The 144179-nt window shown below is 38.7% G+C and overlaps 3 protein-coding genes across 4 annotated transcripts; 1 reads left to right on the forward strand and 2 right to left on the reverse strand.

The window, feature by feature from the left end:
• Positions 1 to 957: 957 nt before the first annotated feature.
• NET1 (neuroepithelial cell transforming 1) lies at positions 958 to 75173 on the reverse strand. 2 transcript variants are annotated; one of them, XM_004425396.3, is made up of 12 exons: positions 74935 to 75173; positions 47619 to 47685; positions 43207 to 43266; positions 7909 to 8016; positions 7314 to 7481; positions 6852 to 6914; positions 6420 to 6516; positions 6206 to 6282; positions 5252 to 5509; positions 4384 to 4554; positions 3213 to 3399; positions 958 to 2879 (listed from the first exon to the last, which is right to left on the reverse strand). In XM_004425396.3, the coding sequence occupies exons 1-12, from the start codon at positions 75060 to 75062 to the stop codon at positions 2473 to 2475; spliced, it is 1791 nt and encodes a 596-aa protein (XP_004425453.1). In that variant the 5' UTR covers positions 75063 to 75173; the 3' UTR covers positions 958 to 2472. The 2 variants fall into 2 exon arrangements, with proteins under 2 accessions (XP_004425453.1, XP_004425454.1); XM_004425397.3 differs by lacking the exons at positions 43207 to 43266; positions 47619 to 47685; positions 74935 to 75173 and adding an exon at positions 13251 to 13474.
• On the forward strand, positions 74291 to 102419 carry TUBAL3 (tubulin alpha like 3). The gene is given in 5 exon segments (XM_087420868.1): positions 74291 to 74416; positions 90637 to 90877; positions 97445 to 97494; positions 97496 to 97601; positions 98988 to 102419. Coding segments are annotated over 4 exon segments (1200 nt in total). The 5' UTR covers positions 74291 to 74416; positions 90637 to 90774; the 3' UTR covers positions 99929 to 102419.
• An 11695-nt stretch (positions 102420 to 114114) lies between these two features.
• UCN3 (urocortin 3) lies at positions 114115 to 114618 on the reverse strand. The gene has a single exon (XM_004425398.3). It carries the CDS (start codon positions 114616 to 114618, stop codon positions 114115 to 114117), a length of 504 nt encoding a protein of 167 aa, XP_004425455.1.
• Positions 114619 to 144179: the final 29561 nt, after the last annotated feature.

Consider the following 144179-nt stretch of genomic DNA (forward strand, 5'->3'; position numbering starts at 1 on the left):
AGATTTACTTCAGCTCAGACTCTGACTAGTTTAAGGCAAACTGAGAAGATAGGAGATATATGTCAATACTCTGTCATTTACATAATGGCTATTGGCTAGATCAGTGATTACTAAGTGCTGTGTCAGAATTACTAGGAGGGAGTGTCCTCAAATATAAATTATCAGCCCTCTACTCCCTCTCCCCCACTCCCCCAGATATTGATTCAGTGAAATGGGTGTGTGTAGCGGGGGAAGGTAGGTAGTGAGGCCCAGTTACCTTTCTTTTTTTTAAAGCACTCCTGGTGATTCTGATGCCCAAACAGGTTTGAGAACTACTGGGCTAGATCATCAAATGCTCTCAAATACAGATGCAATTTCTGAAGAGTGTTCATTCTATATAATTACTTAGTTTCTAGATCTTATTTTCTCCCTTGAGTGAACCAAAGGAAGGTAAGAGTTTTTGGTAAAATATCATTCTATTAACAATTTCTGAACTACCACTTGTTTCTATAACTTCAGAAGCTGATCAAGGTAATTCAGGAAGGAATGATATTCTATATAGCATCTCTAGAAATGATTAGAAATCTTGCTTTCTGATTTTTCAGATCACAACTATCAGTGTAATCTACACTTTCGATTTTAAATTTCCTAAGTTAGAAACCTGATACCTAAATTAAAATTTGAAATTCATCAAATTAATCCAGATGCTTTGCTATTAGCTTTACTACCATTTCCAGAAAGTGGCCATATGTTCAGCTGTCTTCAATCCAATTGCTATTTCTGATTATACTGCATTCTAAATGGTTTTAATAAGATTCACAAAACTTGACCTAATTGAATCTTTCTCTTACTCATCAATGAATTTCGAAGATTTAAGTATTGATGATTTTTTAAAACTTTTGTGAGGCTTGCCATTACCTCCTTTGCCATACCAACATATTCTGGCAAATGTCCCCAAATATCCACAGCCAAGAAACCTTTAAGGGTAATTATGTGTGTGCTTTTTTTTTAATTATATAATTCATTTATACAGAGAAATCATTTGATCTATTTACAGTCTTTTTCAATTTTCATTTCCACTGGCCAAATAGAGTTCACAGAGCAGTCAATGTTTACTGGAACTGATCACCGTTATAAATCTGCCACAACACAGGGCTGGTAGTCCTCCTCCCCTAAAGACACTGTCTCACTGGAACAGGAACATTTCACAGGAAAAGATGCATCAGTCTTTTTTCTCTCAAGAATAAATCCACCAAAATTTATCTAATATGGATTTTCAATACATTTCATTGTTTCTTTTCAAACCCATTATTTGCAGGTATTATAAACCAAGGCAAATAAAGCTCACGTCCCCCCAGCCTTCTACAACTTACTACACACCATCAAGTTTAGCTTTTACTATCTCCTTTCACGTTCTGGCACAACCAGACATTTTTACTTTAAGACAAAACTACTCTCTTTTTCCCTCTTTTTTTTCTACTTATTACCAGTCAATTGCCTTCCTTTTGCTTTTCAGACAACACTAAAACTTGCAAAAAAATCCTTAAGGTGGTTTTCTTTCAGTAGTCCAGAATGCACTGAGTCATTTCATGTGTGTTCACCACCCTGAAATGCTACACTTTTTTAAAAACTGCAATTTTCTCAATTGGCTCAAAAACAGTATGGCTTGGTTTCACTTGGTAAAGTTAATATGATTAAAAAAATTATATATATATATATATACACATACACACACACACATACACACACATTTTTAATCAAGGAAGAAAAATACTTTAAAGACATGCCAATTTGAAAAGGTATCAAAGTAAAAAAATAAAGCAAATACTAAAAGCTACTTTACAATAAAAAAAAATTAAATAATTGGCAGGTTAAATGAATGAAAAATGAGGAATGTGCAGTGAAAAACAAACTAATATAAAGCATTCCAGTTGATAAAATGGAAAACCTATTAAGTTTTATGGTTTGTTTTCCAAGGAACATTATGTGTCAACATAAATTCCGAAATACCACAAACACATATTCCATGTAGATTTTAGGTGCCAATGTTAAAATTTCAAATTCTGCACGGAGAGTTTATTAAAGAAACACTGGTAAAATCCCAGCACCTGCAAAATTTTAAGTTTGGCAAAAACTGTAACTATCACAATTGGCTGATATTGGAAAGTCATGATGAATGTAGAATGAGGAGAAATTTCATAAATATTTGATTACAAATACCAGGCTTGCATGTTCTAAATAATCAGAGGAAATATATAAAAAAAATATTAAAAAAAAAAAAAAAGGATTTTAACAGTAATCTGTATATATATCTTTAGCTGCCATTAAAAAAAAAAAAAAAAACAACAACCAAAACCAACCAAAAACATAGAAAATGTTACGACTGGTATTAAGTAACCCTGCAATGCTCCCATGCTCACATTACAAGAAACAACAACCTGTACACATTTATAAATAAACAGTCTCTCCACCAGTTAACGCACAGAGCTTCCTTTACACCAGAGTCTCTTTCCGTTTGCCACTCAGCTGGGCTTTGTCCCTTGCTTTACGGAAGCTAGACTGTGTTCGGGGCGCTTTTACACTCTTAATGTCATCTGCTGTGTGTCCTGGGGAGCCACATTCTGAAGCATCTCCATCAACTTCGACCTGAGTCACACTAGACGCTGTGGACATCCTTCTCTGGGCTCTGACGTTCCCGGCAGAGGGGTTGTTCTCTGTGTACTCCTCATGAAGCTCTGGCAAACCCTGCAGCTCAGAGGGACTGGCGGCCTGCTGGAAAGGGGCAATGGCGGTTCGAATACAATTGAACCACTGCTGCTTGTGGAATACATCATTGGCTTGCAGAGTGTGAGACTGGCCTGGAGACGGGTCTTGGAAGCGAACTCTAAAGATATTTTTAGCTGGAAAAACAAAAATTGAAAAAATAGGAAATCAGTCTTGAAAAAAAAAATAAAGTGGTCATACAATCTTAGTATAGGGGCTGGTATTCATATACTGTGCACTCTATTAGGTAGGTACATTAAATAAAGGCTATACATTACTTATTAGACACACCTGCTGACGTTATAGCAGCAAAGCACCTGACAACTCAATGGGTGTAACAGGTAGAAGACAACGGAACCTATTTCATTAGTTTTTTATGTAGGGATAGAATTCTTAAAGACTTCAAAACTAAATTCATTTATGTTCTGAGTTTATGTTTTTTTAAACTATTTTAAAGCTTGTATTTTTACCTTTATCTGAGTTGCTGAAAGCCCCTCGAAAGGACCCTCCCATTCTCACATCTCCATCCTGCAGGTCTTCCAAGACCAGCTCTTGGACTGGGATCGGTTGCCGGTAAACCTGGTAAGAGTGACGCTCATTTCGTGTAACAGGCCGAGTCAAAACCAAGATGTCTTGAAACAGGAAAATGTAAAGTTTCTGGAGAAACAGGAAACAAATGCTTCCTAGCTATGGAACTTTGTGATTTTAAGGGATTGAAATCCATTGTTAAAATAACTTGATTTGACATTAATTTCATCAAATTTATTTATTAAGATGCCCCTTACAAATGACCCCATAAAGATGTGATTTCAAGGCTGTGCATGCTCTAGTTTGAGAGCTTTTCTAATTTCAGACTATATAACACTTTTTTTCCTGGAGTGTAACATTAGATTAAGCGGTAGCTGAGTAAAAGCTATGTACCACAAAGACCTGGCTATCAGCAGTAACATGAATGGAAACACCAGTACTGTATACCACAGTTTTCTAACAAAGTAAGGATTAAAAAGTGCAAGCTGGTAAAAATGTGAATGGTGCTATTCTGTCCCACACAAATTTAAGCCTTTATAGAATAATTAGACCTCATGATAGAAATCAGAGATTTCAACTTTTTCCAAAAAGAACCCCTCAAGCTACAAATTGGGCTTCTGAAAAGTACATAATGAAACAAAAATACCATTCCATGATTATGCTTAGTTCTAGCTGGTAATTTTGTAATTAAGATTTTAAAAATAAGTTTGCTTTCATTCAATCTGCTGCAGAAATTTGTTTAGTAGTGCTAAAAACGACTTCCATCACTATAAAGTAAACTCTTCACACTTTTTGAAGGACAGGCTTTTTTATTAAACATTATGGAACCAAGAATTTATTTAGAAAGGAATCCCTAGCCAAACAAGTTGATTTATGCTTCAAAACTAAGAAATAAAGTATTACGGATTCTCCAGAGACATTTAAGTCATTCTGTAAAGACAGCAACCAAATGTGTGCTTTATCAAAGGTGATAACATAAAACCAGTAACCTTTCATTATGTGATGAATTTATTTTATAAATCTACCTCAAAATTTATGTGGAAAAATTTGAACAGGATGGGAAAAGGAAAGCAATAGCTTACTTCACATTAGTATCCAAATAAATATACTTACATGTCCACTTTTATTCTTCAGTTCTCCATGGCAAAGCAATACCTTGCTTGCTTCAATTCTAGGATCCTTCTGCTTTTCATCCAGATACTCCAGTTTGTCAATGTAATACTGGCATTCTGATTCGCCTTTCTTCAAGTTGATATCAGAGAGAACTTCTTGTATTATCAAAATCTAAAAATTATCAAGAAATTGATAGAGCATTTTCAGCATATCAACTTATCCTGTTTCCCTACAAAGCTAAAATGTCACATTAAAGTGATAGAATTTTTTTTTTTTTTTGGTGAGAAGATCAGCCCTGAGCTAACATCCATGCCAATCCTCTTCTTTTTGCTGAGGAAGACGGGCCCTGGGCTAACATCTGTGCCCATCTTCCTCCACTTTATATGGGACGCCGCCACAGCATGGCTTGACAAGCGGTGCGTCGGTGTGTGCCTGGGATCCGAACCCAGGCCGCCAGCAGTGGAGTGTGTGCACTTAACCGCTATGCCACGAGGCCAGCCCCTAAAGTGATAGAATTTTAAAGCTTGAAGGGACTCTAGAAATCAGTTAATTCAGTCAGTCCCTCCATTTTACAGATGAAGAAAAACCCTCAGCCAAATTGGGTGATTTGCCCAAAGTCACACAAAATTAGCTAGTAGAGAGATCATATTTGAATCGAGCCTTTTGATTAAAATGTAAACATAAAATGTGTTACATCTCTTTATTGCTTAGTGCACAGGGCACTAACGTATTGGGAACTTAAAACAAGAGAACACTTCACTATGCAGATTCAATATGCATAAGATTTGAGAGTATCATTGTATACCTTTCCAAGGCAAGCTAACAGATAAACTTGAAAAACACAAGAATCATTTATTGGACAACTTACAGCTTTCTCCAGCAGCTGAACATCAGGGTGGTCTTTTGGAGTGTGTCTAAGAATTTCTTTCAACAGTAAAGGGTATTTGACTAGGCGACTTCGAGGAATATCCAGGAAGCTCCAAAGATCTAGTTTTCGACTGAAGGGAGACTCAAGACATCGCTGGAGGAAGTCTTGGACTCTTGGATCCTGTTTCTTTTGATCAAGAAGAGCTTTGGCTGCCAGCTGGTTACTACAGTAGCCTTTGTAGGCATTCAAGCCCGGCAACTGAAGAATAATGAGAGAAAACAAAGTACGATAAGAGCCTCTTACAGTTGAGTCCATTAGTAAGCCTGTGAACTTGAAAACAAAACTTACAGCTATTCTTGAACATTTTAACAAGCTGTGAAAATTTTCTTGCAGGTGATAATGGGTGTAGGAGAGTATTCTGGGCCAACATCAGTATGCCTTTTTCCAATTTCCCTAATTTGGCTAAATCCAGTCAAAAATTCACGACTTCTACTTCCCCCAACCTCAGTTGGATGCTTGTCTTCTGTATTCCCAGCACCCCTGAGCATTCCTCTATCCCATTTACTACGACCTTGAGACTGTTTATTAACTTGACTATTCTCTCACTAGATTATAGAGACTGTCGTACATCACTGAATCTCCAGTGATCTCTCCTAGAACAGTGGCTAGCATCTGGCAGGCACTCAGATGTTAACTGAAAGGATGAAACAGATAATTAACAGCATATAATGTGGGAATTCGGTCCAAGGAGGAACATATTTTTATAACGAAACTGTATCATTCATGAAGTATTTTTTAAAACAGACTGTAACTTCTTATAGCTATGTAAACTTAATCCCTTGGTTATCTGTTTTTAGAACCAGTTACTGGATCAAATGCATCTGATATCCACCACAAACGGCACGTATAGCATATCTGTAAGAAACCATCTGGAGTAAACAACTCGCTACATACCCAGTTCACAAGAATGTGACCAATCTGCTCCACTGTTCCACCAGGCTTAGTTGCTTCTCCTATTCTTACCAATAAATCTGAAGTGTAAAAAAGCAGAAATACCAATAACAGGTTTTTTAAAAAAACAATTCAGCACTAAATTAGAAGTTTAGATTTAAAATTACTTGTGTTACTGCTGTTAAGATACCAATGAAAATTATGTAGTATATGTTACCTTCATGCAGAGGTATGTAAGCGTCCAAATCACCAAATATATGTGTGAGTTCCTCTTCTGACATAATAGACAACTTTAACATGGGGTCATGGTAGGCCTGTCAGAGGGGGAGAAATGTGTCACACAAAGAGATCAAGCAAATAAAACAGGATGAGAGATCTGTTTGAATGCAAGCATGACTAACTATACAAAAGCTAGCCTGGATTCTATTTGTGACACATAAAAGAAATTAAAGTATATGTTAATCCCGAAATAGACTCTCTTACTGATATTCATATTTGAAGATATGTCTAATAAACCTAATCTGAAAAAAGTATTCACCAGTAGATATCTTCTACTCTTCTACTTCTAAAGGTAGGAAAACTATCCTTTAGAATTTGTGAAATATAATTTTTAAAAACTAGAGTATATGATAAAAAGTTATTTACTGACCTTTCTTGCAAGCTTGAGATCCTCAATTAAATCCTGTTCACCTCGGGACATTTCATATATTGCCTAAAAAAAAATCCAGCAAACATCATTGGTCATTTCTTCCTTTGAGAAAGGAAAATTATATACAACTGATGTTTACCATTATTTAACTGATGTTCTGAACAGCACTTTTTAAAGTGACTCAGTCTGAAAACTATAATTCAGAATGGAATCTCAAATAAAAGGTTGCCATATGTTTTATAATTTTACCCCATTTGAGTTGTTAAATTTGATGACTACCACCCATCACAAAATGTTGCCCAGCATGTGTTATGAATTACCGCTCAAATACAAAAATGCAAGTTGATTTTGCCATAGGCATTAGTTTGCTATTCTTCTGGCAAAACATATGTTTAAAAAACAGGGACTATTTTTTTTAGTATAAGCCAATAAATATGGTCTTGCTACTGGATGACAGCACACCTCTTGCCGTTTGATTTCCTTGGTAGTTAGAGACTCCTTCATACTGACGTCTAGCATCTCCGACCACAGCACACTGCTTCTCCTCTTGGCAGGCGTGGGGACTGTCGATCTGCTTGATAACTTCTGGGCAGAAGCTGGGGATCTGCTGTCACCACGAAGGGTAAATGACTTAAAGGAAAAAACAAAGAGGTGAACAAAAGAGAAAAGATTTGGAGGATACAGTAATTATTCCCTATTTTTCTTAAAAAATTAGAAAGACAAATTAAGAACAAAGTTCTGAGAATTTCTCAATGCATAAAACAATCATCTATCCAAGCTTCAATCTATCATTCTAAAATATTTACCCGCCAAAATTACTTTTTGGGAATAAAAACTATCCAAGACTACGCTTTGATATAAGATGCAAACTAATATAATGAGGCCGTATAAACATTATTCTGGTAACAGTATTCCTTACCAGCATATTCCAAAAAGGAAAGTTATATTTAGGTATAATAGGGCAAATCTGTTTGTACAACTCAAAGAAAAATACAAATTTTAGGCTTCTATAAAAAGCCCCTTCACTGCATTACCCACCCTTCCCCCAACCCCTTACCTGTATTGTTTGACCAAAGCGTCTGACTGCTCCATTTCTTACAGGAGAGATTAAATTTGCCAATGATGTGACCCGAGCTAGAGAGCGAACTCTTTTATTGCTTGGCTCCTGAAAAAACAAAAACAAGTTATACTAAGTGTGTATTTAGGTGTAATGATTTCAAACAAGTTTGGACAAGGTTGAGCCCTCTCAAAAACCAATATTTGTACATTACAAAATACAGAAACATGGAACTCTGAAAAGGAATGTTGTTCTTCATCATTAAAAAACTAAGAACACTATTGAGTTGCAGTAATTTATTAAAAAATAAATGGTATAAAAAAGGCCAGTCAAATATCTGAATAGCACTCTGAGAACATAACAAATATTATCAGTAAACAGAAGAAAAACTAAAATTAAAAGAAAGGAGATTCTAAAATCCTATAGAACTTTTTACTTTAATATAGAGTAACTTTAAATAAAAACACATTATTATTATGAAAAATTTCAAATATACACGAAAGTGGACAAGAGCATAATGGACTCCACATACTCAGCTTCAACACTTTTTGGTGTAACAATTTGTTTCATCTTTGCCCCTAGTGGGATATGTTAAAGCAAATCCCAGACATTATATCATTTCATTCTTAAATACTTCAGTTAGAGGACAGCTTTTAAGGAACATGTTTGACATTGGAATGGGTCAACTCTGAAGGCAGTGAGGTCCCTGTTATGGAAGGTGTTCATGCAGAGGCAGGACAGTGGTTAAAGAGAGCACTCAGGCTCTGGACTCAGACTGACTGGGCCCAAATTCTGGCTCTAGCACTTGCTAGGGAATACCCGGGGTCTCAGTTTCCTCATCTGTAAAATGGGGTTAATATTATAACTTCTCTTATAAAGTTGTTATGAAGATTAAGTAAGATACTTTTAGAAGTCTCAGAACAGTGCTTGGAACATATTAAGTTTTAGCAATTACTAAGATTCATTCTTAGGAATATTTCCACTTTATGCAAATGTTGGTATTTATAAATAATTTAGATCTTCTCTCATACATTTAACGTGTTAACTTAAAGGAAAAATATATATAAACTCAGAAGAAATAGTTATTATTCTACACATTGTTTTTAAAATAATAATAGTATAACAAACACATCACTTAATCATTCAAGGATCTCAAAACTTTAAAAATTGCATTATTCTAATTTTATTGCTAGGAAAATGGAGGCATACCATTAGGTGACTCACACAGCTATTGAAATGAAGAAGGGCAGATCATAAACCAGGCCTATCTCTTCTAATGTCTATGTAGTATAACTGTTTGTTTGTATTTAGTGCCTTTGATAATTGTGGCATACTTGACAAATTAATTTTGCTAAGAATTCAGAAGGATATATAATTAAAAATTAAATTAAAATTACCACTTAAAAATAAAAATTATCCTTTAAAAATGAGAGATGAAAGATTTTTTCTAAAAATTCTTTGATATGACTAAAGTCATATAAAAAAGAGGTGAAGAAATTGAGTAAAAATAATCCCCTTGGAATAACTGAGGAATTTTGTGGCAGAAAGAGTTAAAATTCTCTGGAAAGAAACTTAAATGATTCGAATAGTCAAAGAAGCAATGGGACTTATTAAAGCTCCTAAAGGTCTACATACACATCAGAAAGGAATGTGACCTACTCAAGCAAGGAGGAGACTTTGTAGATAACCAAGGAGAATTCAGGCCTTTGAAGGCCTTAAAAGGTGGTTGTAGACCAACCCTGCTCCACCAAAATAATTAACTCTAAAGTAAAACTTTGAATATAAAGCCACTAAGGTGCAAATGTTAAATGAACTGAAAAAGAAACCTTCAAGAGATGTAGTAAAATGACATATTGTGCAGTCAAGGACATGTGTGAATGCCTTTACAATATACATCTGTGCAAGACTGAAGTGACACATGCACGGCAGAAGGTCCAGCATAAGGCATTCCTTTCTATTTAGTAAAGACAGTACAAAGAGTCTTCTGTTTGAACGGAGATATAATTACCTCACAAAGTAAGATATGGCAACGTCAACTAGAACAAAGCAGTTGTCAGAAAATTCTGTTTCACTTTTTGGAAACAGAGGTTAATTCCTCTTCTTTGTTTAAAGCCTAACAAATTTGACTTCTAGTAAATCACAAAATATTTAATTTCAATTTAAAAGTCTTTGGAAAGGTGCTCTTTCCAGTAAATTTGAAAGGAAAAGTTAGTTTAGCTGGGAGGAAAGGAATTTTTGATATCTATTTTATTACACAAAATCAAATTAATGATAAAAAAATTCTTATCTTTATAGGATCAGTTACTCTACAACTACTGATTTCCTGGTAACTCAAAATTATGTGACATTTAAAATTAAAATTATAGAATTTAGATTTAGATAACTAAATGTATATCTAAAGCATCTTCCTGAAACTAATGTGGATTTTGTTTATGGTGTCTCTTTAGGGTGGCAGGATATTATGCTAAGCAGTATTTGGTGGTTATATGTTCCACAGTCTTTTAGAAACCCATCTATAATCCCACTTCTTCACAAAGAATATGTTAGTCTTAAGAGCTGATCTAATCTGTCTTGGTAAGAGCGCCCGCTAGCTTAGTCAGTACAGCATGAGACTCTTAAAATCTCTTGGTAAGACAGTATGGCGCTAACTCAGGAAATATGGGTGGCAGGTGGATGGGAGGACACCTTTGTATTTTTCACACATGCTTTTGGGGATCCAATAGAACTTTCCTGTCTTACTAAAAAGACATATGTGAAGAATGTTTGGCAGACACAACACAAACTTTTAGCATATGTATTTCAAAAGTATAAAAAATTTTAATGAATAAAATCACTTAAGTGTGATTGAAATGCAAAGGCATAATACTGAATATGGTTCACTACTAATTTCAGGACACACACTATTTGAAAAAAAAAATCAAACAGAAAACTTTTATGGAAAAGTGATATGGAGTAGGCATTCATGGATCACCTATAAGGTTGGGACAAAAATTTGTCTCTTTTAAAATACAGGTTAGGATTTGGTCCACATGAGCTCCAACCAAAAGCAGTTTTTCTTTAGAGGTCCAGATGAACCATTTTAGTTATCTTGGTTTGGTTATTAAGAACCTAAAAATTTGCACTGTCATAAAACATATTTCTAAGATAAAATTTTTCAAGAACTGGTATTACACCCATATGTACAGTGTTTGGAGGTGAGGAAGGAAGAGAGGGGTAGGAGTCTACCTATCTTACCACCACCCAAAATAAGGCTTACATAATGGTTTTGCTGCTGTTGTTTATTTTTGTTTTGGAGTGTTGTTAACAGCATTACGCTTATTACAAGAAGCTAAAGAATGGGTACAGACATCGAAATTATACACTGTCTTCAAAACACAATCTGAAAATCTGTGGGAATAAACAAAGAATACCAACAAGTTTTACATGCTCAAGGAACTTTCCACTGTAGGCAACCTTTCACCTGGGCTAAAGTTCACTTAGATGGGAAAAAAGTCCCAACACCCTCTAACATAAATGTATGTTGTTTATTTACGTTAGCTTTTAACCCGACTATCTAGTTTAGCTAGGCAATCACATGCATTATTATAGGGAATCTGCCTTGAGACTGAGTTTTTAATCAATCCATTTGTTTTACTAATCCACTTGTAGTCAAATTTTATGCCTTAAAATATTTCCTGGATATCCATAAACAGAAAATTGCTAAGATCAATTCAAAGTCTTTCATTGGGATGTACCTTACACATAAAAGCAACAACATGGAAAAATTCTGTTGTAAACTCAGTTTGTTTTAATAAAGTTTTTTTTCTACTAACGATGTCATGTAAGAGGATATATGTTAGGATAGTATCTTCTACTGTCAACCAAATCAAGACACTTAAAAAAAAAATCAGTATGTATCTGGGTTTATTCGTTTGGGTTACTAGATAAATAATCTTCTGTATCTGGCAAAAACTTTAAGACTGAAAAGACAAAGTTATTTATAAAAATATAAAGTGAGTTATCATGACATAGTATTTCTTCCTTTTCTATTTAGTAACACAAATAGTCAAATCTAATTATTTATTTAAGGCTGTGTTGCTAGTACTAAAAACCTGACAACATTCCTGGTGTTTTTAATCTTCAGAATAAAGGTATGCCAGAAACACGGCTAGCATTTGATACCAAACAAGAAAGACTAGTTCTTGATGGTCCAAAAGATGATCAGTTTCAGTATTTACACTGATGACCACATATGACTTGCAACTCAAAGTGCTTACACATTTTGAGAAAACTGAAACATATAAGCAAAACCGAAAACCTAACAAACAGAAAAACAAAAACCAAAGCCAAACCACACCAAATGAAAGCATATCTCCTAATGATGGCAGCTATTTTAACTACCAAAAGGTGTGTATATGTATGATACACAGCTTTGCTGAGGTATACAATAAACTGCACATATCTCAAACACATAGTTAGATACGTTTGATATATGTATATAGCCACAAAACCATCACCATGATCAAGAAAAGAAGTATATAGTTAATTGAGTACAGGAACACTATTTCTATCACATAAGTGATAATATAGTTATACCATAAAGTATATACATTGTAGTATGCAGTATAAATAGAATACCCATATAGTATTAAATCAACTGTCAAAATTAAATAAAAATAGCCTAAAAATCACTTGACCTATTTTGATAAATGTTCATAAAGACTTTTAAAAACCACAATGACTTCAGACAAAGCAAGGAAGGTAGAAGTACCTAAATAATGATTCATTGGTTTAAATATTTTAACATATTTTTCTTTTGGAAGAAACAAAGTTGCACATGATAATCTTATTAGATGTGGAAAGAAAGATAAAAATGAGCCCTGGGTCAGAGAGCATTTTAGTTGCAATTTGTTCACTAGCATTCCCTTACAAGGAAGGGATTCTTCTTTTCCTCCTACTCCACAAAGCAGTTACTAAGACTAGGTAATATAAATGCAAGTTAAAAAAAAACAACTGTATCAAGCATCAGAAACATGACCAATTTAACCAAATTGAGCAGCAGATACATTTCAAATCTTTTTCTTTCTCTATAAAAAGTTTGTGTACACTCAAGCTATGCTGTGTATAAACCGTACACTCAAGCTATGCTGTGTATAAACCCAGCTATCATAGTTCCTAAACTAATACCATAGTTCCTAAACACATTTCAAACTTGCATATAAATCAAAGTCAATGCATTTTAACACTCAATAACATCAAAAGTTAAGTTTAGAATTATACTGTTAAAAAACTGTTAAAAATCTTAAAAGTTCCGTGGAGTTAGAAAACATTCCTTTGGCTTAATTTTTCTCTTAAAGTCTTACCTCTTGTTCTCTGAAGGACTGATTATTAACATCTAGGACTCGTATAGTCCTTTTAATAGGTAGGAGACCTCCAATCTCATCATGCGCCACCATGCTTTACCAAGTATCCCTTAAAAGTCTGTAGGATCAATCCACATCCGACTCAGCCCTATAACGAAGCACTAAACAGGCACACAAGCTTTTCTGCTGAGTGCTCAGCCACCCTGGGCAGCCATTTACCCGTGCCTCTTCCCCGTGGTGGGGCCGCTTCTGCAAGCAGCAGTGAAAAAGCACAGACCTCAAGCTCTGTGGGCGGGCCAACTGCAGGCCAGGCTCTAGTGGGCGGGCACCTAAGGGACATGTGACTCCAGTTAACTGACAGCTGGGCACACCTAGGCTTCTCAGTTTTCGCTGTGCAAGAGAAAGCTCTTTATCAAGAGGTTTGGAATTTCTATAGTAAGAAGAGAAGGGAAAAGGAAACTGGGTTAATGTAAGGCTTTTCCTGATTTAAAAGGCATTCCCAAAGGGAAACTAATTGCTTATCCAGGTTACCTACTCTAGCAGTTAGTCACAGACAGGAATACTTTTCCTATAAATCCCTATTACCAAGAAAGGAATTTAGTATGGACAACTTGACAACTTTAAGTAAGAAAGTCGTAATTCAAAGTCAAATAACTGTATATACCAAAGAAAAGCCTAACTATCCAGGGACTTCGCTCTTATTTTACCTAAGTGCAAGCATATTCAGAACTGTAAAATCAGCTAAGTCTTTACAAACTGGTTCCCGCTATTTTTTCGTAAGACTAGCAGAATAGGTACAGGAGGCACACATCAGTTCACTCTATTCCTAAAGTAAATCTCCCACAGGGCTATGGGTAAAATATAATTGGGCTACCTCAGATTTTAAAGTATTTCTTAGACTTAAAGGCAGATATTTTTTCTATGTTTTAAAAACTTGATATCTGTGTAAGAGATGTTTTATAACATAAATACATAAAAGGTGATTTCTGTTCTAAAAGGTCCTTCTCTATTCTGAATTAAGCAATCTTGATATAGTCCTAACAGGGTCAAAAGACCTGCTTAAAAAGCCTTGCATTTTACAGACGAAAAAATGAGGTTCACAGAGGTGAAGTCACCCGCCTAAAGTCACGTACTAGTGACAGTCTCTAAATTTCTAGTCTAAATCCTTTCCCCTATGGAAAAGCACTATCTATGTCTTTTGGTTTGGTAGGCCTGCTATGAAGTAGATTTTCTTTCGCAGAAAGTACTGTAATCTATTTTGAAAGGTAGGATTTTATCTTAACTGTATACTACTAAGAATAATATGATGCTGGTAATTTGGAAAAACATTTCTATTCTTAGGATTTATTAGGATCAGAGAAATCTGAGAAATCCTCTATGTGGAAGGCGCTATTCTAGATACTATAGGTGATACAAAAAAATAGGTTTCATATCTGCTGCTAAAGTGCTAAAAGACCATTGAGTAAAGGTAGGCCACACAAAGAGATAACTAATACAAGACGCTTTTGAAAAATCCAAAATCAGTTGTATAGCTAGTAAGTGATACAGTATAGAGGAGAAACCACTTCTGGTAGTCTTCTGAGCTGAGGTGGGGTTAGGAAAGATGCTAGGGAAGAGGCTGTAAGATGTTATTTCAGTGATGCCTTGAAGGCCATGTTATGATTTTTGTAGGTCTAAGCAAGGAAAAAGTGCAATGCTTTCCCAAAGGAGTATGAGAGACTGAAATCGCAGTGTCCGGTCACAGGCTGTGGGTCAAGACAGAGGAGCAGATGCTTTTATTGAGCAGGTGAGAGAGATAATGAAAGTTATGTCATAAGCTGGTGTTTAAGATGGTCTGAAAGATGACTGGAAACATAATGCAAAAATCACAATCAGGTATCAAGAACTTTGCCCAAAGTAGGGACAGTAGGAAAGGAAAAGGATATATGCAAGAGACAACATATGCGAGAAGTCAAAGATGCCTATGATTTTAAAGCTAGGATGGGTAACTGTTAATGCAAATAAAGAAACAAGGAAGAACAAGCTTTGAAAGAAAATTCTGAGCTTCATTTTAGATAAACTAGTCTGAGGTGGTAGAAGAACACGCAAATGAAAATACTGAGCTAGAACTTGGAAATGTTGGACAAGGACTTAGAAGAGGCCACAGGGTAGATTTAGGCTGGCGAGTCAGATACACAGAGATCAGAGTTGAAGCTCTTGGAGTAAATGAGATGCCTGGGAGAGAAAATCTGGATAAAAAGAACAGGAGTCCAAGGATCTAACTTAGGAGAAATGCAAGGGAAAAAGAATTTTGCAAAAGGAACAGTCAGAAGGAAAGAAACAAAGCAAGATGCCAAGGGAAGAAAAGGTGTTAAAGAGGCAAAAAGGTTAAGAGGGTAAGAAAAGATTCATGGATTTAGCAATTACAAATTTAATGAGGACCTCAAGTGTGCCAGTTCAGTGGAATAAAGACAGAAGAGAAGTTACAAAGGTCGAAGAGTGAATAAAGCAGAATCAACAGTGGGCACAGACTATTTATAATGACAATCTATAAGAAAAACAATTTACTAAGACTTGCAGGACAGTGTTACTTCTTGCAGGAAGGACCAACACTACCCTTTTGTAAACACCAGTGTGTTTTATATTCACAATGATGTTAATAACTCGTCTTTCTGCTTTGAAACCTTTTAAAAAAATAATGGTGATTGGTTATACTTCATCTATCTATCCTTTATTACCCGGTCACATTTGGGCAATATGTGTGATGTGGTTGGCTTTAAGAGGGGCTGACTGTTTGTAGAAGATAGTTCTATACAGCATTCAAGTGGAAACACCTTAGAGATCACGGAATCTGGATTCCTAATTTTACAGGTAAGAACACTGATCTACATAAGCCCTCAGAACTAGTCAGAGGCTAGGATAGAACCCAGCAGTCTGGTTCAGTTAGTTTCATCAATTAAAAATGGTGCAAGTGAGCCCAGCCCTGTGGCCTAGTGGTTAAAGTTCTGCATGCTCTGCTTCGGACCCGGATCCCGGGTGCAGACCTACTCCACTCACCGGTCATGCTGTGGCGGTGTCCCATATACAAAAAAATAGAGGAAGATTGGCACAGACGTCAGCTCAGGGCTAATCTTCCTCAAGCAAAAAAAGAGGAGAATTGGCAACGGATGTTAACTCCAGGCAAAGCTTCCTCAGAAAAAATAAAAAAAAAAGGTGCAAGGTCAATACTTTATGGCCACTAGTTTCATAAGGGAAGAAAGGACTTATGCACAGTGAGAGTTAGGAAAGAAGCTGCTAGGGCATTCTTATGGGTCTCCTACCCGACATCTTTCTCCAAACTATGTTTTTCTATTCAGTTGTCACAGAGGTGAAGCCAAGATAATGAGGGGAGGAGAGATATCTCATTTCTGTCCTTTAGCTGAGGATCCAAGAGGTAAAGGCAGAAGTCTTTATATGTAAAAATAGCCTACAGGAGCCAAATAGGGTCTAATGGTGATAGTCACAGCATAAAAATCCCAGCTCACCAACCCTAAAAATCTTAGTTTCATTTTGAATGTTTACGTTTGTGGTCTAAATATAATTTAGACAACTGTTGATAGCATCTAAAAAAGCAACAGTGAACATGGGATGTTCAGTTAGCACTCTGAGTGATGAGCCTGAGAGACTTTTCAGTCTTAGCAAATGCTCCATAAAACCAGAGGACTGAAAAGGTCCTTGGAGATCATTAACTCATCCTCCTCAGTTTTCTCAGGAGGAAACTGAAGGACAGCGGTGAAAAGAAAAGAGAAATTTGAGTCCTTACTCTGTGCTAGGAGCTTTATGTATGTTATCTTATTTAACCAACCTTTTTATTTATTTATTTTTTTTTGAGGAAGATTGGCCCTGAGCTAACATCTGTTGCCAGTCTTCCTCCTTTTTCCCTTTTCTCTCCAAAGCAGTAGATAGTTGTATGTCATAGCTGTACATCCTTCTAGTTGCTCTATATGGGATGCCACCTCAGCATGGCTTGATGAGTGGTGTGTAGGTCCGTGCCCAGGATGCACACCAGTGAACCCCGGGCCACTGAAGCAGAGCGCGCAAACTTAACCACTATGCCACCAGGATGGCCCCTAACCAGCTTTATGAAGTATGTACTATTATCTCCATTTACAGATGGAGGAAACCAGGACTCAGAAAGTTTAAGAAACTTGTCCAAAATTGCATGGTTAATCAATGGCTGGATAGGTTTGAATCTGGGCTGCTCAACCCCTATTACAATATGCTTTCCAGAAAAGACAATACATGTAACACCTTTAGCACATACTCAGTACATACTCAGGGCTCAGACAGTGCTAGCTGTCATTCCGTGAGTTAGGAGCAGAGCTAGGGTTAAAAGTCTCCTTAGAGCTTTTAAGGTGTTTCAAATTTATAAATTTAAAAACTAAACTGAGTTGACTAAAAATAATAATGCAGCTTTGTAAAAGATACCAAGTTTTTGGTAAATTACTGGTTTCCAAAGACCAAAGGTGTAGTTATAGCCTCTGTTCTTCTGCTTTTATGGAGCCTTTAATGCTTTTTTTTCCTAAAATATGAATAAGGTAAAGAGAAAGATAACCTTGCTTCCCTTCTCTATAGAAAAAGGACTGTTAGGCTATTTCCTTTCTTTTCTTTTCTTTCTTCTTTTTTTGAAGATTTATTTTATTTATTTTCCCCCCAAAGCCCCAGTAGACAGTTGTATGTCATAGCTGCACATCCTTCTAGTTGCTGTATGTGGGACGCGGCCTCAACATGGCCAGAGAAGCGGTGCGTCGGTGCACGCCCGGGATCCGAACTCGGGCCGCCAGCAGCGGAGCACGCGCACTTAACCGCTAAGCCACGGGGCTGGCCCTCCTTTTTTTCTTTTAGTGTGAAATTAGAATTCTGCAATTTAGAAATAAATTAGAGCTGAAGAATAATCATTACTTGTTTTGGTCTAGATACTATTTGTTTTTCTTTACTTTTGTCTGGAACAAAAACAACCAATTGGAAATTAGGCTAGGAAAGCCATATAATGGGTAAAGAGAAAACAAAATCTAAGTTCTCTGCTGCCCTCTACATGGGATATTGTGAAACGCAACTGCCAACCTGCTTTTTTCAAAGTTGTAAGGACCTTATATAGATGACTACATAAACAGTCTTTAATATGTAGAGAAATATGGATGACAGTAAAATTTGTATCTTCAGCCCTTGTATAGCACTCATGTTTTATATTACTAAATTAAACATATATTTAAAAATCACACAACTATATGAAAAGATTCTACAGTTCATAAGAAGTATTTTAGGACTTTTTCTAAATATAAGAAAACTATGTTCCATTTTAAAACTCTAGAGTTCAAAATTACAAATAACTACTATGAATATCACTAGAAGTAGATTAAAAATAGAATTTCAAATCTTACTAAAAAAGGAAGGATTGAAATATTAACAAAATAGAACTTCTGAGAAACCAGAGTTCCAAAATGTCTAGTAATGAGTTAAAAACAACAAAAAAAGGCAGTTACAGTTGGATGAGTATGAAAGAAGTCAGTAATAAAGTTACCTGTGGATTTGAGTTTTTAATATCATTTAGATTAAAAATTTGAGTGTCTCCAAGCTTTACTAAATTTGGTTTGGGAAAAGATCAATTCAGATCAGTTAAATACTACTAGAAAGACTGTAAACAGAATAGGTGACAGGCTGAGAAGTTTGGTATTATCAAAACCCAAAACCATGGTTCTTTTTACGACAATACAAACAGCAAATAAAATGGAGTATTGGTGCTGTCAGTGGTGACTTTCAATCTCAAGTACACAGGATAACAAATAATTTCCAGTATAATGTAAGATCACTTATGCTTATGTAACAGGATGTTGAGTGGGCTTTTTCCCTGAAACTCAGCTAAGGCCAAAACATGAAGACAAACGATATTGGGTCTTGTGTCCAGCCTCCTATTTTCTCAGCCCACTTTTTACTTCAGTCGTTGCCACAGCACCTTGCCTCAGCTGCACCGTGTCTCTCTTGCTTTCCACCCAGGGCTTCTTGGACGCCGGAGTGTGGGATTTACATGCGTAGCCTGGTAGCGTGAGGGATTATTACCCGCCGGGGCAACAGCTGACTAGTGGAGCACCGGAGCTGGTGGATAAAAGCTCCTTCTTCAGTCCCTTGAGAAGACAATTCTGCAGTGTATTTTACATGGCTCTTCAGAAGGTCCCAGCAAGATCAAGCCCCAGTTGCTCACAGTGGTGACCAGCCTAATTAAAGACACTTGCATTAGCTGCCTCCTTCTTCTGTTTCACTTCCCAATTCCTGTTTCCTGGGACCAAACCTCAAAACAGACTACCTGCCTATTAGCTCACATCTCAGGCTCTGATTTCTGGAGGGAACCCTGGCTAAGACATTGACACTGAGACTGGCCCTAGAGATTAGACACACAGGATGGGATTGTGGAACTGGGTCACTCGGTAAAACGGTGATAAGGACTATAGGTATGGGTTGGGTACAGATGGAGTGGTGGCAGTGGCGGCAAATGAACAACATGGGGGAAATGGTAGTTATAAGGACTGTCGAGTTGGCTGGCTTTTGTTAATTGCCTTAAAAGCCTTGAAAAAGCAGCTGGTAACCTTTATAATATTCTCAGAGTCATTATGACAGGAAGGGCCAAGTGGGAGCCCCTGAAATATCACCTCCTACACCTGGGCCAAATTAATAAATAGAAGCAATATTTCACACCAACAGAAAATGCAGAGATAGCCATCAAAGTTATAGCAGGCAGCAGTGGTAGTCTCCACTATATCTCCATTCAAATAATCTGTATGCTTCCTACCATGAGATGGACTGTGATGGCTAACAGTGGACTATTGTAAACTTAACTCAAGTGGTAGCTTTAAGTCTCAGCTGTTGTGTAAGATGTAGAATCTTTACTGGAATAGATCAACACATCCTCTAGCTTTTGGTATATGGCTACTGATCTGGCCCTTGTGTTCTTTTCAATTCCCATTAGTAAGGAGGATCAAAAGTAGTTCGCTTTTATGTGGGAAGAACAGTACTCTATATTGCATGTCTTGAGGCTAACTTTTCTGATCTCTGTCGTAGAGTCCACAAGGACCTCGATATCCACAGAACATCATGCTATCCAGTATACTGATGACATTATACTAACAGGGCCTGGTGAACAGGAAATGGCAAGTATTCTAGACACCCCAGTAAGTCAAATGCATGCCATGAAAATTCAAGGGCTGCCACATTAGAAAAGTTTTAATAGGTCCAATGGCCTGAGGATTTCTGGGATCTCCCCTCCAAGGTAAAGGACAAGTTGTTGCACCTTGCATTCTCTAGCACTAAGACAGAGGCACAGCACTACATAGGACTCCTTACCTGTTGCAGGGAGCATATATTGCATTTGGAAATTCTGCTCTGACTCTTTAATGGAATAATCTGAAACGCTCGGTTTTGAGTGGGACCCAGAGCAAGAGAAGTCTCTGTAGCAGCTTCAGGCTGTGGTGCAAGCTGCCCTGCTGCTCAGGCCATGTGACTCAACATATCTGATCAACCTTGAGGTATCTATGGTAGACAAGGGTGCTGCGTGATGTCTCTGGCAAGGCCAGGAAGAGAATTGCAATGAGGATCCCTAGGCTTCTGAAGCTAGGCTATACCTTCCATGGGAGGAGACTACTTGCTGTTTGAACAGCAGCTCCTGGTGTGCTAGCAGTCCTAGTAAAGACTGAGGACCTGCTCATGGGACATCATGTGACTAATGTAAGCAGAGCTGCCCAAAATGAACAGTGTCAGGTCTACTGAATTACAAGGTTGGGCAGGTATGGTGGCAATCTATTATACAATGGAAATGGTCTATCTGGAATCAGGCTTGAGCAAGACCAAGGGGCATAAGTAACTCAAATGAACAGACGTCCCAGAATGCCATGTTACCTCATACATTACCCTGATATTTCCCCTTCAACTCCTCATTTGGTGGTCCGGGTAGGGATGGTTCTCAATAACCAACTGACAGAGGAGAAAAACTTGGCCCTAGTACATGGGTGGATTAGCTTCATCTGTTGTTATGAGCACTACTATGGACCACTACTGCATTGCAATCCATTTAGGGATAATCCTGAAGAAGAGTGGTAAAGGGAAACACTTCCAGCTGGCAGAGCTGTAAGCAGTATGCTTGGTTGTTCACTTTGCATGGAGGGAGACAGGGCACGAAGTACAGATACATACAGGCTCCTGAGAAAGTGGGGAATGGCTTGGCTGACTGTTCAGGGGCTTGGAAGGAGCAAGATTGGAAAGGTTGAGACAAGAAATTTTGGAAAAGAGGCATATAGATGAACCCATGCAGTGTGCACAAAATGGGAGGATCTTTGTCTCATGCTAATGCTTATCAAGAGTATAAAGGTACTAGTACCTAAGAGGCACTACAGAATGATTTATCCTGTGCATATCAGCAAGTCTCTCTCCTGGACCATTCCAGCCCTTACGCAATAGGCCCATGAAGAGAGTAGCTATGACGGCAGGTACGGAGGTTATGTGTGGGTCCACCAGCAGGTCTCTCACAAAGGCTGATCTAGCCATTGCCACTGATGAATGCCCAACCTGCCAGCAGTTGAGAAATGATGCTGAAACCTGGACACATAGATCTGAGTAGACCTGGTGACCCTCTGCTTCTATAGTGGACAATGATTCATCCTTCCTGGAACAGACATCTCTCCTGGATGTTGAATTTCCTTCTCTATCTTCAGGGCCTCTGCCAGCACCATCATGTGAGGGGCTTGTATAGTGCCTGCTTTACTTGCATGAGATCCCACTCAACCTTGCCTCAGACTTAGGGATCCATTTTATAGCAAAGCAGTTACAACAATGGAAAGATAATCACTTGGTCTACTGGTTCTTCCATACACTCCCTTATCCAGAAGCAGACAGCTTAACAGAATGACAGAATTGTTTATTTAAGGTTTAGCTATTGCACTAGCTCAGGGACAAAATTGTGAAGGGTTGGAGCACTGTGCTTCAGAATGTGATACATGTGAAACAGCCTATATATTCTGCCTTGCCCTCAACAGCTATAATACTTGGTACCAGGAATCAAGCAGTGGAAGTAGAATTGGTCCTTCTCACTATCGTTCCCAGATGTGGTGTTTCCATTGCTACAACCTGGCTCTGTTGCAAAGGGACAACTGTAGTTATCACTGCTCAACAAAGATAAAGAAACTAAGAGCTCAGACCTCTCAAGGACGAAGGTGGAGCGAGCAACTTAGATCCCACTGAAGTGCTGGCCAGGGGTGAGGGAAATCTATTATGGAGGTAGAGGAGTGAGATGTTTATCAATTATGGTTTCATGCAGGAGCAGAGATTGTAGCTCGTTCCCTGTATTAAAACTTGCAGAGATTGCGGCTAGCCACTACCTGAAAGCCTCTGTGACAGACTGGATTTAATAGAGTGCATGGGCACATCTGAATAGTGCAAGGAGTGTACGGTACCAAACATCACTTGTATCCTCCTCCTCACGTGCCCTCACCTTATCTTTTAATCAGTTGCATTACAAATCACTCACTTTCTGCTCTAGGGCTTCTTTAATGCTTCATCAATGTACAACTTGAAAATACTAGGGAGTATATACCCACCCTATGGGGCAACCCTGAAGCAAAAGGGGATGGGGGCCAGTAAGGGAAACCTCTCCTCCTCCACCTGTGAGGACATTCTACATGAGTGCTCAGAGGGGCCCAGCGGTCAAGTCAACAACATACCCTGGTATTGGCTTTTCTTTCTTCCTTGTTTCATTCTCTTCAGTCCCTTATATAAACTACCTGCATGCCAGCCTTGCCTCAGGTTCTACTTTCTGGGGGAAACCTTGGATAAGACACCCACATTTTTAATTCAAAGGAGGCTTTAGCAAGTGGCACCAGCTGAGGGTGAGAGAACTCTACTACGGGTGGTGGAGGAGTAAGATAAAATGTTTCAATTATGGCTTCCCCGCAGCTCTCACTCCTAAGAGCTTGATCAGGGAATGAACCATTCATACCAGCTATAGACATCTTCACTTCATCCCTCTAGGCAAAATAAGAAAAGGCAGAGAAATAAAGTTGTTGGTCTTTGGGGGCCTGTAGTTTTCTTGGAAATAGACTATTCTCTCAACTCGAGTTTTCCTTCCCTTAGGGACTCTCAAGAGGAGAGAGGGCCAAGGTGGCACTGACCCCACATGAGATTCTGGTTCCACTAGTACAAGGAATCGAGATAAGATTGGGGATCTGATCTTACGGGGATGGTTGTACCAGGGTACGCAAAGAGCAGCATGTATTGGAAGGGTACACAGTACGCTACCTGCTAGAGGTCATTCAAAACACGTAGCTAAATCTTACAAGAGACTACCAATACCTAGGGGAGTTTCACAGAAATGGATCCCTCATTCGCAGGGTGTGATGGAGTCACCGCTCATTCTCATTGATCCTATAGAGGACAAGTTAGAACAGAAGTTACAGCCAACAATGAAAAGGATTGTAATCTCATCCAGTAAGGTAAAGAGACTTTACCCTAGTTTTACTCCTTTCTTCTTGCTTAACATCCTGGAGGAGGCTGGGTCTCAAGGATGTGGGAAGGAGAGGTATGCAAAAATTTGTTTCCCCTGCAAATTTCTAGAGTCGTAGACAGATATAATCTATACCCCCACTTGAATGTAAACTCCATGAGGGCAAAGACTTTCTTTTGTTCTCTGTGTCAGGCACATTGTAGGAGCTCAGTAATATAGGAATGAATGAAGACCAAACGTGCTGGGGAGTGGAGAAGAGCTATAAATCAAGTTTGAGATTAAAATTTTATCATAAAATACAGAAAACGGAGGCTTAGAATGGTTATATAATTTACACAAAGCCACACAACTAGTAACACACAACTGTAAGTCCAAAAGTTAGAGTTTGTAACGTCTAAGTAATCTTTACTAGCCCTAGCATAATTTCATTTGAAGCAAACAGAAGATGTTAAAAGAAACATAATTAATACCCCCAGAAAGGTAATAGAGGATAATACATTAATTAAAATAAAGACTATTATAATAAAACAGAACAAAGACATAGAGATCTTGGAAAAAAAATTGTTAAAATAAAAACGTCAATGGTTAGCCTAAATAGCAGAATAGACACTAATGAGAAATTAGCAAGCTAGATGAAGTTGAGGAATTCTCCCAGAGAACAGCATAAAAGACTGAAGAGATAGAATAAAAGAGAGTTAATAAATTATAAAATAATTCCAGGTGTTCCAAAATCTTCCTGATAGGAGTTCTAGAAGCAAAGACTAGAGAATAGGAGGGTACAAATAATCTAAAAAACAAGAAAATTTCACAAGGCTGAAATAAATGTGAATCTTTAGATGAAGAGGGTCTAAAGAATGTGAAACAGGATGAACAAAAAACTTAACAAAAACCTCAAACTATAAAAATATTAGACAAATGATCCTATAAAGAGACAAAAATAATTTGCAACATACATAATAGACCATACTACATAAAGAGCTCTACCTTTTTCCTGTGTGAAATATACAACATAAAATATACCATTTTAACCATTTTTAAAGGTACAGTACGGTAGGGGCATTAAGTACATTCACATTGTTGTGCAACCATCACCACCATCCATCTCTAGAACTTTTGTCATCTTCCCAAACTGAAACTCTCTACACATTAAACAGTAACTCCCTATTCCCCCTCTCCCCAGCTCCTGCAACCACTATTCTACTTTCTGTCTCTATGAATTTGACTATTCTAGGTACTTCATATAAGTGAAATCACACAACATTTGTCCTTTTGTGTCTGGCTTATTTCACTTAGCATAGTGTTTACAAGGTTCATCCACGTTGTGGCATGTATCAGAATTTCATTCTGTTTTAAGGCTGAATAATATTCCATTGTACGTTTAGACCACATCTTGTTTACCCATGAGGAAGTTTCTTTCTTTTCATGGTTTGTCAAGCGTTTTTCTTTAAAATCATGAGAGGGTGTTGGAATTTGTCTAATGCTTTTTCTGCATCAATTGAGATGATCATGTGGCCTTCCCCCCTTATTTCTGTTAATATGGTGTTATTAAATTGACTGATTTTCATTTGTTGAACCATCCTTGCATTCCAGGAATAAATTTCATTTAGTCATAGTGTATGATCCTATTATGCTGCTGAATCCATTTTGCTAGTATTTTCTTGAGGATTTTTGCATCAATATTCATAAGGGATATTGGTCTATAGCTTTCTTTTCTTGTAGTGTCTTTGTCTGGCTTTGGTATCAGGGTAATGCTGGCCTCACAGAATGAGTTAGGAAGTGTTCCCTCCTCTTCAACTTTTTGGAAGAATTTGAGAAGAATTCATGTTAATTTTTCTTTAAATATTTGGCAGAATTCTGGTCCAGGGTTTTTCTTTGTTGGGAGGTTTTTGATTACTTATTCAATCTTTTTGCTATAGGTCTATTCAGATTTTATCCATGATTCAGTCTTCGTAGGTTGTGTGTTTCTAGGAATTTGTCCACTTCATCTAGGTTATCCAATCTGTTAGTGTACAATTGTTCACAGTACTCTCATAATCTTTTTTATTTCTGTAAATTGGTAGTAATGTCTCCACTTTCATTGCTGATTTTAGTAATTTGAGTCTTATTTTCTTAGTCAGTTTACCTAAAGGTTTGTCAATTTTGTTTATCTTTTCAAAGAACCATTTTGGTTTCATTGAGTTTTCTCTATTGTTCTATTCCCTATTTTATTTACATCCACTCTAATCTTTATTATTGCCTTCCTTCTGCTAGCTTGAGTTTAGCTTGCTTGTCTTTTTCTAGTTCCTTGAAGTGTGAAGTTAGGTTGTTGATTTCAGATCTTTCTTCCTTTTTTAATGTGTTTAAAGCTATAAATTTCCCTCTTAGCGCTACTTTTGCTGCATCCCATTCACTTTGGTATGTCACATTTTCATTTTCATTTGTCTCAAGGTATTTTCTAATTTCCCTTGTGATTTCTTCTTTGACCCATTGGTTGTTTAACAGTGTGTTGTTTAATTTCTACACACTTGTGAATTTTCCAGCTTTCCTTCTGTTAGTGATTTCTAGTTTCATTCCATTGTGATAAAAAAATACAAAGTATTTTTTTTGTATTGTATAATTTCAATCTTTTCAAATTTATTACGACTTGTTTTGTCACCGAATATATGGTCTATCCTGGAGAATGTTCTACATGCAGTTGAGAAAAATGTATATTCTACTGTTGTTGGGTAGAGGGTTCTGTGTATGTGTGTTAGGGCCAATTGGTTTATAGTGTTGTTCAAGTCCTCTATTTTCTTATTAATTTTCTGTCTGGTTCTCTATGACAACAATTGGAAAAAATTTAAAAGACTGATAAAATCTAGGGTTGACAAGAGTGTAGGGATATGTTTATTATTACAAACTGATGGAGAAGTATAAATTTATCAAACTTTTTGGAAGGCAAATGAACAGTATTATTAAAACTTAAAACTTTCAACCCAGCAATTCCACTTCTAGGTTATCTACATCAGAAATATAAAAATGGTCCCTCCTTCTGCATATGGAAGAGGTACACCACAGCATTATTTTTAACTGAAAAAAGGGAAAATATACTAAAGAGCTATTCCTAAAGGACTGGTTAAGTAGATAATGGTACTTTAATACTATGAAATACTATATGGCAACCAAAAAGAATGAAGTAGCCTTATATATATTGATAAGATAGAAAGAAAAAAGCAAGCTATAGCACACATATAGTATGACCATATATAGGTCATCATTATGCACATTGTATGAAAGTATGTAAATAAACAGAAATGGACCTGGAACACATCAAATAATAACTCATTATTTCAGAGGATGGAGGCAGTAAAAGGGGACTTAAAAAATAATTTTGTACAAGGACAATGCACTTGTGTATTACTTTTACAATTAAAAAGCTGACACAAGTATTTAAATGCAATAGCAATCTAGGAGTGATCAAGCTTAAGGATAAATAGCTCTGGATACTTCAGTGGCTTCTCAAAGCATTATCAGGAATAATTGTTTTATATTTAACTTTTATATTTTTGGCTAAGAAGAACCATTTTCTTATATCTATCTTTGGTTTCTCTTAACCTTCATCACCTGTACCAGTAGTTGCTTTTATTTTCTGGGGCTTTGTCACAGAGAAACAATGTTTTATTATTTTACAGAGCAACTAGTAGAGATCATAAGTTACATCAATACGCAAGATAAAGGGCAGTAAGCTATCCTTATTCATAAGTCACTAGCTTTAGTATGCCAGCTAGCTTCAAACTATTCAAATCTGTGCCTTAGGAAAATTACCAATTACCTGTCATGGTTCTAAGAGGTGGTTTCTCAAAAGTGATATTTTGAATGTTAAATCAGGAACTGCCAAAAGACTATTATAACTCTAAACAATTAATCATAAATGCTTTTAAAATCATTTATTTTATTAGGAATAAAATACACAATTCATTATTATATTTAATCTAAAATTGCAGAGTACACCAATACTCAAAATATAACCCTTCAATATACTATTTAGCTTTCAAGAAAATGAGATCCCCAAATCTGAACATTTGGAAAAAGAACCAACCATTTATATATTTAAACATTTCTTTTGAAGTGTTCTGGCTTGTTTTTTGATTAGTGACTATCAGAATTAAAGAACTTCAGTCATAAGAATATGATTCAGGGGGCTGGCCCTGTGGCTTAGCAGTTAAGTGCGTGCGCTCTGCTACTGGCGGCCCGGGTTTGGATCCCGGCGTGCACCGACGCACTGCTTGTCTGGCCACGCTGAGGTAGCGTCCCACATACAGCTACTAGAAGGATGTGCAACTATGACATACAACTACCTATTGGGGCCTTGGGGAGAAAAAGGGGAAAAAAAAAGGAGGGGGATCAGCAATAGATGTGAGCTCAGGGCTGGTCTTCCTCAGCAAAAAGAGGAGGATTGGCATGGATGTTAGCTCAGGGCTGATCTTCCTCACAAAAAGAAAAAAAAAAAAGAATATGACTCAGTATTACTCATCCCAGTATTATTTCACATTAATAAACAGTCACTTTAGACTCTTCCTATCAGAAGAAAAAGGCAAGGTTATGGTTGCTAACAGAGCTGAGAAACACCTTTGGAAAACAAATTCTGTGTTCTTTTTAAAATGAATAATTTTATACATAATATAGTAGTAAGGCAATCTGATAAAAGATAGTTCTGAAATTTTACTTAGAGACAAATTGATAAGCAATCACAGCTTCAAGACTAAATAGCCAATGATCCATTACATGACAATTCAATTAACATCAATATTAAATTCTTAGTATGAGATATTCAAACTCAAAATATGTAACACAATGCTCATGTTACATGCTTACCTAAGTACAAGGTCTTATTTCATTCATTTGACCTATATTACTTCATCTGTTCATTCATCAAATATTTACTGAGTACCTATTATGTGGCCATGTGGCTAGGTGAATGAAATACAGAGGTAAATAAAGGAGAATGGTTCCCAGCAACAGGCATCAAATGATCATACAAACTGATTATATTTAGTTTATTATATAATAACTGTTGTACTTAGATGAAAGTCCATGCAAAAAACAGAGGTAGGGGAGTTGGCAGAGTATCTGTTTTCAGCATATGTTTTTAGGGGAGGAATAACTTTAAGAATGTCAAATTCTAATCCAGTGGTTTTCAACTCTGGCTTTACATAAGAATCACTGGGGCATCTTAAAAAACAAAACAAAAAACAAAACCAAGATGTTCCTAGATCCCAATGTTACCCGTCCTAATTCCCCACTCCATCTCCCCACATTCATATAGTCTGGGATAGGGCCCAGCAGCACGTTTCCTCCCCTAAAATCTCCCCAGGTGACTCTGATCTGCAGCCAGGGTTGAGTACCTGTTTTAACCAGTCATTATTTTCAAGGTATAAATATAGCTTAATGCTAATGTGATTATTAGAACTTCACTGCTGATTTCTTCCCTTCTCATGAAACCCTAATTTGCTCCCTCCCCATTCAATTCTCCTTACCTAAATGGCATATAGGAGGGGTGACCAGCCCAGGTTGGTGGGGGGTGGGATACAAGGAGAGGGGTAAGACCCTGGGAAGGGTTGCTGGCGATAATGCCTGAGTGGAGGATAAAGAGGCATTAGCCAGGTAAAGAAAAAGTATAAGGATGTGCAAGGCAAAGGGAACAGAAAGTATGATGAGAGAAATTTTGGAGAAATGGAGTAGTGAAGCTCATTATAAAGGGGTTTATACGTTAAGTAAAAGATATTTGGATTTTATTCTTTAGCGCAATGAGTAGCTCTTGAGAGAACTTAAGCAAGGTGCTGAAAAGACCCAGTTGTGAAGAAAGATCAATATGGCATCATAAAGAGGCTACAGGCAGAGGCCAGTTACAAGGGTGTATCTCCAGAATCAAGCGGTTAAAAGGATCTGAAAATCAGGACAGTGATACGGCTTAAAGACTCAGATTAGGGAGTCATCAGTTATAGGCAGATGAATCCACTGAGTGACTAGTTCTCCAAAGAAAGGTATTAAGTAAGAAGAAAAGACTGATGAAGTTGGAACCTTAAGAATGCTCTTTTCATTTCCACAGCCATTATTCTAATTCAAGGCCTCTAGACTCTATACTAGGCCCTCACTAACCGATACTTTCTACATAGACAGAAGGACTATACTTTAGAAAATCAACTCAAGAACGCAGAATGTTATCTCTGTTGATTTTCATAGATCAATAAATTCTACAGCCTATCATTTATAACCTTCAATTAAGTGGCCAATGAACATTCCGTACTACTTCATTTCTTAGTTCTTCCTCAAATATTTCTTTGACTTTTTCCAAATAATTTATCATTCCTCACACATAACCGATTTTAATTCTTGGTATTTGTAGATGCCCCTTCTCTATCGGGGTAGGTTTTCCCCAGTTCATGTTCACTTTCATAAAAACCTAACTCCAAATCAAGACTTCCAAAAAATCTTCTGTTACTCTCATTCCTCGTTTTAATACCAACTGGTACTTTTGCACAGTCTATTGTAATCTATGCAGGTATGATTTTTGTCAGAGGATCTTGTTTCCTGTTTGTATAGAGTCTTATCTCTAACGTCTAGTATAGTACCTGGAACATTGTGGGTGCTCCATAAATGTCTGTGGAATTAAAAAAAAGGAATAAAAGAAAGAATTTGGACCTCACCCTAGTGAAGTTTTGAGTATACAGAGATGATACTCAATAAATAATTATTTCAAATTCATTCTTTTCTTATCATACTTTTACATAATTCCTTAGCTTTGGAAGAAAATGGAGACTACATATATATGTTATATATATCACAGCATTATTCTCTTTGCAGTTGAGCATGTGTTTACTGTAATCAAAATTTTATAAGGATTTCCTTCTTGAATATAATTCCTCAATTTAAAGAAGTTAACAATAGTATATGCAAATGTATGACCTTTGCCCCAAACTTACTAAATTTTGAAAGACAACAGAAGTCTATCTTTGGCTAGTTGATGAGTATTAGGATTAGTTCATAATATAATATGTACCTCAAAAATTATAGTAACTCAAGTAATTCCAGTAAATTCAATGTCAATAAAATCTGCTAAAATGACATTAGGTTTAGAAGAAAGCCGAATTTGCCTTTCACCCCATTGGGAATAAAATAACACAAGGCAGAATTCTGGGAATAAGGTGGTGACAGTGGCATAGTTTTATAATTTTTCCAAATTCTTCCATAAAAACATATAGAAAAAAGGCAGCAAAGCTAAAAACCCGAAGTCAATATGTACAGAACTATGTATTAAGGTACACATCCCCATGAATCCAAAAATACAAGTTAATATGGATAAACTACCAGCGACTGTAAAACCTACTATATGGCATTATAAGAGAAAGCAGAGAAAAATAACAAAGGACCTGCCAGATCTGAGTAGAGAAGAATCTCAAAAAAATCAGAGTGAGGCAGGCCATTCTGAGAATAGTAAATGAAACTAGGAAGCATTTTATATACTTAAGGGTAACAGTAAGGGGTTCATAGCTGGAACACCCGAGCCTTAGTAACTTTCAAAGCTCATTCCAGGACAAAGTCCTATATACTGTGGAGAAAGTTCTGGGAACCAACTTCAAATAGAGTAGAAGAGAAGTGACAGATATAGGAAAAAGAAAGTTCAGATAAAAGTTGAGGAGGTAATCAGGTGCTGTAGAACTCAAAGTATACCTATATTTCTCATTTCTTATAGACAACAGAAGAGGGAGCTTTAGAGCCATGAAGGTAGAAAAACTCTCCTGATTCATTCCTCCCTTCTAAAACTATTTTCATATAATAATGACCAATAGAAAAGAATCATAGTCAAATCCCAAAGATTTTATAAGAAAAAAAGTATAAGGGAAAAAAATAACATCTCTATAAAAAATAAAAGCATAGTAGAAAAACATGCTCACAAAAACTATAATATTCCACAATTTCTCCCAGAAATTAGAAGACAAAGGAACACTTCAAAACTCACTCTATGAGGCCAGTATTATTACCCAGATACTAAAACCAGACAAAGAAATTATTTAAAAAGAAAACTATGGAGTGATGTCAGCGTCATGGCAGAGTGAGCTTTCCCATGAACTCTTCCCCGGACAAGATACAACAAAAGGAACAGTCACAGACCAACAACCGAATACCAGACAGTGAAAAGCTAGATCGGAAAGATCCACACTGCTGCACATGTGAGAGTGGAACGTGCTGGGCCCCCGAGGAAGTGGGGAGAGGTAAGAACTCCTCTCCCTCCCCATCAGATCAGCCATCCCGGTCTGCGCGGCTCCCAGAGAGGGCGGAGGGGCGGCCCTCGGTAGGGAAACCATAGCGCTTCGGGCTCTCTCAGCCAGTGGGAAACTCCCGCACAGAGGACTCAGAAAAGCCACAGGGCTACCATCAACATCTGAGCACCCCAGAGAGCAGATAAAGAGGGGTGAACGAGAAGCCCCCCACGTCAGGGACCCAGAGGGCAAAAGAGAGAGCTTCCCCCTCCCTGCAAACCGGACCCTGCAGCTCAACCGACCAGGCCAGACCAGACCAAGCAACCCGAGGCAGACCAGACCAAGCGACCCGCGGCAGACCAGATCAAACGACTGGACCTGCGGATCGCAGCGAAAAAAAAAAAAAAAAAACTGCGGATCGCAGCAGAAAAACCGGGGCAGAGTGCAGGGTGCTTAGACTACACAGCCCTTTACCATCACACAGTGGCAGCGGGTGGAAACTGCAACCAGAGATTTCCAGGATGAGGAAAAATAAAACCAACACAGGAACCACAATGCAAAGAGACATGAAATCACCAGACCAGAAACAAAATGACAAGCACCCAGAAATCAACCCCAAAGACACAGAAATCTATAATCTAAATGACAGAGATTTCAAAATAGCTATCATAAAAACACTCAACGAAATACAAGACAACACAGACAAACAATTCAATGAGATTAGGAGTTTCTTCACAAAAGAGATTGAAATCATAAAGAAAAACCAATCAGTGCTGATGGAGATGAAGAACACAATGGAGGAGATAAAGGAGAATCTGGAATCTTTAAAGAACAGAGCTGACAATACGGAGGAAAGAATTAGCACTTTAGAGGATAGGAATACAGATATACTCCACGTGGAAGAGGAGAGAGAACTAAGACTAAAAAGAAATGAAGAAAGACTCTGAGAAATATCTGACTCTATTAGAAAATGTAACATAAGAATTATAGGTATTCCTGAGGGAGAAGAGAGGGAAAGAGGAACAGAGAGCCTATTCAAGGAAATAACAGCTGAGAATTTCCCAAATCTGGGGAAGGAGCAGGAAATACCAGTAAGTGAAGCCAACAGGTCACCTAAATATATTAACAGACAAAGGCCCTCTCCACGACACCTAGTGGTAAGGCTACCCAGGGTCAATGACAAAGAAACAATATTAAGGGCAGCTAGACAAAAACAAAAAATAACGTACAAAGGAACTCCCATCAGGCTCTCAGCGGATTTCTCAACAGAAACTTTACAGGCTAGGAGAGACTGGAATGATATATTCAAAATACTGAAAGACAAAAACTTTCAGCCATGAATACTCTATCCAGCAAAAATATCCTTCAAATATAATGGAGAAATAGTAACTCTCCCAGATAAACAAAAGCTAAGGGAGTTTATGGCCACAAGACCCCCACTACAAGAAATACTCAAGAAGGCCCTCAGGCCTGAAAAGAAGAAAGGGAATACAAAGCTTGGAGCAAGGAGAAACATAGGTAGATAAACTCAGAAAAATAGTAGATCTTTACAGGAATAGGTTAGCAACCACTTAAATACTAAATTCAAAGATCAAAGGAAGAAACTCACCAAAAATAAATTTAACTTCATCACTGTAAACACACAGCCACAACACAAGATAGAATAAGGTATAACAAGAACAACTTAGAAGGGGAAGAGGAAAGTGATTGAATTGACTTAGTATAAGGAAACAGGAGGCCATCAGATAATGGACTATCTCATACACAAGATTTTTTACCCAAACCTCAAGGTAACCACTAAACAAATAATCAAAACAAAATCACATATGATAAACAAAGAGAAAACTAGAAGAGTCATAAGACAACAACCAAACTGAATTGACAGTCTGAAACAAATGGGACAAGAAACAAAGGAAATGCAAAAGAACCAGAAAATAAGCGACAAAACAGCAACATTAAGCCCTCATATATCAATAATTACCCTAAATGTAAATGGATTGAACTCTCCAATCAAAAGATACAGAGTGGCAGGATGGATTAAAAAGCAAGACCCAACAATATGATGCCTTCAGGAAACACATCTTAGCACTAAAGACAAGCACAGGCTCAGAGTGAAAGGATGGAAGACAATACTCCAAGCTAATGGCAAACAAAAGAAAGCAGGTGTTGCCATACTCATATCAGACAAAATAGACGTCAAGATAAAACAGGTTAAGAAAGACAAAGAAGGGAAATATATAATGATAAAAGGGACACTCCATCAAGAAGACATATCACTTATAAATATATATGCACCCAACATAGGAGCACCAATGTACATAAAGCAACTATTAACAAACCTAAAAGGAGACATCAACAACAACACAATAATAGTAGGGGATCTTAACACCCCACTTACATCAATGGATAGATCATCCAGACAAAAAGCCAATACAGAAATAGTAGACTTAAATGAAAAACTGGACGAGATGGACCTAGTAGACATATACAGAGCACTCCATCCAAAAACAGCTGACTACACATTCTTCTGAAGCGCGCATGGAACATTCTCTAGAATAGACCATATGTTGGGAAACAAAGCAAGCCTCAATAAATTTAAGAAGATTGAAATCATAACAAGCATCTTTTCAGACCATAAGGCTATGAAACTGGAAATGTACCATGAAAAAAAAACTGAGAAAGTGACAAAAATGTGGAGATTAAACAACATGCTATTGAACAACCAATGGATCATTGATGAAATTAAAGGAGAAATCAAAAACTATCTGGAAACAAACGAAAATGATAATATGCCATATCAAACCATATGGGATGCAGCAAAAGCGGTCCTGAGAGGGAAACTCATAGCGATACAAGCCCACCTTAACAAACAAGAAAAAGCCCAAATAGGCAACCTTAAATTACACCTAACAGAACTAGAAAAAGAAGAACAAACAAAGCCCAAAGCCAGCAGAAGGAGAGAAATAATAAAAATCAGAGCAGAAATAAATGAAATTGAGACCAAAAAAACAGTAGAAAGGATTAATGAAACAAAGAGTTGGTTCTTCGAGAAGATAAACAAAATCAACAAACCCTTAGCCAGGCTTACTAAGAAAAAAAGAGAAAAGGCTCAAGTAAATAAAATTAGAAATGAAAGAGGAGAAATTACAACGGATACCACGGAAATACAGAGGATTATAAGAGAATACTATGAGAAATTACATGACAACAAATTGGACAATCTAGAAGAAATGGATAAATTCTTACTTATACCACCTCCCAAAACTGAACCAAGAAGAAATGGAGAATCTGAATAGACCAATAACAAGTAAAGAGATTGAAATAGTAATCAAAAACCTCCCAAAAAATAAAAGTCCAGGACCAGATGGCTTCTCTGGTGAATTTTACCAAACATTCAAAGAAGATTTAATACTCATCCTTCTCAAACTATTCCAAAAAATAAAGGAAGATGGAACACTTCCTAAATCATTCTACGAGGCCAACATCACCCTGATACCAAAGCCAGACAAAGACAATACAAAGAAAGAAAATTACAGGCCAATATTGCTGATGAACATTGAGGCAAAAATCCTCAACAAAATATTGGCAAACCGAATACAACAATACATTAAAAAGATCATACACCATGATCAAGTGGGATTTATACCAGGGACGCAGGGATGGTTCAACATCCGCAAATCAATCAACGTGATACATCACATCAACAAAACAAAGAATAAAAACCACATGATCATCTCAATAGACGCAGAGAAGGCATTTGACAAGATACAACATCCATTTATGATAAAAACTCTCAACAAAATGGGAATAGAAGGAAAGTACCTCAACATAATAAAGGCTATTTATGACAAACCCACAGCCAACATCATACTCAACAGGGAAAGACTGAAAGCCATTCCTCTGAGAACAGGAACTAGGCAGGGCTGCCCACTCTCACCACTCCTGTTTAACATAGTACTGGAGGTTTTGGCCAGAGTAATTAGGCAAGAAAAAGGAATAAAAGGAATCCAAATAGGTAACGAAGAAGTGAAACTCTCACTATTTGCAGATGACATGATTGTGTATATAGAAAACCCTAAAGAATCTGTTGGAAAACTATTAGAAACAATCAACAACTACAGCAAAGTTGCAGGGTACAAAATCAATCTAGAAAAATCAGTTGCATTTCTGTATGCTAATAATGAACTAACAGAAAGAGAGCTCAAAAAGATAATACCATTTACAATTGCATCAAAAAGAATAAAATACCTAGGAATAAATCTTACCAAGGAGGTGAAGGACCTATACAATGAGAACTACAAGACATTATTGAAAGAAATCCATGATGACATAAAGAAATGGAAAGATATCCCATGCACGTGGATTGGAAGAATAAACATAGTTAAAATGTCTATATTACCTAAAGCAATCTACAGATTCAATGCAATCCCAATCAGAATCCCAATGACATTCTTCACAGAAATAGAAAAAAGAATACTAAAATTTATATGGGGCAACAAAAGACCCTGAATAGCTAAAGAAATTCTAAGAAAAAAGAACAAAGCCGGAGGCATCACAATCCCTGACTTCAAAACATACTACAAAGCAATAGTAATCAAAACAGCATGGTACTGGTACAAAAAAAGACACACAGATCAATGGAACAGAATTGAAAGCCCAGAAATAAAACCACACATATACGGACAGCTAATTTTTGACAAAGGTGCTAAGAACATACAATGGAGAAAGGAAAGTCTCTTCAATAAATGGTGTTGGGAAAACTGGACAGCCACATGCAAAAGAATGAAAGTGGACCATCTGCTATCGCCATTCACAAAAATTAACTCAAAATGGATCAAAGACCTGAAGGTGAGACCTGAAACTATAAAACTCATAAAAGAAAATATAGTCAACACACTATTTGACATTGGTTTTAAAGGAATCTTTTTGGATGACATGCCTACCCAGACTAGGGAAACTAAAGAAAAAATAAACAAGTGGGACTTTATCAGATTAAAGAGCTTTTATAAGACAAATGAAACCAGAATCAAGATGAACAAACAACCAACCAGCTGGGAGAGAATATTTGCAAAACATACATCTGACAAGGGGTTGATCTCCATAATATATAAAGAACTCACATAATTGAACAACAAAAAAACAAACAACCCGATCAAAAAATGGGCAGAGGAAATGAACAGACACTTGTCCAAAGAAGATATACAGATGGCCAATAGGCACATGAAAAGATGATCAACATCACTAATCATCAGGGAAATGCAAATCAAAACAACACTAAGATACCACCTCACGCCCGTTAGAATGGCTATAATCACCAAGACAAAAAACAACAAATGTTGGAGAGGATGTGGAGAAACAGGAACACTCACACACAGCTGGTGGGAATGCAAACTGGTGCAGTCTCTATGGAAAACGGTATGGAGATTCCTCAAAGAATTAAAAATAGAAATACCCTATGACCCAGCCATCCTACTACTGGGAATCTATCCAACGAACCTGAAATCAACAATCCAAAGAGGCTTATGCACGCCTATGTTCATTGCAGCATTATTCACCATAGCCAAGAAGTGGAAGCAACCTAAGTGTCCCTCGAGTGACGACTGGATTAAGAAAATGTGGTATATATATACAATGGAATACTACTCCGCCATAAAAAAAGACAAAATCGTCCCATTTGCAACAACATGGATGAGCCTGGAGCGTATTATGTTAAGTGAAATAAGCCAGAAAGAGAAAGACAAACACTGTATGATCTCACTCATATGTGGAATATAAACCAACACATGGACAGAGAAAACTGTACTGTGGTTACCAGGGGCAGTGCGGGTGGGGGGGGGTGGGCACAAGGGGTGAAGGGAGTCATATATGGTGATGGACAAACAAAAATGCACAACCCAAAATTTCACAATGTTAAAAACCATTAAAACAACAAAAAAAAAAAAAAAAAAGCAGAAAAATAAAAACTATAATATTCCAAAATTAGCTATGAAAAGAATATAAATCAGAATTATAAAGGTGATAAAATTAAGGAAAGAATTAGAAATAAAGAAAATATCCAAAACTTGATATCATAAAAAAAGGATGCCTAAATTCCCTCAATGGATTATCTCATTTTCTAGGGCTATGTACCTTTTGTATGATTCACTATTTGTCACTGATTAGGATTTTTTACAACTCCATAAGCTATATGTTAACTCTATAGAAAACTCATAGCAAGGCAAATACATTTCGTAGGCAGAGATGTAGATGAGGATATTAACTTGTTTTCCATCTTATTTAGCAATCTTATTCCACCTTTCTTTCAGTAGTTAGAATACTTCAATGTTTCCTGTAGTCCTTTGACCAGCTTTACACAATTCTGTTGGTTCACTCAATATGTTAATTAAATCTTTGACAGGTCTTCACTCTTTAAAGAAAAAAAAAAAAAGCAGATAGAGCAACCTGCATAGCAAAACTGAAAACCCAATCTACAACAAAATGAAGAGAGAATGTTTTCCCCAAAACTTTTTGTTTGCCAGATAGTGACAAACCAGACATCTATGAGACCTACATGATAGCAGCAGTTGTGTACAAGGAAGCAGAGGGAAGGCAACTGGATTCTCTGATGGCCCTGAGAATAGAGGAGGCCCCCCACCCCCGGCAATAGCCTAACTTGAGAAGGACTCCAAGGATCGAATTCTTAGGCTGAGAGCAAGAACACTGCCATGCAATAAGGTTTATTGGTGCTGAAGAAGTCTGGGTCATATAAACTCTCTAAACTAACACGGCTCTGAGAAAAACTGCTAGGAGTACGACCCAAATTGAGCAGAACAGGGCAATAGAAGCAAAGATAAGAAAAAGTCCAGATAAAAGAGAAAGGGAGCAGAAAAGAAAGATCTCAGAAAACATGAGGCTGTATTTTTTAAAATCACTTTGTGAAAACAATAGAAGAGAAAGCTCTAGAGTTATGAAGCTGCAAACAGGCTATCTTGGCCCACTCCTTTCACTTGAAAATAGAAGAAAACTTACTGCACTTAAAAAATGAGCAACAGACAAGAATCATGAATCTTTTTTACAACTATTATAAGAAAACAGAAAATGTGGAGTAGAATAATGTCTCTATAGCATAGTACAAATTAAGAAAATTATAGAAGCTATGAAAGAACATAAAACTCAGAAATTAGGTGAGTGGAAAAAGGAAGATTTGAAATGAGGTGACAGAACTACAGAAAGAATTAAAAAGAAATGAAAAATTATTTCAGAATGAAAAAAACAATGACTAATGCGTTAAGAGAAAAAGTCAAAAAGGAAGGTGAGTTTCAAAATAAAAAAGAGAAAGAGATTTATCACTTTTGAGAGAAAGTGATAGATATAAAAGATAAAGATCCAACCTAAGTATAAAGGGCAGGCAGAGGAAACAAAAAAATAGAACAGTAAAAATACCAACAACTATTATTCAAGAAAAAATGTTTCTAAAATAAAAGATGACTCAAAACTACGTATTTATTCTAACTTTTCAACAGTGGCACTTTATGCCATAAAACAATGGAATATATTCTAGGAAAGAAAATGTGAGCCATGGATTTCATATCTATCCAAACTAACCTTCAAGTATAAAGGTTGCAATCAAATTGACATGAACATTCAATAAATCAGAGAATATTGTTCCCACAACACTTCCTCTGAATTTACTCAACTGTAGAGTAGGGGTCAGCAAATGTTTTCTGTAAAAGGCCAAATAGTAAATATTTTAGTCTTTGCAGGTCATATGGTCTCTGTCACAATTACTCAACTTAGGCCACAGCAGTACTTATAAAAGCAGCGATAAACACCATGGGCAGGTCAGATATGGCCTGTGGGCCACAGTTTGCTGATCCCTGTGCTAGAGAATGAGCTTCAGAAAACCAAAATCCTAGGAAGGTATCAACACAAGGCCTGGTGCTGAGCATTAAATATATATTTACCTGTAGAACTAACAATAAATGATGTTAGCAGGGTACATAGCATAGTTTATAATGGCTAAATGCTCTAACCCTGTAGATACAGCAAAACTATTAAAAAAAAAAAGAATGGTGAATACACATGAAAAGTAAAATAAGCACTTATTACTTAAATGTACTAATTAAGAATAAAGAGACATTACTTCAATCAGGGGAGAAAGAGGAGCTAGTTAATTAAAATAATGCTTATAGGAACGAACCAATTTACAATAGCCAAAAGGAGGGAACTGAAGGCATTATATAAAGATAACCAATAGAACAAAAACACGAACTTTCCTAAATATTGAAAGATATACAAAGCAAAAACACACAAGCAAAACTAAAAAGGGGAGAATAAAATAGGACACATAATGAAAGACAGCATGCTATTGTTTATCCAAGAAAGTGGGATATACAGATATATGTGCAACTGCTTATATTTTTAAAAAGTAGAAGGATAAACCATAAAATTTAAAAAAGAAAGAAAAGATTTTGTATGGAAGCAAGAAGGAGCAGGGTAGAAGAGCCAGGGATAGAAATAAGAATCTTGCAGAACCGACTTTGAAATTCTACACAATTTTGTTACATGATTATAAGAAAAATTAAATTTAAAAAGTAGTAATTCTTAAAAATTGAAAATAAAAACAAGTGAGTTGTTGGCATAATTACACACAGAAAAGAACTAGTTCAATAATTTAAAAACATAGTAATTTGTACATCCTTACTATGACCTATATGTAAAAACAAAAAACCTAAAAAATAAAACATGAAATGTTTTCAGTAATCCTATCATTTATAGTAATGCAGTACTACCTTACTACAGTTTGTAGTAAGGTAGACTGTTGTTTTTGAACCGTAGGTAAATCAAGTGAGTAAAATGTCAGTGTGTCCCCGAGAACCCAGATTTTTGGTGTGGGTAAAAGAGATCTAGATAGTACGAGTGACGAGATTAAGTAAAAAAACCCTTTAGGCTTGAATTTGAAATAATTTATTGTATCTTAAAAAAATTATATATAGTTCCTAGCTCTGTCCATTAAAAAGGCCTAGAAACAATGATCAATCCAGTAGCAAGGAGTGTTCATAATGCCCAGATTTTAGTCTCCACCATTTCCTAAGGAAATCAGGGCTTTTAGAAATGACTGATTCCAGATGTGGAGCAGGAAAAAAAAAAAGTACAAGTACAAAGTACAATAACTTGTCATCTTGGAAGAAAAGGAGGCTATTAAGCCTGTAGATATGAGACAAGGGTCATGTCAAAAGGACACAGGAAATCAACACATTGTATACCTTAAATTGACACTATATTGTATGTCAATTATATCTTAATAAAGCTAGGGGGGAAGAAAAGACAAAAGAGCCATCCTGAAACAGCATCCACTAGCCAAAGGTGGGATAATTTGAGCATAGTAAGAGTAATAACTGAAATCGATCAAAACACAAGAAATGTGTTCATATCCATGAGTTCATCATAATGTTAAAAAAGAAAAAAAGTTCATTAGTTACTTTTAGAGAATTTTAATGAATAAAACTTATTCTTCTTGAAAACTGATAATGGAAAGGAATAAAGCCCTTGTCCTGCCTTTATTATAAATGAGTACCTCAGCATAACCCAGTGTTTGATGAGGAGAATTTTTCTTTACAGAAGTATCCCAGTTAATAAACAGAGGACTGATAAAGGCACAAGATCACCATTTTGCAACTTCCAATGAGTAAATGGATCTAAACAATGATAGTTAATTGTGAGAACATCACAGAAAGACATATACCTCCTGCGGGAAGTACATAGTCCCAAACAATCTCTAACTACCAATTTATCAGAAATACAGGGAATAGAGGAACACAGAAAATGATACCATGGGGATACAATCATGAATAGCTAGGCTATGGAAAGATCTACAGGAATAAAGACACGGTTTCTTCAACAACAACAAAAAATTGCAAGAAAAAAAGAGCTACAGAGGGAACCTATAGATTAAAAGATACCACAAAGATATAATCAATCACAATGTATGGACCTTATATGAATTCCAATTCAAACAGACAAAATGAACAAAAACAAAAACAAAAAAATGTATAAGACAATCAAGGAAAGTGTGAACATTAAATCTGATGATATAGATGAAATGATACAATGTCCAGGATTTGCTTCAAAATAATGCAGGGGAGGGTTGGAGAGTGGACAGATGAAATGAGACTGGTCTGATCATATATTGATAATTGCTGAAGCTGGGGTGAAGAAAAGGAGGATTGCCATGCATTTTAATGTGGCAAACTACAAATTCTGTCTTATTTCTGTATATGATTTGATTTGAAGCATACCTAAAAATACTCAGGGTTGCCATTTCATACTTTACCCTTTCTTTGAATACAAGATTTTTAAAATGTAACTAAAACTGTTTTTCAAAAAGTCTAACACCTAAAACATAATTTTTCTATAAAGACAATATGTACACACACAAACTGGCTTGCTGAATTTGCTAAAATGTTGATGGGCAGATCTATAAAAATTTAATCTTTAGGAAATACCTTGTCTTTAAAAAGAAGCAGCAGCCGCCATTATTAAATATGATGTCAAACATTTGTTAAAACCTCACTTAAAAAATGTATAACCTTTTCATAATCTTTAAAAAAGCTTTCTCAAAACCAAGATGGTTTTGTAAAATCTGCCAACTGACAAAAATGGAATAAGTATTCCAAAGATACCAGGTTTTTGGACTTAACTATAATTTTAACTTTTTAACTAAATTTTTACTTAAGCAACATAAAAGGATATATAATTATTTTTAAGTGTGCACTGAGCTTTAGTTTATCACAGGTCACAACATTGGAAACCCCTGGGCCATATCTGACTTGTAGACGAGTTGTTTGGCTTGCATGGCTTTTTAGAAAAAATTTGGTCTGATGTTTAAAATTCAGGAGATATTACATAAAAATCCAGATTTCCACAGGCCTACACACAGCAATGGGCTACAGCACAGTAGCAGCTGCCTCTTACAGGAAGGGCACAGCGCTCTCCTTTTCACCACAGTCCCTATATGTTACCTCCTTTCTTTGCATATATTATTAGGCTTGGTCTCCTTAGGCATTTCAGTTTGTGATACTAGTTACGGCCTAACATTGTTTCTCCTCATTCTTGAAGTAGAAGAGAAAAAAGGGGATATCTGTAAGAGCCAATACTATTCAGTTTTCCATTAAAAAAAATCAGCATTCATTATTATTGCAGTACAGAAGTAAAATGCTATCTGCAATGCTTTCTTTGACAGAGCAGTAAGGCTTACCTTCAGATCAAGGCTGCTAAGGCTTACGACATCATCATCTTTCTCTCTTCGTTTTCTTTTCTGTAAGAAAAAAAGATTTCATTCTTATATGGAAGGAATGCGTGTTACTTCATTAAACAAAGATCCCATGCAACAGAAAAACTGCTTCTCAAAAGTGAAGCCTTTGGCTGTATTCATAAGAAAATTATTTTTATGAAGGATGCTCCTAAATTATCCCTAGCATATATACTGTCTAAATAGTATCCCGACTAAATCATCTCTTGTTGTGAAGTGATTCCACTCTACTAAAAAACTTACTTATTTAACTTTTTCAGAAGAGAACACTCATGTAAGTCAAGGGCTGTCTGTACTTAGAGAAAAAGTAAAATATGTTTTATATATAAAGGTAACAAGTTTTTTTTAAAAAGCAACACATTATTTATCCTATGAGGGGGAGGGGCCCTCACTAGAAAAACGTATATCCTTTTCTCATGGTTCAAAGTAATTAAGATTTGTTGCTTGAAGCAGGATTTATCAGCTGGAAGATGAACATACAGGTCCGTGGTGTACCTTCCAGTAATCATTCATCACCTTCATTCAGCCCTACTGGCGCCAATAGCAGGCAAAACTGCATAGATAGCTTTAATTTTTGGTCCTTAATCAATACTGAAGAAGACTCCTTAAGTAACACTTCATTCTCCCATATCTCAAAATAACTTTTCAGATTACTTGTGATACAGGCTAGTTCTTCTGAACTCTCAAAATAGACCAGCCAGGGCTCCCTTCCAGTACCTGGTCCCACCCCAAGGAGAAACTGGTGGGAACAGAACCAAAATCGAGCAGGATAGGGACAATAGAGAAAAGGAAAGATAAAGTCCAGATAGAAGTGGGAAAAATATATGGGGCCTGAAAGTCTCAAAAGCAAGCTACCATGAAAACAACAAAAGAGGGGGCTCTGTAAAGTTAGAAAAGCTATCTGAACCAAGCCTCTTTGTAAAAGTTCATGAAAACTAAATTCATATGAAAATGAACAGAAAATTTTCCAAGTCAAATCCTACACAAAATAACTCTAAGAAAAAAGAGAATAAGGGGCAGAAGAACAGCTCTACAGGGAATGAAGGCACCTCAGAAGAAAATGCTCAAAGAAGCAGAGCAAAAACTAAAACATACTATTTCAAATTTAGCTAAAAGACATTAAGAAAACGTACAAGACATGAAAGAACACTATAAGCCAGAATTGGAAAAACTAAAAAATGAGGTGACAGAACTCAAGAAATCTTTATTGATCCTAAGGTCATATCTAGAAGATGCAGAAAATATGAATAATATGATCCTAATTTTGAAAAGCAAACTAAGCAAAAATCCTGCATATGTGTATCTTATCTGTGAGGCTGTATGTGTATTCGTAAATAATTATATTAGCAAAATATAGAGGGATACATACAGTGTTGTTGACATGGGTTAGAGTGGAGGTTGGGGGACAGAAGGACTTACAGGGGGAGAAGAGAGGAAAGGGGGAGAAAACTGCCAAGCAAAAAGATTGTACTGAGGGAAAAAGGCATGTACATGAACATACTTATGCCTGTATATAAAATCGTATGTGTGGGGGCATATGTATAAAGAAATTTAACACATTTTAAAACATTCTACTGTTATTTTCTTTTAAATGTTTTAAAGTTTTGCTTTTCATATTTATCTATTCAATCCATCTAGAATTTATTTTTGTATATATGTGGTATGAGGTAACAGCCAACTGCCCTCACCCCTGACGCCATTTGTTGAGAGCACCATTCCTTCATAATGCCTATGATATAGCAGGTTATCATACATATATGTGGGTCAGTTTCGGGGTTCTCTATTTTGTTCCATCTGTTTATCTATAGCTGCACCCATATTATGCTGTGTAATTACTGTACCTTTGTAGTAAGTCTTATTAGCTAATGTTTCCTGACTTGTACAGTACTTTTGTTGTTCTGGGCTTTCTACTTTTCTGCATGAATTATGGAATCAGATCTAATACACTCTCATGGGATTTCTATCAAAACTGCACTGAGTTTATAAATTAATTTGGGGAGAACTGGCATTTTTAACTAATGACTCTTTCCTTGCATGAATATGGTATATTTCTCCATTTAATTAGGTGTTCTATGTTCTTTTTATTAATGCTTTCCAATTTTTTTTGTGTGTGTGTGAGGAAGATTAGCCCTGAGCTAATATCCGTTGCCAATCCTCCTCTTTTTTTGCTGAGGAAGATTGGCCCTGGGCTAACATCCATGCCCATCTTCCTCTACTTTTTATATGGGACACCACCACAGCATGGCTTGACAAGTGGTACGTCGGTCCGTGCCTGGGATCCAAACCTGCGAACCCCGGGCCGCTGAAGTGGAGCGTGCGGACCTAACCGCTACGCCACTGGGCTGGCCCCTAATGCTTTCCAATTTTGCCCATACAAGTCTCCAGATCTTTTCATAGATTTATTCCTAGTTTTTAAAATTGTTTTATTTCAATAAAAGCATCTTTAATAATTACATTTATTGCTAATATATATACATTCTATTGGTTTCTTTTTATAACTTTTATAGACAGTAACCTTGTTTGAACTCTTATTAGTTCTAAGAGCTGCTATTAATATTCTCTTGGCTATTCTATGTAGACAATAATAAGTAATGAAATCATACTGTCTCTTCCTTTCTAATTTGCATTCCACTTGTCTTCCTGTCTTACTGTTTTGACTAGGAGCACTAGTATAATGCTAAATAGACATGGTGACAGTTTAAAGGGAATGTTTCTAACATTTTATCATTACGTATGTTGTTTGCAGTAGGTCTAGGCTAAGGAAGTTCTATTCTATTCCTGGTTTGCCAAGAATTTTACCATGATTGGGTAATGATTTTATTTTTTCACTCTTACTTTTCCTTCTATTTTCTTTGGTTTACTCTATTGTTATTTTTCTACCCTCTTGAGTTAGATGCTTAATTTTTGTTATTTTCCTTTCTTAAACTATGTATTTAAAAGTTATAAATCTCCCTCTTAGTGCTCCTTAATTAAGGCATTCCAGAAGTTTTAAGACATGAACCATGAGGTATTTCTTTCGTCACAGGAGACCTCTACAAAAGTGCTTTCTCAAGTGGGATGCACTCATCCTGGAGCATATGGAGTGCAAGAGGAAAATGGTAGAGCTTTTGTTTTTATGTATTTTTTAATCCTTAAAAATAAGCTTTACTAAAATTTAATATACAGATGATGAGCTCATAATTACTCACATTACAAGGTTAAAGACAATGGTGATCTAATCAGATCCAATAAGAAGTCAGCCCCAACTGGGAAATTATCATGACTATTTGAAATATAGATTTATGTCCACTATCATTAACCTTACCCTAAGTGAGTATTGCACTTTGACATATTAGCTAATAATGGTGGTACATACATAAAAATTATAAATAAATATATATGGGGTATATGCTCAAAATATTTTTGCTGATAGGCTTGGCAAAATCAGTTTTGGAGACACTTTTCTACTAAAGTTTTTCTGTTTAAGTTTATGCTTGGCAACTAGTAAGGGAAAGGGACCAAGATGAAAAAAGTTTCAAAGGGAAATGCAGAATTGCATTAAAATCAGAAGATTCTTGCTATGAATGCTTTACTGACCAATTAATGTATGTAATCAGTAAAGAGTATAGAAATCTTGAACAGCAGTCCCCAAGAGAAATATAAATTAAATACAAAAGAACAGAATACAAATTAAATATGTAATGCTAAACCCATCAGCACATCATCAATACATCCACATAAGTTGGGCAAACTAGAAACAGAACCATTTTTGTTACTTCCCTCAAATAAGAAAAACATAAGAATCATGCTCTATTTGTACATACTTTATTTATATGAGTATTATAAGGTAATGAGTTTTTAATTACAAAAAGAATCAATTTTCTGGTGTCACTTTGTACAAAGTTAGATGCTTCTGTAAAGTTTCATTCTCAAAATAATGAAATAGTCCCTCTACACTAAGATGATTAATAATAGAAAATAATTCACTCATTATATAATTATCTGCAATTACTTTTATATTTTTCAATCAAGAAAAAAAGCTGTTAGAGTATGCACATAAAAGTAACTTCATGTTTCATTATATATTTTCTTAATTTTAACACTGGTAGGAATATGAGAAAGGATTGCATAGAGTTAAAGATGAATAGATCTGATACTTTTCAAAATATGTTTCATATTTAATTAAAATAAAAACTTCTTTCAGCTTGTTAGCAGAAAAGAAAATAATCAAATTAAGCTGCCAAAGATAACAATAGAAACTCTGTACCTTATGATATTCAGAGAAGTACAGACAACTGAACTATACATCAGACTGAAAGACAACCCAGGCAGTAATTTTACCTACTGTCTTGAAATAAAAAACCCAAGTAGCTACTCACCAAAGTGAAGTCCCAATGGGGGCCAGGTGTTAAAAATGTGAAAGAGCTACCTCTCCGAAGGGAATATCTATTAATAGAAAATTCAAACAATAAATAAATAGAGAGTAACTTCAGTATAATAAAGCATGAGACAGATAAAAAGCTATCATTTTCATAGTTTCAAAACTGTTTTAAGTAGCCTTATTAGTCATTCAAGTGTAGAAATAAGAGGGAGGGTATGCAAAAACAAAAAAATCAGGGTATAGGTTCTGGTCATTTTCAGAATCTTTACAAAAGTTAAAGAGCCTTCATAAAATTAGTGAACAGATTTAGAGTATTAAAAAAATAATAATTCACCAACTCGAGCAGAGTTTATTTTAGGAATATATACATGGTTCAATAATATGAAATGTATTTATATATTGCTCTAATAGGTTAAATAAAAAAACAGTAAATGATGCAAAAAATTATTTGATAAAATTCAACATTCATGCCTAATGTTTTCAAAATAAGGATACTCTTAACATGATGAACAGAACCTAAATGCATTTAATTTGTATTTCATGTTTAAGTCTCTTCCATGTACTGATTTTTTTTTAAATTATGACTTAATAAACCAAATAAAAAGCTTTAAATACTACATCTGAGACTTTGACTAGGATTTTATTCCTTACTATTAAGTGATAGATTTTTCTTCCATGTCATCTTTCCATTCAATGTAAAGAAATAAAGCAAGAGAATTCTTGTCACAAAAACCTGTCTTTACTTTTAAACCTCTATATTTATAAAACGTAGAAAATCAGAAAACATAGCTAGCACAGGAAATAATGATAGTTTATAAACTATACTTATTGTTAATCACTTCAGATGTAAATAAATAGGTGTTCTCCCCCCTTGTGGAAACAAATCAAGACCAATCAAATGAAAAAAGCAATAGCTATTTGTCCAGAGCTTGCTATAGCAAAGGGAGTCAGCCATTATCACTCGTGTTTAGGCAAACGCAAAGGCAGGCTGAGGAGTGGGAAAGCTTTAGGGGGAAAAAAGTTGTGCCCTGACTGGAGGCTATTGGCACCAGGAAGCTGCAGGTAGGCGAACTGGGAGTGGGGTATCCTATGTGATTGGTTAGGGTGCATATTTGGCTTCCTATGTGATTGGTTAGGGTGCATATTTGGCTTTTTCTGGTTGGTTCTAATTTGGAAGCAAGGACAAAAATTAGGGAAGCTGGCAGTTACTATTCAAGTCCTGGCCATTTTGGGCTGATTGTTACAGAAATTATTGTTTAGTTTCCTGGATTGTCAGGCCATCATCCATTGACTGTCATGGTCTTTTTTCCTATAAGTTACAGAAATACCACAGATAGCTATTATTCCTACAAAAATTTACAAACTTAAATCAAATAGAAGGGTTTCTGTCATTTTCTAAGCTAAATATAAAGCAGGAGTTTGTTTATATTTTGACAAGGAACACAAGGGAAAATGGCTACAAGGAGAAAGAGGGTGTTAAAATGGCTTCATGGACGAATTAATTCTTAAGTAATACTAAAGCTGAATCAAAGAGAAATAGCAATTAGCAAAGCATACAAGAGCCAGGAAGGCTCTCTGGGCAAAAGGAATAGCACATGTTAACGGGGAGTGAAATGAAGTATTTTCAGGAAACTGCAAGTAGTTTCTTATGTTTGCGCATCAAAAGAAATAAGGGCTTGATCATGATAAAAAGCCTTCCGTACAACCCTTAAAGAGTATGGACTTGATCTTGAATATAAGAGTATGGACTTGATCTTGAATATGTATGGCAGCTATCAGCTACTGAATAGAGAAGGATGCATTGGAAGAAGGTAAGACTGGTTAGGAAGACCAGTTAGGAGGCAGCTCTGGTAGTGCTTACAATAGATGGTAAGGGGCTGAGGCAACAGCAGCAAGGTTAGAGAAGAGAAGCACATTAGAAAGAGGGCTCAATGACAAAATTGGTAGGAGATTTTTCCTTTTCCTCCCTATGCCTGCCTGTTCAGTTATTACCAAGGTTCCTGGCATAGTGAAATATGATGCCACTAACAGTAATTAGAAATAGAGAAAGATCTTAAGATATTTAAAGCAAACATTTCCTAAATAATTATTTGGGAAAGATTAAAACACGGTAAGCCTTTCATTACTCTTGGAGCTCAAAATTTTTGGGGGGAGCCTCTTTAGCGGAGCAAGATAACTTAAGGAACTGATTTTTCTTGCCGCTGTAGAAGTCAAGCAACAATGAAGAAAACAGTATGATTTTTGATAAAACACTGGAACAAGGTACTTAAGTTAAACAAAAAAGACATTTGAAATAAATTATAATTCATATAACTAAACAATACATATATAATAAATGCTACAAGATTATAGGGAAAACAGGACCTTCAGACCGTATAAGTCCATAGATCACACTTTTTAAAAACACTGCTCTAGGTAAGTGCTATCATATACTACATGGTTAAAAAGAGACATCAGTGGGGACTGGGTAGAGAAGCAGCAATTATAATTTCTCAGGTTATTTTTAATCTAATGTAAAAACTCATTACAAAGTAGGAATCATAGTGGCACTTAAAACAGTGAACAAACACATCCTTTCAGGTATAAGACAAGTGTTAAGGAGAACACAAAACCAAAGCTATTCATTCCTTTATTCCCTAGAATCGACCACACTGACCCTTAGAATGAACTTGATGTCTGAAAGCTGGAAAGAAAAATAGCTCTTAGGAATTTTAAACAGGGCAACAAACTGGAAAAATATTTCCAATCGCATGGCAAGATTCTTTCCAGCACTAGCTGTAATCAGCTTTACACTAATTCTATTTTTTCCCATTTCAATAACAAGTACCTATTTATTTTGAATACTCATGGAAAAAAGGAACCCAAAAAACAAATTGTGCCCAGAAAGCATGCGAGACAGTGCCAACTTTCAAAAATCTTGGAAAGACATACAGTTATTTTTCACAGGGGTCAGACTCAAAATGTAATAGCTATTTTAAATCCTTGTGGGAAAAAAGTTTTAACTTCACAAGACATTAAGACTATAAGTGGCCTTTCTAGAAGATACCCAGTACAGTCTATTTAAAGGGAGTTTAAAGGCTAAAACAAGAAGTGACAGTCCATTTTTTCAAGATTTTTTGTTCAATCCCCTTTTCTCATATATCCAAATAATTACAACATTTAAGGGATAAAACAAACTAATGCCTGAAGGAACTAGGTTGGTGTATTAAATTATGTTTCCTATTAACCCCATTGTGATTATTCCTTGGCATCTAAAATACTTCCTTTCATATCATTTGGTGTGTTTTTCAACAATGTAAATTATTTTTACTCTAATCTAGTTTTAGTCTCAACAAAGCATAATTACAATGGTAAAGTTGATGTTCAAAAAGATAATCATTCTGTTAATTCATTCTTTAGCTCAATTATACTTTCAGAGATTATGATTTGTGTCACTGCCTCCTCTATCGTGACAGATAATTAAGAGCTGAACTGGAATTATAAATGGCAGAAAGGTAGCTCAGTGAACATTTTCATAAGGTGTACCAGACAATATAAGTGAGCTAACTCTTCGAATCCAAAAGGAAAACAAACCACAAAATATAAAGATACTGGTTTATAATAAGGTAGATATTTAGAGGTTTACAATGAAAAACAACCAAAATGAGTTAGCAAAGTAATATTTTTAAAAAGCAAGTGAAATAGAAGGACTAATGATAGGAATATAGCAGAGTAGGTCATTGACATTAGCAAAAAAGAAGACTTGAAGCATAGGGATACCTGAAATACGACAAAGTGTAATTTAACATTGTTTGGGATTCCTCTGGATCTCATAAGAAGAATTACTTCCTATGTGAAAACAAGAATACAATAGTACTGAAATGTAGCTGCTGGGCTAAGGAAGTTGCTCCCACACACCAGCAGTACAACTCAAATAAATGCCTCAGCCTAATTATAAACTACTACGTAACTCATAAATAGCCAAAATTAAAAATGTTAACCTGGGGGCTGGTCCGGTGGTGCAGTGGTTAAGTTTGCGTGCTCCACTTTGGCAGCCAGGGGTTCGCAGGTTCACATCCTGGGCTTAGACCTACACCACTCATCAAGCCATACTGTAGCAGGGTCCCACATACAAAAACAGAGGAAGATGGGCACAGATGCTAGCCCAGGGCCACTCTTCCTCAAGCAAAAAGAGGAAGATTGGCAGCAGATGTTAGCTCAGGGCCAATCTTCCTCTCACACACACAAAGTTAATCTGTAAATGCCAAGGGTACAACAAATGTAAAAAAAATGATGTAAATTATTCTCTCTGGTTAACATCTGTTGATATTTGGAGTGCTACACTACTTAGGTTCTCAATTTCTTTGCAAATTAGGCAAAAAACAATGAAAATCATTACAGAAACAATTTATTTATTTGTGTCAAATATCTGATGTCGTAGACATCTCCGACTGTTTTGACGGCTCAGCATCTTTGCTATAATTGCCTCTTCTTCTACTTCATAAAGATGGAGGAGTTGCTAATCAAGTAGACTATATCCCCTACTATACTGGGGTTTTCTCACTTGTATGTGAGAGTTCCAAATAATAGACATATTTTAGAACATCTCTAGTCTAGAAAACAGCGGAACATCTAGAAACCAACAGACACACACCATTCCAGATATCACAATGTCCTACACTAATACTCAGACCATCATTTAGTGCCTTTGAATTATGCAATTCTAATATACTTATCAGGTTGCCTTGCCCACAGCATCAAATTCAGGAGAAGGGGTACAGAGGATAGCAGCAGCAGCAAGTTAACAGTGAAGGAAGAAAGAAATATCTAAAAGCATACATCATTAAAAATCTAGTAGCCTTTGGAAAACAGTTTGGCAGGTCCTTAAGAAGTTAAACACAAGCTTACCATATTACCCAGCAATTCCACTCCTAGAAATCTACCCAAGAGAAATGAAAACGTATGTCCACACAAAGACTTGTACGTAAATGTTCACAGCAGCATTATCCATAATAGCCCCAAACTGGAAACAATTCAAATCTCCAACAGCTGGTAAATAGCATAACAAAATGTAGAATATTCATTTCATATAATGGAATACTATTCAGCAATAAAAAGGAATGAAATATTGATACATGCTATAATATGAATGAACTGCAAAAACACGCAGATGCAAAAGATTACATATTGTATGATTCCATTTATATGAGATATCCAGAAATAGAAATTTATAAAGATGGAAAGGAGATCAGTGGCTGCCCAGGCCTAGGGGGTAGGAGCGGGGACTGACTGTAAACAAACTTGAGGTAATATTTGGGGTGTTGAAATGTTCTAACAGTGGATTGTGGTGATAGTTTCATAATTATAAATTTGCTAATAATCACTCAATTGCACACTTACAATGGGTGAATGTTATAAAAATTATACCTCAATTAACACTGTTAAAAAGTGTGGGAGCAAATAGCCTTAGGAGCTGATGTAGGCATCCTTTTATTTTTAGCAACTATCAATATAAATAGTAGTAACAATGACAATTTTGAGTTACCAAGAACTGGCTCAATTATTTGTGTTTATATGCTCTAATTTAGTTTAAGATACATTTTGAAAAATATCCCATCCAAAAAGTTAAATTCCGTTAAAGGGAACAGGAATCCTCAGATCTGAGTTTATACAACAGCTACCCTGGCTTAAGATTGTACCTTTAACCCTGGACAGCCATTCTACAAATTCATCGATTTTACTGGAAAAATAAACTTTAAAGAGTAAGTCCCTTTATTACCGATAGATCATAGGTCATAGTATTATCTTTCTACCAATGGACAGCATTACTTCAAATCTGTTAAAAGGAAAATATTATAAAATCCTTAAAAAGATCAGTATGTATTTATATTCCTGCCATACAGGTGATGTGTAATGTTCTTAAATGTGACTTACGTGAGTGATAGTAATTGTTTCATTGATCAATATTACTAATACATCTCTTTAGAGACATTCAGTGGAGGAAGCAAGGCAAATGGAACATTAAATTAAGAGTTAGGAAATACAGGACAAAATTCTTCCAGTATCTGGCTGTAGAGATTTCATTGAACTTTAAATGCCTCATATTTAAAAGAGGCTGTACTAATTTCGAAGGCCCTCTCTTTCAACACTAAAATAGTTGTCAATGGTTTTTTATAATAATAGCAACAAAAACTTATTGAATGTTTATTATGCACCAGGCACTATTTATTCTAAGCATTTTAGATGCTTGTGAGTTATATGCATTAATTCATAATCCTCACAGCAACTTTATAAGGTAGGTACTATTATTATTCCCACTTTATAAATGAAGAAGCTGGGGGCAAGCATTAACTAACTTGGTCCAAGTATTGGAGCTGGGTACTTAAGGGTTACTGTAAATACTCAATAAGAACATGATTACCCTTCGACCTTGTTCCCAACACAGACACAGATGGAAAGAATTTAATCTTGTTAATTTGATGTTTTCTTGTTTAACCTGAGGGATGACTCAAGGGTCACAAGGACTTATGAGCTTGCTTTGCAGAAGAAAAAGAATGCCTCTGAAGAAGTTACAATCACCAGATAACCAGCACCTAGCTGCAGATGATGTCCAGAAGTCTGATTGCCCAAGGGCTTACCTGGAAAGAAAGAAACATGGATTTCCCCTTTGCTTCTCTAAAACTCCCCCTCCTCAGCCCCTTAGCTCTATAAAGACCCCCTGCTTTCTTCTTTCATTAAGGCGGATTTGAAAGAACCTATCCTTCTGTGATGACTAGGTGCCTCAAAAAACTCAAAGGTGGGTTTGGAAGCAATTAACTGTTTTTCCAAGTTGTTTCTTTTCCTTTTGTATGTATTTTTTTTGTGAGGAAGTTTAGCCCTGAGCTAACATGTTACCAATCCTCCTCTTTTTGCTGAGGAAAATGGGTTCTGGGCTAACATTCGTGCCCATCTTCCTTTACTTTACATGGGACACCGCCACAGAATGGCTTGACAAGCAGTGCATTGGTCTGAGCCCAGGATCTGAACATGCGAACCCCGGGCCACTGAAGCAGAGCGTGCGAACTTAACGGCTACGCCACCGGGCGAGCCCCTTTTACATTTTGTATGTTAAGGAGATGTAACCACCAGCTATCTTGAAACTGACCAAGCCTGACCACAAGACCTGTGCTCATGATCTTTGCCTTATTTTGAATGCAAAGCTCTCTCTAGGAGATTAGGCCTCATTATGTGGAAGCATGTTCTCCAACTGAGCCTGTGCAAGCGCATACCCACCTCTCCCTTTTGAATATTCATTCCCCAACCAAAATAAAAGTTCCTGCTTCCCTTTGTTCGAAGATGCCATGACTTTGGAAACGATTCCTCATGGCCTCCTATTTGCTGCAAATACACTTTACTTTGTGAAACAACTTCCACTGGTGTAGTCTTATTTAACAAGGAGGTGAGCCCACTTGGTTCAGTAACACTCTCACCTTCTCGTTTTGGACAATTTGAACAAACCTTTCTCTATCTCCAAGCACGGTGTCTCAGTGATTGACTTACTGTGCATTGGGCACAGAACTTGAGATTAAGAGGCTTGGTATCAGTCTCAAAGCAGTCAATGACAGAATCAGGATTCACATCCAGGCAGTCTGGCTCTAGCATTGTGCTGTTAATGGTTATACTATACCACCTCTACAAGAGCTGGCAATAGAGCTAATTGCTAAATATTCTTTGACAGAAGGTAAATACGTGATAACTCTAGTGTTTCCTGCAGAAAGCAAAAACAATGATACCTAATATTTATGGAGTATTTACCATGTTTATGTACTAACGCTTTATATGAATTATCTCACATAATTTTCACAACCCTATGAAATAGATAATATGACATGAGATTTAAAGAGATTAAGTCCTCAACGGCCAGAGTTTGAACCCAGGAAGTCTGGTTGTAAAGCCTAAACACTTTAAACACTCAAGTTTTATTTGGCTGTGAGTCTCAGTCTAAAGGAATGTACATTCCCAGAGAAAATAATTAGTTGAATCAAAGCTGGGGCCAGAACAGACTCTGTCAGGAAAATGAGGCCAGAAAAGCAGGCCTTCTGAGCTCTGAATCATGTGGTGGGGCCCAGGGCTGTCTGTGGACAAGACCCTTGCCTACTATGCAGAACAAAAACAGAGAGAGGTAAGAGCAGAAAGACTTGAGAGACCTGCCATATAACATGAAGCACTTACTTAGAAAGCTTACACCCCACTGGATTTCAGATGTTTCTACTCTTTTTTTTCCTCCTAATTATCTTTCCCGTGCCATATCCTTTAGCAATCAGCACACATATATTATGTTAAAAAAACTTTTTTTTACCTCAGTGTGAAACAATCCCAAGTATCAATATTTAGTAGAGACAAATCAGCTTCATAATCCTGTTTTTAACCTGGTACAGACTGACAAAAGATTTTCACATATTGAGATATATGGGGTAGCTATTCTGGTTCAAAACTAATTCAGCTTGAACTAAAGAAGGCTGACCTATGGCCAATCAAGCATACATTGTACATCTGCTTTAACCATTCAAGTAAAGAATGTACTCTCTTAAGATAAGAATGCATAATTCCCCATCTACAATGCCAGTATTGGTAATGCCCTCTTGGTAACACTTGTATTAGTACTCTTGAACCTAAGTTCCCTTTCCTGGACATCAGGGTCATGTTGACCTGCTAATTTGCAACTGAATACCTCTTTGAAGCTTTGATGAATATGTATCCTGGGTGTGTTTAATGTATGTTCTTTGTTCTAAAAAGGTATAAAACTGTACTGAAAACCATGCTTTTCCAGAATGCTTTCTTCCTCTGTGGAAACTGCCTTCCTGGGTTATAATCCTCATCCTAGCTCAAGTAAACCTCATTTTATCTACAGAACGGTTATTGGTTATTTTGTGTTGACATTTCTTGGCACAGTGTGGCAAGATTTCAGAGAAACCCACCAGAGACCACCTGAAATCTACATTGAACTGGCACTTGGTCCATCACGAGCCCATTGTGCCCCCTCCAACCCCCCTGCCTTCACTGCACTCTTTGGGTGCCCTAGTGAGTTTCTCCGGAAGCCCGGACCTCCTTATTAAAGTTGTAAGTCCTGACTTTTACTTGAGCTGTTTCAAGCCTTAGGACTAGGTGTCTTAAGCGGGTACCGGTATATATCCCAGGTAAGAGAAACCTAGGGGGGAATTTCCCAGGCAAGAAGAACCTAGGGGGAATTTCCTCCTCCCCTAGGCCAGGGGAGCCTAGGGGGAACTTTGGAGTGAATGGGGCAGGCTGACCTTTTAATTTGGTTTCAAATTGGAAAGAATTGTGTCTATAAAGTCTGAACACATTGTTTAATAGCAAAATGAGGGACTGAAAACTCATTCAGCTCCAAAGAGGTGGGACACCAGTACTGGCCTTTTTCAGGAAGTGACATTCACAACCAGCACACTTCTGACCCACTACATTGTCCTTAAAAGTTGTTCAGATTTTATAGTAAAATCAAACAAAAAGAAAACGGGAAACTGTGCTTCCAAAAGCCAACCAGTTCCCGAACAGGCAGCCTCCCCCTGGAACTCCAGCTGGCTTCACGAACAGTACATACAGAGCTGATACTTGTAAGTGCTTAACAAAATGGGGCTAACTGTAAATGGCTGGATCTTTGGATTAGGATAAGCTGGGATAATTTAAAATTATAGTGGCCACTTTGGGGCTCCTTTGTGGTTCCAAAATTTGTCTCTTTTGTGCACTAGATTTACGAGCTGCCAAACAGAGATTAAATAAAATCTTTAATCCCTAAAGAGTCAAGCACACCACGTTCCAGCACAATTGCTCAAAAACTAAAGGTTCCGGAAGCTGTAAATACTTACAGAGAACAGCAAAATCTTCCTGAGCTTGTGTTGTGTCCTGAGAGCTTGGCTTGATAATCCTCAGGCTGGGGGGCCCCAAAATAGTCAGACAAAATAGAGTTGCACTCTATTGTAGTCAGAGTGCCAGAGATGGTTGGACTCTATTTGTGGCTAGGGTTCCACCAAACTGCTGCCAGCCTCAAGGGAATTATATTGGCTATTGGAAGGAACTTTCCAATTAGATAAGATCATTTTAAAAAGTGCACTTAGGGCCGGCCCCGTGGCTTAGCGGTGAAGTGCACATGCTCTGGGTTCAGATCCCGGGCGTGCACCAACACACCGCTGCTCCAGCCATGCTGAGGCCGCATCCCACATATAGCAACTAGAAGGATGTGCAACTATGACATACAACTATCTACTGGGGCTTTGGGGGGAAAAAAAAAAAAAAGAAGTGCACTTAAAAGCAAAGTCTTCAAAATTCCAAAATAGCCTCATTGAAAGTTTTGTTGCAAAAAGCTAACAAAAAATTAAGTTATAAGAGGTACCTAAAAGAAGTCTATTAAGTCAAAGCTTTAATGTAATCTTCCTTAGAAGGAGGGTCCAATATGAGCCCTTCCCAGAGTTAACGAGACTCTGACTTTCCAGGAAACTGCTACTCGTAAATAGTCAAGGGAAAACGAATTAAAAATTATTAGAGTTGTTTAATGCTGCCAGGTACAGTTACTGTTCGTCCTGGCTGAAACCTAACAAGATTATTTGAAAGAATTTAGCAACTTATGATCAAAAATCTGGCCAAATTGGAAGCTGATATTCAAAGCCTGATAGGTATTTTTCAGGCTTTCTTCCTTGAATTAAGATAAAACTAAGTAACCAGAGGGAAAGAAGAAAATTGAGGATAATGTAATTGGGTGGGCATGTCAGTCCTTTCACAAGTAACTAACCTCCACTGTTTATCTCAAAAACTTGTAGCCTCTCCAGGAGATATTATCTAGAACATCCCAGACTCCTAAGACTGAAAGAAAAAAAAGGGGGGGAAGAAGCTTTCAGAGATGCAGACTGCTATGAAAGCACCCTTGCCCAAAAATCTCAGGAAAATTTAAAATCGGAGGCTATAAACTCTATGTTGCATTTGTCTGTGTGTTTATGTGTGTATCTATATATGTATATTATAAATGTGATATTTTTCTACCTCCAGATAGTATTATTAAGACCAGTTTATAAGAGAGCGCTATTCAATTGGCTTATAGTAAGTGCTTATATAAATTATTTCTAAATGTAATAGAAACTAACCCAAAGATTTTTCAAGTTAACATGATATAAAATGATCTTTGGTAAAGGAAAGCTTATTTAAGCTTTCTGGTTTGATTGAAATCAACATGTTTCCAGAGTTATCAGCATTGGATATGATACATACAAGTTACCTCTGTTACAAAATTTGTCAGCAAAAATAATAGTTTCGAATTATAGCTGGTTTTGTCTAAGTCTCATGAAGTTTTTGTAGGCAATCTAAATATAATTATTGTAAGCAAGTAAACTAAATAGATTTAAGTAAGAGAAATGTTTTTGGGTGAACTTTTTAACAATAATTATGTGTTAGGGTATATGTATTTAAAATAACTTCAAAACCTTTTGATGACAAACCTTAGAGTTTGGTAAGTTAAACGACAGAAATTTATTGAGTATCTAGGTCATTTCCACAAAAGACAAAGTATTAGACATTAATTACTAAACATAGATTTATCTACCTTTGCCTTATTATAGAAAAACTAGAAAAATACTTGGGTTTATTAATAAACACGTTTTGTGCCACTCTATGAGGAAGTTTTCTATGAGTAAGCACATGTTTCTACACAGTATTTGTGGGTCTGCCAATCCACAGGATGCTAATGTAAAAAACAGGGAAAACATCTTTGTATACAAGAAAAGAAAGATGTATGTTTCCAGTAAAGAAGGTAGGTATAAGGAAAGGAGATATTTTTGTCCTAGAGTACTAGGAAGGAGGGAAGGTACGGGACAAATTCTGGATGTAAAAAGAAAGGTATAGAAGGACTGCAGAAGAGGAACCCTGAGGAAGGAGTTTTGTGCATGGTCAAGTTGGCTAATATGAAAATGAATTTAATTAAACGAATAAGTTTTAAAATCAAAAGTAAGCTGGTGCAAAAATTAGAATTTGGTTTTTCTTTCTCTTAAAAGGATAATTTTCTGAGACTTTAAGTCTGCTCTTGATTAAGAGATTCTGAAATGTATTTTGAGTAGTCTACCAGAAGGGTAGGGATTTTATGTTTTATCAAAATGAAATTCCTGTATTGTTTTTATCAGGTCTTTAATCACAGGAGGTAAGGTTTTTCTTATAGCTATTTAGTTTTCTGCAGCTGCCTGAAAATCTTTAATTGCCACTATGGTGAAATGGATAACTAAGCATTTTTTCACAGCGACCTATGATCTTGTTTGACTAAGTGTTTTAAAAGCTTTTGATATTTTTGACAGGCTTCCCCAAAACTCAAATCCTAAATGACGTCTTTCTGTTGACCAGAGAGTAACTTTGAGAATTTCCAGCAGGCCCCTGGGATGTCTCAAAGGATTTGTTCTCTCTTCCTATAAAGATGTTCCCTCTTCCTATATCTCTCTTCCTATAGAGATACTAAACTAATTAGGCTTGTTTGGTACGTTAAATTACACGGGAAGCATTGCCAAATAAGTGATGCTAAGCCTCCCTTATAAATATCCTTGCATGTGTATATGTTATTAATGTGTTCTAGAAATCATATGAAACTTTTGAAAAAATTTCTAATATGTCCTGGTATAATGTTATCACTTGTAATTCTAGTCATTATCTTAACTCTGCCACCTTTCTTCCAGCACCACAGGAGGAAAACAACCATGACTGCATTTTATTATCCTATTTGGTTACAGATGAGTCTTACTTAAAGGACGAGCAGGGACATTACTGGGCTGGATATCCTGTCCAGCCTCAAGAATGCCCACTGTTCTCTGTTAGCCCTGATAACACAGTGAAAGATTTCCTTCTACAGGCTCAAGAAATTGCCAAGGAAGAAGAGAAATAAATATGGCAACGAAAAGAGGGAATTTTTGACACCACACACAGATGTGGTTTGGGCCTGATAAAAAACCATAGTATCTATTGGAGCACAATTGCCACTGCTCCAGCATATACTTCAATTAACCCATTAGGTACCTGAAAAGATGATTTTATGAGGAAAACAATATTTTTGGAAACTTTCTCCCATAGTGGCTCATAAAGCATATGCTCATTATACTATATGTCCTAAATATAATCCTGGGAAAACACTTCATGGGTTGCAAGGTCACTTTCCCTTTCCTAAGGGACCCTTTGAGGTATGGTAGTTGAACTTTGTTCAAATGCCACCATCTCAAGGATATAATTATATCTTAGTAATGATCTGTGTGTTCTCACATTGGGTTGAAGCCTTTCCTTGTGGAAGAGCAACAGCTTTAGCAGTAGGTAAATTATTATTGGAAAGGATAATTCTTGTCAGGAGAATTCCTACTGAGTTACACAGTGACTGGGGAACTCATTTCACCAGACAAGTAATTAAATCTACCTGTGACATTGGCCAATAATGCAGCACTTTCACAGGGTTTATTATCCTGAGTCCTCAGGATTAATGGCAAGAACTAATGGCACTATCAAAACTCAACTGGCAAAACTGTCAGAAGCATTTAATCTCTCATGGCCAAAAGCTGTTCTGCTAGTACTTCTCAATCTTAGATCTACACCTTTTGGTAAACATTGGCTGTCTCCTTTCAAAAGAATAACAGGATGGCCTATGTAATTAGATGAAGGAATGTATGAACCAGCTTCCTTAACAGAGATATATTACATTGTTGTCAGGGTCTCACTGAGGTGCTTAAAAGAAATGAAAGGTTGGTAGCTGATTCCTTTCACAGAGACCCCAGGAGACAAAGACCTTAAGGATCATGGACTACAACCTAGAGAATTTGTTTTTTGGAAGAGGCATCAAATAAAAGACTCTGCAGCCTCTTGGAAAGAATCATAACAGGTACTTTTAACCAATCCATGTGCTGCAAAATTAAAGGGCACAGACTTATAGATTCAAGTTTCTTATTTAAAAAGGCCCCTTTGCCTGAGTGGATTTCAACTCGTTTCTGATACCTGACTTTGACTGTCCAAGACAAATACCTCCAAACCAGGATGAGAAAATGGCATCTGTTGTAGACAGCTGTCCCAAGATTCTGGACCAGGCCTGTATTTCCACCCTTATATCTCATTTAAACCCTTTGTTCTAAGACTGGCATGCAGGCTAGAGTGATGATAATTCTGGAGGAATTTCTTTTCCTGATAAAGACTATACCTAAAACTCATTCTTCTAAACAATCATTTCAAATGTTAAATTTACTACCACTGTTATAAACAATGTAATCATAAGTCATATAAAAGCACAGTACCATATTTGTGTGATAATCTAAGAATAATTGACAAATTACATAACCTATGAAATGCTTCCCCTGTCAATATATACCTCTATGCTTGTCCACTATGCCTATTTCTACCCAATGTGGATAGCTGGGCAAATCAATGAAATAAAAGCCTAGCACCAAGGGACATGATGGACCCAGGGCAGCCAGCAAGCACCCTGGCACTGAGGGACACTATCTTGATCATTAATGCTTGTTATCAAAAGATTATTGATCAAAAGGGGGAAATGACAAGAGACTCGCACATATTAAGGAATAGGGGGTAGCTATTCTGGTTCAAAACTGATTCGGCTTGTACTAAAGAAGGCTGAAACTTATGGCCAATCAAACATACATTGTACATCTGCTTTAACCATTGAAGTAAAGAATGCACTCTCTTAAGATAAGAATGCATACTTCCCCTCCTGTGATGCCAGTATTGATAACGCCCCATAGGTAATGCCTGTATTAGTACTCTTAAAGATAAGTTCCCTTTCCTGGACATCAGGGTCATGCTGACCTGCTAATTTGCAATTGAATACCTCTTTGAAACTTTGATGAATATGTATCCTGGGTGTGTTTAATGTATGTTCTTTGTTCTAAAAAGGTACAAAACTGTACTGAAAACCATGCTTCTCCAGAAAGCTTTCTTCCTTCGTGGAAACTGCCTTCCTGGGTTATAATCCTCACCCTGGCTCAAGTAAAACGCTCCCTATCTCTCTTATCTACAGAATGGTTATTGATTATTTTGCGTCGACAAGATTTAAAACAGTAATTCATCTCTTCTAGGTTCTACATATCCTAGTCATTTCTATTTCCTAGCTCATCCCTCTAGTCTAGCCCGTTTCTTGCTTTGATGGCCATGATTAACAACTAGCAATGGGTGTGGCTGGAAATGAGCTCCAACCACGTGGGTCAAACTGATTAAAGGGCAGCCCCATAAACAGTAGCATGAGAATACACATTTCTACTTGCATTTTTAATAGTCGAAGCTGGTGGCAGAACAGGTTGAACATATCCTAGGACTCTTACTCCTAATTCTGGCACTACTTATTCTAGTTTTAGATTTGAAGCAGCTGCCTGATACTCATATTTTGTAGATGTAGTATGACTATTCCTGTACGTATCTATCTATTTATGAGGGTCCGCTCATCAATAGTACGCTGACTAGCTTCACTTTAAATTCCTGACTACAAATTTCAAGAGTCTTCAGTTCTGCCCAGCAATGCTATTACCTTTCCCTTGTCATTTCCTCTCCTACCCTACGAAATAACTATTTAAAATCTTTCTCTGTTTACTCTTTCAATACTCCCTCCCCACACCTACCTCACTTTCAGCTTACGACTTTGCATCTCATTATATTATATCCCACATACTGACACTGTCCAATCTACCAACATACCATAAACTTTCCCTTCTCTCTTGTTATAACGGATAAGCTGTATTATCTAAGGCTAAACCCTCCATTTGTACACTGGGTCATATCCTCTCTTCCCTAACTCTTTAAAAGCAGCTGGAGACAAAACTCATTAACTTCAAAGGAATGAGAATTAGGTAGTATGTGTAAATGGATCAAAAGTAACAATTTAAAGACACAAATTGCCAGGGAAGATCCTTTCTGAATAAGGAAACATGAGCAGTGAAATAAGGTTTTCATGAGGAAAAGCAGTTGTACAACCAATCTACTTGTCAACTGCATTAGCTGTTCATTTTCATAGAGCAATATTTTTATTTGAGAGAAAGACTAACAGAGAAATTATCATTATTTGGACTTGGGTATTTTGCAGACATTTATTCTACAATGAAGTATCGCTGCCAAAGATAAAATCTGAGCTTTCAAATGAAAATTAGAATTTTTGAAAACCTGTATCCATCACTGTGAGCAGGACATCTTCCCAAGAATTAAAAGCTTTTCACATGAGGTTGGTAGTGATATTAATGATGGAGAAAACCTACACAGGTGCACAGAGGAAAGGTAGCAAAAAAAAAAAAAAAAAAAAAGAGAGAGCGAGCCAGCCTTCACGGCCTAGTGGTTTAAACTTCAGTGTGCCCCTCTTTGGCGGCACAGGTTCAGTTACTGAGCATAGTACCACACCACTTGTCTGTTAGTAGCCGTGCTGTGCTGGTGGCTCACGTAGAAGAACGAGAAGGACTTACAACTAGAATATACAACCATGTACTGGGGCTTTGAGGAGGGAAAAAAAAAAAAAGATAGGAAGAGATAGGAAGACTGGCAACAGATGTTAGCTCGGTGAATTTTTCCCAGAAAAAAAAAAAGAAAGAAAGAAAAAGAAAGTTTTCTTAAAAAAAAAAAAAAAAAAGGTTTTCTTTAAAAAAAAAAAATAAATAAATCAAAACCCAAATATACCTTACATAATATACCAAATCAACTCCATCTGAATTATGGAAAAAGATTTTAAAAACTATTATAGTTATGATATTTCACTGTATAAAAGTACCATGGACTTGAATGTCCTCCCACTATTTTTCTAAACCGTCTACTATAAAAATGTGTTGTGACAGGGGGCCAGCCCGGTGGCACAAGCGGTTCAGTGCTCACGCTCCGCTGCAGTGGCCGGGGGTTCACCGGTTCGGATCCCGGGCGTGCACCAACGCACTGCTTGGCAAGCCATGCTGTGGCGGTGTGCCATATAAAGTGAAGGAAGATGGGCAAGGATGTTAGCCCAGGGCCACTCTTCCTCAGCAAAAAGAGGAGGATTGGCAGATGTTAGCTCAGGGCCCATCTCCTCACAAAACAAACAAACAAAAAGAAGTGTTGTGATATATTTCTTGTACAACCACCCACATATGCTCGAGCAATTACTTTTTGAAGATAAACTTCTATAAGTAGAATTGTTTGGTTTAAATATATGCATTGTTAAAATTTTTTTTTATCTGCCAGATTTCCCTCCAACATACATGTAATGGGAGTACTAAAAGGAGAGGTGAAAAAGGAAAAAAAAAACAAATTCCAAGAAACAATGGCTGAAAACTTCTAAAATTCACTGAAAAAGGATAACCTACACATCCAGAAAGCACAATGAACTGGATGATAAAGTCAAAGAGATTTCAGGCATTTCACAGTAAAAATGGTCAAAGATAAGAGGAAATCTTAAAAGCAGCAAGAGAAACATGACTTTCTACTTACACAGGAATCCCAACAAGACTAATGGCTGACTTATCAGCAGAAACAACGGAAACGAGAAAGCAGTGGGATAACATTTTCAAACTGCTCAAAGAAAAACACTATCAGCCAAGAATTCTAAATCCAGCAAAACTATCTTTCAAATATGAAGGTGAAATAGTTTCCCAGATAAACAAGAACTGAGAAAATGTGCTGCTAGTAGACCTGTCTTACAAGAAGTACTAAAGGAAGTACTTCAGGCTAAAAGCAAGTGAGCCAAGACGATAATGTGAATCCATATGAAAAAAAAAAAAGCACCAATAAAATCAGTTGAAGTGAAAAAAAAGAAATTAAAATTCTAAATTAGAAAACATTCACTTAATGTAAAAGCAAGCAACAAAGGAGGAATAGAGAAACAAAAGACATATATAAAACAAAAGGTAAAATAGCAGACATAAATAAAACCATGTCAATAAATGACATTAAATATGAGTGCAGTAAACAACCCAATAAAAAGATAGAGATTGTTAGAATAGATTAAAACAAGAAACATGATCCAGCTATATGCTGTCTATAGGAGACATACATTAGCTTCAAAGATACAAAAGTCTTGAAAGTAAAAGGATAGAGAAATAAATCACGCAAACAGCAAAGCACAAGAAAGCTAGAGTGGCTATATTAATATCAGACAAAACTGACTTTAAAACAAAAAAAATGTTACCAAAGATAAACAGGGACATTTTATAATGATAAAAAGATCAATCCATCAGAAAGATATAACAAACATATATGCACCTAATAACAAAACAAAATACATGAAGCAAAAACTGACAGAAATGAAGGGAAAAATAGACAATTCAACAATAACAGCTTTAATATCCCATTTTCCATAATGGCAGAATAACTAGACAGAAGATCAACAAGAAAATACAAGACCTGAACAACCCTATAAAAACACATTTATAGAACACTATATCCAACAACAGAGTATAAATTCTTTTCAAGTGCACATGGAACATTCTCCTTGATAGACCATATTCCAGCACATAAAACAAACCTTAACATATTTAAAAGGATATAAATAATACAAAATATGTTCTGCAACCATAATGGAATGAAATACAGAAAAAAATTAGGAAACTCATAAATATGTGGAAACTAAACAACATGCTCGTAAATAATCAATGGGTCAAAGCAGAAATCTAAAGGAAATCAGAGGGCCGGCCCCGTGGCTTAGCGGTTAAGTGCGCGTGCTCCGCTACTGGCGGCCCGGGTTTGGATCCTGGGCGCGCACCGATGTGCCGCTTCTCCAGTCATGCTGAGGCCGCGTCCCACGTATAGCAACTAGAAGGATGTGCAACTGTGACATACAACTATCTACTAGGGCTTTGGGGGAAAAAAGGAGGAGGATTGGCAATAGATGTTAGCTCAGAGCCAGTCTTCCTCAGCAAAAAGAGGAGGATTGGCATGGATGTTAGCTCAAGACTGATCTTCTTCACAAAAAAAAAAAAAAAAAAGGAAATCCGAAAATAATTTGACATTAATGATAATGAAAACACAAAATATCAAAACTTACAGGATATAGGTAAAGCAGAGCTTAGAGGGAAATTTATAGCTATAACTGCCTATATTAAGAAAGAAAAAGATTTCAAACAACCATTGAAACACATAGCAGGCCAAACTACAAAAAAAAAAAAGTAACAAACTTGCATCTTAAGACACTGGAAAAAGAAGGGCAAACTAAACCTAAAGCAAGCAGAAGGATGGAAATAATAAAAGGTAAAGTAGAAATTAATGAAATAGAGAATAGAAACAGTACAGAAAAATCAGTGAAGCCAGAAGATCAAGACTGACAGTCTTTCGATAGACTGACCAACATAAAAAGAAAGAATACTCAAATTACTATAATCAGAAATAAGAGGGGGACATTATTATTGACTTTACCAAAGTAAAAAGGATTATAAAGGAATACTATGAATAATCATATGCCAACAAATGAAATAACCTAGATGAAATGAACAAATTCTAAAAAAGACACAAACTACTGAAACTGACTTGAGAACAAACAGATCTATAACAAACGAAGAGTGAATTAGTAATCAAAAAACTGCCCACAAAGAAAAACCCAGGCCAAGATGGCTTTACCCCTGAATCCTACTAAACATTTAAAGAACTAATACCAATTCTTCATCAACTCTTCCAAAAAATGCAAGAGTAGGGAACATCATCCAATTAATTTTATGAGATTGGTATTACCCCAATACTAAAACCACATGAAGACATCAGAAGAAAACTACAGACCACTACCTCTTGTGAATAGGTGAAGCTGAGTTACTGTAAATATTCAATAAGAACAATGGTTACCATTCGACCATGTTACCAACACAAGGACAGATGAAAACAACTTAATCTTGTTAATTTGCTGTTTTCTTGTTTAACCTGAGGGATGACTCAAGGGTCACAAGGATTTATGAGCTTGTTTTGCAGAAGAAAAAGAATGCCTTTAAGGAAGTTATGACCATCAGATAACCAGCCCCCAGCTCTCACTGATGCCCAGAATTCTGGCTGCCCAAGGGCTTACTGGAGTGAAAGAAACATGGATTTCCCCTTTGTTTCTCCAAAACTCCTCCTCCCAAGCCCTTTAGCACTATAAAGACCCCCTACTTTCTTCTTTCATTAAGGCGGATTTGAGAGAACCTATCCTCTGCCTTCTCATTTTGGCCAATTAGAATAAATCTTTCTCTATGTCCAAGCACTGGTGTTTGTGATTGGCTCACTGTGCATCAGGCACACGAATTTAAGATTAAGAGGTTAGATATCATATGGATGCAAAAATGCTCAATAAAATACTAGCAAACTGAATCCAGCAATATATACAAAGGATTATATACCATGACTAATTGGGATTTATATCAGTAAGGCAAAGTTGTTTTAATACCTAAAATATAATGTAATGCATTATGTCAATAGAATAAAAAATAACAATCACACAATCATTTCAATAACCAAAGGGGGGGGGGGAAGCATTTGACAAGATCCAACACCTTTTCACAATAAAATCACTAAAAAAACTAGGAATAGAAGGGAACTTCCTCAACCTGATAAAGGGCACCTACAAAAATTACAGCTAATATGATAGTTAATGGTGAAAGACTGGATGCTTTCTCCCTAAGATGAGGAACAAAGTAGGAGGACTCATATGTCTCAATTTCAAAACTTACTACAAAGCAAGAGTAATCAATACACTGTGGTAGGGGCACAAAGATATACATATACATCAAGGGAATAGAACTGAAAGTCCAAAAATAAACTAAAATATGTATGGTCAACCAGTTTAAAGAGTGCCAAGACCACTCAATGGGGAAAGGACAGTCTTTTCAACAAATGGTGCCAGGACAACTGGATAGCCACAGGAAAAAGAAGCTGGACCCTCACCTTACAACATATATAAAAATTAACTCAGATCAAAGACCTAAATGTAAGAGCTAAAACTATAAAACTCTTAGAAAAAAACATGGGTAAACCATCATGACCTTAGATTTGGCAATGGACTCTTAGATGTGACACTAAAAGAAAAAGCAACAAATATAGATAAATTGGACTTTATCAAAATTAAAAACTTTTGTGCTTCAAAGAACATCAGCAAAGTGAAAAGACAACCCACAGAATGGGAAAATCATACATCTAGTAAGGGACTTGTATCCAGAATAAAGAACTCTTATAACTCAACAATAAAAAAGACAAATCAATTTAAAAATGGGCAAAGGATGGACCACCACATATGGCCATCAAAAATGGCCACATATGATTCCATTCACATGAAATGTCCAGAACAGGGAAATTCAGAGAGACAGAAAGTGGATTACTGCTTGGAGTAAAGAGGGGCTAGGGAGTTGGGGAGGGGGATGATATCTAAAGGGTATGGGGTTTCTTTCTGAGGTGAAGAAAATGTTCTAAAATTGACTGTGGTGATGGTTACACATATCTGTGAATATACAGAAAAACACTGAATTGTACACTTTAAAAGGGTAAACTGTATGGTATGTGAACACTTAAAAAAAAGACAATGATATTTTAATTTTCTTGTATGTTGTTGTCTTTCAAATTAGTGTATAGTGAGCTTGTCTACAAAAAGTTTTAATATTTACAGTCATATACATCAATCATTTTCCTTACGATTTCTGGATTTGATGTCATGCTTAAATTGTTGTTTCTTGCCCTATTATTAATTGTTACTATCTTGTCATATTTTATGTATTCTTGTAGATAATCTTACAACCTTTCTGGAAAATGGAAGATAGATTTGTTACTTCATTTCCTGTTTTCCCTCCAAGGTTCTTCTAAGTCCATTACTCTCCTCATGCTGTCTATGTTGCCACCCTTTTCTCAGCACACATCATTTCCAACCTCACAAAAAACAGAAGCCTGGTGGGAAAGCCCTCAAATTCCTGCTTACAACCTACACCATTGCCCAAACTTACCTAAAACTATACCATCCATAGCTCTTAGCTTAGCTAAATTCTCTATCCTTAATTTGGATCCCATCCTTTTCTGCCTTTTTGGAAGCTTGTTTAATCATCATTCTTCTCTCCTGTCTCTTCAACCTCTCCTTCTACTTGCTTATTCCCTCCAGCATATCAAGTTTATCCCTTCTTGTGACACAAATTTACCCTACAAACCTGTGTCACCCCCCTCTATTATTCTTTCTTGCTTTGCTGTTACAGTGAAACTTCTTGAAAGTGTAATCCACACTCAATGTTTCTTGTTCTCCAATCCCATTGCTAGATATCAGATTCCAACACTCGTCATTTTTCATCTAGGCTACTGCAGACTGACTTCTCACCAATTCATCAACTACATTTGGGATTTTTAATTTGGTATCTATAGTTGGGCTGCAAGGGTCCACAAATCTCCTAAAATTTTATGTATAAAAGCATTTTTTTCAGGAATAGTTTTCATAAGATTTAAAGAGTGCCATGACCCCCCAAAAGGATCTGTTTTTCTCATGGCAGACAGAGGGACCTTCCAGAATGCAATCATGATCATGTCATTTGGTTGCCTTTCAGTATTTCCCCATTGCCTCAAAGATAAACCCAAACTCTGTCATGGCATACAGGGCCGCTTCATGATGTGGCCCTTACTTCTTCAGTATAATCTCTCATCACTACTTCCTCTCTATCCCTATCTTAGTCCCCTCCTCTACACAACTAGCATCTAGCCACAGTGAACTAACTAGTTATGATACCTAGAATTCATCATGCTCATTTGCTTCAGGGCCTTGCAACATGCTTCTCCGCTACATGAAATCACCCATTTACACCTACTCTCTACGTAGGTCCTCCAAAACTCAGGGATTACAACAAAGAATTATTTCCTGTTGTCTCTAGTCAAGATTACTTGCATTATGCCATCCTGTGTATACCTCTACAGTAACTTTTATCACACACTATTATAATTATTAACTTATCTTTCTTTCCTATAGGATTATAAGCTCTTGTAGAGTAAGGACAGTATTTTCCATCTCCATATTCCTAGTGTCTGGCATTCGCATATTTTCTGAATAAATCATACCTTATTCTCCTCTCAACCCACTGTAAACACTCTAATTCAATATTTTAACTATTCTATACACACTACCTAAAATAAATATGCTTTTCTCATTACCAGATGTAATGGTCTTTTCATTCCTTATCTATCTTAAACTTTCCACTCCTTTACTTATCAGTAACACTTGACATTGCTTACCATGTCCTCTTTTTTGAAATTCTTTCTTCATTTGGCCTCCTGGATACTGTTCTCACTTGGTTCTTTTCTTCACCAGCTGTTCCTTCTGAGCATCCTCAGTATTCTGCCTTAAAATTTAAATGTTGGGAGTGCCTCAGGGCTCAGTCCTCAAACTCCTCTTTATTTATACTATCTAGATGACTTCTCAGAACTGTGATTTCAAGTCTATTCGCTGACAACTCCCAAATTTGTATCTGGTTACACAGGTGAGTTCACGTCATGAACTTTCACTGAGCTAAACACTTGTGATTCACACACTCTTTTATTCGAGTGTTATATTTCAATAAAAGGTTTAAAGAAATAGAAAAAAGAAAAATTGTTGCAATGAACTTGTTAATATGAGTCTCATTAATACATCCCAAAGCAAACTTCTCCCCTAGTCTTCCCTTTCTGAGAACATGGAGACCTATTCTTCTAGTGCCCAGGCCAAACTCTTGAGGTCATCCTTCATTCCTCTTTTTCTCTTAACTCCACACTTAATCCATCTGCAAATCCTATCAGCTCTACTTTCAATACATCCCAAATATGAATATTTTCCACCACATCTACCACTCTCATACGATGTCTCAACTGCAATAATCTCCTAATTGGTCTCCCTGATTCTATCCTTGCCACATAACAGATTGATCCTTTAAAAATATAGATCACATCATTTCTTCTTGCTTCTCAACTCACTCATTCAAACTTAAAGTCCTTTCAGCGGTCTACCAGGTACTACATGATCTGGCCCCAGCCATTTCTGACTTCATCTTCTACCATTCTCCCTTTTATTTTACTCCACTCCAGTCATCTTGGATTCTTTGCAGTTCCTTAAACACATCAAACAGGATTCTACTTCAAAGCCTTTGCACTTGCTGCCCCTCTCTCCAAATATTTACGCAGCTTAGTTCCTTAATTTCTTCAGATCTCTGCTCAAATGTCATCATTATCATCAGAGAGGCTTTTCCTTGTGATTTTTCCTAAAATAGCAACATCACTCTCTCCTTACTTCTGTCCCCCTTACCATGCCTTAATTCTATTCACAGCATGACCACCTGCTATTTTATATATTCACTTGATTATTATTTTTTCCCTCAACCAGAATTTAAGCTGCATGAGAGCAGGGACTTCATCTTCCCTTGTTCACCAGAATTCCCCGTATCTACAACAATGCCTGGCACTAGGCAGGTGCTCAATAGTATTACTGAATGAATGTAGAATGAATTTAACACTGCCTTTGTCTGACGTTTTTGAAATTCTGTTTTCATTTTCTCTTAACTAGTCTTTCCTGGTTCTCCTGCTTCTCAATCTCAGAGATGAAGACTTCTTTCTCTCTGCTCTTCGATCTACCTCTTAAATTTAGGCTGTAGTCTGTATAAAGGCTTCACAAAGGTATATTCAGGCAAGGATTACCCTAAGCAGAGTAACTCACAATGGGTTTATAAATGCCTTGTTGATGAAAGTAAGGTGTTTTCCTATCTCTCTCTCAAAAAGGGATCGGCACATCCAGCCATGACTGCAAAGTAAATTATGTAAGAGACTGTAGTTTATCTAAAGCAATAATGTGAAATGGACCACAGGGACTTTTGAAAAGATAAAGCAGAGGTGGAAATACTCTTACAAAAACCAACAAATAACAGTTTAACATTTATTGAGAATTCTCTGTGTACAACTACTAGGTATACACCTTACATGTATTATCTCACTGAATTTCACAACAACTTAGAGGAAGTGGAAACTATTATAAGGCCCACTTTACAGATGAAGACAGCCTTGGAGATGCAAGGTCCAACAACCAGTCATTGGAACCTACCACCTCCAATACTGTGATGGGAAAGCAACGTCTTCAGTACTTCCTCTTACAGCGCTCCTCCTCCAGACACAACCTTCTGAAACCCTCATCTAGTGTCCATCCTTTACTGTCACGCGAGACAGAACGTGAAATGTGTCAATAGTTAAAAAGTCAGTGACTGTCCTCTTCGATCTCTTCACCCAGGAGGCTAGAGGCGTGAACTGTGCTCTGTTCAGCGACTCGGCCAGTTCTCGAAAAGGATTCTGGCCTCGGAAAAACAGTTCATTTTAACGCTCGCTTTTAGGCTAAAAGTTTGGCGTCTGAAGTTATCGTGGCTGCGGTGACAATTCCTCTCCCCTAGCCCCGCAGGCTCCAGCACAGTTTCCGTGTTGTTATTTGCATTTAGGAACGCTCACATTCCAGCCCGGAGCCCACTGGGTGTGGATAACCAACCTCCACTGGCGACCCCGCGTCGCGCCCCCCAAGAAAGGGTCTGAGGAGAAGGAGGGGGAGCAGCCCGACCCCCCTTCTGAGGAAGGTCGGGGGGGGGGGAGAGTGCCCCCCCCCCCCCCCCCCCCCCCGTCTCGAGAAAGGTCTGCAGGAGGGGGAAGGGTGACCTCCCCGCGCACCCACCTGAGGAAGTTCTGGATCAGGGGAGAGGGTGACCTCCCCGCACCCGCGCCTGAGGAAGGTCTGGAGGAGGGACAAAGGGTGACCTCGCCGTGCCCCCGCCTGAGGAAGGTCCGGAGAAGGGGGGAGGGTGACCTCGCCGCGCCCCCGCCCGAGGAAGGTCCGGAGGAGAAGAGGGTGACCTCGCCGCGCCCCCGCCCGAGGAAGGTCTGGATTGGGGGGGAGGGTGACCTCCCCGCGCCCCCGCCCGAGGAAGGTCTGGATTGGGGGGGAGGGTGACCTCCCCGCGCCCCCGCCCGAGGAAGGTCTGGATTGGGGGGGAGGGTGACCTCCCCGCGCCCCCGCCCGAGGAAGGTCTGGATTGGGGGGGAGGGTGACCTCGCCGCGCCCCCGCCCGAGGAAGGTCTGGATCGGGGGGAGGGTGACCTCCCCGCGCCCCCGCCCGAGGAGGGTCGGGAGGAGAAGGGGGGAGGGTGACCTCCCCGTGCCCCCGCCCGAGGAAGGTCTGGATTGGGGGGGAGGGTGACCTCCCCGCGCCCCCGCCCGAGGAGGGTCGGGAGGAGGAGGGGGGAGGGTGACCTCCCCGCGCCCCCGCCCGGGGAAGGTCGGGAGGAGGAGGGGGGAGGGTGACCTCCCCGCGCCCCCGCCCGGGGAAGGTCGGGAGGAGGAGGGGGGAGGGTGACCTCCCCGCGCCCCCGCCCGAGGAAGGTCCGGAGGAGGAGAGGGTGACCTCGCCGTGCCCCCGCCCGAGGAAGGTCCGGAGGAGGAGGAGGAGAGGGTGACCTCGCCGCGCCCCCGCCCGAGGAAGGTCTGGATCGGGGGAGGGTGACCTCCCCGCGCCCCCGCCCGAGGAAGGTCTGGATCGGGGGGAGGGTGACCTCCCCGCGCCCCCGCCCGAGGAAGGTCTGGATTGGGGGGGAGGGTGACCTCCCCGCGCCCCCGCCCGGGGAAGGTCGGGAGGAGGAGGGGGGAGGGTGACCTCCCCGCGCCCCCGCCCGGGGAAGGTCGGGAGGAGGAGGGGGGAGGGTGACCTCCCCGCGTCCCCGCCCGGGGAAGGTCGGGAGGAGGAGGGGGGAGGGTGACCTCCCCGCGCCCCCGCCCGAGGAAGGTCCGGAGGAGGAGAGGGTGACCTCGCCGTGCCCCCGCCCGAGGAAGGTCCGGAGGAGGAGGAGGAGAGGGTGACTTCGCCGCGCCCCCGCCCGAGGAAGGTCTGGATCGGGGGGAGGGTGACCTCCCCGCGCCCCCGCCCGAGGAAGGTCTGGATCGGGGGGAGGGTGACCTCCCCGCGCCCCCGCCCGAGGAAGGTCTGGATTGGGGGGGAGGGTGACCTCCCCGCGCCCCCGCCCGGGGAAGGTCGGGAGGAGGAGGGGGGAGGGTGACCTCCCCGCGCCCCCGCCCGGGGAAGGTCGGGAGGAGGAGGGGGGAGGGTGACCTCCCCGCGCCCCCGCCCGGGGAAGGTCCGGAGGAGGGGGGAGGGTGATCTTCCGGCGCCCCCGCCTGAGGAAGGTCAGGAGAAGGAGGTGAGTGACCAGCCCGTGCCGCCCGCCTAAAAGAAGGGGGTGGGTAGGAAGGAGGAGGAGCCCGCGCCCCGCCTGAGGAAGGGCCGGAGGAGGAAGGTGAGCAGCCCGCCCCTCCCCGCTCCCCTCACCCCCTCTCCCATTACCCCTCGGCCCGGGCCTCGGACCGGACGCCCGGGTCCCCAGTCGCTGCCGCCCCCCGCGCTCACCTGCCGTCCAGCTCCGGCCTGGGGTTGTCGGCCGAAGGCCCCGCGGCGCCGTCCGCGCTGAGCCCGGAGGCCCGGCGGCTTCGCCTCCGCGGCCGGGGCTGCTTTGGGGCCGCCAGCTCGGGCTCCATGGCGCGGAGGGGTGGGGAGGTGGCCGGGTGCCCGGGAGGCCCGCGGGGACGGGCACGGCGCCCGACTACTTCTGCCCAGAGAGCAGTTTCTGTCACGAAGTCGCCGCCGCCGCCATCTTCCGGGGTTTGAAAATGGCGGCCGCAGGAGACCAGCCAATCAGGGGACAGGGGACGGTTGCTAGGAAACGTGAGTCCCGCCCCTCTCCACCTCCACGCCTTTCAGGCGCTTAAGTGGAGGCAGGAAAGGAGGGTGGTCAGAGCGGCCAGCCATGCAGATAAGTGGGTGGCCTTGGACTGAATTCTGGCTCCATTCCTAAATCCCCAAAGCCTGCTGCCTACTGCATTGTTTATTAGGACTTTCACCATAGGCCAATGAAATTGGAAGCATTTTAGATCTTTCTCAGCATTTGGTGAGAAGAGAGGCTGAAAGTAATGACTTATAATGAGGTTTGGTTATTAGCCACATATACGCTAAATTATTCACGTGAGATAAATCCCCGTTTACCAAAGGGAGTGGAAATGTGTTCTTAAGGCTGTCTGTAGGAAACCAGGTATCTAATTGTGAGCCCTCCTGTCTCCCAGTTCCAAAGAGACAGTCTCTCCTTAGCAAAAGAAAGTGAAAGTGCCTTCATCCTCATTATTAAAAAGGCAGCCAAAGTAACAACATCAAATAAAGGACCTTCTCAAATAAAAAGACAATTGTTAAATGAGCACATTCTTTGATTTTAAATATTGCTTTTTATGTGTCAAAGGCTTTAAAAATAATCTCTCCTTTGACACTATGATTCCATTTCTGGGAATCTATCCTAAGAAATAAAATTATATTTACATTGAGGAGTGGCAGAATATGCCACTTTGGCACGAGGATTATTTTGAGCTACAGGCACTTGAAAAACAGCAGGTGCAAGAAGGGCGCTCTGACCTCCCCTGTGCTTCCTGAGACCAAGGGATGAAACTCCCATGTGAAAGATGCCCTCCCTGTACCAGGAGGAAAGAAAGTTCTTACCACAGGTGGGGAGTCAAGGCAGAGAGAATTCTGCACAAGCAGACCTTACTAAAACAATTCTTATCTTCTTTTGGTCTCCCCATATATTTTAGTTACTTTTCCACTTTTCTAATTGCCTGTCTTCATTCCACCTAGTATATAAGCACTTTGGTTTTGCCACTTCTTTGGGGGCTGTCATGTATATGTGAAAATCTGTATGCTTTTCTCCTGTTAATCTGGCTTCTGTCATTTTCATTCTTATGACCTGCTGGAGACCCTAAGAGGGTCAAAGTCAAGTTTTGTCTCCCCTACAACATGAAGCTATTAATGATGTTGTTTATAATATCAGAAAAAGTAAAGATAATCTAGATAAAAAATGACACAGAAATAGTTAATTATGGTTGATCCACTGCAAAGAATGTTTTCAGATAATAAAAATTAACTATGTAATAGAATAGCATATTGTAATTTTTAAATAAAAACATGGACTATAGAGGTATATTCAGAGTTATGAATTACAAAATATTTAACAGAGAAAAAAGATGAAATGTATTAAAATGTCTCTAGGTGCCTGAAACTATAAAACTCATAGAAGAAAATATAGGCAACACACTATTTGACATTGGTCATAAAGGAATCTTTTTGGATGACATGCCTACCCAGACTAGGGAAACTAAAGAAAAAATAAACAAGTGGGACTTTATCAGATTAAAGAGCTTCTACAAGACAAACAAAACCAGAATCAAGATGAACAGACAACCCACCAGCTGGGAGAGAATATTTGCAAAACATACATCTGACAAAGGGTTGATCTCCATAATATATAAAGAACTCACACAACTGAACAACAAAAAAACAAACCACCCAATCAAAAAATGGGCAGAGGAAATGAACAGACACTTCTCCAAAGAAGATATACAGATGGCCAATAGTCACATGAAAAGATGTTCAACATCACTAATCATCAGGGAAATGCAAATCAAAACAACACTAAGATATCACCTCACGCCCGTTAGCATGGCTATAATCACCAAGAGAAAAACCAACAAATGTTGGAGAGGATGTGGAGAGACAGGAACCCTCATACACAGCTGGTGGGAATGCAAACTGGTGCAGCCTCTATGGAAAATGGTATGGAGATTCCTCAAAGAATTAAAAATAGAGATGCCATATGATCCAGCCATCCCACTACTGGGAATCTAGCCAACGAACCTGAAGTCAACAATCCAAAGAGGCTTATGCACGCCTATGTTCATTGCAGCATTATTCACCATAGCCAAGAAGTGGAAGCAACCTAAGTGTCCCTCAACTGACGATTGGATCAAGAAAATGTGGTGTATACGTACAATGGAATACTACTCAGCCATAAAAAAAGACAAAATCGTCCCATTTGCAACAACATGGATGTGCCTGGAGGGTATTATGTTAAGTGAAGTAAGCCAGAAGGAGAAAGACAAACACTGTATGATCTCACTCATATGTGGAATATAAACCAACACATGGACAGAGAAAACTGTATTGTGGTTACCAGGGGCAATGGGGGTGGGGGGTGGGCACAAGGGGTGAAGGGAGACATATATATGGTGATGGACAAACAAAAATGTACAACCCAAAATTTCACAATGTTAAAAACTATTAAAACATCAATAAAAAAAATGTCTCTAGGTGGTCAAACTTCAGGTATTTAAAAAATTTTCTTTACTTTCTTGTATTTTATATATATACATATATTTTTAATAGTGAGGTACTGAATTTGCATTACTGTTATAATACAAGGGAAAAAACGTTTTAGTTTTAAAAGGGGTAAGGAGTTAGGGAGTAACATCCCCTTAGTTAAGAAGTACCTGTATTCTACCTTATCCTACCCCTCCCAAAAAATAAAGAAGAAAGGACTGCTTTGTAGCAGTTAGAGTAAAATAATGCAGTAATGTCATCTGGGGGGTTAGTCTCCACCCAGACACAGCTTCATAGGATGCACGTATTTAGTTTGAAGCGTATGAAATTGCCAACATTTAATATTTTCACCCACAGAAACAGCAATTTCATGGTGTCAACCTAATATTTTGGTGAGATCTGCAGAAGTTAGAGACTTCCCTTAGCTCTGCAGGCCCTGAAACTGGTTTTGATGGTGTAATTAAAGGTAGTCAGTCCTTTGGGAACTTGTAATAATCAATTACCACAGTGATAGATAATCCAGGAAGTTGGTGTGGGGATTCTCGGTGGAGAGGGATTTCTTTCCTTTGATCAGAATACTGTTGTTTTATGCAGATGTCAACAAATGAGAGGCATAAACTGCAAGAGAAGCAAAAAGTTTATTTGGGGTTTCAAGAATTGCAATTCGGGAGACACAGATTCGAGTAGAAACTCAAATGTGCTCCAGTCACAGGAGACAGACTCAGGGTTTTTATGGGAGAAAAGGGAGGAAGATGAGATAAATTGTATTAAGGCAGAGTTCATTGGTGCTAGATAAGATAAGGCTAGGTTTGTATTTCATAGATTGGCTTGAGATTCAGTTATCAGGCAAAAGGCTAGACTTATACTTCAGTAATTGGTTAGCAATTTGGTCATCAGCAAAGTGCAGTTTTGTCAGTCCTTACAAACAGAATATTCTTGTCCTTTCTGACTTCTTGGAATGTTAGTGGTTTGGTCCAGTTTGGAAGATAAAGCAAACAAGACATGCAAGGTAATTCCTCTGAAATGGCTGCTCCAGCTCTATTTTAATATGGCTCCACTCATGTCTTCTTTCACACAGGGCTCCCTTTTCTAATTTTCAGACACTTGGGATCTTATTATCTTGTTCAATTATTCACATTTATTGAATTCCTACTATAATATGCCAGGCCCTGTGCTAGATACTAGGGAACAATGAATAGAAGACAAATTTTAATCAGAAAGTTGCTGGGTACCATAGAAGCAGAGCAAAGGAATGTGGACCATTTTGAGGGGTGGTTGTTCAGGACATGGAAAAGTCTGGGGAAGTGTGTTGATCCTACAAGAGATAAACTTTCTGGTGTCTGAATGCCCTGCCCCCAAATGCAATGTCTTACTCTGCCTGGGACAGTAGCAAATACATGATAAATGTTCCCTGAATCCTCTTTTTCCCAGCTTCATGTGAACTGTATCCGTCCATTACCGTATTCTTCAGGACAGGATTTGAGGAAATTGATTAGATTTCAGCTCTCATATATACGTATATATACATAAAAGAAGACACAGATTTAGATCTCCATCCCTAAGAAGATATTCCTGTCACCTTTTTTTTTTTTTTGCTGAGGAAGATTAACTCTGAGCTAACATCTTCTGCCAATCTTCCTCTTTTTGTATGTGAGCCACTGCCACAGCATGGCCACTGACAGATGAGTGGCGTAGGTCTGCACCTGGGAACCGAACCCGGGCTGTTCTGTGTTCAAGATAACTGTGGCTGGCCCATCCTGTTATCTTGTTTGTACTTATATGTTACCCAAATTTCTTCAATCATAGATTTACAACTATTCTGTTTGGGGGGGGTCTTCCTCAAAGATTATCTTCAAAATCATCAGTCATATACAATGACACCAATCGGTATGCAGGTTGATATTAAATATATTTGACAACCAGCATACTAATATAAATTAATATGTAAACCAGTAATTTTAAAATCTATTCTCTTACATTATCTAAATAAGTCAAACTCTATGTTTGTAAAACGGCTTACCAGTGATATGTATTATGCTGGTGTTAGCAACCAGTAAGGTCACACTGGTATGTACCAGATGTATGTAACTCAGATTTTAGAGAAAAAATGCTGTAAATGCACATTTCCTCTTGCCAGCTCTGTGTTCTTTTTTTTCTGCCACTTCCAACCATCTGGTTTACCACTCAGTGTCATAGATACTTCCGTTCTTTCATCAAGCCCTCAGACTCATGTTTTGCAGAAAAATCAGAAATAGAAGAATGCCTTAAAGATATTGAAGCTATGATTTCTTAAGCTACCAATGGGAAGTTTACTCTTATGGTAAACTTATTTTATGAAGAAACTTTCAATAATCTTATCTGACAAGCAGAAGAGTATTTATAGGCACAATGGGGCAGAATATTTGAAATCAGGTTTGTTGTTCCATATCTATTGTGTGTGTGTATGGGGGGAGGGGAAGTTGTTTCATTTTTTTTGCATCTATCTAGCTATTAATCATCTATTTACTATATTGGTTTGCTTTCAGATATTGCAATGAGAAAAATAGAAAAATTAGAAACTAGAGTGTTAGCTGTAGGGTTTAAGAAGGAGAATAAAACTTGAGAAGAAAAATATGTGGCCAGAAAAGCACTATTAGTTAGAAGTAGATTGATACTAATTTCATTTATGCTTAGACTATCTTATGAAGAGGCCACTGAAGCTTTAAAATACTGAATCATGTTAGTAATGGGAGAGGAGGATGGGAGAGGAAAAGGGAGGGATGTGGGTATTGTGGGCTTGGGAGTAACAATGGAAAGTGACTTTGGTTATGGTGGTCCTGGCTCCCAACAGAGAATTAGCAAAGATAACTTCAGAAATGTCAGAACATCAATCAGAATTATTTCTCAGAGCTGAATTTTTTTTTTTTCATAATAAGAATTCCTTGCTTAGAAGGTTTTCTTTTTTTCATTACTTATCCAGTGAATTGACTGGCCTATATTAAAAAGCACTTAAGAAAGGAACTTTGAAAAGAAAGGAAATCCTAAGTGTAAACATCACACTTATATACTGGCATGTTTTTTCAGTCTCTTTCAAGACCTAGGGACAGCCATCCCATGTGTCAGTGAGGGTTCTACCACAGACACAGAATCAATAATATAGATACACATATTATATATATATATACACATATATATATGGAGATTTGTTTATATATTGATATATATATGAGGTAGTGGAATAGTATATTTATATATATATATACACAAAGACTTATTTCAGGGAATTGGTTTATGTGATTGTGGGTGCTGAAAAGTCTGAAATTGGTAGGGCAGACTGGAAACTCTTGGGTAGGAGTTGAAGGTGAAGCTGCTGTTTTGCTCTTAAGGCCTTTCAGCTGATAAAGTGAGGTCCACCCACAATATCTAGGGTAATCTTTACTTAAAGTCAACTGATTGTCAGTGTTAACCACATCTACAAAATACCTTCACAGCAATACCTAGATTAGTGTTTGATTGAATAACTGAGCACTATGGGCTAGCCAAATTGACTCATAAAAAACTAACCATCACACCAGAAGACTTCTCTAGACTTGAAATCGCAATTATTATTACTTGAGGAAATTTTTTTCCTTTAAGACTTAGTTTTTCAAGGAAAAAAGAAATTACTAAAAAAATAAGATGCATTTCTTATATTACTAAAGAGATTTGTCTGATTTTCTTCTACTTCCTTTGCAAACCTAAGTTAATCATAGCTCTAAGTGAGATTGAGAATTTAAAAAATTAATGAAAAATACAGATTATGTCAGTGGACCTGAAATGAGATGCTCAAATCACCTGATTTTTCCTTATGTTGTTTCAAACTAAAAATATCAAGGGCCAATGGGAGAAGTTTGATACAACTAGAAATAAATACAAATCTAATTTTATAAAATGGAACTAGCTTATCCATTCTCTTTATTATATAGCACTACCAGAACCCTAAAAATTTGGGGAATTATTGTCAGGTAGAGACAAGCAGGATTAGCTTTATGAAGATCAAATTTGGAGAGACAAATATAACTCATAATAAGTTCAGAAGAAAACTGCTGAAGAACACTGTGATTAAGGGAACTCCCCATGCAGAATCAACAGATAAAAGATGCAGAAGTTTAGGCGATTGGTTGGAATGATTGAATAGGGAGGTACATTTGGAGCAGTTGAGCCAGTTAGCCTCTTCCCCCTCCCTTGCTTGTGTAGTATGCTTGCTCATAGGCTAAAGCAGTGAGTGGGGACCCAGGAGTTGGAGAAACAAAGCAGTGCCTCAGGAAGCTGAATATTCTATGAAGAATGGGGAACACTAAACCAGAAGACAGATACAAGCCACTCTGATTGGCAGTATGTTCCAGCCCTCCACCTTTGTTACTAGATACAGGCTGTAGATAATAGCACAGGCTGGGAAACAGAGGTCTAAAACAAAACAGGGATAAAAGACAATACCACAACTGTTAAAAGATTTAAGGAAACCCTTCACAGTAAGAGAGATATCAAACTCCTACAGGGGGAAGAATTAGCACCCAAGGAAAGAGAGTAAATAAAGCAAACAGAAGACGACTTCAAAGGGAGAAAAGTGATTCAAAAAAGATTAAATATAGACACATCATGAAATTTTCATATTGTAAGAAATAAAGAGAAAAGTCATAAACGCTCTCAGAAAGAAAAATAGACTATTTACAAGGAACAAAGAATCAGATAAGTGTAATATTTTTCATTGGAAATAAGGAAAAGGACAAATATTTTCAAAGTTTAAAGAAATATGATTTGGGACCTAAAATCCTGTATTCCAACAAATTATTATTTAAGTGTGAAGGCAAAGTGAACACATTTTTGGATGTGCAAGAACTTATGAACTGTACCACCCACACAATTGAAAGAATTACTTGCATGAATAATCCCAGCAACACAACTAATGAATCCAATAAGAAAGAAGTAGGACACAGAAAACAGTAGTGTGCAAAGAAGCCAGTACAATTTATATTTATGCCTAAATAATTTTTGATGGCTAGTGTAAAAAATTTTCTTTAATAACACTTTGGCACTAAAGTTCCAGATATTATCAATTTTGGAAGCAATGGGGCTAAGGTTGCAGATTAAAAAGGGAAGATTGAAAATGTGTTTGTGTGCGTGTGTGTGTGTGCGTGTGTGTATGTCCGTGTTTTGGGGGGAATATATTTCTAAAAGACTAATATATATAATATTAAAATAATATGTATATAAATTAACATATATAATTAAATATACATATTAAAAATTTAAGGGTAACCGCTGGAACTACTGAAAAATGTCTTACAACTTCCAAATTGTGGTGCAAAGAAAATTCAATCTATATATCAAATAGGAGGAAAGTAAGAAAGGAAAAAAGAAAGCATAGTCAATAGAAAACATAAACTAAAGGAAGAATAAACCCAAACATATTATATTCACAATAAATGTGAATACATTACATTTTCCCATCAAAAGACAGAGACTCTCACCATTTTCAAGAGACACATCCAAAACAAATTTAAAAATAAACAAATGGAGTCCCATCTCCAGTAACATGATGTGATAAGTTATTTGGACCACTTCGATCATTAAGTAAAACAAAAAATGCTGACTAAAGTACAAAAGAACATCTTGAAAACATTGATGAATAAGATAGTAAAGAATTACTGGGCCGAATCCTGAGGAAATCAGAGAGGTAAGTGGAGGCCAGAAACTCCTTTTACATTAAAGGTACTTGCCAAACAGGGAAATTCAATTTTCGTGGGCTCAGTGGGCACAAGGGAGAGGAATCAATGCCCAGGGCCCAATCCAAGATAGTTTAATAGAAGACTCTTTTGTATACAGCTCAGCTCCCAAAAGGTTATACTTACAGAATAAAGGGAAACCCACTCCAGCCCCTCAACACCCAGGAGACTACAAGGTGATTTTCCTTGGCGTTGGACAGAGCAGGACATCAGGAGGGACTGTCTCTCAGAAGCTATAACCACAGCTGGCCCTAAGACCAATAGGCAACCAAAATTCACATCGCTTGGATGGTCTGAAAAATAAAACTTTAATGAGTTACTTAAACAGATAACACCCCTAGGTGCCTTGCAGACGTAAATGCAAATACACTTTCATCCCAGACCTCAAAGACTTCCCTCAAATAATGTTTCAAGGAAAATCAGAAGCTCAGAGCCAAAAACAAGCACACAAGGAAAAAAGTCACCATTGGTAAGAATCAGAAGAAATAACTGACAGAAGAGACAGACCTGCAAAGATTTTGTTTAGTGGAATAATCATATTAGAAAACACTACAGATACTATGTCTACAGAAATAAAAGACAAGATGGAAACTATCTTCAGGAATTGTCAATTACAAAAAAAAAAAAAAAAAAAAAAAACTTGATATAGGAGATTTGAAAAAGAACTTAATAGAATTTCTAGAAATGAAAAAATACAATAAGTAAAATTGGAACCTCAGTGCATGACTTTAAAAGAAGATTAGGTAAAGCCAAAGGAGGACAGTGAATGAAGAGGAAGATAGTTGGAGAAATTAACCAGAATGTAGCACAGAGATACAAAGAGACTGAAAATATATGTTAAGAGATCTATAAGATACACTAAAAAGGAAAGTAAAGAGAAAATGGGAAGAAAGCAATATTCAAAAAGATAAGGGCCAAGAGCTTTCCAGAACTTAAGACAGCCATGAATCTACAGATCATTAAGCCCAAAAAATCCAAAGCAGGACAAATGAAAAGAAACTCCATTAAGGAACCTTATGGTAAAACTAAAGAAACCAAAGACAAAGACAAAAATTGCAAAGCAGCCAGACAGACATGACCTTAAAAGGCATGACATTTATACTGACGGCTTCTCCTATGCAACAGTGAAAGCCAGAAGACAGTGGACTGAGGGCCAAATGCCAGCATGGAATTCTATACCCAGTGGACTACCTTTCAAGAACATGGGTGAAATAAAGACATCTTCAGAAAAAACTCAAAAAGAAAAAAAAAAAAGAGTTGGTAACTAAAAGATTCCAAATCCAAGGAAATTCTAAAAGATTTACTTCAGGCAGAAGTAAGAAAAGTAAGGTCTGAAATGGGAGAAGGAATGAAAAACAAAGAAAGTGGTAAATATGTGGGTAAATCTAAAACCAACATGGATTGCATAACACAACAACAGCAACAATGCCTGCAGGCTCAAATACATATAACATAAAAATCAGAAGAAGGATAAATGGAATTCGGTTACTCCAAGGTCCAAGAAGAGGGTGTTGTGCAAGAAGAGGGTAAAGATATTGATTAAATTTAGACGTGGTAATATCTTGGATAATTGCTAAAAATAGAAATGGAGTGTTTAGCTTCCAAATAGAGGAGGGAAGAATGGAGCAATGAAAACACTTTATTACCTGGAAGAAATGAGAACATATGTCCACACAAAACTTGTAAACAAATGTTCATAGCAGCATTATTTGTAAAATCAAAAAGTGGAAACAACCCAAATGTCCGTCACCTAGTGAATGGATAAATAAAATGTGGTGTATCTATCCAATAAATATTATTTGGCAATAAAAAGAAATGAAGTATTGATACATGGTACACCATGGATGAACTTTGAAAACATTATGCTAAGTGAAAAAAGCCAAGTGCAAGGAACACATAGTATATGATTCCATTTATGTGAAATGTCCAGAACAGGCAAAACTATGCAGATAGAAAGTAGATTAGAAAGTAGATTAGTAGTTGCCTAGGGCTAGGGGATAGGAGATTGACAAGAGATGGCTACTGGGTACAGGTTTCTTCTTGGGATAATGAAAATGTTCCAAAATTGTGATGATGGTTGCAGAAATCTATGACTATACTAAAAGCCATTGAATTGTACACTTTAAATGGGTAAATTGTATGGTATGTGAATTATATCGCAATAAAGCTGTTTAAAAATGTATCACTCAGGAATTGGATTATGTATAAGCAGTTAGTCAGAACCTATTTTTAAAGGAACTATCCCAGTTATGTTTTATAATCTTACATATGCTCAATATGCACCCCTCATGTCACAAAGCACACGCTGATCCTAGAAGGTATTTATCCCAGACCTGGGTAGCATATTGCAATTGGGTAATTGAGATGGCAGCCATGATACATTTCTCCATTTTTAAAAGTTCTGAAGAAGAAGTGATGCAAACCATGATTCTTGAGTAATAAAAATTTTATGTTGATTACTGAATAATAAAATTATCATGCTAAAAAAACCATTTCATTAGTTCAAAAGAAGATCAGAAAGGACACAAAAGATAACCTAGAATATGGGGACAAACAGAAAGCACAAAATAATATATCTAAACCCAACTATATTAGTTATTGCATTAAATATAATGCACTAAATTCTCCAATTAAAAGACAAAAATAGAAGAAAAATCAATTATATTATGTTTACAAGGGATATATCAAAAATATGAGAATACTGAAAGGTTTTTAAGTTACTAAGAATGTAAAAAGATGTCATTCAAACACTAACCAAGAAAACTACGTTAAAGTAGTAAGGTTAATATTCAATAATAAAGACTTTAAGGCAAAAATCATTAGTAGAGATAGTAATTTTAAAATGATAAAAAGTTTCAATTCCACAGAAAATATAACAATTTAAAATTTACATGCTCTTAATAACAGCTTCAAAGCATATAAAGCAAAAATTGACAGAAAAAGAAATAACAGACAAATCAATAGTCATAATGAAAAATTTTAACACGTCTTAAATAATAAGTACTCTAAATTTAGGCTACAAAATAAATCAGTTTGACATATGGCTATATATATATATAAAATATATATATGTAACACTGTATCTAACAACTACAGAATACACATTCTTTTCAAGTATTCACAAAATACTTTCAAAAATTGACCATATAGTAGAATATAAAGGATGTCTTAACAAATATATAAAGAGAGAAATCATTTAGATTATGTTCTCTGATCTTAATTCAATTAACCAAAAAATAACAGTATAAATGTTTGTTATATATGATTTAAAATAAAACAAATAATAAAGTAGATAATAGTAAAAGCCTAGAAAATCCCCATACATTTGGAAGTGGTGATGGTCGAGGTGTACGAGTGGGAGATGGAGGTAAAAAGGACAATTTATTGGTTTGCTCTGTGTGTTTAGGGATTGTTTGAATCTTAAATTTAAGAAGATATTCATATAGTACTTATGAAGTAGAAAAAGCTATTTGCTGTTGCAGCAAGTTTTACTCATACTCTTTCCTTTCCCCATCAATACTTAATACAATCTTCATATTTTTTTAAAAAAGACATTTGTTACTTTCAAAATAGGTATAAGTCAGAAGCAGATTTGGATAAACTCAGAGTAATTTGTCTATAGCTGTGCACAAACCTTATCTCAGGTGTTCAGGCCCACCAAGGCTGCTTTGAGACTAGAGAACTGAAAAGCTGGATAGAGGCTGTGCTGCTTTAAGTAAAGAAGTGTCTCAGCCCTCAGATGGATTCATTGCCTGCCCAGTGATAAGGCTTACCTAGGCGCTCCATCCTCATTACCACAGGGCGGAGGGGGCATCTTCAGATCAGCATGGTAAGTGGCTACGGTACTTGTGCATTGTTGACAGTGTTGCTCTAGTGTCGTAGCAAATTTTACTCATCATATTTGACCCTTTTCCCCACCAAACAATTCTTAATTAATTCTTAACACGAGAGAAGAAATTTTTAAAGAGACATTTGTTTCTTTCAATATCCGTGTTTAAAGGGGGTTTGGATGCGCGTCTGTGTTCACCTGTAGTTTGGCTGCTTTTAGTAAAAGCTCTGTTGATTTGCAGTTGTCACCACCTTTAATTGAAGCGCTGAGGCAAACCCCTCTCCTTCCTTTAGTTTTACATTTGTTTTATACTTAGTTGTGCTCACTTTTCTGTAGAAATCAATTGCTTCACTTTTAGTTATGCTTTCAGCGTTCCTGGGGACTTCAGACCCAGGTTCCATTGCTAAGCTCATAAACACATGGCAGGGTAAAGTGCACAGACATCTTAGTCCTGTCTTGAGTTTAGTTCTTTGGGGACGATAATGAATATAGTTACTTACAATAATTCTGTTTGGGTTCCACCTTTTAAGATCCACTTTCCCTTTAATCTCTTATGTGCCACTCATGGTAACTTTTAGTATCTTAGAATTTTTAATTCTTAAATGGAAGCCACCTCTCCAACTGCATTTTCGTCTTTGATCTTCTCACCCTGTTGGAGTCTCTCTCCAACATTTTAAGGATGTTTAAATTGAAAATTTATGCCTTGAAAATTATGCCTCCCTACCTGAGGGATCCTTGTGGTACAGAAATGTTGTGTCTTGACTGTATCAATTTTGGTATTCTGGCTGTGATATTGTATTAGAGTCTTACAAGATATTTCCGTTAGGGAAAATGGATAAGGGGAACATAAGATCTTTCTGTATTATTTCTTACAACTGCATATGAATTTACAAGTGTTATTTATCTCAAAATAAAAAATTAATTAGAAAATTATGCCTTCCTAGTAATTCAAATAAGCTTTGTAGCAGCATTTATTAACATGCTGTGACTTATCAACATTGATATTCAGTGGGCATTTTACAATCTTATATTATTTTATAGTGTCACTAGTATTTTAACAGATAGTTTGGGAAGGAAGGAAAGGCTAAGAGAAGCATAAGGTGAAGATAGCCTTCTGTACTCTAGGACACAGTTATGTTATAAACTCAGTCGTTTCTCAAACCAGGAAGGGCAAGATTGGTCCTTCTTGGGCCAAGTATTCCTGCCGAGTTCAAAAAGGGCAGAGTCAATCACTCCTATGTCTGAATCACTTGGGTAACAGCTCATATGAAGAGCAGCAATTTTGTTTATGTTGGTGATTATTTTTGCTGTGAATATTGTGAGCAAATGCCACGTGTGCATCCCACAGGGACTGGGTGGTAAACAGCTAAGAAAGGATGTTGTAAGGGAAATCTACTGTAAGTGGTTTTAATGATGTAGAAACAATGAATTTCCCCCCTCTTTTAAATTTTTACCTAAATCTAGGGATTTAGGTAAGGTTTGATCTGATTATAGTAGCTAATGTACTGAGATCATTTTAAGTCCAACAGGAGGGGAGAGGAATGAAACTGTGCTTTGCAGATAAGGGTATTAGAATCCTATTTATGATGGAATGTGTTGATTTGATTTTTTTGTGCCTGATAGAGGTTGGAATATTTGTTGGTACTAAGTGAAGTGCTTTCTAAATTGGGTTCACAGCCTTTGTCATGAGACTGATAGTTGCACAGAGAAGAAACAAGAGGGCAGTTCTACTCAAGTAGTGAACTTGAATTCCTCATAATGCATAGAGGGCTGTGTTATGCCTTGCGAATCAAGGAGACAAAGTACAAGGATTTGATGCATCTAAGCAGGAACAGAGTCCAAGTCAGATTGCAGGGGTGTGACCGGCCAGAACTCCCTCCTCCGCTCCCCCTGACAGTGATCTTTGTAGTTGAATCTCAGACCTTGGGAAAGTGCAGCCATGGACAAGGGCAGCGTTGCCTATCAGCTTATTAGGCAGACAGCTTGAAGGGCCCTCATGATGCAGGAGACAGGCCCTTCCCCTACAAGACCCCCAGCACAGACTTGTTCCAGGACCACCGGGAGTCAAAACTCAACAATATTAATATCAGCGACTGCTGTCCCTTTAGATTTTTAGGATTTAACTTTTTCTTTCCTTTTCTTAGATGAGTAGATATTTGTGTCTGTTTAAATTATAAAAAAAATTATTTGCCTTTTAAATAAGTGTGAATGGTGATTTAAAAGAGGGATAGAGAAGTGGAGGCTGATGAGGGTGAAGGAAAACAGTAAAGTTTAAACAAGAAAGAAAAATCGCTTACTAACCAGATATAACTAGAGTTAATATTTTGCTGCATTTTAAAAAATTTTTTTCTATGCTTATTTTTAAATGTATTTGATATCATACTTTATATACAATTATACAACTTATATACTTTTTACTTAATATTTTATCATAAGCATTTCCCATGTCATACTTTTTTTTTTTTTTTGGTAAATATTTAAGGGTTGCATAACATGCCATTGTATTGCTGTACCTTCTTTTAAATGCCCAACAATAGGTGAATGGTTAAGTAGATTGGTTCTTGGTTTTCACTCATAAATAATACTATGAATGCCATTCTGCTTAAATCTTTGCATTTTAGATTCTTTCTTTCTTTTGTAATACATTTGTTTATGTCATTTGCCTATTTATCTAGTAGATGTCTCAAGTGTTTTTTTTTTAAATTGATGTATATAAAATTTCCTTATATATAGCATTTATATATGAAAGTCTATATATACAATAATTTTTATATACATCAATATTTTTAGTATGGTATAGTGTTTTTACATTTGGGGGTTGTTAAATCTATTGCATGTTTCCTTGGTAAATTTTCCACTATTTTTAAGCTTAGAACATCTTCCCTTATTTAGAGCACATATGAATAGTAAAGATAAGATCTCAAGATATGAAAAGGTAACATTTTAAATGTATTAGCAATGGGTTTTAATATGGTCAAGGCTATGCATTTATTTTGGTTTTGTTTCTTTCCAATAACTAGCTAATTGTTTTCTGGGTGAGACAGCTTAATTATATATATAGTGTTAACTCATTCTTATCCCATTATACAATAGGTGCTTAATTTACATTGTTGGAAGAAACTTTTTGATGGAATTGGACTCCTTGGTTCAGTTGTTCCTAAAGCTTACCTGTACCCTTGTTTTTGGTTTCCATGAGACACTTGTAATTAGCCTTATAATAAATTTTTCTTGTTGGCTTAAGCTAGCTTGGTTGCTGTTAGTTGTTAGCAGAAGTGGTGAGTGACGCAGTTCACAATATCTAAGAAAGCCTGCTTAGTTCTAACTTACTACTGCTTATTTCAGAGGGAGTCCCTTTCCATTCACATTGGCCAAGCTGGCATCCAGATTGGAGATGCTTGTTGGGAACTCTATTGCCTGGAACATGGAATCCAGCCCGATGGTGTTCTCAACAGTAAAAAGGATCAGTTGGAAAATGCTAAAATGGAGCACATGGATGCATCTTTCACTACCTTCTTTTGTGAGACAAGAGCTGGGAAGCATGTGCCCAGAGCACGCTTCATGGACCTGGAGCCAACTGTTATAGGTAATGTAAGTTTTACATTCTACTTAACCACAATCAAAACAAATAAATCAAGTATCAGTGGGTGGGATTATCAGATCATATGAGTCTCTCTGACCAGGGTCACGTGGACCTTTTCCACATTAACAGGGTCACTCAATGGCCACTTAGGGTGATCAGCATGACAAATGTACCCAAGGGGAAGATGAGCTTCGACTTCTTTTTCAGTGTAATGAAACGAAGTAAAACTTTGCTGATTTCTCCATGCACATCTATTGTAACAGAATATGAAATCTCTTCCTGAATTTGAAAGCCAGTTGCTAGAAGCTTCTGACAAAGAATCTGAAATTTGGTATTACCTGCTTAGAAAGAGCAGAATATTTGAAAATGATTCCAAAAAAGCAATGAGCCAAAAAGATCTTCAAATTGTGGGGAAAATCAGTACAATGTTATGATTATTAATGGCAGATTTTGTAGTATCTTGTGCAGAAACACTTGTAATGGAGCTAGAGAAATGCTAGGGAGAGAAGGGGTCTTACTGACTTAGAAAAGCTAGAAAGGAGGGGTAATTTGGGTTTGATACTATGTATCAGTTATTTATTGCTGTGTAATAAACTACCTCCAAATTTAGTGGTTTAAAACAATAACGATCATTATTTGGTTCATGAAGCTGCAATTTGGATGGGGCTCCAAGGGGACAGCTCTTCTCTGCTCCATGTAGTGTCAGCTAAGAAGGCTCAAGTGGGTGCTGGAGGATCCACTTTGAAAGTGGCTCGCTTGCGTGGCTGGCAAGTTGGTGCTGGCTGTTAGCTGAAAGCTAGATCAGGGCTGTGGGGGATGCGGACCTCTTCATGGGTTGCTTGGGCTTCCTGACAGCATGGTGGCTGAGTGCCAAGAACAAGCATCTCATGAGAACAAGGTGGAAGTCCATGGCATTTTTATAACCTAGCCTTAGAAGTCACATAGTGTCACTTCAGCTGTTCTTAGTGGGTTGAGGCAGTTACAAGTATCCACCCAGGGAGGAGACATAGACCCAACCTCTTGATGTGGAAATAGCAAGGTTCTAGAAGCACATGTGAGATGGGAAATATTGTTGTGGCCATCTTTGGAAAATACAATCTGTGCATACTCGATTGGGGTTCGTTTCCTTATCAGAACAGAGTCAGAATCAAGTAATAAACTGGTGGAGAAAATAGATTGATGGCAATGTGAAGGAAAAGACAGAAAGTTTTATTAAAAGGGGGAAGTTAAGAATTGTGGCAGCCAAGATGCCTATATACAGATTCAGCATTACTCTGCTAGATGTTGTAAAAGAATTAAAAATGAGGAGGTATTGATGGCTTCCAGAACAGGCGAGACTAGTATGGAGGCTAAGAGAGGCAATTATGTTGTATTCTACCTTGAGTTATAAGTGCCCAAAGAGAATATCTGAATTTTTGTTTCAGATAAATGGGAATTTGCAACTGTGAGCTTTGGCTGGAGTCTGGTGTCCCAGGAACCTGGGCAGGTGGAATATATCCCCAGAAGACTTTGGTAAATGTAGCTGAAGGAGCAACGTGAGATGCCACATCCCAGTACTATGGATATTGTAGTAGATATTTTAACTTGTGCCGATCCAAAGATGCTAAGCAAATAGGAGGTTTAAGGCCCAAGATCAAAAGCTAAGCAAGTCAGGGGAGAGATAGATATCAAGCAAAAACCAGAAGAAATTCCCCAATCCTCTAGAACACAGCCTGGAGGGAGGGTGATTTTGAGGGTTTTGAGCTGGTCCAAACAAAGAGACATAAGCTCCAGGACTGAGGGAGAAGGCACTGATTGTCCTTGTTTTATTTGACAAATAAGAGAGCCTCATATATGCTTGACATTCTTCTTGACGTTGGTCTTCATGGAGCCTACATTCTGATGGGGTGTAGACCTAAAAAACCAAATAGTGTGCCTGATGGTAATCTGTGGCATGGAGAAAAATAAAGCAGGGCCATAGGAGTAGGGAATGTTATGTGTGGGTGGAGGGGGTTCTTTTTCTAAAGACATGTCAAGGAATGCCTTACTGAGAAGGGGGCGTGTAGGGATCTGAAAGAAGTGAGGACACGAGCCTTACCTCTCTGGAAGAGATCAGAAAAGGCTTTATGGACAAGGTGATATTCCATCTGAGTCTTGGAGACTGGATAGGAGGATTTTAATAGTTCACAGGTGAGGGAGAATGGAAAACATGAACAAAGACACATTCAGACACCTGTGAATATTGTTTCAACTTGAAAACAGGGAGGATGTTGATATAGGGGAGTCATAGAAGGCTTAAACTGGAAAGGAGGCAGACCATGGAACTTCCTTGAATAAGATGTTTGGTGTGAATTTGATAGGAAATAGGGGGCCAGTAGTGATTTTAGAGCAGGAGAAAGGCAGATTTAGAACTATACTTTAGTAATTAATCACGGGGATTTATTCATTAATTTATTCAACAGTTATTTAGCACCTGCTATGTGGTAGGTACTGATCTAGAAAGATAGAGTGGATTGGAGAAAGTTATCAGATTGTTGTAATGTGTGGACTTCATCTAGGCTTGTGATATTGAGAATGGAAAAGAGAACACTAATTTGAGAGATGTCTGTTTAAAATAGAGCAACTGATTACATGTCAGTGGATGTTCTACAGAGAAGTCAGAGGTACCACCCAGATTTTACTGGTTCACTAATGGAATTGATAAATGAAATAGGAATTCCAGAGGGGGACCCAGTTCTGTAGGAGTTAAAATAAGTTCAGTTTTGGGCATGAGGAATTGAGAGTGTTAGCAGGTTGGTCCCAGTAGAAACTGTGGAACCAGAGGTGTTCAGTGAGAAGTTAATAGAGTTGCAGAGTTATCCAACAGAGATGATATTGAAAGCTGTGAAAGTGGATCATCTTCCTGACCAAAGTCAGCCTCAGTGGTTTTAGAATGAAGGAAAGGTGGTTTTGGGTTGTGTTTTTCAAGTAGAATTCTATTGAGGATGTTTGTAGGCAGAAGCAAAGGAGAGAGAGTGAGTGAGGGGCGAAAGTTTCAGAGAGGGTGGGAGGGATCAAAAGCACTGAGAGGGAGGGTGAGTTGCCTTGCACATCTCCCTTCTTTCTCTCTCTTCTCTGAAGTAGAGGACAAAGGGATTTTGTGGCAAGGAGGGAGGTGTTCATTCAGGAATCTTGAGATTGGAATAATGAGGGTGATGGTGTGTGAGAACTTGAAGAGGTTTAGAACTCTCATTTTGAGAAATAGAATAGAGGGCCAAAGTGCAGAATGAAGGGTCTGCTGAGTGTGGGTTTGAAGGGGTCCCAGAGAGCAACGTTCCTGCCTGTCTGCAGCAGCACTGGAGTGGATGGTGGTACTTAGGCTTGCATATGAGGTAGGGACAGGGCAAGGAGGGGTTCTGGGCTGGCAGTGCACCTGTGGCTCTCATCATGGGACCAGCTGTGTGAGGAGACAAATGGAAATAATGTGAGGGGCGGGGGGGTGGGGGGGGTGGAAAAAAGAAAAGGCTGAGAGATTCAAGGTCATGATGAGAGAGAATTGAACATAATCCAATGAGCATTTATTTCAGCAAGGTGATGGGAGTATACAGATGAATAAATACTGATCCCTTCCCTCCTTCTGTCTTAGTTCAGGCTGTTTTAACCAAATATTGTAGACTGGGTGCCTTAAACAACAGAAATTTCTCACATTTCAGGAAGCTGGAAGTCCAAGATCAGGGTGGCACCATGGTCAGTTTCCAGTGAGAGCCCTCTTCCTGATTTGCAGATGGCCGCCTTCTTGCTGTGTCCTCACATGGTGCAGAGAGAGAGATCATCTCTCTGGCCTCTTATAAGGGCTCTAATCCCATCATGAAGGCACCACCCTCATGACATAATCAACTCCCAAAGGCCTCACCTCCAAATACCATCATATTGGGAATTAGGACTTCTACATGTGAATTTGGGGGAGACACAAACTTGCAGTCCATAGCAGCTACTATTTATTAGTTGAGGAACTGCACAAATATTTCCCTTTAATCCTTTCAACAACTCCCTCAGGAAACATTATTGTCATCCTTAATTTATAGACGAAGAAACTGAGTCTTGGGGACGTTAAAGAACTTGCCTTAGGTCATTGAGTTATTGAGGGTAGAACTGGGTTTGATGCCAGGTTTGCCTTCTCCTAAAAGCCATTCTCTTTTAACAGAAAATCAGCATAATCTAGTGGAGAAGAAAATGTAGGTACTTATAACAACATTAATAAATGTATTAAGTTGAGCCATATAAAATTGCCAATAGATGACCATTTTTTATCCAAAAAGGTCAATTGCATATAATGCAACCTAATGATAATGGAAATTTCTGCAAAGTGCAGAGGGATTACCGAGGAAGGAATGACTGACTAGGGGTCATCAAAGGACTCCTTCCAAGGGAGCAGCATTAGTAAATTCGCAGAAGCATGGAGGAACGTGCAACAGAAGTTCCGTGAGGCTGGAGTGTGAGTAGGAGAGTGATGGGAGAGGAGGCTGGAAAGATTGTCGGGGCTGGTCATAGGCCCAGGTAAGGGGAAGTAAGGAAGTGTGCTCAGAGAAAGGATTTTGCAAGTTTAAGATTTTGTGGTGGACAGTTGTGAGTGATGGTGTCTCAAGTGGAGTGGAGCTGAATGGCACTGGAGGCAAGGAGGCTAAGGAACTGTCAAATAATCATGTTTAAAAACCATTGAAGTCCCTGGAGATGCTGCTTAAGGACGCTGGGCCGGGTGCCAAAGTCTCTGAGCAAAGTGGGAAAGTGCCAGGAAAGTAGAGTGCACGGTTTGGGCGTGCTTATGAATGGCGGTGCTATAATCACTGATCCCTGGGAAAGTGGATTTTACGGAAAGGATTTATGGACCTAACCACCCTCAAGGTCTCAACTGGACATTGTCATGAAGAAGCAGCTTCTGTAAATTCTATAAATTCCCTCTTTAGACTGAACTCAGCCTTATAGCTTCAGGTGAGAAGCAAGTTGTCTACCTAGAATTATATGCCCTCATATCTTGTTGTAAAATGCCAACCTGGGTTTTTGTTTATGATGTGTGTATATTAGTTAAAATTCATTTAAACTCAATATGAGTAAATTTAAACATTTGGGAGTGTATAAAATTGTAGTTTAGAAATTCATGGTCATATACTGGAGAGCAAGGTGAACTGAGAGAACCATCTTGCTTTTAGAAAATTAGTGCATTTTTCCTTAGGTAGTGAACTTCTAGAACTAACTATAGGCATCTGGTGCCAAGGCCAATGAAGTAAATCTGCATACATACATGTCATGAGGCCAATTTTATCGTTGTTATTTGTAATTGTTGTTATATGTGCCATGCATCATGCCCTATGATCTCATTTAATCCTCATAATAGTTCAATGAGGTAGGTCTTGTTATTATCCTTACTTGTGAGATGAAATAACTGAGGCTTAGACATGCTAAGTAACTGTTCTATAGCTAAGTTGGGAAGGAAGATGTGAGCCCAGGAAACTAATTCTTGAACACATGCTCTTACCTACAGTGCAGTGTCACCAGGGCAACATTCCCAAAGCCTGCTTAGCCCTCAAACACCGCTGTGTAATTCTTCAGGAATCATGCTATTTGGGTAATTCTAAGGTGGGGAGAGTGGGACATGGGCCTCAGAAATGCTGTGTTTTGATGTTTTCTCATGGTGCCCGGGGTTTTAAAAGGCAGTGAAACCAGGCAAGGGTCGCACTTAGTTGTACTGAATACTGCTGACACCTGAACACCAATTTCCCTGCTTCATGCAGTTATGTTAACTGCATTTGGGTCGTCTGGGCATTTGGGTTTGCCACGCTGTCTTTGTTGAAGCCTCTTTTTAAACATACTACTAATAATTTGCATTGGGATGCTTCTCCAGCACACAGTTGGCTATTTGTAGATAGAAATACTGGTCTTAAAATGTCGAAGTGCCACAGGGTGTGTTGTGGGTTGAATAGTATCTCTCAAAAGTCTATGTCCACCTAGAACCCAGGAATATGATTTATTTATAAATAGGGTCTTTGCAGATGTACTTAGTTAAGATGAGGTCATACTGGATTAGGGTGGGCCCTAAATCCAATGATCTGTGTCCTTATAAGAAGAAGAGAGGACATATAGACAGGGAAAAAGGGCATGTGTGATGGAGGCAGAGACTGGAGTGATGCTGCTACAAGCCAAAGAATTCCAAGAAGTGTCAGCAGTCATCAGAAGCGGTCACCAGAGAGAGGCATGGAGCAGTTTCTCCCTCAGAGCCTCCAGAAGGATCCAACCCTGCCCACACCTTGATTTTGACCTTCTGAACTGTTAGAGAATAAATTTCTTTTGTTTTAAACCATGAGGTTTGTTGTAATTTGTTACAGCAGCCCTAAAAACTAATAAAGAGTATATGATAGAAAAACCTACTTTCAATTTATATGAAAATAATAATACCTCTTTCTAGACTAAGGAAGGCCAATTCAGCAGTTTAAATCCATTCCTTTACCACAACACTGGGGGAAGGTAGGGGCGTCAGAGTACAGGGCTGTGTGAGAATTAGCCAAGGGTGAGCAGTTGAATGGAGTGGAGTGCACTGACCTCCTTTCCCCTCTGCAGATGGGATTTGTACAGGCGGGTACCGCTCACCCTTCCACCCAGAGCAGCTTGTTCGTTAGCAGAAAGGAAGATGCTGCAAACAACTATGCCCGAGGTCACTACTCTGTGGGGTCAGAGATCACTGACCTTGTGCTAGAGAGGATTGGAAAGCTGGCAAGTGGCTCACTTTTCCTTCTACGGGGCCTGCCCGAGTGCCTGGCATCCTGCAGGACACCTCCCGAGCATCACCGGCATCGTCTACCACCAACATCATCACCACCCTCCTCTCACCTGGGAGCCTCCTGTGGGTGCTCAGAGCTGGGAAGTGTCCTGATGTTGGCTTTGATTACACTTTGTTAAGTAGGAAAGGCGAAAGAAGCCTTCACACTAACTGTATAGCCCTCATCCACTCCTTTTTTTTAAAATTTATGAGGAAATTAAAAAAAAGAACTTTTTCCCCAGCTTTATTGAGATACAATTGACATAAAATGTGTAAATTTAAGGTGTACAGCATGATGATTTGATACATGTATATATTGCAAAATGATTACCATAGTAAGGTTAGTTAACACTCTATCCCTTCACATAATTACGTTTTTCTTTTGTGGTGACAACATTTCAGGTCTACTCGCTTAGCAGCTTTCCAGTATGCAATACAGTATTGTTAACTTTAGTCACCATGCTGTACATTACATGCCCAGAATTTGAATTCATCTTCTAACTGAAAGTTTCTGCCCTTTGACCAGCATCTCCCTATTTCCCCCACCACCCAGCACCTGGCAACTACTATTCTAATCTCCGTTTCTATAAGTTTGGCTTTTTTAGAGTCCACATGTAAGAGAGATCAGACAGTATTTGTCTTTCTCTGTCTGACTTATTTCACTTAGCATAATGCCCTCAAGGTTCATCCATGTTGTTGAAAATGGCAGGATGTCCTTCTTTTAATGACTAGCCCCCATCTACTCTTGCTTCTGCTAACTCATGGTTTATCTTGTTATCACAGACTTCCAAAGCACTCTACACTCCTCATTTTCTGATAGTAACCACTATTTGTGAAGAAGGAGCCTCATCCTACCTGGAGATTAGTTATTCTGTTTACTGATAGTTAATTCTTTAAGGACCTGCCTCTGGATATCCTTTGTCTCATCAGTATTTTGGTCTTTGGCATAATCATTAGGTAACACACTGCTTTTTTACACCAGCACAGTGGATTGGATACTTCATCTGCAGTAGGGGGGAGATTATATTGCTTCAATATTTTGCTAGTCGTTTTCTTTGCTATTGATAAAGACCTTGCTTTAGACCACATACAGATAAATTCATGGAGGGCAGCAAAAGACTGCTGTTGAATATTTATGCTTTCTTTATAGTAAAACTCTAAAGTGCTTCCCCCACTCTAGAAGTAACCGCTCAAGTGTGTTTCAAAGTAGATAGGTTTGTTGTGGAGTTAATAATAAATCAGGGCTTTCTGAAAGTTTTTGGGAACTTGTTGTGTCCCACCATGACCACTGCTTCTGGGTTTATTTGGCTGAGTTCTCGCCTCTCGTTTACTTTCCTCAGGCAGAACAGTGCAGTGGACTTAAGGGATTTTTGATTTTCCGAAGCTTTGGAGGAAGCACTGGATCAGGATTTACATGTCTCTTAATGGAGCGGCTCTCGATAGGATATGACAAGAAGACTAAATTGGAGTTCTCTGTCTGTCCAGCCCCCAGGACCTCCACTGCTGTAGTAGAGCCTTACAACTCCATCCTCACCACCCATTCCACCATAGAGCACTCAGACTGTTCCTTCATGGTGGACAACGAGGCCATCTATGACATACGCCATCATAAACTTGGTGTGGAATGCCCCTCTTACACCAGCATTAATAGGTTGTTAGGTCAAGCTGTATCTTCCATTACTGCATCCCTCTGGTTTGAAGGGCCCTTGAATGTGGACCTAATCGAATTCCAGACCAACCTAGTACCTTATCTGAGAATACATTTCCCCATGACAACCTTTGCCCCCATGGTCTCTGCTGACAAAGCCTACCATGAGGGGCTCTCCGTGTCACACATCACCGCTGCTTGCTTTGAGTTCTCCAACCAGCTGGTCAAGTGTGATCCTCTACTGGGGAAATACATGGCCTGCCGCCTACTCTACAGAGGGGATGTAGTCCCTAAGGATGTGAATGCAGCAATTGCAGCCATGAAGTCCTGGAACTCTATTCAGTTTGTAGGTTGGTGTCCAACTGGTTTTGAGGTGGGCATCAACAATCAACCACCCACAACGATGCCAGGAGGGGACCTGGCCAAGGTCCAGTGGGCTGTCTGCATGCTGAGCAACACCACGGCAATTGTGGAGGCCTGGGCCCGCCTGGACTGCAAGTTTGACCTCATGTATGCCAAGAGGGTGTTTCTACATTGGTACGTCAGAGAAGACATGGAAGAAGGCAAGTTCTCAGAGGCCAGGGAAGATTTGGCTGCTCTGGAGAAGGATTATGAGGAGGTGGGGCAAAGTTTCTGATGCAAATATCACTGGTGAAAATGAATAAGTTGAAGTGTCATGCTTTCTTTTCAAGACATACACTTAGTGAGTAGAGTTCCCTTGATTAGAAGAAAAAGGAAATCAAATCAAGCAAGACCCTAAGTGTCACACTGAATCAAACAGGTCAATGTTAACAATGAGCACATATTTCCTTGTCTGTTGGTGTAATTCAGCACTGCTACCTGGGAACCTTCTAAGGCTTGGAGACCTTTGAATTTCTGGATCATATCTATGTTGTTTTTTTTTGTCAGAATGGAAACTTGACTATTCTTTACTTCCTCAACCAAGAGACTATGAAACCCTGAAGTTAGTGCTTTCTCTTTCCCTTGCCAGAGGTGGAAGCACATATCGATTATTGTTATTTCTCCATGTCTATAGTTTTCTTTTTCTTTTGTGAGGAAGATTGGCCCTGAGCTAACATCTGCCAATCTTCCTCTTCTTGCTGAGGAAGACTGGCCCTGGGCTAACATCCATGCCCATCTTCCTCCACTTTATGTGGGACGCCGCCACAGCATGGCTCGACAAGCAGTGCGTCGGTGCGCACCCGGGATCCGAACTGGCGAACCCCGGGCCGCCGCAGCAGAGCGCGCGCACTTAACCGCTTGCGCCATCGGGCCGGCCCCCTCTCCACGTCTATATTTTGTACATTGATTAAATAAGGAATATTTTCAATATGATTCTTTTCCTTCTTCCAGATGGGGGCCTTAAGGTCTCAGTTTGCTTTTTATACAAACAAACAAAGAAACAAACAACAGGAATATTCTTGGGTCTTTCAAAAATTTGAATCTGTATGTCTTGCAAGTTAGAAAGTGAAACTGATCTCTTTCAGGTCTCCTGTCTCTAAGTGTGGCCAGCAGAACCCTGTGTCAGAACCATTTAAGAGGTTTAGAAAACACAGATTCTTGAACTTCACTATGGACTTGCTAAATGAGAAGCCCTTGGGATTGGAGGAGGTATGACCTGAGGATTTGAAGTTTAAAAAACACTTAGTGGAATTAGTTTTTGGTATTAAACTGTCCCACTTTCAAACAAGTTATAATTTAAAATGGACAAAAGAGCTATAAATCATTAAAATCACTAGCCAGATTTTTTTTAAATCCATGATGTTTAGTCTGACTAATGGTTGGAATTAAGGTGAACTAGCTACTGCAAAGATGCTTGCTTAGGCTTAGGTTGCCCTCGAGCTGATGGTAGATAGTTTTCAGGTGCCTCGTTCATTTGTGGTGTTTACCTTTCAGCCTTAGTCCTCCAGTTATACTCTCTCTTGGTCCAATGTGGTCAATGCTTTTGGTCAACCTAGACATCTGAAGGCAACAGTCTCTAAAGTCTTGACTGGAGGCATAAAGTTGTGTGTCTTATTGTAAGATTTACCAAACTGCAACACTACCACCTTGTGTGTGCCACCTGGACTCCAGAACTGGTGCTCCATCTTTAACAGTTTCCTCATAGATGCTTTTATGTACTAGAATCACTGCCCTGAGATATGGCCTTCAAGAACTCAAACAAGGTATTTTTTTTTGCCTGTCTTCAGCTCAAACCATTGTCACCGTGGAGGTCAATGACCGCAGTTTGGTGGAAATGATATTTAGATACCCTTCAAAGCCTGAAAGGTTTGGTTTTCCACTCTACTCACCTATCAGTGAGTTTTTGCTCAGTCCTCAAGTCTCTAAGTATTTGGCTGGATCCCCTTTGGACTCTACTTACAAGGCCTTCTGCCAAGGGCTCAGTCTACGCTGACACTAAAACAACTTCATACCAGGGTTCCCTTTGGAACCCAAGCCCTGTTAATCCTAAAATGTGCCAGGACTTCCAGTACAGTAACAGGGAAAGGAATATGATTCTCATTCTCATGTCTCTGACTTGCTGTGATCAAACATTTGGAAGAAAGTTCTCCAAATAAAAGGAGTGATTTGGTGAGCCTCACTGTCACTTTCACTAGATCCAACATAGACCAACAGTGGACTGTCTGGCTCTTTATTTAAGTGTGGAAGAAAACCTTCAGCTCTTGAAGGAGCCTATGCTAGTGTCCAAATTACTGGGGGGCTCTATTTTTTAATTAACCAATGTCTTTTATGTTTGCATTTAAAAATCATATATGTCTTACTGAGCAGTAAATAAAGCTATTTGATGACCTAAATACTATGGACATTTCACATACTTGTAAACTTTAGAATTAGGTCTCCTAAAGAGTAGTTATCAAGACTCAAATAGTATTCTTTAGGCTGTTTTCTTTTAATCAAGTTTATCACTGTAAAATGGTAATAAATAACATGGAAGCAATATTTAACTAGGTATTAGGAAAGGTGGATCCAAGTCGTGGTGCTGTTACAATTATGTGATCTTGAAATATATACTAGTTTTTCCATATCTTAAAATCCTCATCTTGGATAAGGATATTTCTAAGACCCTTTCTAGTTCCAAGATTTTGTGAGTCTAAGAATTGATTAACTTGTGATACTACTTGCCTCTACATGCCATACATAAATATTAGATTTACCAAGTATTTTTCTTTATTTGTTTTCTCTCAATTAGCTTATTAAACATTCATTATTTTTAAAAAATTCTTATGGTGGATACCCTAGAAATTACAACATTCAAACTTGACTTATTAGCATCTACCATGCCTAAGTGGTTTTACCGCTTCCTGGATGATGAAAAGACCATAGAATAGTTCAACTTTGCTTACAATCCTCCTGCTTTTGGTGTATTGTTACCCTGTATTTTAATACTATATATATTTTAATCCCACAAGACATTGGTTATAATTGTTGTTTTAAACAGTGGGTGTTTGCTTAGATTTACCTTCATGATCACCCTCTCTGGTACTCTTCCTCACTTCTTGCGTTATCATACTTCCATCTGGGATCATGTTCCTTCTGATGAAATAACTCCCTTACTATTATTATAATGTGGATCTGGGGTTGAGAGGGAATGATATTTTCCTATTTTTCCTCAAAGAGTGAGATCACCTGAGATAGTGATTGAACAAACTCTGAGGACTCCAAGTGCTAATTAAATGTGATCTTCAGACAGGGACTATCTTCTTCATTTGTGCATCTACAGTGTCAGGCCTACAGTAGGTACTTGAATATTTATTAAATTGAAAAGCACCAGGAGATGATCTGATTTCCCACTTTATTGAAATCATATCCATCTGACTTAAACTTCTTATGTTCCTCTTCGATCTCCTCCTTAAAATTATTCTGAATCTTCACATATCCTCTACTATCCCAGAGGAAAAATGTTTTCCTTTACAAGGCCATTTATTATTTTTGCACCTTCTCCCCTTGACTCTATTTTCTAGAAGACCTAGCTCCTTCAATCTCCCTTGCATATTGTCTTCCTTTCTCCATTGATTTTTTTTCTTTTCCCTACTTGTATGTCCAGGTCTCCTCCTTCAAAAAAATCAACCTTTTGCTGTATTCTACCACCCCCATAATATATTGTCCCATCTTTCCAATGTCAAACTTTTCAAAAGAATATACATTGGTCCCTTCACCTCATCTTCTTTTTTTTTTTTTATTTGTATGCCCGTTTTTTTTTTTTGTTTGTTTTTAATTTTTTGTTTATTGCAGTAACATTGGTTTATAACATTGTATCAATTTCAGGTGTACATCATTATACTTCTATTTCTGCATAGATTGCGTCATGTTCACCACCCAAATACTAATTACAACCCATCACCACACACATGTGCCGAATTATCCCTTTCGCCCTCCTCCGTCCCCCCTTCCCCTCTGGTAACAAGCAATCCAATCTCTGTCTCTATGTGTTTGTTGTTGTTATTATCTACTACTTAATGAGGGAAATCATATGGTATTTGATCTTCTCCCTCTGACTTTGCATAATACTCTTAATGGCCATCCATATTGTCACAAATGGCTGGATTTCATTGTTTCTTATGGCTGAGTAGTATTCCATTGTGTATATATACCACATCTTCTTTATCCATTCGTCCCTTGATGGGCACTTAGGTTGCTTCCAAGTCTTGGCTATTGTGAATAACACTGCAATGAACACAGGGGTGCATGTATCTTTACGCATTGGTGTTTTCAAGTTCTTTGGATAAATACCCAGCAGTGGAATGGCTGGATCATATGGTAGTTCTATCCTTAATTTTTTGAGGAATCTCCATACTGTTTTCCATAGTGGCTGCACCAGTTTGCACTCCCACCAGCAGTGTATGCGAGTTCCCTTCTCTCCACATCCTCTCCAACCATGTTGTTTCCTGTCTTGTTAATTATAGCCATTCTGACGGGCGTGAGGTTGTCGGGGGAAGAGAGAGAATCTCCCTCTGCCCTTTTCCTTAAGGTTCTTATGGCTGGCCAAATAATTAACAAGACAGGTTAGCAGGAGAAAATAATACCAAGTTTAATAACATGTATACATGGGAGAAACTCAGAAATGAGCAACTCGCCCCTCTGTCTAAGCTGCTTGCTTAAGTATTGCAGCTAAAGGTGAGGAGCGTGTTGGGGGTGGGTAGTGGCCTGGGACTTCAGAGGGCAGGAGGACAATTCTTTTCAGAATTGTCCACATCTATAGACCACATCTATAGATAATGTGGTCAGGGAGAGACAGAGTTTTTGATAAAAGGGGCTTGGTACCCTTCCTATTGTAACCTCTATCCTACATTATCTTTACAGCCATCATGATAGAAGATCTGTTCCAGGAAGGAGCCACCATGTCAAATTCTTTAGGCAGTTAGTGGGGGAGGTCAAATGTCCCTCAGAGAAAACAATCAAGGTAAAGAGATATATTTCAGAGTGGCCAAATCTTGATCTCCCACAAGGTGATACCTCATTGTAGTTTTGATTTGCATTTCCCTGATAGTTAATGATTTTGAACATCTTTTCATGTGTCTGTTGGCCATCTGTACATCTTCTTTGGAGAAATGTCTGTTCAGGTCTTTTGCCCATTTTTTAATTGGGTTGTTAGTTTTTTTGATGTTGAGATGCATGAGTTCTTTATATATTTTGGAGATTAACCCCTTATCAGATATGTGGTTTGCAAATATTTTCTCCCAATTGTTAGGTTGTCTTTTCATTTTGTTGATGGTTTCCTTTGCTGTGCAGAAGCTTTTTAGTTTGATGTAGTCCCATTTGTTTATTTTTTCTATTGTTTCTCTTGCCCGTTCAGACATGGTGCTTGAAAATATGTTGCTAAGACCGATGTCGAACAGCGTACTGCCTATGTTTTCTTCTAGAAGTTTCATAGTTTCAGGTCTTACATTCAAGTCTTTAATCCATTTTGAGTTATTTTTTGTGTATGGTGTAAGGTAAGGGTCTACTTTCACTTTTTTGCATGTGGCTGCCCAGTTTTCCCAACACCATTTGTTGAAGAGACTTTCTTTTCTCCATTGTATGTTCTTGGCTCCTTTGTCGAAGATTAGCTGTCCATAGATGCTTCACCTCATCTTCTGCTCACTCCTCAACCTTTGTGATTTTGTGTCCTCCCCACCATTCTAAGCAATTATTGTCTTGAAGATCACTAATTATACCTTGTTTATCAAAACAATGACTTTCTCAGACTTCAGATTTCTTGACCTTGAGAATTTGGTAATTCTTTTTCTCAAAACTTTCCCTTTGACTCCTGTAGCACTACTTGATTCTCCTACATCTGACAACTCCGTGGACTCCTCCAGCCCTTGTTTCTTATTCGCAAACACATTAGCTCTTCGTGTGTAACTGTGAAAACTCTGTTTCCTTTCTCTCTTAAGTTTTATACTGGAATTTCCACCTACTTGCTGGACCTGTCCTCCCAGATGTATTGCCTCCATTTAAATTTAACTTCTTCCAAGAAAAACTTACCATTTTCCTCAAAAGACATCTGCTCTTCCTTTGGTGTTCTCTATATTGTTTGTTTATGTCATCATCTTTCCACTTAAGCAGATTCTAAACAACACCATCATTTTTGACCGTTCTCTCTTTTTTGCTCTCTACATAGAATCAAATCCTATCAATTCTACTTCTGTAATGTTTGCAGAATGCATTCTCTTCCTTTTCTTCCCAGTGAAGCCATTCTAGCTGAGGTCGTCAAATCCTCTCCCCATAACGAGCACACTAGAATCTAAATGCTTTTCTGCCTTTTGCTTTGTCGTTCTGATCCATCCTACACTCTATTCTGTGACTGAGCATTCTGAAGCACAGTTTAGATTATTCTGCTCCCTCACACAGAGCTGTAATGATTCCCCATTGTCTTAAGGCTAAAGTGTAAACTCCTGTACGTGACACGTAGAGCCTGTCGCAATTAGTTACAACTTAAAGTTCCAATCCTGTCCTTCACTGTGCTATCATGCCTTCCATTCAGACTAGACTGTTCACTATTCCCAGCACATATTTCTCTCTCTCTTCTGCCTTGCTCCTTCTCACTGCTTTCTCTCTCTCCTCTCCCTCAGTGACCATGTGATGTAATTCCAACTTCAAACCCAGTTCAAATGTCACCTGTTCCATGTAGCCTCTTGGGATTCTTCCTTGTGCCTTCTTGAGCTACCAGAACAGTCTATACTGTCCATTTACTCCCACCCCAGGATTTATGGATTGTTGAGATAAACTGTGAAATCTCTCACTATATTTAAAGCATTGTAGTAAATACTCGAAGAAATTTTTTTCCTATACATATCTTACATAGTGCTTTGAACTTTTATTAGGCTTTTACTAAATATTTAAAAATTTTCTTTAATGCACACGTATTGTTTCTCTCTTCAGACACTGGGGGGCACTAGTGAAATACTTAAATAACTACTCAGCTGTTCACGAGTTTTTGGTGTTCTGGAGGGCATTTGTGTGTGTGTTTGCATGTTCACGCACACAGAAAAGACTGTTTAGAGGTTTTCTTTTGTTTTTAAAAATTAACAATCTACTAAAATTAAGATAAACAACCTAATTATTCTTAAACATTTAAGTTCAGCTTATGAATCTTATTATTTCTAAGTCAGCAAATTTAAATAATCACTTTTACAGGAAATATACATGAATTTTTGGTCCCCTTTGCCATCTTAGATAAACACTTTTAAATATTTTAGATTGCATTTATAAATTTAATATATTTTATTTTCTTTTAAGAACTTTGACAGATTTTCTCAAGTACCCTAAATAATTCTTCTAAAATCTAATAAATTAAATTATAAATATGTGATTAAGTACTCTTGTGATCCAAAACTTTCTATGAACTAGTAAGATTTTTACTAATATCACAAGTATAAATTATGTACTCAATTTATATATTTCAAAATTGGAATTATAAAGCTGAATGTGATTCCATTAGGCCAAATTCTCTTAAATATAGTAAAAACTGTACTTTAAACGCTAGGTTTGAACAGATTCCTTATCACAAGAAATTTAATACATCCTTATTTAATTTATATATTCACCAATTATTTACTGAGCACCTATCATGTGCTACTCATTATTCTGACCACTGAACAGAACATGAATAATCCCTGCCCTCGTGGAGTTTGTGTGGTAGTGAAGGTAGGGGTGAGAGACAATAAACAATAAGTAAATTTTATTGCATGTTGAAAGGTGATAGGGACTATTGAGACAAAAGGGAGCATGGTAAGGGGAAAAGGGGGTCACAGATTTAAATAAGGTGGTCACTTGGGGGCCTCCATGAGAAAGAGGCATTTAACAAAGACTTGAAGGAAGTGACAAAGGGAGAATGCAGCTATCTGGAGGAATAATGTGCCAGCAAAGGAGATTTAGAAAAGAGTGGCCATTGAAGAAGAAGGGAAACAGAGTATGGTGTTCTGAACACCAGGTTGGAAAAAGTGTATCAAGGGGGAGGTGGTGGTCCACTGTGTTAAATGATGCTTACAGGTCAAGAAGCATGAAGGCTGTGGCTTTACCATTGAATTTAGCAATGTGGAGGTCTTGGCTGACCTTGATGAGAAGTTTCAATGGAATATAGAGGTGGAAGCCTGACTCAAGTGGGTTTCATGGAGAATGAGAGAAGATTAAGTATAGGGAGATTATTCAAAGAGAGTTGCTGTAAAAGGGAGCAGAGCAATGGGCTACTATCTGGAAGGGGTGGCTGGTCAAGAGGTTGTATGCTCTTGTGTAGGTTTATATGTGATATGAATGATGCAGTGGAAGGGAAATATTGATGACCTGGGGGAAAGAAGGAAAGGTTGCTGGATCAATGTCTTAAGTAGGCAAGAGGGGTGGGAACTTAGCGCATAACACAGGGTTGTCCTTAATGAGGAGCATGGATCGTTCATCTAACTCAGGCAGGAAGGCAAAGTGTATGAGTACAGATGCTTTTAGGTGGTAGACTTGGTGGTGGAATTTTGTGAAATTTTGCTTCTGAAGCATCCAATTTTCTTAGTGAAATAGGAGGCAAGGTTACCAGCTGAGGATAGGGGAGTAGAAGTTTGAGAGAAGAAAATAAGTGAAAGTCTAGGATAGTTAAGAGTGTGAATGGTGTATGGTAATAGTATAAAATGAATAGTGAATAGTGTAAGGTGCCCATTTAAAAGTCTTGTCAGGATTTTAAAGTGAGATCAGTCAGCATGTGTGTGTGTGCGTGTGCCTGTGCCTGTGTGTGTGTGTGTGTGTCTTAAGCTGTGTTCAGCTTCGGGGTGCAGGGACAGAATAGCGGAGTGTTTGAATTGATCCGGGCTTAATCGTTAAGGCAAAGCAAAAGTGGAACAAGGGGATTACAGGCACATACAATGGGGAACAATGATAATGATTGACCACGGCATTTCAGCTGCCAAAGAGTGAAGAGCAGTTATGAGTAGGGGTGAGGGAAAGTGAAAAGGCAGCAGGATCAGTGGATTATTGGTCTTTGTGGGGCTGAATGATTGTTGGAGTTGCATCCTAGAAAGAGCGAGCTGGAAAGATAGGGGGTGATCAGTTTGTGATCTGTAATGACAAATCTGGGGTGTGGCCATGGGAGTGAGTGGCTGGGGGGGGCAGGGTCAGGGGATAGAACTGAGACCCAGGGTGTTGGACAGGTCATCTATATGTATATTGAAATCACCCAACATTAAGGCAGGAGTGGTGTCAGAGAGATTGATGAGCTAAAATCATCAGGAAATGAGATGAACTGACTCAGGTGTTGGTAAGTGACAAACAACAGTGGGACAGCAAGGGTGATTCAGTGGGATGGCATGAGGTTCAAGCTGGGGGATGATGGCTTAGGGGGAAGGAGGGAGAATTATCTCCTGGGACTAAATATGCTTCCCTTTAAGAAACCAATTAAGAAACCTTTCATGAAAGGCACTTAAAGAAACCTTTGAGAAAACACTGTATCATCCCATAGGTTTGGGGTTACCTTCCCAAGATAATTTTTTTGTCTTTTGCCTTCCCAGCTTGCTGAGGCTTCTTAGTGATGTCGACCAGGCTGTGACAGGTTCTTTGTGACTCTAATGAAACATGCTGCACCCTAGCAACAGTCCATAATGGAAAATTCATTAATTAAAGAATGACCTGTCCCATAGCCCACACTTAGACTTGAGTCATGTGATTATCTAATTTTCAGGTCAGATCACATCTGTAATTCTTACTAAGGCAGCTAGCTACTCCATTTGATTAGATTTTGTATTTCTGTGGCTCTTAATATATGTAAATGTCTTTTTAGTTTAATATGACATACTTTTGAACTTGTGTACCTCCCATTTCTTGGAATTATATAAAATATCTGAATGAATTCTGGATATCACCCAGCTTCCCTGATTATTTGGTTACAGCTTCCAAAATTATCCTACTGTCATGAAGCAGGCACCTTTGTCTGCTGTTGGCATTTGTTTTTCAGGAATTCTTGTTAGGTAGAACATTTAGAGATCATGTCATCCATGCACATGTCTTGTCTCCTTGGAGGAGGTTCAGCTTGGCTTTTGAGCCTTATTTTATTTTTAAAAGAGAGCTTAATCTAGGTTTTCCAAGGGAGCTCAAACCAACACAAATAATCTAAAAGAGACTGTGTTGAGAATTTTCAATCCCACTAACTCATTTTTATCTCCCAAAAAAATCTCTTCCAAAATTTTATATTATCTTTCTTTATATTATTTTCATTACATTTTTTTCCCTTTTCCATGATGTAATTTCCTTTCCTGACTGTGAGGAATTGATACTTTAGTGTTTTCATTGGCCCCACCAATCTTACTGATCCTTGACAAGGAAAGATCACCATCCTCTTTGGTATCATTCATTCCAGGGTCTCTCTGCTGACACAGCTAAAGCATTATTATTATTATTATTATTATTATTTTAATTTAAATTTGCTTCAGAGGAGGGTTCTAAGTGCTAACATAGCACAGTCCCTTATAAACTCTTCTGATTGTTAGGAAGCCCACTAATCCTTATAGGATAAATTAATCTCTTTATTTTTTAATTTTTAAAAATATATTTATTACGCAATATATGTCAATTGAGCTCAATTCTATTAGGCTTTCCTCTTTGAGTGTTCTCTCCTAGACTGTTTCTAATGTGTCTGTGTGTTACAGTTGCTGGGCATAGGATCAGGTTTAGCTCTCTGATGTGTTCCTAAAACAGAATCAGAGTGAGTCTATGCTGAAGACCTTTGAGCATCGCTGCATACATCAGTAATCTCCTCCACAAAACGCAGTATTGCGTAACTGAAGATCCCTAAGCAGCCCTCTTCAGGCCTTTAATAATACAGGGCGTCTACGATAATTAGTGGAGAGCACCGCCGTCTGCCTGGAGACACAGACGCTCGGTAATTGGCTGGGCTTATAACCACACAAGCAACCTGTCCGTGCATATCTGCCTTGCAGAGTAATTCAAAATTGTGTTTCAGGAAAGTGACGAATTATTGCACATCAAGGACTCACGGACATCTCAATCACAATGATAAATCTTTGTGTCCCAAGAGCCTGCTGTGTCATCCTGGGATTACCATGGGCTTGCCATATTCTATTTTGCAAATACTTTTGGCCACAGCTCCTTGTCACTAAAGTGGAATGTTAGATCCTTGAGGCTGGTGAGGCTGTATCTTCTCTGTGTGTCTATTCTTCCCCGAGGAGAAGGCAAGGGGCCTGGGGAGTTTCTTCATTTTAAGATAATAGGGATTGACACCAGTTCTCCTTTTTTCCCCCTAAAATATTCCAAAGTGAAATCAAGGGTGGCAGAGAGAGGCGGAGGTGATCTTTGGATGTGGCCGCCTCTGCCTCCCACACATTGTGGACATGACTATGGACATGTGCTTGGAAGTGCTACTTGCACTCAAATCAGGGCCTGATTCTGGGGACTAGAGCTCGGATGATGGGACACTGGTCTTGACCCGTGCTTTCTGCTGTTGATGATGAGTCTAGTTTTGGCAAACTCCTCCTAGTTCATTAACCATATGCTTACACTCACATTTAAATCATCGGTGAGGCTCTAAAAGCTGTCTAAACAGCAGACTCACCAGCTGGAGACATAATAATCATAAGTGTGAATATCTGTGGTGCTTTTCCTGCTGCTTCCACGTTCGTGGTTCATTGGGGCCTGTGCTAGCCCTGTGAGATAGGGATACGGCTGGTGTTTTACGCACTTTGTACACATGAAGAGTCAGCTCTGTGTGGAGGGATGAGTAGGGGCTTTGTGGCCAGGCAGATCTGACTCTGTCACCAACAGCCAGGAGAACTTGCACCTGTTCCCTCACTTCCCTTGGCCTCCATCTCTTCTTTTGCTTCAGGTGGAAAGCTGCCTCGCTTCGTGTCCCCTCTAGGAGTCTACTACATATGCAATGTTAGGTCCAAAATTTAGGTTGGGCGTGCTTTGTGGCACCAGCTGCAACTTTTAGGTTCTCCTACTTTTAGGTTGTTCATGAAACTAGAAATGTCGCCCCTGCTTGATTTTTCCTCAGCCGAGTTCGTGCCCTGCTTCCTGTCCTTTGTACTTTCAGTGTGAGCAGAATATGCATTATTCAAGCAAAAATAAATAAAAGTAAAATGCAAATCAAAAAAATTTTCAGGGGCCAGCCCTGTGGCATAGTGGTTAAGTTCGCATGCTCTGCTTCAGTGGCCTGGGGTTCGCAGGTTCGGATCTTGGGTGTGAACATACACACCGCTTATCAAGCCGTGCTGTGGTGGCATCCCATACAAGGTGGAGGAAGATGGGCATGAATGTTAGCCCAGAGCCAAGCTTCCTCAGCAAAAAAAGAGGAGGATTGGCAACAGAAGTTGGCTCAGGGCTAATCTTCCTCAAAAAAAAACAACAACTTCAAAATGGAAAAAATAATAGCTGCTTTAAAATATACTTGTGGAAACTCAATGAGATAATGTCCATAAACCGGGGTTCCTACCACATCAGCTTTTGGGGAAGGTGAAGGATTTGCTCAGAGAAACACAAGAAGAGACCCAGACTCACACGTAGGTATTCTGAGTCTCATGCCAGGATTCTTCCTGCTCCACCATGTGGTTTTTCCAGGATGGAGACAACAGCTGCATTTTGAGCATTGGACCTGTTAAGAGATGGGGTATTTTTCATTCTAAGTTTAACTTAACATTTTTAAAATGTAAAGTTCCATGTTTTCCAATCATGCCTGCCAGAAGCAGCGTTGCTGAATTAAAGGTAAAAGGAATTTGTAGTTTTGATAAATATTTCCAGATTGCCTCTCTAGGGTTGACATTCCCACGTGCCAGCAATGGAGGAGGGAGGCTACTCACCTCGTCAGTGGAGTGTGGACTAATTGTCAAACTTATGGACTTTTGCCATTCTGATAGGTGAGAAATTGTACGAGTGCAGTTTCCATTTGTTTTCTTAGGAATAAAGTTTAGCATCTTTTCTTACATTTAAGAATCATTGGTATTTGTGTGTGTGTGTGTGAGATGTATTCACATCCTTACTTATTTTTCTTCTCAATTTTTAGTGGCTCTTTATATATTTGATCAATAAGCCATTTGTCTTTTATACAAGTGGCAAACATTTTTCCAAATTTGTCACTCATTTGTCTTTGACTTTGCTTCTGGTGGTGATGTTAGTTGCTGGTGTGTGTGTGTATTGTACCCTGCAGAAGTTCATTTTATGTATTTAGGACTCATCACTGTACAGAAGTCAGTGGATGGGCCCTCTTCTGGGAATCTGGCCTTCAGGCTTTGCTGCCAGAAAGCCATCCGAGTTCTTGCTGATGTCCATTTTTAGAGGACTTTTACTCATATTAAACATTCTCATCTCTGAATTTCTCCTATACACTTTTTTACACTAATTGATATCACTTCACGGTTCATCAATTTTATGTTCCCTGGTGGTATCTGCTGCTTTTCAGATTTTGGTTTTGTCTGTTCACTTAGATTGTTGACTCCTGGAAAGCAGAGGCCTTGCCTCACACATCAGTATCTCCCACTGTGCCCCGCACTGTGCTGGGCAGTTACTGTGAGTTCAACAGGCACTTATTAAAGAATTAGCCGCCCCATGCTCTAGCAAGCCATGGGGGAGCTCGGGATGTCACAAGGGGGATAATTGAAAGCTCCATCTCCTTCCTAGCCCAGGTGCCCCTTCTGCAGCAGATCCCAGGCTGTGCCCCTTGGATGGGACAGGCCATGGGGATGGCACTAGATCTAATGACAGCTGACAGAGTTCCGCCAGCTTGGCCTTTCTCAGGCTCATCTTTACTCCTCCTAAGACCTCCAACAACCACTCCCGTCCTGGGAGAGATTGGGAAGCAACTCATCAGAAACCTCCCTTCTTCGTCGTAGCTCAGAGGTTTGAAGGTAGCTGGTTGAAGGAGGAAGAATGAAACAGGCCAGGAATTCAAAAGCCATTGGTTTTAATGGGGGCGAGAGGGCGGGGAAGGGGTCTGGTGACAGGATGGTGAGCAATGAGTCACCTTGTCTTCCTGCTTTGGCGGGGGAAGATGTGCGGAGAGGAGAGGAGCCTTGAGCATCCTCTTCTCAGATGTGGGGTCACCAGGGATAAGCATGGAGAGCAGGAATGCGCATGACCTTTGCCTCTCATCATGGGGAAGGAGAAAGGAGACACAGAAAATAGGGAGAGACATTGAAGGCCTCGTATCTGTGAAGATGGTTCAACACTGCACTTCCGTGTATATGTACGGAGGAGGAGGGAGCTGGGCTCGAGGCAGAAAAGTGTCAGAGGGGATGAGCAGTGAAGCAGCCTATAGCCCTCAAAGTACAAACCAGCTGGATGGGCAAACCGTTGGTCTCCCCTCACCCTCCACCCTGACCTCTGTCCCTGACAGGCTGCCCCTGCTGGCCTCTGCTTCTACTTCTTCCGCCCAATCTGTGCCATCAGGTGGGCATTGGCAGCTGCCTTGGCTCGCAAGTTCTTGGCCTTGGCAATGTCGAAGAGGATGTTCATGATGTTAGTGGGGACGTCGAGGGACAGAGTGAACTTGGTGCGCCGGTCACTCTTGGCCTTGTCCTGGTACAGCTTCCCCCCGAGCTGTGCCTGGGACAGATATTTGTACCGAGTGCTTCCAGCTCCACCGCCAACCCCAGAGCCAAGGAAGGTCCTTTTCTCCTTGTCCTCTTCCTCCTCCTCTTTCTCCTCATCCTCTCCTGACGAGGGGTCTTGGCTGGGCAGGTAGGGGAAGCTTCTCTTGCTCAGCAGGGGTGCATCCTCCAGCTGGCTCTTCTTGGCCTCAGACAGGGCTGTGTTGATGCAGCTGAAGATAGACTCAGCTTTGTAGAACTTATGGGAGAGGCCTGTCCTGGGGGCCCCTAGGAGCAGCAGCAGTAGCAGCAGGAAGTGGGCTGGCAGCAGCATCTCTCCCTGTAGTAGAAAAGAAGGATGTGGGAAGGGGTGTGAGAAGGGCTTAGGGCTCAGACTAAAATCCTGTAGGGCCTTGTCAATGTTGTACTACAACAGTTCTCAAAGTGTGGTCCCCAGACCAGCAGCAGCAGCAGCATCTGGAAATTTGTTAGAAATGCAAGTAATTCTCAGGTCTTGCCCCAGAACTAGTAAATCTAAAACTCTGGGGCCAGCAATCTGTGTTTTTAACAAACCGTTCGGATGATTCTGATGATCACTAAGTTTGAGAACCATTACTCTACTAGTATTGATGAGTTTTATTTAATTCAGGCTTGCAGGGAATCACTGGCCCTGGACAATGAATAACGAATATACTAAGTAAGCATTTAGTAGCCTAATTTGGTTGATGTTAGCGTTCCAAGTGACTTTTAGATCTCTCATCATTAGTGAGCCTGATTCATTACATCCGTATTGCTTCAAGACCATGGCTGGTGGTCCAGTCAGTATTTCTGAGGCAGATCGTCAAGACTCGGCCCCTTCTCGGCTATCATAGTTTCAGAGGAGCAATCGAGTTTGTTATTTTGGTTGGTTTTACTATAGAATGAAGTGGAAGTCAATTTGGTCTCTATGTGAGACTCGAAGTATCTTGCAAAGAACACCTGCCTTCTCTAGTGTTTAGGACTGGTGGAACCTCAATCCTAAAACTATCAGTTACCTCTGATATCTGTGTGTTTTTGGTTATCAGTCAGACTGAATGAGAGTGATTGTCTGAGATTCAATCCGGGGACACTGATGTTCAAGGACGTGCTTTACTGGAAGTGGATCAATACCTTCTTTAGGTGCCTGTTCATTGGCATTTCCAAATGCAGGGTAGGTTGTGCAATGTCCAGGGCTAGAAAGAGATACTGAGAGACATGAAAGGATCATAGTCTATAGTGACCATTTGAATCTATTCTTCTATTTAAAAAAAGAAAAAGAAAAAATCTAAACCTTAGTGTATAAAGTGTGTTGTGGTATCGAAAACATCCAGATCAGTGGCCCTCCAATAACTGGGACTGTTCAGGCTTTAAGCCACCATAGTTACCGGCCCACTGATCAACAGGGCATGACAAGACTTTAAATTGCTTTTCAGCAGGTGAGAAGGGCTCTGCTGAGCCATTCACACCCTTCTGCCCAGTCTCCTTTGCAGGAACGGCTCACAATTGTGTCAGAAGGTAGTCAGAACTGGGGTGTCTGTGGTCACTGTGCCTTAGCAAAATTGTGAGTGAGCAGAATTTAACTCTCGTGTCCTTGGACTCAGCCCACCTCGCACCCCGGTCCCCTTTGCCTATTCTGTGGACACACACTCTCTCCAGCTCTGAAATGAGGACAGAAATTTCATTTACATCCCTGTCACCCTTCATTGTGCATGAGAAAAAAATGTAAGGTCCATATATTTGGGATTTTATCTCATTCCCTCCTGGAGTAAGCACAACTGGCTCTTCTGCCTGCTCCCACGTGCTGATACCCTGACATACTCTTGTTCTCCAGTTGCGTTGTTAGAATGAACCATCCCCGGACTATCCTAGGAGACACAGATAGTGAAAGCTGAACTGCTCCCATCTGGGTGCTTTACGTGAACTTGGAGTTTATGTCATTATCTGTCAAAGATGCTCTTGGGGGCTGGCCCCATGGCTTAGCGGTTAAGTGCACACGCTCCGCTACTGGTGGCCCGGGTTCGGATCCTGGGAATGCACCGACGCACCACTTGTCTGGCCATGCTGAGGCGGCGTCCCACATACAGCAACTAGAAGAACGTGCAACTATGACATACAGCTATCTACTGGGGCTTTGGGGAGAAAATGGGAAAAAAAAACGAGGAGGATTGGCAATAGATGTTAGTTCAGGGCTGGTCTTCCTCAGCAAAAAGAGGAGGATTGGCATGGATGTTAGCTCAGGGCTGATCTTCCTCTCACACACACACACACACAAAAAGACATCCTTGGCCTCTGCCAAAGGAAGCAAGAAAGATGTGGTTAGCTATGGAACTCGGGAGAATTCTTTTATTAAGGTAGTTTTAATAAGTCAGAAAAATTGGACAAGTAAATCAACGTAGGATTCTTCTGGGCTTTAAGCAGTGCTAGGCTAGCATAAGGATCATTTTGTTTCTGCGGTGACAGTGTGGAGTAGAGGCAGGGAGGGGCTGGCAGTCAGGCTGAGTTCTGGCCTCAGCTCTGCAGCTGATTGTCAACATAACCTTGAGCAGGTCATTTCCCATGAAATGAGTGGGAATGAACTCAAGTCCCCTTCCAAACTTCTTTACACTGTGAACAGATGGACTAGAATTAACCCTTAAAAAAACCTTGAGCCTGGTTCTCTTTCTAAAGAAGAATCACGTAAATCCTTGCTCTTTCGCTTACCCTGGACACACACACACGCACCCCAACCTGGCAAATTTTCTGTAGAAACCTGTTGTGTTCCTAGGCACACTCCACATTGCATCTTCTGCCTTCCTTTTCTTTCTTTCTTTTTTTAAGAAGCCAGGTTGTTTTGTTGGTTTGTTCACTTGATTTGTATTGTAAAGTTTTGGAGCTTATTTTATCTAACAGTTAAAAAATACGTGATCCTTGCTTTAAATGATCCGGATGTGTGAACTAGTTTCATGTGGGCATGTAGCGCTGCGCAGTGAAGGCAGCGCAGAAGGGAGTTAGACGGACGTGGGTTCAGACTCCATCTTTGTTCTTACTCACCCGAGCGCCTTGGGCAGGTTACTGAACTTCTGTGAATTTCAATTTCCTCATCTGTGAAATGGGGACAACAATCCCTCATAAAGGTTAAGTGCAAGTTAACCTTTTTTCCTCATAACGGTTAGGAAAATTTAGCTTTTCCTAAATTAAAAAAGAAAAGCTTTTGGTCTAACTAGCTACTTAATAAAGAAGGCTGGTTCATATCTGTTTATACATAAATAATCCCCACGTCCTAGCAGGATAAGATTCAGTTCACACACAACCATTTCAGAAGTGATATCTCTATATCTATATCTATATCATCTATATCTACATCGATATCTATATCTGTATCTATATCTATGTCTACGTCTACATCTATATCTGCCAGGTAATTTGATCCAGTAATTTGATCCTGCAGGCCAATAGCCTTCTTGTGTTGTATTTCTGGCTTTTATTTTTGGCTATATACTACCCTCTCCATCCTAACCCAGGCAGGCTCTTCTTGCCTTGAACTCAGTCTACGTAAGAGCTTCTCCAACTTCAGAGCGCTTCAGAATCATGTGAAGGGACTGCTCAAACACAGACTGCTGGGCCCCATCCCGAGAGTTTCCGAATCAGTAGGTTTGGGATGAGGCCTGAGAAGTTGCATTTCTAATACATCCTAGAGGATGCTGATGCTGCGGGTCCATGGACCACACTTTGAGAACCACCTTTCTCAGTATTCCAATCCTTCTCTGAGCTCCTTAGAATTGTATGCCAAATTCCAGAGAACATTTTACAGGGGTGTGTTGACTGTCTCTGTGGAAAAATGGACTTATTCTTTCTTTAAATATCATGTTCAATAACCAGACTTTGGGCTTTGTCACTTACAGAGGATCCAGTTAGTAGTTTCTGATAAATATAGTATGAATCATGGTTTTAGCTGCCTTACACCTTGGAGGCATCTTAAAGCTTGGGAGCAATTTCAAAGGATTTGTTAAGCCTGAAAGGATTTAAAAAACTAAAAACCAATTCATGGAGAAAGGGTTAATACCGATGGGAGAGTTGTGGAGAAACCTCCTCTCTGTCGCTTGATCCCTTTGTCCACTGCTCCTGTCACAGACCAGACTTGAATGCTCTGGGTCCAATATTTCCATATGTGAGATCAAAGGATTGAGTTTGAGATTCTCTCTTTCTTTTGTTTAGCTTTGTTTGGGGTGTGCAGGGTAAAAGAAAAACTTTCCACAAAGGTGAGACATCCTTTGCTCCTCACTAATTCCCTAGCAGGTTTCTCCTCTGACATTCTTTGAATTCTTTTGCCATCACTGTAGTGAAACAACACAGAGGTTTATGATGTCCCTGCCACCTGCTGTGAAAATGAGTGACCCCCATCTAGTTGGATTGAAGGGGTAAAGCTCTAGTTTTTTCTCATCAGGATACCTGAAAATCCGCTATTCTTTTGGGTTGTAATGGCAGTACTTCTCCAGGGGCTTTAAAGACACACACTCCTTCAAAGAGCTGTGAGAGTCACGCCCTAGGATGGAGGCAGTGAGGGAACTGGCCAGGCTGACATTCAGGGCACCCACGAGGGAGAGAACTCAAAGGGAGGAAGAGCGGGTGGTGAAGCCAGAAGGCAAACGTGCTGACCCCACAGCTCTGCCCAGTGCCTGCCCCATTTTCCAGCAGCGAGGAAGGCAGTCATTCCCCATTTTACCCATTCCATCTGCAAACACTGGTAAAAAGTTGAATAGAAAAACATTTTATAAACCGTGGCTGCAGAACCCAGGGAATCATTAAGCATTTCAAAAGGTATTATAGTAAGGAGCTGTTTTCCTTTTTTTCAACTCGTGGAAGTGTTATGTGTAACACATGCATGCACAGACTGCTGAGCAATTCACCCTCAAAGTGAGCAGTGAGGTTTATACATGAAAGGCTTTTCCCCTGAAAGAGGGAAGAACGGCCAGGAGAAAGGTGACATATTAGAGATAAGACTGGTCATTGGCAGTATTCATATTCATTTTCTTATTTCACCCATTCTCAGCAGTGGTGTGTGTGTGTGTGTGTGTGTGTGTGTGTTTGATAGATTGCTACATTTGAGGAGAAAATTGCAAACAGGATTTCTCAGAAAACTTGGACACCAAATGGGGACATCAAATATACATCTTCACAGACCCTCCCCTTCTTGGGTGGCACCGAATCATTGCAGGTATCTGTCCCTTTCCTCCAGTGTCCTCAGCATAGCAAGGGGAAAAGGACTCTGGGCTTTGAGGGCAGAGGCCCTGGGTTCAAAACCTCCCTCACCCTCTTACTTGCCTTGGGTGCATCACGTAACCTCTCAGTCGCCATATCCTAAAAAGGAGACGTTACCTGCCTCATAGGTGTATTGAAAGAATGAAAGGAGATGACAGAGGTGGAAGATCTGGCACTCGGTAAGCAATAAATGCAAGCATCCTCCTGCTCCTGCAGGCGGTGGGGAATAATATCCAGTAGTTTCTATCTCCTTCTCCTCGTCCCTATTTGTAAACTATTACCAAGGACTGCTTTTCATGTTCACAACTGAACTGTTAAGAAAAGTAGATTTGTAAGAACCAATGTAATACCTTTTGCAAAGCAGGACTCTCTATACCAACAAGGGGAGGATCATTTTGCCCCTTAAGAAACTTCCCCATGGTCTCTTTGGGGCCAATTTCTCCTTATTTAAAACACGGCCCCGGTGTCTAGAGCTGTGTTCCCTTGGGCTGGCCCCCAGGGGTGCTTGCAACTCTCATCTCTTACACCTATCCAGTCCCCAGCACCTCCTGCCTAATTTAGGGCAAATAAACGTATCCTTCGTGAAGAAGTCCCCAACCAACGTCTTACCCGAGAGTGGACTTCCCTCCGGAATGGAATACTCAGTGAGGCGGGCGGCAGCTTCAGGACCAGGAGGTCTGCCCCAGGAACATCCCCATGAACTTCTGTCTCCACTGGGGTCACCGGCTCCTTCTTTTCTTGTATTGGCGGTCAGTGGGCCGTGATATTTCCTCTCTATGGAAACTGCTCCACTCCCTCGTGTATATATATAAAAGTGACAGATCACAGGGTGGATCGTAATTCCAGACGTGGTGTCTACACTGGGATGAGATTTTGTTTAAAATACAACCAGAACCAGCTGTCCACGTCAGAGCTGACAGGCACTCTGTACCCTTGACCCCTCCTCCTGCCCTCCCACCCAGCCCTCCCATTACCTCCCACTTCCCCTCCGCCCTAGCAACTTGCTTCATTGATAAAAAGAAAAAACATCCTCTTAAACTGAGAAGCAGTTTCTTTGAAGAGTTTTATCACTGATCTTAGTTCTTACTAATTTCAGCCTTCCTGCTTCCCCATCACTCTACCCCTCCCTTTGGAAATCTGGAGCCAGGACCTGCTTTGAAAGTAGAGAAGGCAGCTTGGAGTTCATCTGTTGTCTTGTAATTCATGTGGGTTCTGATGGGCAGTGTTTATCTTGGCTACTCACAAAGCTCTATATATTTGTGTTTATCGGAGGGCTCGCAAAGGGGCAGGCACAATGTACCTAGACTTTTTGATGGGAAATCACTTGAATTTTACCCATTTTTATTCATCCATTCATCTAATATTTTTTGAGCACCTGCTGTGTGCCAGGTGTTGCCAGAGCCCTTGGGAATTCAAAGAAGTAAGTTGAGACTCCTGTTCCTATAGGGAAGGTATGTCAAAACAGCCTAATTTCAGCACAGCAAATGCCATGTTTACAAATAGGAGCATCCCTGTCCTGGAGACTTAAGACAGGTAATGTGTGTGCCCGGAGAGCAGGGCAGAGAGATTTGAGACAGGAGGTTTGGGGTGGAGAGAACCAATGAAGAGAAGGTGGGCGGGAGATGGGCAGGCAGTGGGGCCTAGGAGGCTGGATTCGCACCAGAAGTTTGGATTTTATTCTAAATGAATGGCATAGGTTACTAATGGGGGGTTAGTCAGGTGACCCCTTATTTCAGAGATGAGGATACTGAAGCTGTGGGAGAAGTGACTCCCTGGGGATCACACAGGTACTTGGAGGCAGAGTCAGGGTGAGAATCCGGGTCTCACATGAGCCCAGAGCTCTTTTCACATCCACTTTGCACCTTGGGCTTAGCTGTTACGAAGGGCCGTGCAAGACCCACGCTGTCTCCAAGCCTTCGTCCTGGACCACAGCTCCACATCCTGGACGGGCACTCCTCTCTCTTGGAATTCCTATAGATAAAGAGGCAGGTGTATTTCCCGAATTATCAAAACTCTTTAATACTCATGGGTATTCTGTGGAACAAACAGAAAGCCCTTATCAAGATGGACTCTGAGCCTGCACAGTTTCAGCCTTCCTCAGGAGACATGGGATTGGACCTCATTCCCACTCCTTCTTCCCCAGCTGTCTGGCTGGGATTCTCTTGAGATAAGTGGTCACATGAAACTAGGAGATCTAATCCAAGTTCATTCATTCATTCATATATTCTAGTCTTCTTCTTTTCCCCATTTCAGATAATTAGGCAGTAATGGAATTTGTGCAGGTTGAGGGATAGATAGTTGGAAACCTGAGTTTAACCCCCTTCTCTGCCTTTCTGAGATCTGGGATACCAGGGAGGCAGTCTTGTGAAGATACCAAATATCCCTAGAGCAGGGATTCTCAACCTTGGCGCTATTGACATTTTGGGCCAGATAATGTTGTCTGGGGGGCGGGGGCCTGTTCTGAGCATTGTAGGAAGTTTAGCAGCATCCCTCTACACGTTAGATGCCAGTAGCACACCATCCCCTGTCCAGTTGTGACAACCAAAAATGTTTCCAATATGTCTTCTGGGGGCAAAATTGCCCCCAATTAAGAATCACTGCCCTAGAGTATGGAATTTAGGAAGAGAGACAATAAACATTGGCTTCTTTTCTTGTTGATCTGTCCTGTCTCCTTTCAACTTCCTAAAAAACCTCCCCACCTGAGGCCAAAGCTCCACGGTATTGACCATTTTGTGTCAGTGGCTCATGCCTGTCCTCTGAGCCCACCGTCCCCTCTTCAGACAGAGGCAGGCTCCTCGGTTCCCACTGGCCCATCCTGGGGTGGCTTTGGTACTGGCCAACGGCTCCCACAAGCTCTCAGCATGTGAGCAGGTAGGGTTCCACACGGGGTCCTCACAGACCTGGGCAGTGGTTAAGGATGCAGCCTTAAAGGTACTTTTCCTAGAGATTGAAACCTCAAGAAGCAGTCTGTTTGCTTTACAACTTAAAAACTGCTTCTGGCTGCATCTGATGGAGGATTGCAGAGAGTCTTGGACACAAAGAGAATGGTTGGTGAGCAAAATCCCCGGGGTGTCCTTTCCAGTAAATGACGATTTCCTTCCCACCCATCACTGAAGTACACATGTGGCATTCTGCTACGCTTGAACTTTTCTCTGGCCTTGGTAAGCCATTGGTGTGTTCTATGAATTTAGCATTAGAATGTTGTTTGGGGATGTAAATACTCTGTAGACAGTATGTGGAGGGCCAAGGTGGGAAGAAAAAGCTGACTGGCTTCATATATGAATAGAAATGGCTCATCTCTCCAAAGTGCTCAAAGCACTTAACATATAATAAACCAATTATTTTCTCAACATCTGAGCTAGGGAGCAAAAGAAAAAGATAGGAAGAAGGAATTAGGGAATTGTAAGAACACCTGATTTATGGGAGAGAAGTTTTACCTTGGTATCAGGAAGGAGAGTTTTCCCCTCTGCCTCTGTTGCTGGCTTGGCTATTTGATTGGGACTGTCACTTACATCCTCTGCTCCTGTGTCCTGCTTTGTGAAAGTAGATTCGTGTACCTTCTCTATTTTTCTAATAAGGTTCATGTCAAAATAGTATTTGTAAGAACTTGATCATCCTTATTTTTCAATTCTCCCCTTATTTTCCCTTACCGATTTTTAGCATACTTGACTCCTTGGTTTTGAAGGGTGTGTGCCCATCTCCCACTGTGTTTGTGGATTTGTCAATTTCTTCCTCTAAATCTGCCCTTTTTTGCTTTCTATATTTGGAGTGCTGGGTACATACAAATGGTTCCTTTTATCATTTTACTGTAAACCCCTTTATGCCAAATAACACTTTTTGTCTTAAAATCTTCTTTGCCTGACATCAAAATAGTTATTCCAGTTTTCTGTTGGTTAACGTTTGCTTGGTGCATTTTTTCCAGTCTTTTCTGTATCAGAATTCTTTTGTAAAGCTATATATTTAAATTAAAAAAATCTAATTTAACAGTGTCTGTTTTAACCAAGGACTTTAGCACATTCATGCTAATAGTGATCACTGATGGATTTGGATTATTTTCTGCCGTCTTATATTGTACTTTCTACTTACCCTTTTTTTTTTTCTTTTCTTCTATTTATTTCTGTTTCTCCTTTTCTGTCTTCTGTTGGATTGATTAATTCTACATTTTCATCTTTCCCTCTATTAATTTATAACACAAACATTTAAAGCTACAATTTTTCCTCTAAGCACTGCTTTTGCTGCACCCCACAGAAAATGAGCAGAGCCACTTTTAACTGGTAATTGTTCTAGTCTGTTGGGCAGGGGAGTCCCTTGCTTTGACTCATGTTTCTCCCAACTTGCAGGACTGATTTAGTCCTAACTAAGAGTTAGTCCTTTTGCAGGAATAGCATTCCCATTACACTGGAGTTATTTCCATCCTTTCTGATACAGGTTCTCCAGCACTTTTTCCTATGGGCCCATCAGAAATAGTTTTTGTTGGACTTTGCATCCACCTTGAAACCAGCAGCACTGGAAACAGGTGGGGAAATTTCCGGCCTGTCTCCACATCCAGGTGCACTGGTGATTTATCAGACAATTTATGGTCCTCTGTAATGGACTTTTGGTGGCTGATTGATTCATAGCGCAAAGCTCCTGGAGGCCACTGGCAAGATGCAGCTGCCTCTATTAGGGTCGCATGAAACAGAGAATCAAAAGCTTTCTATCTCTCTCCTGGGAAGGGAGGACATGTGCCCTCTTGGATAGCATTGCGTGGCTGTACCACTGCCACTGTCCCAAACTTGGCCCAATCACAGTGGTCTATTTACTTGATGTGTAGACAAAGTGATCAATACCAACAGAACCACTTAGAAGATATAAGTTTTCTCCAGTAACAAAGGAAAGTATGGAATCTGTGAATAATGAGGATCAACTGCATGTGATGAATGAGTGAATGAAAACAGGAAACCAGAAGCTATGACTGAAAGTTTTCTGAAAGTAACACCAAGTGCCCTTTACCTTTTTGCCTCTCTTGTGGCATAATAGAAAGAACACGAGAGAAATAAGAACTTTTGATTTGGGCAAGACGGCGGACTGCAACAACCTAAAACCTCCAACTACGAACACAGAAATTCTGGATAAAAATACATCATTTTTAAATGCATTTTAAATGCATCATTTAAATGCAAGGAAAAAGGGAGGTGGATGGTATCCTTTAGTACGAGGACGTGAGGGACTAAAAATCAAAGTGATAAACACATAAGCTCCTGCCACATTTGCTCTCGGGGAAGATTACTAGTCCTAGTATTCAGAGACATCGATTTTAACAACTGCGTGGGATCAGGGGCAAGGGGCTTGGAGCCATGCAAGATTAGTTGTTAGAACCCAGACCCTTGCAAAAAGCTCTCTACAGGAGCACAGCCTCCATGAGATAAATTAATGTGGAAATGAAAAGAACTTCATAATGCCTTAAATGCAAAATTGGCTCCTTGTGAGAACTGAATGAATTAGTGAAATTAGGATATTTGGTTAGAATGGTAGAATCTTTTTCCCCGTGATTTGGAAGGCTGTGCTAAATAGTCAACACTTCTGGGGTTGTACAATGGGAGTTCCTTATCACAATTTTTCTAAGGAAAGTTTGCTCTGACTCTGTCCTGTATGGTAGCCACTTGCCACATGTGGCTGGCAAACACTTGAACTGTGATTAATCTAAATAGAGATGGGCTCTGAGTGTAAAACACACACTGGCTTTCAAAGACTTACTTAGTACAAAAAAATATAAATATCTCATAATTTTTTATATCCTTTATATGTTGAAATGATAATGTTTTGGATATATTGGGTTAAAATATATTAATCAAATTAATTTCACTTATTTATTTTACTTTTTAGAATTTGGCTACTGAACAAATTAAAATTACATATGACATTATCACATTACATTTCACTTGGACAATGCTTTTCCAGATAAATAAATTCGTATTTGAGGAGGGCAAAACTGGGCTGTGAAAAGAGCTTGTGCTTTGAAATTAGACAAGTTTGTTTTTACAATCTGGTTCTGCTACATTTTAATGTGGATGATCTTTTGACAGTTTTTTAGACACTCTGGGCCTCAGATTCCTCATTAGCAGAAGTGAGGATAATCATATCCACCGGTTGTTGTGAGAATTAAGTGAGAGAATATGTGTTACTACCTAGCACAGTACCTAGCCTCAGAAAGGTGCTTACAGGATGTGAATTTCCTCTCTTTCTTCTTGGCAACTGAAATAAAAAGTCCACTAACTTAAGCCAATAATGTCACAGTGTATGAGAGAATCTCTCTCTTCATAGCCTTGTCAGCTTTGAATATTAATATTATAAAGATGTTTTCTTGTTTGTTTTAATTGGCTTTTCTTTGTATTAATGAGGATGAACATCTTTCAGACACTGTTGGTGGTGGTGTAAAAGTTTTCTGAAATGATTTCATCAGGAATCTTTAAGCAGTTTATTTACCCTTTTATCCAACAATTTCTTTTCTCCAAATCTTTAAAAAAAATAGTCAGAGATAAGGATCAAGATACATGTTTAAGAATCTGGGGTATGTCCAGGAATCTTCATTTTTAAGATCAGGTTAAAATGGTTAAGCCTAAGTTAAATTGGAGTGTTATTTCTACTGGCCAGGAGATGAGAGCTGGGAGGGACAGCTGTGTGGACTGGGGGTGGGAGATGTCTGGGGTCACTTGAGTTGAGGTGGGCTGCTGGTGGCTCTTCACCACAGTGATGTCCCCCACTAACCTTTCTATTCTCATCCCCTTCCCCTTCATATCCCCTCTCCCTCCCACCCACCACCCACTTTTAACCTGGTGAAATTTTGTGGAGGAGACCCTTGCTTTGACTCTTTCTGATTCTCCCAAACATCTGCTTTATGTCAGGAGTCCCCTCTGCTCTCTTTTATACTTGGGTCTTTGGAAACCAAAGTCAAGAAGACTTCTCCTGTGTCTGCCTGTCCCATGCCTCCCTTGAGTAACTAACAACAGGCTAGCTCAACTGATTAAATAAGAGATGGGGAAAGAAAAATGTGCCGTCATGAGAAAAAAAAAGACTTTAATACATCAAAATATTACCCTCTACGTATATTACATAGATGTGTAGGAGAAAGACCTTTGCTCAGTAAACTCCTTCCCTCATTTCCTTAGAAATCCCATTTGGCTGCAAAGTAATTAATTTCCTTATTATTGTAACTGTAGTAAATACTATGTACTGTAATCCATACAAGGAATATTGATTGTTTGGATAATAGAGTGGTAGTAATATGGAGAAAATTCTCTGTCATAGAAGCAGGCTCTTTTAACAAAATATCCTAATCCCTATCCTCTACAAAGAGCATGGAGGGTAGCACTGGTGGCACAAGACTCGTGAATGTGTGCCTACTAAAGATTGGAAACCCACATCTGAAGATTATAAACCCACTTCCACAATGAGTGAAGAAACACGGTAGGAGCTCATTTTTCCATCTGAAAGTTTGACCCAGAGATGCAATGCAAGATCAAAATAGATATTTATATTTGTAAAGTTATCCTCAATAGATAGGATACTTTTATTTGTAAAGTTTTAGTATTACAAATGCTTAAATTCTGTTGTCCACATTAAGAAAGGAGAGAAAAGCTCTAGATAATAGGATAATGAAAAATGCAAAATGCCTTTTATTTGAGAATGCTGTTGAAGGCAAGTATGTATTGAGAACATCATTGGTTTTTTGTGTTAGATATTTAAAGTGATATTGATAAACTGGAGCTTAACTTGAGGAGTCTAAGAAAAAAGACCTTGAAATATGCCACAATAGCCAAAAAAACTGGGGAAATTTCATCTGAAGAAGAGAAGACAGAGGGGAGAAATGTTAATTCCCATTGGAAGAGCTTCACATGGAGGGGGGAATAGGTTTTTGCAAAAATGTGATTCCAGTTGATAGAAATAGGTTTAATGAATAAGAATTACCAAGGGACAGAATTTTTTAATCTTGACGCTATTAGACTTTCCCTCATCCTACCAAAAAAATAAAAATAAAAATAAAAAAGAAGTACAAAGTGTCTTGCTACTGGAAGTGAACAATGATGAAATGACCACTGATCAGGATGTGGAGACCTTGGGATTCTGTGGAAATGTTTCTTAGTGAGGGGCAGGAGAGTGAGGGGTGACTGAGGAGGTGGAGTTTCAGGTTGCCCTCCATGCTTTAATCAGAATGTCTACTTTTATTTGTTTTATATACTGGGGTTCTTCACAAAATTTTGTTTGAAACAAGGCTATTATTATTATAATAAATAAAATGAAATAAACTCAAACACAAACCAAACCACCCTTCCAAGCCACAAGTCTGAAAATGCCATTGCCAAAGAGAGGATTGGGACAATGGAAGCAGAAATATGGTGGGTGTTGGTGGTGCTGGTGTGTTTATGTGTGTATTTGTGTAACTCTTGTTGAAGATCACACTGGGATTCCATGGCAGAGTGAGGGAAGAATGTAAGTCATTTATTTGGTTTCCAGACCTGTGTGGGATACATTTTAATCTGTTTAATCTATAAAGTCTAGAACAAGGTAAAACTAGCAAATTTATATATATATATACATATATATGTATATATATATATATTGCTGGTTGCAATCAATCACGTATACCTGAACAGATATTCTTTAGGTATTTTAAATGCTTTTGTTTCTGTAAACTGCTCTAGAATCATAGAATGTTTGGTCTAGAAGAGACCTCATAATCTAGTTCAGTCTTTTCATTTTTCAGAAGAGGAAACTGAGGCACAAATGTGTTAAATCACTTAGATAGGGTCACACACATGTTATTGTCAGGCTCAGGCCCCCTACATGCACATTCTCCAGAGTCTCCTCTTTTGCAAGCCTGGATGATGCTGCATTTCTGACCACCAGGAGGGAACAGAACTTTGCCTTGAAAGTGAGTGATTGTTTTAGACATGGAGCCTATAATTGAAGATAATATTATTAAAATGAAATAAAAATAAGAGATTATTAGATATTTATTTAAAAAGACAAGTGTAGGGAGTCAGATTATATTGATATTAGATTTTATCTCTAATAATCAAAGAAGGGTGAAGAATGTGTGTTTTGTTCTGTGCAGATCTGGGGCTAGGTTAGAAAGCAGTGATACCACTAATAGTTTGCTTTCAATAGTGTAAAATCATGCAATTAATTTCCATTATAGAAGCAGAAGAGGAAATTTAGATTAAAAGGAGTATGCTTGTATGTATATACCTGTGTTCAAGATAGGGAAAGAGGGGGGAGTAAACAGTGACTCAATCTGCCATTTTGGCCAGTAATTGTTGTGAGGGTAGGGATGGAAACTGCTACAAGCAGGAAAAACAGACTGGTGTTATGATGCTAGAACGCTGGGCAGAATGGGCAGGGCTCTCCACTACTGATGCTCTTTCTCATTTTGTTCCACAGGCCAAAAGATAAACACCCCTTTGCTGGTTCTGCTTCCACCTAACAATGGCCCGCCTCTTTACTCCAAGAAAAAAGAGGGACATGAGTAGGATGAAAGGCAGATGTCTTGATAGAGCTTTTTTCTTTATTCTGCTATTGTAGAAACAGTCAATAAATTCAGTCATCCCTCCAAAATATGTTTATTGTGTACCTAATAATTACAAGGAACATGGGTGCTAAGTACTATAGTACTTAGTGCCAAATACTATAGGAGCCTGCTGCTCAAAGTGTGGTCCATGGGCCAGAAGCATCAGCATCCCTGGGAGCCTGTTAGAGATGCAGAATCTCAGCTCCTAGACCTAATGAGCCAAAATCTGTGTTTTAACTGGAGTCCCAGGTGAGACGAGCAGCTATGGAAAGCACTAAGAAATGGCTTTATTATAGGAAAATTTCTGTAGACAAGTCTGAGGAATCAGGTGATTGAATGGGAAGCGAGTCTCTCAAGAAGATTAGAAATGATCAGCTCTTTAGTTTTGTGGAACACAGCTTGACTTCACCCCAGTGAAAGCCGAGGGGAATAATGTCACTTTGGTCCCATTAGGGTCTGGAGCTTTGGGAAGGACATCCATGTGATCATGGTGGGCGCTGGAAATGGAAGAATAGAGTACAGTTTAAGAGTTCATGTAAGACATCATAGAAATAGCTCATTGGCCTTGGGGGCGGTGTGGCACTGCAGGTCCCAGGTTATTCAGACCAGGGCACGAGCAACTGGATTTGTAGCCTGAGAAAACTTGGGTTGTGTGTATTTGTAGCCAGAGCACAGATGTTATTTCATATTCTGCCTTTCCCCCTCCCACTGGATTTTTGAGCATTTAAAAATCTGCTTTTCTTTCTGCTCAGCCAAGACTTATTTTCCCACTCTGTGTCACGGGAATAATAACATGACTGTTCTCATTTCACACTCTGTGTATCAGGTGGATAGCTCATTGAGCTTCACGGGGTTCCTTAGGTTTTCCTGTAGGAAAGGGAGGTTTCAACAGTCACTTTGTGGAGCAGCAGGCACGCCTCAGGTCCTGGTGTTTGCTGGAAGTATCGTTGATGTCCTACCATACAGCATGCAGAGAAATCTGGGCTGGACCAGAGCTGTGAATGAGAACATGACTGCTCTTGAGAGTCTTTTTGCAGCAGCTCAGAAGTGCAAATGAGATTTCTCCAAACAATAATTCATTGCTCACTCCCGACTGGCTCTTCCTTCTCTCCCAGGCTTATTTTCAAACATCCGAACTTTGTTATTGAAGAGATGGCGGGCTTGTCAGTGCTCCATCCCCTTTGTAACATAGGGAGTTTCCCACTTGGCTCCCTGTGCACTCTGTTTTAACCCCAAGTTTTTATTTGAAAATTTTCTAATCTCCAGAAGAGAAGAAATAAGAGTATAATGAGCACTGGGCTACTCTTTACCTAAACTAACCAACTGTTAACCTTGTGACTGTGTGTGTGTGTGTGTGTGTGTGTGCGTGAAGAATCCAGGCCAGGTATCTTGCTGAATGCCTCACATTCTGGATTTGTTCATTTCCTCATGTTTAGACTAGGTTAAACATTTTTGGCAAGAATACCACATGGATGATGTGACATACTTCTTATTGCATCCAATAAGAAGTGTGTGATAACAGTGTGTGCCATTACTGGTGGTGGTAATTTTGATCACTTGGTTTTTGTGAGCTCTCTCCATTGTAAGGTACATTTTCTTTCTAGTTAATAATCTGTGTGTTGAAATTTTGAGAGCATGTGACTATCCTGTTTCCCAAAAACCTTTCTCCCAATGGTTTTAGCATTTATTAACAACATTTCATTGAATAAATTATAACATTAGGAATTGCAAATGGTGACTTTCTAATTCTGTAATTCCTTCTATATTTACAGGCTGGCATTCTTCTGTAGAGAAGAACTCCTCATCCCCACTGTGCCCCCGCTTTCTCTTTCTCTCTCATTTCTGAATATCACCACAGACTTATAGATTCTTTTTAAAAAAAATTCCATGTGTTATGATCCGTTCTATGATCTTTTTTCTCAAATTATTCAAAATGTGTCCAATGGTGGCCTGCTTCAAGCTAGCTCCTTTGTCCTTTGACATGTCTCCATTACTTTTTAAAAAAAATGTATATCCTGGGGCTGGCCCGGTGGCATAGTGGTTAAGTTTGCGTGCTCTGCTTTGGCAGCCTGGGGTTCGTGGGTTTGGATCCTGAACAGACATGCACACTGGCTATCAATCCATGCTGTGGCAGTGTCCCATACACAAAACAGAGGAAGATTGGTACAGATGTTAGCTCAGGGACAATCTTCCTCACACACACACACACAAAAAATCCTTACTTTCTGGAAAAACAAGATGTTCTAGTCTTACCTTGTAATTTCACTATCTAAGGCCTGGGATCAAACATTGCTCCATGGAGCCTTGGTTCTTTTTAGTGGGGGATGGTATTTATCGGGGAACCCCAGGTGTGCTCCTTGCTACTAGGGTATCATTTCTAAGCCCTTTCTATAGACAGAGTTAGGAAATATATTTTAAGAACTAACGAGTCCTCCCAAGTCGACCTGTAGATGCAACACGATCCCAATCAAAATCGCAACAAGGCATTTTGTAGAAATTAACAAGCTGATATTAAAATTTATTTGAAAAGTCAAAGGGCCTAGAAGAGGTAGAACAATCTTGAAAGAAGAAGAAAGTTTAAGGACTTATACTACCTAAATTCAAGACTTATTATAAAGCTATAATACTGGATGTTATCAATCAATAAATAGATCAATGGCACAGTAGTTTAGAAATAGACCCACATACATACGGCCAATTGATTTTTGACAAACACACAAAGTCGATTCAATGGGAAAAGAAAATCTCTTCAACAAATGGTGCTGGGGCACCTGGATAAATAGAGAAAAATGAACCTCAACTCTTATCTCACACTGGACACAAAAAAGAATTTGATAAAGATCATAAGCCTAAACATAAAAGCTTATAGTATGAAGCTTCTGTAAGTAAACATAGGAGAATGTCTTTATGACTTTGTATTGGGCAAAGATTTCTTAGACAGGAACCAAAAAGCATGAACCATAATAGAAAAAATTGATAAATTGAAATTCATTAAAGTTGAAAAAAAATCTTTTGCTTATCAAAAGACATTGTTAAGAAAATGAAAAGGCAAGCCATAGACTGGAAAAAATATTTGCAAAGTTTATGTTGACAAAGGATGTGTAACCAGAATATATAAACAAGGCCTACAACTCAATAGTAAAGACAAAAACCCAATAAAAATTGGCAGAAGACTTGAACAGATATTTCACAAAGCAAGATATAAAAATGGTAATTTGCAGATAGCAAAGTTGTCAACAGTATTAATTACCAGAAAAATACAAATTAAAACCAAATCTTCCAGCTTCTGCTTAGGATATAGAGATCTAATCTAAGAAAAAACAAGTACTCCATCTTAGCCCTTTGGGCTGGTATAACAGAATACCACAGACAGGGTGGCTTTAAACAATAAATACTTATTTCTCACAGTTCTGGAGTCTGGGAAGTTCAAGATCAAGGCTCCAGCAGGGTCACGCTCTCATGAGGACCTTCCTTCTGGTTCACAGTTGGCACCTTTGTCCTCACATGGTAGAAGGACTAGGGGTCTCTCTGGAGCCTCTTTTATAAGAGCACTAATCCCATTCATGAGGGCTCCACTCTCATGACATAAGCACCTCCCAAAGGCCCAACCTGCTAGTGCCATGACCTTTGGGAGTTAGGATTTCAACATATGAATTTTGAGGGGACACAAAACATTTAGGCCATAGCAACCTCCAAGGAGAGATGATTGTAGGGTCTTCTCCTCAAACCTCATTGAATGGTCATGAGAAAGACTGGGCAGAATGAGATATGGAGAAAGTTTATCTCATGGTGTAGGCTTGGAAGAAGCCGCTATGAGAAAGAAACAGTGTGCTGTCCAGATCCTTTGGTCTATCTCCCCCACAGAACCAAAGCTTTCTATCCATAGGAGAGGGGCAGAAGTATGTGCTGGGTCCACACATCACTGGAAGTGCCCTGTCACTAGGGAAGAGGTAGGATCATTGAGCAAACTCCATCCTGAGATCCAGGCACATAGGCCCCTCTAAGACCAAGGCTGAACCAGAACAACAGAGAACACCCTTCCCTCTGCCCTTCACTATCAAGCCGGTAAGCAACAAGTAACAAGCAACATGTCTACTGCTGGGGGAGTGTCACGAATGTGGAGAGAGGCTTTCTCTGAGGTGCAAATGCCAAGAGAAGAACTAAAGCTGAGAGTGGAGAAGACACTGGGAAAAACCCTCTGATAAACTAGCCTCTGCCCCAACACAAGGTAATGCTAGAGGACTTTGAAGCTGGTGAGCACTGAGAGTACCCATAGCAACAACAAATCCCAAATCCAGCTCAATTCCTACCTCGATTTACTCAACCTCACACACTAAACATTTAGCAAAAAAAGAAGCCTGCCATTTCCATACATAGATATTAAATAATATCTCTACCTGCTGGTATTTGAATTACCAGTGGCATAGCTTTCAGCATCACAGCAACATGCAGCTGCCACAGTATGACAACTGACAGACGGGTGGCGTGGTTCTCTGACTGGGAAATGAACCCAGGCCATGGTGGTGAGAGAGTGCTGAATCTTAACCACTAGACCAGCAGGTCTAGTGGCTGAAGATAGACTATGATTAATTAAAATGTATATCGTAAACTGTAGGGTAACCAACAAAAACATTTTCAAAAAGAATAAAGACTAAGCTAGTAGTGGAGATAAAGTAGAATCATAAAAAATAATCAGTTCACATGAGGGCAGAAAAATAGTTAAAAAGAAATGAAGAACAGATGGAACAAATAGCAAATGGCTGGCAAAAGTTAGGTTTTAAACTAACAATATTAAGACTTACATTATATATGATCAGCATAAACACATCATTTAAAGAAAGAGTTTGTCAGATTAGATAAAAAAGCAAGACTCAACTATATTCTGTCTAAAAAACACCCTAGCTTAAATATAAAGGCACGGATAGAGTAACAGTACAAGGCTGAAAGAGCTGTATTATGCAAACACTAATAAAAAGAAGGTTGGAGTAGCTATGTTAATAGTAGAGAAAGCAGACATAGAACAAATAGTACCCCAGATAAGGATGGATATTACGTAATGATAAAGGAGTCAATTCACCAAGAAGCTAAATAATCTTAAATGTGTATGTCTAAGAACAGAGCTCCAAAATACATGTAGCAAAACTGATAGAATTGAAAGCAAAATACATAAATCTACAATTATAGTTGGAGATTTTAACACTTTGGCCAGCAATCAATAGAATAAGTAAAGAGGAAACTCAGTAAGAATTGGAAGACTTGAGCAATTGTCTCAACCCATTTGACTAACTGACATTTAAAAAACATTGCACTTAACAATAGATTGCACTTAACAATAGCAGAATACATATTCATTTAAAGTGTACAACAAGTCAGCAGATACACCGTATTCTAGGCCATAAAATAAATCATAATATATTTAAAAAAATAAAATAATACAAAGTATATTCTTGGACCACAAAAGAACTAAACTGGAAATTAATAACCCAAAGATATCTGGAAAATCTGAAAATTTTTGGAAATTAAACAGAACACTTCTAAATAACCCATGGATCAAATAGGAAGACACAAGGGAAATTAGCAAATATTTATAATTAAGTGAAAACCAAAAAGCAATGTGTTAAAAATTGTGGTATGAATTTAAAGCAGTGCATAGAGGAAATTTATAGCTATAAATGCTTACACTAGAAAAGAAGAAAGGTCTCAAATCACTGATCTAAGCTTTCACCTAACAAAACCAGAAAAAGAAAAGCAAACAAAGCCCAAAGCAAGTAAAAGACATTAGATAGTAAAGATAAGGGTATATATCACTGAAATTAAGAATAGAAAAAGAGAGAATCAATGAAAATAAAAGCTTATATTTTTAAAAGATCAACACAGTTGATAAACCTTTAGCTAGACTGACCACGAAAAAAGAGAGAAGACACAAATTACCAATATCAGGAATCAAAGAGGGACTTCATCACTGACCCTTCAGGTTAGTAATGAATATTACAAACAACTCTATGCCCATAAATTCAACAACTTAGATGAAATGGAAAAAATTCTTGAAAGACACAAACTCCCAAAGTTCATTCAAGAAGAAAGAGATAATTATGATAGTCCTGTATCTATTAAAGAAATTGAACTTGCAGTTGAAACACTTCCAACAAAGAAAACTCCAGGCCTAGATGGCTTCACAGGCAAATGCTATCAAACACTTAAAAAATAAAAAATATTAATCATACACAAACTATTCCAGAATATAGATGCAGGGCTGGGACAAGGATGAGGCAAGAGAGGCACTTATGCAGGTGCAGGGTCAGCACCTGTGAGTGACTACCACTATAAATTTTGCAACTCGAGTGCCTTGGTCTCACTCTGGTCCTAGCCCTCTATAAAAGAGGAGGGAACACCTCCTGACTCATTCTATAAGTCCTACAAGAAAAGACAGCTACTGGCTAATATTCCTCATGAACATAGATGCAAAAATCCTCAAACAAATACTAGCAAATGAAATCTAACTGTATATAGAAAAGGGTAATACATCATGACCAAGTAGAATTTACCCTAGGAAAGCAAGGCTGGTTCAGCATTTGAAGAGTCAATAAATTTAATTTATTATATCAACAGACTAAAAAAGAAAAACCATATGATTATCTCAATAGATGCAGAAAAAGCCTTTGACAAAATTCTGCATTCATTCATAATAAAAAACTCTCAGCAAACTGGTAATAGAAGGGAACTTCTTTAACCTAATAAATGCCATCTACATTCACATTATATTTCATGGTGAAAAACTGAATGCTTTTCCCCTAAGACGGGGAACAAAACAAGAATGTCTGCTGCCACTCTTCCCATTCAATTTCTTACTAGAAGTCTTCACCAGTGCAGTAAGTCAAGGAAAAGAAATAAAAACATACAGATTGTAAAGAAAGAAATAAAACAATATTCACAAGTGACATGATTTCTATGTTAAAAATTCCAAAGAATTGACATAAAAACAACCAAAACCAATTAGTTAGTTTAGTAAAATCACAAGATACAAGGTCAACACACAAAATCATTGTATTTCTACATATTAGCAACGAACAATTGGAAATTGAAATAAAAAGCACCATTTATGATAGCATCAAAAATAAACTACTTAGATATCAAATTATGTGTGAGATCTGTGTGATGGTAACTATAAAACACTGATGAAAGAACTTAAAGAATACCTAAATAAATGTAGATGTATACCATGTTCATGGATTGGAAGACTATATATAGTAAAGATGTCAATTCTCCTCATACCAACCTATAGAATCAACAAAATTTCAATTAAAGTCCCAGTAGGATTTTTATTTTGGTAGAAATTGATGAGCCGATTTTAATGTATATGGAATGTTAAGAAGCCAGAATTGCCAACCAAACTTTGAAAATGAAGAACAAAGGTGGAGGACTCACTTTACTTGATATCAAGGGTTAGTATAAAGCTACAGTAATCAAGAGAACATGATTTTTTTTTTTTGATGGAGAAAGATTAGCCCTGAGTTAACATCCGTTGCCAATCCTCCTCTTTTTGCTGAGGAAGATTGGCCCTGGGTTAACATCTGTGCCCATCTTCCTCTGCTTTATATGGGATGCTGCCACAGCATGGCTTGACAAGCGGTGTGTCAGTGCGCACCCGGGATCTGATCCTGCGACCCCCGGGCCACTGCAGTGGAGCGCGCGCACTTAACTGCTACACCACTGGGCCAGCCCCAAGAGAACATGATTTTAAAGAAAAGATAGACATATAGATTAATGAAAAAGAATTGAGTCCAGAAATTGATCCATACATATATACTCAATTGATTTTCAGTACAAGTGCAAAGGTAATTCAATGGAGAATGGACAGTCTTTTCAACAAATGGTGCTGGAACAGTTGGATATCCATATGCAACAAAATGACTCAATCTATACATCACTCTGTATATAAAAATTAGCTCCAAATTAATCATAGACTTAAATGTAATACCTAAAACTATTAAACTCCAGAAGAAAACATTGGAAAGAAATTCTTATGACTCTAGATTAGGCAAAGATTTCTAAAATACAAGGTCAAAAGTATGATCCATTGAAAAAATTGATAAGTTGGATTTTAATAAGATTCAGACCTGCTCTTCAAAGATCACTAATGAGAGAATGAAAAGATAAGACAGACTAGGAGAAGTAATTTACAAGTCACATATCTGATAAAGAACTTGGATCCAATATTTATAAAAGAACTGTCTCAAATATTAAAAAGATTTGCAGCACTTATAAAAAAACTCACTAACTTTAGTTTTTGTTTTAGATTATATAGTTATTTTTCATAAGATGTTATTTATGTTAACAGGTGATAGATTTCCTATTGTTATTTTTAAATGAATTAATATATATGTAAAAAATTTTCCTGTTTTAATGTTGATTATGATAAATATAGGTAGATATATCCCACATAAACAAAAGCTCTTTGGTGTTCTCTTTAGAGTGTGATTGGTCCTGAGACCAAAAAGTTTGAGATTTGCTATTATGGACAGTAGATATTATAGGAGTTCAGCGCCAGCATTTTCTGTAATTGTATCAGTCAAGTGTTCTATAGGAAAAGGCTCTTGTGCAAATTAAGGAAAGTTTGTTTTAAGATCAGTTTGGTTTTCTTTAAATGCCTGGGTTGGCTCAGGCTCTCGGATGGCCCTTAAATGCTAATTTCTCACTATTGTTATTTATTAGATTCATAGGCAGCACTGCTTATTCCAGCAGGTGCTTCAGAAGCACTTTATTCAAGGATGATGCTAAGTAAATGGCAGATGCATCTTCCCAGATGAGTCAGGAATGCCCAGAATGTTCTGGTTCTGACCATATCAATGAGTGTCATCCTGTTGTGCTCACCTCTTCAGGTGTTACCTTAAGGCTTTTTCTGGCTTGATGTGTTTCCATAGTTCTGGAGTCCTAGTCTAGAAAGCTTTCTTCTGTGTTCTTTGCAACTATCAGTCACAGCGGATAGTTCTTTGCTGCGTGTTAGAACAAGCATCTGCTTCCTTTGTCTCTTTCTTCATTCTAATTGTAAATTAAAGTTCTGTGTTTACTTGATTCTTTGGTTGTCACATTTCTCCAATGCCCTAACCTTTTCTAACACTCCTCCACTGAGTGTAGTCTGAAGAGAATTAGATGTAAATGAGGATAAATTTATCCAGGAGTGGATTTTCTTCAGAAATATTTGCAAAGGGGGAGAAAAACTTAAATGTCAGTAATAAATATGTGTCAGTTTTTAGCAAAGGAAGTGCTTCAGAGATGCCCTGCTTTGCCATTTCAAAATTTCAGGACTAATTGTCCCATTTGGAAGAGGAACACGCCGGGTTTTTAAAAACAGATTTTACATCAAGAAGAAAACCTGAATTTTTGGTAAGGTCATTTACTCACGTAAGTGTTTATTAAATGCCTATGGGTGTGAGGGACAGTCTTGACTGCTGGAGATTAAAAACGGAGTGGGACAGTCATGATTCTTGCTCCCAGAGCAGTGTCTCTTAAAGCAGCGTTTCTCGGAATAGACGATGAACTCATTTCCTGTTGAGAATGGATAATTCCTATTTACTCTTCAATTCTCAGATTAAATGTTAGTTTAAATGTCTAAGAACTGCAGGATCAAAGGTTCTGTACTTTCATCATTTTAAAAGATATTATAATATTTGAAAAATATTGCCAATTGCTTTCTATAGTGATTGTACCAATTTATACCTTTAACAGCAATATATAAGAATGCAAGTTAAGGTCACTGAATCCGAACACCTGCAGGGCGAACTAGTGTGGGCTGAAGACGGATAAAGAGGGAATGGAGCCACAAGGCGATGACCGACTGCTGCAAGAGGGGAAGACCAGGGTGCTGTGAAGACATCCCCAGGGGCCCCCTTGTCTAGTCTTGAGGCCACAGAAAGATTCTTAGACATCGAAGCTCATGCTTAATATGAGAGTTGAAGGATGAATAGGAATTATCTGTTTCCTACAGGAAATGAGTTCACCATTCACTCTGAGAAATGTTGCTGTCTTGTTCAGTCTCATGTTCCTGTTTACACAAGGAGCTCCTAGGTTTAATTCTTCCTACCAGAAGAAAAGGCAGAGAAAAGTCTTGTGAAAGTTCTTGGTAAACTTAAAAGTGTGTTACTTGTTGTTGGCATCATTAGCAAAGATAATATGCAATTTAAAAATTATTTGTTTATTTTAGTAAGTAACTCATTCACATGATTTGAAATACAAGTGGTACACAAAGGAATACAGTGAAAAATCTCCCTTTTACTTTTGTACCCTAGCCATCCAATTTTCCCTCTGGAGGAAACCAAGCTTACACATTTCTTGTGCTTCCTTCCAGAGATATTTCATGCATAAAACAAGCAAATTATATATATATCTATAAAACTTATATATAATATATAAATACATAGTATAATTTATATATAAATATAAAAAATTTTTATACTATATATGCAGACAATTTTTCCTCCTCTTTTTCCACAAATGATAAGAAGCTATAGCACTTTATATTCTTTTATATTCCAATTTAAGATGTATCATACTTAATCAAATCAGTCCCCTATTGATGGTCAATTGAGTTGTTTTCAATCTGTTGCTGTTAAAAACATGCTTTCCCACGTGTATATCTGTAGGATAACTTCCTAGGAATGGAACTGCTGGATCGAAAGATCTATACTTTTATAATTTTGAAAAATATTGCCAAATTTCCCCCTGTAGACATTGCATCAACTTACATTCTCAATAGGAATATATGAGAATGCAACCTAAGGCCCACTGAGTAGAATTTTGGGACAGAAATTGGAGGGAAGTAATTACTCAACAGTAGCAACCACTCGGCTTCTGATAAGTGCCGATAACTTCTGATAAGTGGGAGCAGATAACTCCCATGTGGTTGAAACTGGGAGGTTCCTGCCAGGACCAGTTTAATGTGGCTGTTACAGCCAGCCACAGAATTTTCACCTGAGCGCCAACACTGCAATTATGTGGAAGGACAAACGTTATCATGAGATCCAGAGAACAAAGAGCAATACAATGTAAGTTTTATACTAAAATTGTATTTTATATCATAACCAAAGGTCTCAGGCTCATCAACTGTGGGAGTTTAGATACATTCCCATTAATATTAACACAAAATTCTCATTGGCTATCAGCCCCTACCTAACTGTAAAGAGCCAGTTTCTGTAAGCTTCCTCCCTAAATATTTTTGGGCTTCCTCAGGGGTGTGTACACGTGGTAACAAATCATTCCTGACCATTGTTCATGGCTTGGCTCGCCCAGCTAAGGCTCTGGGCCCCTGGTCCATATAATTCACAGGGGGCTTTGCTGTCCCAAGGAAATTTGTGTGTTGGATACCTGCGATAGTAGAGAATTGCCCCAAAGTCTCAAAGGCAGAGTCTCCATGATCATCACCTCTCTCCACAAACGAAACATTCCTACTCTGTTAATATTCTGCTAGGGGTCATAAAACAAGGTAACTTACCTTACAGTGTGACTGTGAAGGCTTTTTTCCTGAGCGTTCCCCCGGCATATCTCTACTGTAGTGCATCCCAGGCAAATCTTTTCATCTCAACTCAACTAGCTGTTTTTTCAGAATTTTCCCAAAGGGAAAGACCATAAAACAGGCATATTTGTAAGTAAATAGCATATAGGGCAGTAGTAGAGTGGTGGATAAAAAAAGAGTTAGAGCTTTGCAGGCAGACAAATGGGTTCAAATCCCAGCTCTGACACTCAATAGCTAGCATCAAGAATTAGATTCTAGAATTAAGCATAAGAATCAATAATTTTATCGTCCAATAATTTTATCCTCCAATTCTTCATCCATAAGATGGGGATAATCATTTATATCTATAGAGTTTTTGCAAAGATCAAAATGAGACACGGTGTGTAAATCCTTAGCAGAGCACCTGGCACAGAGTAAGTACTCGATATATGGTTATATTATTACTGAGGGCATACTGAAAAAATGATTTGGTATTATCTGCATTTGTGATTATTTCTGGCACTGATCCTCTTCATCTCTGTGCATAAATACATGTTGTCAACTCGACTTCTGTCATCTCTGGCAGATCTTTCCCTCTGTGCCTTCTCTCTTGCCCCCGGCTTGGTTCAAGCCTATTGATTACCTGGATAAAGGCATTGTTTTGAATTTGGCGTCTCTGAGTTAAGTCTCAGCTTCCTCTATTGCCAACTGACTCCGAAGTCTGTCACATTCTATTGGCCTGAAATTGATCACATGACCACATCTCCTTGCAAGGGAAGCTGGGAAATGTAGTCTCAAGCTGGGCAGATATTTGCACAGCTGAAACTCAAGGAATCCTTGTACAAAATAGAATGGATATGGAGGTATAATTAGTGATCTCTGCTGCATTCATACATTGAAGCAATTCGTTGGAATTGGGCACTTGGGGCAGGGGCTAGAGGAAACTAAGTAAGCTGTAAGTCTCCATACACTGGGAATCTCCCTTAAATTTGGGTGCATTTGGGAGCTCTCACTGCACATGAGATGAGGATTAAATCTGTTTGATTTAAGTCTCAGTGGTCCGAGCATCTCAGTAGACATTTGTGTTACACTTCCATGATCCTCCATCAGTTAAGACTCAAATGTAAGCTTCTTAGCATAGTGAAGGAGATCAGAGTATGCCTCCCTGAAATATTCCACTTTGGCATGAGGATTATTTTGAGCTGAAAGCAACTGAAAATAGCAGACATAGAAACAGCTCTCAAGCCTTCCCCTGTCTGCCTAAAGGCAGGGCATAAATCTCCCTTTATGTGAAGGTGTCCTTGCCCCTCTCCTGTACCAGGAAGAGGAGACAACTCTTATGGACTTAAATCTGCATAAAGAAATCTTACAGAAATAACACTTATCTGCCATTAGTTTCCTCATATATTTGCCTTCCTGTGATTTATTACCCCTAGAAGCTCAAAACTCTTTTCCTTTGTCTTGGTGCTTCTCCACAAATTTATCGCCCTTTGTTAAAATGGTATATAAGTTTCCGGGTTTGACCCCCTCTTTGGGGTTTTCATTTCATTTCTGTGAGGTCCCCCATATGCATATGAAATAAACATTTTTCTTCTGTAAATCTGTCTTTTGCCAGTTCAATTTATAGGGCCCCAGGCACTGAAATTAACAGGGTAAAGAAAAAAGTTTTTTTCTCTCTGACAATAGTACACATCATCCTCTTGCCCCTGCCTAATTCTCTAGCCCTATCTCCTTTACCTCTTCTATGTACTCGGTCTCTCCAACCAAACCGCCTACAGCTGCTTGGATGTGTCAGGCTGCCTCACACCTTGGTGCTCTGCACATGCTGTTTCCTTGGCCTGGGAAGTTCCTTTTTTATTATATATCTACCAAATTCTTAAAAACCCCCAAGGCTCACCGCAGGGCCCTCTGGATGGTTGATGTAGATCTGCCCTCCCCTGTATTCCCCAAGGACTCTGTGCACACTTCCCTCACAGTCCTCTTCACAGCATGGCTTTGGATCTGGGCAACTGGGGCCCTTGCTTGGGCCACTAGTTTTTTTTAACAGCTTTAGTGAAGTATAATTTGCATACCATAAAATTCATCCACTTAAATGCACAATTCAGTGGTTTTTAATATAGTTACGGATATGTGCAACCATCCGCACAGTCAATTTTAGAACATTTTCATCATCTCAGAAGGAAACCTGTACCACTTAGCTATCAATACTATTCCCCATCCCCCCCAAGCAACCACTAATTCCAGCCCTAAGCAACCAATAATCTACTTTCTGTCTCTTTAGATTTACCTGTTCTTGACATTTCCTATAAATGGAATCATACAATATGTGGTCTTTTGTACAATTCAGTGGCATTTAGTGCATTCACGATGTTGTTTCCTCTGGGTCTGTCCTTCAAGGATGGACCAGGGATGCTGAAGTGCACACCCTCAGGTGGCCCAGGAAAGCTATTTGTGGAGGTGTGGATAGGGACTTAGATGTCAACATACGTGTTCATAAGGCCCCTTGAGTGTGGCAGGCAGACAGGGTAGGAAGAGAAGGGAGGCTTATCCTGGACTCCATGAATGTTAGAGGTGAGTCTGCTTTTCACACAATGCCTGACCTGTCAAAATGTTCTCCCTAACAGTGCCCTTATTCCAACACCACACTGTCTCATCACTGTCAGCCACGTTTTCACTAAAGCTTCCCCAGCACCCCATCCTCCTCAACACACAGCATTGATTGGACAGGATTGTATAGCTGAGCTAAGGTAAGCCAGTCAAATGCTCCTCTTCAGGAATGTAGAATTCAGATTCAGGGATAGCCAGAAGTATAAGATGTGAAATTGGAGACTGTGGGTTGGCCATAGTGTTCTACGGAGCTGAAGGAGCAGAGGAGTGGTCTGCAGAGAGACCCAGATGGTGATTGGCAGGGAGGAGCAGAGATCAGTCCTGCAGACTCACTGCTTCCTGGGCCCAGCTCTTTCTGAGTTATGGCAGGTTTTGAGTTATACTCCTATGCCCTTAAAATAAAATACACCCACTTTTTCTTAAGCCAACCTGGGTTGTGTGTGTTACTTGAAACGAAAAATTTGACTAATAGGCTATGAATTTGTTGGGGACAGGGATCACCTCTCTATCTATAAAATAAACCTATCTCTAACAATAACGTGTAAAACTCTTAAAACAGTGCTTTATCATCACCATCATCTTCTTCATCTTCATCTTATCATAATCTTAGCAAGAGATTCATTATTATTCTTTTTATTATGAGCCCACAATCCCTTATCTGCAATTCCAAAATCCACAAAGCTCTGAAATCCAAAAGCTTTTCAAAACTCAAGTGGTGGCATCACTTAAACTTACTTGGTGGGAGGTTTTGTACAGTCTGTATTCATTTCAGCATTTTTAGCAAAAATATAAATGTTATCTGATTACAGGGTGTTCCCCAGACTCCATAGGGTGTTACATAATGCATGATATGTGTGTTGTAAAACTTTTCCAAAATTGGAAAAATTATCAGTTTTGGAACATATCAGGCCCCAAGTATTTTGAAGGTTGTGGGTCTGTATTTATATGGTTAAAATGATAGGGCCCCCCTATTAAAGATGTCTTTCTTGTCTAGATG

Source organism: Ceratotherium simum, chromosome 32, assembly GCF_057802395.1.
Source record: "Ceratotherium simum simum isolate JZ-2026a chromosome 32, ASM5780239v1, whole genome shotgun sequence".
In the NCBI taxonomy this organism is placed as follows: domain Eukaryota; kingdom Metazoa; phylum Chordata; class Mammalia; order Perissodactyla; family Rhinocerotidae; genus Ceratotherium; species Ceratotherium simum.

What these genes read in the sequence shown, in the direction of transcription:
- UCN3 (XM_004425398.3), bottom strand. Translation starts at nt 114,618, where the DNA reads ATGCTGCTGCCAGCCCACTTCCTGCTGCTACTGCTGCTGCTCCTAGGG.
- NET1 (XM_004425396.3), bottom strand. Translation starts at nt 75,062, where the DNA reads ATGGAGCCCGAGCTGGCGGCCCCAAAGCAGCCCCGGCCGCGGAGGCGA. An exon ending in TTAGCAGCCTTGATCTGAAG is followed by an intron (nt 8,017 to 43,206) that starts GTAAGCCTTACT and finishes TTGTTTTTTCAG; the next exon opens with GAGCCAAGCAATAAAAGAGT. An exon ending in TTCAGCTGCTGGAGAAAGCT is followed by an intron (nt 4,555 to 5,251) that starts GTAAGTTGTCCA and finishes GATAATTTTTAG; the next exon opens with ATTTTGATAATACAAGAAGT.